General features: G+C 35.1%; 1 pseudogene; it reads left to right on the forward strand.

Moving 5' to 3' along the window:
* Positions 1-50,798: 50,798 nt before the first annotated feature.
* LOC144249321 (uncharacterized) lies at positions 50,799-113,934 on the forward strand (annotated as a pseudogene).
* Positions 113,935-144,179: the final 30,245 nt, after the last annotated feature.

Raw genomic sequence — 144,179 nt, forward strand, 5'->3', positions numbered from 1 at the left:
TTTCTTGGAAAATTGGAAATGGAATCACCATTTGACCCAGCTGTCCCTCTCCTCAGTCTACCCAAAGGACTTAAAAAGAGCATACTACAGGCACACAGCCACATCAATGTTTATAGCAGCACAATTCACAATAGCTAAACTGTGGAGCCAACCTAGATGCCCTTCAACAGAGGAAAGGATAAAAAAATGTGGCCTATATACACAATGGAATATTACTCAGTAATAAAAGAGAGTAAAATCATGGCATTTGAGGTAAATGGATGGAGTTGGAGAAGATAATGCTAAGTGAAATTAGCCAATCCCCAAAAAACAAATGCCAAATGTTTTCCTTGATATAAGGAGGCTGATTCATAGTGGAATAGGGAGCGGGACCATGGGAGGACTGAATGAACTCTGGATAGGGCAGAGGAGTTGGAGGGGAAGGGACTGGGCATGGGGTTAACAATGATGGTGGAATATGATGATCATTATTATCCAAAGTACATGTATAAAGACATGAATTGGTGTGAATATACCTTGTATACAACCAGAGATATGAAAAACTGTGCTCTATATGTGTAGTAAGAATTGTAATGCATTCTGCTATCATATGTAAATTTTAAAAAAGGTAGCTGAAAAACAAAAAATAAAAAATAAAGGAGGTATGTGAGAAGAACACTGCAAGATGGCTGTATTAAGTGACTGAAAACAGCTACACCAGAGTGATCTCTTGAAAAAACAGTGGGCTCTTGTTGTCAAGTTAAGTGGGAAAAGTAAAAAGAATAGATAAAAATAGAAGAAGATAGGAGACAGAGTGCTTTTGAAATCCCTTTAGGGATGTGATGTACACTGGGATTACTGTAGGGATTACTGTAGGGAGTGACCCTATAAATAAACAACTCTCCTGTGACTTAAAGGTGGTTTAGATTCTTCCACTTGTTAGTGAGGAGACATTGACTAAGTTAGTCTAAGTCTCCATTTTCCTCATCTGCAAAGTGGGGATGAAAGATCTATGTGAAACGGTTATTTGGAAGATTGGGAGAGAAAGCATATTTGAAGTGCTGGTAGCACATCAGATACTCAATAAATTGCAGTTATGTCTTTGGTAACAAATGACCTAATGGGGGCAGGCAATAAAGAATAGTGCAGCTGTAGGAACAATTATGTCTTTAAAAGGTGGGAAGTTTTAAAACTTTGCAAGGGGTAGCTGAATCAAGTTTAAAGTATATACTGTCTTGCAAATAAATCACTATGGGTGAAGAGAATAATGGGCATAACTCCTAAGTCACTTTGGTATTGTAGGGCTAATAGTCCAACACCCTGTAGAGGAAAGTGACGATTGATGATCCTGACTTGTCCTTCACTGAGATTTTGCAGCAACTGAAAGACAACTTCCCTCAGGTTGGACTACCATAGCCACCTCCCTACCTCACCTTGTGCCCACATATTCTACCTTCTCTTCGGTTGCCAAAGATAAATTATTCATATTCCTAGGTTAGGCCTGATCTCGCTGCTGTGCACTAAATCAATGACTTTCAGATTATAGTGCATAAGAATTACCTAAAAGCTTGTTAAGATTCATATTCTTGGGTTCCCTCCAGGAGACTATGACATAGCAAATAGCAAATAGGCAGCACAATTTGCATTTCTAACAAGCTCCAAAGTGATGCTAATGCTTCATTCCTGGTCCATATTTTGAGTAGACCACCTGGATCACATTTCTCTATTATTCAAATACAACTTTCTTGATTCCTTCCTCTTTTTTTCCAATAGGAGTAAATTTTCTCTCTTTAAGGGCTCATCCCCAGAGGCATACAAGCTCCTATTTTAAGTACACATAAAGTTTTCTTACTTTCTTTATTTAAAGTGCTGGTGTTGTGACCTAGGGTCTCACACCTGCTAAGTAAGTGTTCTAACCACTGTTCAAGTTTGTGTGTGAGGTATTCCCCCAAACTTCCTGTGTTAATGCAGGCATTTTCAGAAGTGAATAATTGGATTGTGAGGTCTGTAATCTAAGCAGTGCATCCAAGCTTGAATGACGCATTGTAAGAGTATGCAGGTGGGTCATGGTTGGAGGAAGTGGGTATTCACTGGGGGACATGCCCTGAAAGGGTTTGTCTTCCTTGCTGCCCCCTTTTCCCCACTTCTCTCTCTCTGTGCTTTCTGGATGCTCTTAATAGAGCAGTGTCACTTCACTATGTCTTTCTCCCATGATGTTTGGCCTCAAGGTGGGCCAGAACAATGGAGTCTACCATGGATTAAGCCTGTGAAACCATGAGCAAAAATAAACTTTTCCTCTTGTAAATTTTCTTGTCAGATATTTTGGTCACAGTGATGAAAACCTGACTAACACAGTCCCTTTAAAGAAAACTTTTGTGACCCTACTTTCTCTCCAGATATCTATTTCTTAGCCTCCCTTTATAACAAACCTTACGAAAAGAGTTGTCTATAATCACTATGTAATTTCTCTCCTCCCAATCAGTTTTTTTCCTCTCTCTTTTTCTTTCTTTCACAATGCTGCTTTTATAAGGATATCAACAACCCTACATTGCTTAATCTAGCAGTCAGTTCTCAGATCTCAACTTCCTTGACCTATAGCAATTTCATCAGCGTTTTACTTTCTCCTCCTTGAAATAATTTTTCACTTGGCTTCCAGAATATGACACTCACCCAGTTTTCCTCCAACTTTCTGACCTCTCTTTATGTCTCCTTTGCTGTTTCTTCCTCATCTATATGCTAATGACTCTCAAATTCATTTCTTCCTCACAGACCTCTCCTATCAATTCAGACTTGCATATCCAATTATCTACTTGACATCTCCACTTCGATGTTTAATAGGCATCTTAAATGGAACATGCTAAAAAATGAGCTCCTGATATGGCTTTCCCACCCCCAGCAAACAAAATAAAATAAAACCCAGACAAATAAACAAACAAACAAAAAACATCTCCATGAAAGCCACTCCCTGTGATCTTCTCAGTTTCAGTTAACTGACAACTTCATTGTTGTCTAGGCAGAAATTTCGATTTCAACCTTTATCCCCTCACCCCTCACAAAACCTCTTGTCAATTCTATTAGTAAGTCTTTCAGTTTCTACTTATCAAACTATATCTGGAATTCAGCTGTTTTACAACCTTGCCATGGCTACCATACTCATCCAAGCCACCGGCATCTCTCACTTAGATTAATACAAAAGCCAACTAGAACCTGTGCCACTTTATCCCATTTGTAACCTCCTAGCCCTAATGTTCCTGTTCAAATGTAAGTCAGATTATTCTGACTGCTTAAGACTCTTTAATACATTTCCATCTTACTCTTGGTAAAAGTATCTAGATTAAACTCTAAAGTTGTATATAATCTCTTTTAGTCATTTTTTTTCCCACTGTTGTGACTGAAGGACCCAACTAGAACAACTGTAGAGAAGGAAAAGTTTATTTGGAGGCTCATGGTTTCAGAAGTCATAGTCCATAGAAGGCTGGCTCCATTCCTTGGGGCTCAAGGTGAGGCAGGACATCATGGCAGAAGAGTGTGGCAGAGGGAAGCTGCTCACAGGATAATCAAAAGTATTAAAAAGGTTGATTCTCCAGGTAGTATATACCCCATTGTTATGCCCCCTAATGAACCACTTCCTCTGGCTACTCCCCACCTGCCTCCATTTACCACTCAGTTAATCCCATCAGGGATTAATTTTTTCTGGTTAGGTTAAGGCTATAACGCTATCATTTTTCCTCCAAACTTTGCATTCTCTCACACATGAGTTTTTGGGGGACTTCTAAACCATAACATTAATCTGACCTCCTCCTGTATCTGTGATCCACTACCACTCTCCCCTTTTTTCATACACTAACTGCTCCTTAAAGATGAAATTAATATTTTACCAGTGCATGGGGGGGGATAGAGGGGTGGCCTTTGCACTGGGCCTTTTCTGGTGAAATTTCAATCTCCCAAATATCATCTCACTTTCTTTTTTTTTTTATTTCATTCAGAAGTCGCTTTTCCATAGATCTTTGTGAACACACCAGCTAAGATTTCTGTTCTTTTCATCTGGTCATTTCATATTGTCTTTTGCTGTTTTGCTTTCTCGTTAAAACTAGCTAGCATAGTATATGTTTTATTTATTAACCCTGATTATTATCTTTTTTCTTTTCTTTTTTCCACTAGAAACTAAGCTCATGAGAGCAGGGATGTTGTTTGTTCTGTTCACTGGGTTATTCTTAATTCCTAAGACAGAACATAGCATATAATAGGTTCTCAATAATTTTTTTTTATTAAATACATGACTAAATGAATATATTTCCATTTCTTCCTGTCATGTTCTTACATTTAAAAATGTGACTGATTTTAGAGCAAATTAATAAGAGAGCCTATTCTTGCAAAAACAAGTCAGTATGATATATTCAATCATTGTATGTTGCACATATTTTTTGCGTGCATGTGTTGGATGTATTTGTGAGTTATGGATAGTGCAGAGTATTGAAACATTATGCTGCTACAAATTTAGAAAGCAAACAATTTTGGTGTAAACCAAGAAGTCCTGGCCCCAATTCTGGTTCTGTCTTTTCTTGGTAATCCTCAAGGAAACTTTAGTATGAAAGTGATCTATCTTCCTCTTGCCTTTGGTTAGTTGTGTTTGCCTGGAACACCACAGGAAAGACTGCAGACTATGGAAAGGATGGGGTTTATAAAAACCATTTCATTCTCTATATGTCTATCAAAATATCACGTTGTACACCTTAAATATGTATGATAAAATTTATATGAAAGAAAAAGCAGAATAAAAAAATGAATTAGAGAAGATAGAGCTCTGAATGTTGAATCATCCATCTCTTCTTCAATTTGCCCTTGGCAGTCAATTAGGGACCACTCATGCTTCTAGAATTCAGGGCTCTGCCCTTTTTGCCTTGAGCTTTCAGCATTGGCTGTAAAGTGTTCACTAATGAATGAATGAATTTAGAGTAAAAAACATTAGCAAAGTTCTTTAAAGGAGGGATTTCTGTCTTCTCATCTTTGCCTTCATCTGAGAAGCTGACTGAAGCCCTGGGGAGCCTCGACTGGCAGCTGTTGTTGCTACTTCAAAGGAGAAAAAAAAAAATGGATGTGTGAGGGAGGGAGGAATATATTCAGGGCAAACATGTTTTCTTCTTTTTTTCCCCCTGACTTTCTACTCAAAATTGAACAAGTGGGGAAAATATAAATCCTGGATTAAGCTAGAGAAATAAGAAAAAAGGAGGATGTAGGGTGTGTGGTGGAGAGAGAGAGAATCTGCTTAGTCACTGCCTGGTTCTGGGTTTCAGTTTTCAATTGGGAAATGAAGATATAAAACTGAATTTCCTGTATTTTCCCTTCCATCCCACAGAGCTGAAGCACTCAGTCTGTGCCTGCAGTCATATGCAGATCTCATGGCACTACCTGACTGCTGCCTCTGTGACCTCTCAGAGCCATGGTCATTCCCTGTGTAGACTGGGGTAATTAGAGAAGCTAACTCTTTTGGGTTTTGTGAGGATAAAATAAATTGCTACACTTAATGTACTTGATGCATGATCTGCTTTCAATGAATGTTTGCCTTAATTGTTCCAAGGAAAAACATGTTTACATGTTTTTTTCTTCATCTCCATGGAAGAAAGAATAAGGACAGAAGTTGTTAGGGATATAGAAAGGAAGGTCATCAAATATATGATAACATACCAATAGAAAGGTTTGTCTTCAAGAGTTTTAAAAGCACAGAGTGTGGTGTAGACATGGTGTGATCTCAGCTATTTAGGAGGTTGAAGTGGGAGACTAACTTAAGCACAGGCGCTTGAGACTAGCTAGCATAGGCTATATAGGGAGGCCCCATCTTAAAAAAATGATAAAATAAATAAAAAATAAAGTGCATAAAGATTCATCTTTTGCTCATGGGGACTGATTCTTAGCTGCACTCTAGAAAATATCTAAAAAAAGTTCCTCCCACAGGCCCTCATTCCAAGAATTGTTCTAAGAATTTCATACGAGTGCACCAATTAAATTCTCACCCAACCCTAGGAGGAGGATATTATTATAACAAGTTTACAGATGGGGAACTGAGCACTCAGAGGTTAAGTATATTAGCTGGGGTCACATGACTAATAAATGCCTAGCACTAGGCCCACTCTAGATGGTATGGTCTTTTTTTATTACAGGTCTTACACACACAATACAAAACCCGTACTGATTTCAAATTTTGTGTTCTTCAAATAATTGGAATTGTTTGGGTGAAGCATTATAGCCTAGTCATTTGCATGGTCTTTGGAGATGATGTATAAAGCTGAATGCAAATATTAAGAGGGCTGTGTTTGTGGCTCCATGGTAGAGCACTGGCCTATCATGTGTGAAGCACTGGGTTCCATTCTCAGAAACACACATATATAAATGAATAAAATAAAGGTTCATTAACACCTAAAAAATATTTTTTTAAAAAACTGAAAGGAACACATCTTCACTCACTGAGTCTGACGTGACTGTGACAGAGCAAAGCTCTCACCAGGGAAATACTAGCTCAGGTGGAGCTTTCGTCCCTGCTCCCTTTTCATTGGAATCTATTTTCAGGTTGCCCTAATTCACCTGACACACCAAGGCAGGCTGAGGTGTTAAATTATTGCCAAAAGCTTTTCTGGAAGAAATTGTTTAGGAAGAGAAATCTCAAAGAGGTTGGGAAATTGCCTGGTGATCAGAAAGCAGAGTGTTTCAGGGGTACCGTGAAAGAACAAAATTGGATCTTCAAATGTGCAATTTTCTGAAAAGTTGTTATAAGTTGTTTCATAAAGCTTATCTCCCTCATGGAATTTGAAATGTATAGTTAGCAGGAACCCCAAATCTGGTGGTAGTAAACAACTCCAAACATCAAAGTATGAAAGAAGATTACATTTGTAGCCTGCTCAACAAATCCACATATGTAGCCGACCTGCAGAGCTGCTTTTTATGTAGTAGCATTAGCTATCCTATTTTTCATTATTGTCCCCTCATCAGTATGTATAGTCAAGGTTGTTTTGTGATTTGAAAGCTCTAGGCAGAAAAACATCGTTGAATATAAACTATGGAAATCTGGATTTGGAATAAAGTAGGCACACTTTGTCATTGAAAATCTTGTGAGATTTATACAATTTTGCAAAAGAAGTTCTCAAAAACAGTTAAGACCACATGATTAAAACAACCACTACCTAGATAAAGCTGTACAAACTCACCGTTAAATTTCCTTTTTTTAAAAAAAAAATTTCAGTGCAATTACAAATATCAACCCTGCAAAAACAGTTTTAAAAGGATGTAACTGACTTGACTTAGATACCGCTCCTTTTGTGAGTAATTATCTAATAGGGCTTCACTGATGTACAGAATGGATAAGTAAGGAAAAGGTGTTGACAGCCAGGTGCAGTGGTGCTTATCTGCATTCCCAGTTATTTGCTACTCTGGAGGCTGAAGCAGAAGGATTGAAAGTTCCAGGCCAACCTAGGCAATTTGGCAAAACTCTGCCTCAAAACAAAAAATAAAATAAGATAAATAAATAAAGGGCTGAGGATATAGTTCATTGATAACAGCACCTGGGTTTAATCCCTATTACCTAAAAAAAGAAAAAGATAACAAAGAAAAATTACTGACAAAGTTTGCCTCTTATTATTGGGGTTAAATAGATTTTTTTTCCTGATTTTTAGTATATATTATCCCCACATTTCTAGCATATTTTGTGCATTATTTCCCCTTGCCTAAAAAACATAAAACAAAAGTATAACATTACTCTTTCATTTTTCTTTCAAGGTACTGATCTATTTAACATTTGTTGGGGCAAGAACCATAATATGCTGAAAATTACAAGATTGATACCTCCTTTTTTTTCTAGCTTCCTTTTAATCACTGAATGTCAGTTTTTACAAATGATCTTAGGACAGTTCAGGTAACTAAGGTTTTTTGGGGGGAACAGTACTTGTACATGAAGAACAATTACATGCTTCATTTTTGTAAATAACTATTGGCTGGATTAGCAAACATTGTAACAAACAGAAGTAAAGCCATAGATCACTGCATCTGTATTTACAAGAAGCCATAAACAAACGTTCATTTCTTCTTTATCAGGATGACTTAAATAGATATCTGAACATTAAGGCAGTGATGATTCTGAAACAATGAAAATCTAAGTTAAGGCTTTATGAAACCCATATTCATAGGCAACTGTGACCAAAGCAAACGTATGCTCAGAAACATTATTAATCCATTACTAATTCTCTTTCAGACATATGGGATAAGCATTATTACCAAAACCATCAATTTACTTTAATGAATAATTAGTTTCCTTCTTCTTAATTTCTGTTTTGAGTATTTAGCTTTCTGCAGCACAAGCATGTGCCATAGAAAGAACACAGCATTTTGGGGTAAACTTTGAGAATACACAGGCTGCACATGCCTGAGAATTGGGCAACAATTAAGAATTCAGCCCAGCATGGTGGCACATACCTGTAGCTCTAGAGTCTGAGAATCTAAAGTTCAAAGCCAACCTGAGCAACTTAGCAAGGCCCTAAGCAACTTATTTTGAGACTGTGTCTCAAAATAAAAAGGGCTGAAGATGTCATTCAGTGTTTAAGTGTCCATAGGTTTAATCCCCAGTACCAAGAAAAAAGAGAACAAACAAACAAACAAACAAACAAAAACCAGGATCTACTAACTAGAAAACCCCCAAAGCATACTTGATGGTGTTCTTGTCTCAAAGCAGAAAATATTCTTGATTACGGAAGCAGGTTTGATACTTTAGATGAACTTATTCTGTAATTGCTAGCCTCAAGACACAAATGATATAATTGCTAGACCTGTGTTTCTTTATTCAAGGAAAAAATGGGTGGTGGATGGAAAGAAAAGTAACTTTAAAATAACTGCAGATTGAATTCTTGCCTTATCAAACTTAGAAGTGTGAGGTTTTGAAATATGGGGTTGGAGGGATATTGTCCTCTTTCCCTATATTTTTAACATTGAGGACAAAAGTCAGATGCAGCCTGTAGATGCATGGTGGGAAACAGCTCCAGAGCCCCACTCTGGCTTGCTGTGGAGTACAAGAATTTTATATGTAAATGTTGATATTTGATAAGTTTATATGTAAATGTTGATATTTGATAAGTTTATTTGTAAATGTTGAAAAGATGTTTGATCTTCATCCCTAGTAGTAGACGACTCAAAACCTTGTCATCTCTAGCATTTTTTTTTGCATGCTAATGAGATCAGTGGTAGTTGGCAGCCCCTAAGTAGCTTTAGGATGGGGACTGGTTACAGACCAAGATATGATTAGAAGGGTGAGATATCTTCAGCCACACCCTGCCCTACCCACTACCTTTTGGGAGGGAAAGAGGATGAAGGTTAAGTTGATCATGGCCAGTGAGTTGATCAATCATGCCCTTGAAGTTTCAATAAAGGCCAAAAGGACTGGGTTTAGCTGAAGATGTGGATGCCTGGAAGATGGCCCTCCTTGCCAGGGTGTGGAAGCCAGTTCCTTCCCACATACTTCATCCTGTGCATTTCTTCATCTGAAAATTGGTATCTCTTTTTTTTTTTTGGTATAATTTTCCACTCTGGAAATATTTGAGAGAGCAAGCGATTATATATGTTAGAACCAAATAGTTTCAATCTTGTATGCAGAGAGAGAAGTAAAAGAAGGAATGCTTGGTGGGAAGAAGGCTTACTAAGATGTGGTGAAATGATCTGGAAGACTTCAATGGAAAAGATAATGTTTGAGCTGGTTTTACAGGTTCAGCTGGTAATTCCTAACTCAGGGAAACTGACAATGGAATCTATTATGGTCCCTAAAATAAGAAAAAAAACTTAGTCATAAGGGATTTTGGTCCTATGCTCCAAATTATAGACATTTATGTGCATATGTCATGGTTGAGAATGTAGCTCAGTGGGAGAGCCCTTGCCTGGTAGGTGTGCAGAGGTGGGGTCCAATCCCCAGCACAACACACACACCTCAGCCCACGCTTTGTCAATATACCATCTTTTACTCTAGGATTTTACATTTTGACCTCTCTTTCCATTAGTAAAATAAAATCAAGATTTTCATCTAGATCACAATGTAGGACTACTGAATGTAGAAAGTGAAATGGAAATGATCACTATGATGAAAATAGTCTTTTACTTGAGCAGGAAGGCAGACAAATAGAAATGTCAGAGACCTTGAAAGTCCTTGAATTATCAAGAAAATAGTTTTACAAATACATGGAAATGTCAACAAGAATTAGTTGGAATTCTGATATTTTACATATAATGAGCCACAAAATACAGTGCTAAATTTTTAATTCTTATAAATTAAATTCTAAATTTTTAATTCTTCTTGTCAAATCTCTACAAAAGGTAAGCAGACATATATCACGATGAGGGTGGAGAGGCCTGACAGTGTTGAGAGCAGACTGCTTTGCTAATTTCTCTCTTTCTCTCACACACATGCCCTACCTTCCCTCTTTCCCCCTATTCTCTCCTTCCTTCCTTAAGCCCCATCTTCTTTTATACTTATTTTCTTCCTCCCTTTCTCCCTCTCCTCTTTTTTTTTTTCCATTTTTCACATGCCTTATATTGGAGTAGGACTGAGTAGAGTTTGAGGTGAATTTGGTGTGCTCCCTATGTTTTTGTTTTGTTTGTGTGGGGCTGGAGATTGAACTCAAGGCCTCTGGCAAGCTAGTGAATTGTTCAGCCACTAAGCAACACCATTAGCCCGTGCTCCCTACTTTTAAGCATTTCCTAGAATGTATAGATACAATTTGCACATAGGTAAGTCTACATTTGCACTTCATATTTGGAGGTTTTGTTTTACTTCTCCACACATTCAGCACCATTAAAAAAAAACATACAAAAGATCAAGCATGCATGGTTAGACTATAATTGACCTTAAGTGCAATCTGTAGGATTTTCATACAGTTATTGAATTTAAAACTGGAGACTACTTATAAATGGTATTTGATAATGTTAGTTCACCATTCATGTGAACATCGTTAATGTTTTTTTCTTCCAAAAGTGATTAATAAATATGTCAATGATAAAAATGTTTCCTCTTATATGTATTCTCTGTCAACAGTATATCTATTAATATATATCAAAATATACATTTGTAGGCTGGGGACATAGCTCAGTGGCAGAGCCCTTGCCTAGCATGCATAAAGCCTTGGTTTAGATTCCCAGCATGAGAGAGAGAGAGGAGAGAGAGAGAGAGAGAGAGAGAGAGAGAGAGAGAGAGATCCAAGTCAATATTTTTCTACAAAATTATATTTAGAATTATTTGAGGAGCAAGGTTTGATTCATGGTGAATCATTTATGCATTCAACAGACATTTATTGATCATCCTCTCTATATGCTTGACAGTAAATGCTACAAATCAAAGACCAACAAAATTCACTTTCATTCAAAATCTCACATTCTTGTGGGAGCATGATAGGAACAATGGAATTATGTACCTGTGTCAGTAATTTCAATGTAATGTAATGCACAGAGCTCGTTAGGTCATGGGCACACTATGACATGTAAGTAATTGAATTCTGTTTGGGTGAGGTGAAAAAGGCTTCAGAGGACAGTCAGTTTGGAGACCCTCCATAAGATTTCCCAGGTAGATCTCAACAGCCTGTGAGAATGCTCTACTGAAGGATCTTATTTAGGAGATCTGAGTAGCTTGGAGTGGGGGGAGGGAAAGAGTACCTGATAAGGTAAAAAGAGGGAGGAGATTTGGAGAGGAAGCAGGTACTGTGGCGGTCTAAGGAGAAGATGGGTCATTTCTTTAACTATGTCTTTGAAAAATTGAAGGGGAATACTATGGCTTGAAAATAGATAGTATTCTATTTCACACATATGTACCCAAAGGTACATGTGTGAAAGGCTTAGACCTAAGGTAATAGTACTAGGAGAAAGTGGGGCATAATAAGAGGTTATTAGCTTATTGCAAGCATGCCCTGAAGGACACTGTGGGACCCTGGCCCAACCTGTCTTCTTTTCTCTTCCTGGATCATGACGATTTCAATGATTTGATTCACCATCTGCTCCCCACCATTGTCTTCTAATACACCCACCAGAGGCTTATAGCTGTGGGCCCACTGGATCTTAGACTGGAAACTCCAGAACTGAAAGCTAAATCAATCTTTTCTCTTTTTAAGTTACTTGCTTCAGATACTTTTTCTTAGTAACACAAAGCTGGCTAATACAGGGAACGGATACAAAATTAATCTGTTAGAGGAAGATTGTTTAGAAGTAAGTGCAATAAATTCTAAAGGATGAGTAAGAGGTGAGAATGACAGAAAGGAGAACCCTTAGGGAGCTATTTCAGTGCCAAGGTAAGAATTAAGAGAAACAAAGATGAAGGATACAGCATGGTCTAGCACTGCTCTGGTTTAGGTAAGTATCTCTCAAAGGCCCATGTTACAGACTTAGCCCACAGTTTGGACCATGGGAAGGTGGTGGAAACTTCACAGGGGAAGCCCAGTGGGAGGGCATCAAAGAATTGGGGCATGCCCTTGATTCAGATTGTGGCCCAATCTCTTCTGTTTTCTGTCTTTGCTTCCTGGCCATAAGGTAAATGGTTTTGCTCTGTCACACACGTCCACCATGATGTTCTGCCTCTTCACAGGCTCAAAATAATAGAGTCAATCAATGATTGCCTGAAACATCCAAAACTGACCAAAATAACCCTTTTCTCTTTATAAGTTCAGTACCCCAGTTATGTGCTATGGTGATGGAGAGCTGCCAACACAGACATGTTACATAGTGCTCTGTGGAAGCAAAAAGAGAGACGACAAGAGTGTTCTCTGGGAACTGTGTAGAACAGTGCTTCTTAAACATTCAGGAGCATATGAATCTTGGGGATCTGATAAAAAATGTAGAGTTTGTTTCAGAAGCAAGAAGCCTCCTCTGAGTGGTGCATTTCAGTGTGCTCCAAGGTGGTGCTGAAGGAGCTGCACAACAGATCATGCTTCAAGTAGAAGGTTTTGGAAGCCATCTCAGAGGGGTGGTTCCAAGGAAGCCATCTCAGAGGAGTGGTTCCAAGCAGAGCACTGATATGCAGGTACAACATCAAGAAGGCACTTCAAAAGTGATGGTGGAGGAGTCAGCTCTACAAGGGAAGTGATGGTAAGGATTGTCTAAGCAGGCACATGCTTCTTACCAAGAAAGAGGTTCAGGAGTTTTTACCATCGAATGATAACTGTTAACAGGATCAGACCTTTATAGTAACTTAGCATGAATAAAGAATAAAGGAAGTCTTAATTTGTATGTATGCACTTATGTGATTTAAAAAAAACCCTCATCATTTGGTTTTACAGAAAAATTCATAAAGAAGTTCATTTTTACAAAGCTCTTCAAGGACTTTCTTAATTTTGGGGGTCCTCTTTTATTCTTTTGATATTCAAATAACTGTCTTTTGGAGAATCTATCCCATAATTTTTCTCTTCAATTATTGAAGAGTATAGATTGCCATCTACTCTTTAGTAATTCCTTTGCATTTGGTCAGATAAGTTCTCTTACAATACTTTCATCAATTTCATTAAATCAAGTGTCTGTTACATGATATTGATTTACTTCCATTATATTTGCATTGACTAACATTTTGGATAGTTATAATATACAACAGTCAGTGGCTCAAGATAGATTCCACTGCTAGATGATAATCTCTTAATGGTATTTAGAGGTGATCCATTAAATAAGATAGCATATCATTAAACTGTGAATATTTCTGAGTTGTGACAGACTTTTCTGCCTTGTGTAGTTTCATGATGGCAGGACCCAGGTGACACATCCTTGAATAACTGTAACTCAGGGCAGGTGGAGGTTTAGACAGGATAGATAACCACTGATGTACTCTGATTTAGGGATAGAGATGGAAAAGAAAAAGAAGGATGTTGCTTTCCCATAATCCACTCATTTTAGGGAAGGGTTCCAGGACTATAAGTAGAAGGGCTAAATCACTGTGTTTTCAGCAGATATTTAAATTTAAAATGCTGTGGTTTGACTTGGCTGTTATTCCATTGGTCAGGAGAGGATGATCAGGAAAGATCTGGAGTTTCAGGTGCTGCCTACAGGTTACTAGTGTTGGCATCTAAGTGCAGGCTCTAGGTATTCAGAAATCCCCACGAAACACTGAGTCTGCAGAAGGGGTAGGAAAAAAGGCAAGCTTGAAAAGATGCCAGTTAGCAGTTGAATACGATAAAACTGTACCTATGTGACAGTGTATACAGAAGTCAGGAAGCCTGTATTCTTTTCGTAATTTCCCATTCAAAATTAGTAGCATGGCATGCCTTAGTTTCCTTTGAATCTCCAACATCATCAGCTTCTGTGTACAATGTTAAGGTCATGAACTTTAACATCATATGGACCTGGGTTGCAAGTTCAGTTTTGTTACTTCCTGTGAGATTCTGAGTAAGTTAAGTATTTTTCTGAACCTCATTTTACCTTTCTTTAAATTAATGATTGAACTATCTACTGATGGAGTTCATATGATAATGAACACTAAGGCCATACGCATAGTTCAATAACGTTAAATTTTTACCTTTCACATTAAGGAATATTGCACAGCAGAAGCACCATGGAGCCTCTAATCAAAGAAAGAAAGAAACAGAGCTAACAAAACAGGACTGGTGAAAGGATGCAGTTTAGGCACTGTTTAAGTAATGCAATCTTGATAGCACCAAAAATGAGCAATGCTCTATGTGAAGAGTTTAACATCAGTCCTGAGTTGAGAAGTGGACTCTGGATTCTGTTTCCTTGGAAACTACAAAGTTAAGATAAATGTTGAGTATTGTGTCTGAAAACTCTTATCTGAAGCTTTGCACCTGGGTTGAAAATTGAGGTTGCTTCTCAGTGTCAAAGTGACTGAAATCCTCCAGGCAAGAGTGGGTTATTCCATTTTTACTGATCTGATTTCAAAAGGCAAAGTTTCTAATAGTCTGTGATTTTAGAGAACAAAGTGTCTCAGCACTACATCTTTTGGTAAAGTAACTAAAGCACTATTAACAGGCCAACCCCATAGGCTTGTAAAAGAAAGTAGACAATGTATTATGAAGTACTAACACAGTGTCTGTCTTGTAAGCAAGAGTTATTCTTATTATTGTTATTGCTGCTTAGCTGTCCTTTTACAAATAAACCTCCCATAATAAAATTGGCTGCTGAGTTGAAGTGTTCAACTTTAGTCACTTAAAACTATAATTTCAAAAACCTAATCAGTTAGTAAAGGGATGGACTTCAAGAACCCTGCTTCAAACAGTGGTCTGGATGCAGAACAATGACCTATTCCTTTTGTACTAGAGATTTTCTGTCCCCATTTCACCAGACATGCTATTCGATTAAGAGGTTTGGAGTAAAGTGTGCATTTGCACTTTTCAAAAGCTCCTGATTTTGATGTGCAACCAAATTTCAGAAACACTCATGTAACTGAATGAGCATGCAGAAACAACCCAGTGTATATGCTGTTCCCAAATGATTAGGAGTAGCTTCGAGCATCAGACAATATGGCTTAAATGTTATCTAGCCGAGATTTCACTCAATATTGGAATGCCCTTTCCCACATCTTTGATACATTAATTTTCCAACTTTAATACTTTTAGTGTTATCAAAATCAATCCTATGCAACTAACTGCTTCCATGTTAAGTACTGCTACTCATTAGTAAGCCCTCATTACACTCATGCTCCATTCAGAGTACTAATTCTGCTTTCTGATGGACCAAATTAGAGGTCTAATTCTGTTACCTATTGGTTCTTCTTATATCAAGTTCCCTAAACTTGTCTGCTTCTGGGAAGAATATTTTCAGACTTCTGATCATTTATCTTGCAAGATGCTTTAAGAATGTTCATCCCCTGATCATTCTCATGTGGGCACACTTGTTGGGCGATATTGCTATGATCAAAAGGGAATGTGATAATCTGATGCACTCCAGGTTGATGTGATGAGCCTAAATCAGAGAAGTAAAGATGCTTATTTATAAAAATTGGCAATATATTTTTCCTCTTGTAAAACAAATAAAAATGATCACAATATAGATATATCATCCTTTCCACAAGGAATTATAATTATAATTGACACATGGAAACCCTTCGATTCTATCCCACAAATGTTATTTGTTAATGTGCAATCCAGTTGGAGAAAATATGGCAATTTTGCACTTATGATAATATGTATTTTAGTGATGGATCACATTTAAATTTTCTCATTACTACACACAATGATTTAAAGTACACAGCATTTTTATATCCCATTAAAGATTTGCTAGGCCAGGATTTCTGTAGACATCTAGAGAATTTCAGAATCATACAGTATTGATCTCCTGCAACTTTCTGCTTCAGAAGTGGGCTGAAACTCAGTAGGGAGGATGGTATATAGGCCACGAGTGTTTTTTCTTCTGTTTTGGGACTTTGAAATTTAGTTTCAGTTTTAGTCTTTGCTCCTTTCTCCTTATGCTCCTTATGATCTCAAGCATATTGAACTGGCTCATATGCAATTGGTTAATTAGGGGAAAAATGCCAGTATGATGTAAATATATATTAGTGTATACATAATTTTTTCAAATTTAGCATTTTGTACCAAAAAACACAGGCAAGGTGTATTATCAGCTGAAAGCAGCAAACTGCGGAGTTATAGGATTCTTGAAATGATGATAATTAAGCTAACATTATTTCCTCTCATGATTTGGACAGGTACTTTGTCTTTTTTGCTTGTACAAATAGACTTCCTGATTGCTTGCATCTTTGCACTGAACTCTGTAGCTCTGCTGTCTCAATCTACCCTTCCATTCCTTTTCATCAGGTGATCTTCAGCTTTTCCTGAAATATTTTCTTATTTGTTAGAAATTTAAGGTTTTTTTTTAAATTGTGGCATGAGAATACAGTTATTGTTTTTGTTAGTTCTCTAACGAAATCACATAGGAGTTGAGTTGTGATCTATTTTCTTATAGCCTTTCTTATAGGAAGACCACATGAGGTTTTCTTCAGGAATGATTATTTTGCATTTTTCTTGATCAGGTTTCTCCCAGCCAGCAGAAACAGTGCAGGGGAGAGGGTTTTGTGATGCTGAGGTCCTCTGAAACTCCCTCTGAAGCCTTCACCTTCTCCCTCTCAAACATTTGCAGTCAAACTCAATATCAGTGCTCATAGATCTCACTGAAAGAGAAATCATTGGCTGAATATATGAGACCTTTATCTCTTAGTCCAGGACCCATATTCAGAGGTTGGCCCATAAAAATATTTTTTTTCATGATTTCCCCATTTCTATCCCCAGCTCAATGACCTCTAACCTATTTCACTCAGCTTTATCCAAGATGATTTTGCTTATCTTGACTCTTTGGCTCCCATTTTTGACTTAGAGCCCCAAGGTTCTCAGTATGTATGTCCTTTTCTTATGTAGAATTCACTTGGGCTCTCCTCAAGTCTTTGCATCATGAGCTTTTTATGTATTTTCTCATTTATTCTGTCTTTCTTGCTCCAATTCTGAGGACTATAGCCCTCTTCCAGGCTGATTTGTCAGCAGTGTCTCTGGTTAAAATAACCTTGGCCAATCCTCAAGTCAAAGCTGATTTAGAAAGACTGTCATGGGAGAACATAATGGCACCTTTGATCCTGCAGGCTCACTTTCAAAGTCACTCCATTTTCCAATAAATCTATGCTTTTTCAATCTTTACATTTGTAAAAAACAATCTATGTATTAACAAAAGCCCAGAGTAGAATTAAATCTACAACCTCAGGCCTTCTAGGCTTTTGCTTCTTGAATAATGTTTTTTAAATATTAATATATATTCTGGTATGTTATCCAAGTTGATGGTATTATGTTGCAAGTGGGAGAATGCTAGTATAGAAGGTCAAGGCCCATTAATTCCTTCAGAGGAGTGACAGGTCATTCAGGAGTATTTTGTGCCAATGTACTATATGACAACTTTTTACTTTAAAATTATTAGTATTCATCCTAGCCATTTCCAACAGCCCTATAAAATCAGAGTCTGGACAAATCCTGGGAGATACTAGCTGTGGTGCCATGAGTCCAGGGCTGTTAATGCCCATGTTGACTCAGAATAGGCAAAGTTCAAGGACTTCTAGGTTGAAATTATATAACCTAAAATTATTACACAACATTTAACTGAACTAGTTTTGATTTTAAAAGAAAATAGAGAGGTTTTATTAACATCTTGAAGAACTCACACAACATTTCTATTTGGTGCAATGTTTATTTTATCTGGTCAGAATCTTTCTCAAAGAGAAAGTTAGTCCAGTGATTTGCTATTATATACAACAAAGATGTTTGCTTCTCCAAAAACACACAAAAAGAAAACAGCAATCATATTTCACCAGCTGAAGGAATCTGTCATATGTAAAGCACTAATGACCATTCATTTTGCATTTAAAATACAGCCAAATGAGACAAAATATCTCTAATTTTCAGAAAGTTGTTTCCTCAGCCAAAAGTATTTAAAGAAACATTAGTAAATAAGAATAAATATGGTATAATTATTTCTACTTTTTAAAAAATGTAATTGCTCTGCTGTATTAGAAGATCACTACTTTTTCTCCTTGTCATTAAATTCATTTTGGACAATAATCTATTTTTATGATGATATTAAATTGAATAAAACTGCTTTAAATATATTTATCATATTTTTAGTTTGCCCAAATAAAGTACTTAAAATATTATTGCCCAAATACTATAATTTATATGTTGAATCAATGTATAATAAAATTTAAAAGTACAAAATATCACATCTTTTTTAGTTTATAGTGATTAGTACCTTAATTTAAATGCTTGCCTTCATAAAATTATGAGTAGTTTGTTAAATGTCAGAGTACATTAGGAATGCAATCTGCAGTTTAAAGTCTGGTTAATGTTAATTGGAAAAACAGCTATAAAAGAACATGTAAAATTAAATAACATTTAATAATACTTAATGTAGACTTAGTAAATTATGCAAATAAGTATTCATCTATTCATATTAATGTTTTTTATATATGCATTCTACATGAAAAAATTTTCAAGCTAGGTAATAATTGAAATGCAATATGTAATGATCACTTATTATTTATTCAAATATTTGAAGTTGTTTTATAAATAATAAGCATGGCTCAGTAACGGGATGTAGTTTTACTAATTTCAAATTTTGAGTGTGTGTGTGATTTAAAATATTTATTTGTTTTTACTACATGTTGTGCCTGAGAGGAAAACAAGCATGAGATATTACATTTTAATGGAGTTAAAGGGTATTGCCATTCTTAAAAATTCAAGCATTCAGCTCATGGCAGGCATGGACAATGATGAGTTACTGGTCTGCACTTTCATGCAATCAATGGGATAGCATTACAACAGAACATTATAACATAACTCTAATTTACAAGCCTGTATGGGCAGCTGTATTGCCTACATCTTAAACAGACTTTTGTGATCAATTTATATTGTTATACTGTTAGGGATGAGTAAATAGAGGCCAAGATAAGTTAAAAACAAGATCACTCACACAGAAATAGTTGATTCTTTGATTTACCAAAGCTAGGGATTATCATTATTGGTAATTTTATTATTTGTAATCTTCTATGACTAAAGCATCTTGCTGTTAGAACCTCTTTACTAACCTGCAATTGACTGTCACTAAGAGATTACAAGAGTGTCATGTTCTTAATATCTTAACTGTTGTTACTATGGAGCATTCTTTGGCAGAACCTCTTTATGTCTATAAAACAAATCTAAACTTGAATGTAATTTTCCCTAATCCAGCTGTTTTCTCATATATGGTAGATGTGGTCACGAAAGCAGGTGAGGTCATAGTTATTTACCCCACAAGGTCAGTGTAACTCAAGGATGCAGAGTTTGTAATCTAGTCTCTGAGACTTGGGTGAAAATTCTGGCTGTGCTACCTAATAATAGGTAAACTATTAGAAGATAATTTCATCAATAAATATCTCAGTTACCTAAAGTTATCATGGAGGTTGTTATGGAATAATTGTCAAGCCAAAATTCTTATGGTAGTGTCTGAAATATACTAATATTAAAAAAATATTAGCTATCACCAACACTAACATTCCTAACACATTTTTTGATAAATATTCCTAATAAATAGCATGCAGTTAATGAACAATTGTGAAAATTTACTTGGTAATTGCAAAACAATTACTTTGCCTAACTCACACAGTGTGGATATGATCTCTGTACCTGGAAATTTAAAAGTTCTCTGAGACATGAGTAGCTCTGGGGATGTTGTAAATACCTTAAATGTCTTCTATAATTCACTAGCAGCATCATGCTCACCTTTGTCCTTCACAGTGAGCCCAAGTAGGGGCTTAGCTATCATTTACAACATTGAAGGCTAGTGTCATATTTTTTCCCATCAATAACATTGAGATTAGTGAATATGAAATTATCCACCCATGAATTAGCTACAGATCCACAGCTGCCTCATGGTCCTAGTATGAGATTCCCAGATTTTTATGAAGCATAAGTAATCTCTCTAGATTTTCAACTGCTTATTATATCGCCTCACACATCTCAATGTATGTCTTGCCCTAATTACTGTTTCTGATGTCTTTATGCCCTTACATATGTTTTCTTCTTATAGAATGCTAGTAGGATACTAGCCCAATAAAATTCAACTCAAAGTGTATTTCCTATCTGAAGATTTTCACAACTCCTAGCCTTAAGCAAAATCAGGAGAGAGAGGGGGTCTTCTCTTTCTTACAGCAGGTCCCTGTGGAGGTAGAAAAGGTCAGAATTACTGCAGGAGATTTTTTTAATTCACATGTGCTGGGGGCTTTCCTTCTTCCAAATGTTGTGAGACTGAATCCAAAAATGTACAATACAAAATTTTTCTCAGGTACCTTTATTAAAGAATCCACTATGTCCATTTCCTATGATCTGGTTCAGAAGCACACATTCTTGGTTTACTCTTAGTTACTCCTGGCTACTATATAGTCACCTTATTTTATACTTTTTTACTCCTAGATTTTTAATCATGCTGAATATCTTGAGAACAGGAACCTTTCCCCCACTTAAATCCCAAGAAAGTATAATACTAAACACCTGAAGGAACTCATTCAGTGTGTTTTCATATTAATGTAAGAATGAATATATTCTAGGATCATATTCTTTATTTTATTGTCATTAAACCACAAGCCTCAAATAGGATAACAAAACACACATTTTTTTAAAGCTCAAATGGAGAAAACAATCTAAGCATTAAAGTTCTAATACTTTGCTTCATAAACAAGCCTCCAGGTCATCATTTGTTTATTTATTTTTCGTATACAGAATTATAATAAGATTGGTTTCCTGGTATTCTCACAATAAATTAAGAAAACTGTGTGGTATTAGTTGACATCCTCTACAGAAAGATGCACTATCAGCAGTAAGAATTGATTGCCTGACAGGCTATCAATAGACACAAACCCTGAAATAGACACAAATTTTAAAACAGCTGAGAAGTTTGGTGTATTTAAATTCAATAGCAAACATCTCCCTAGACATGTCACCCAGGCACAACTGAAACAGCAGAGCACTGAGGTTGTGTAGGCACAACATAATGAGACAAATGCTGTCACAGAAGATGAATAATTACTGTGGGACCACAAAGGGAGCTCCTCACTTTGAGTTGAAGAGTTATGAAACCTATGAGAGATGCGACAGTTAAGCTGAGTCTTAAAGAACAGGCCGCAGGGATGAAAGCAGAAGCTTAACAAAGACCCCAGAGTGTTTGGAGGGTAGTGAGAAATTCAATGTCCTTCAGTGCAGGCACATGAAAATTAGAGATGAGTTGGGAGAAGCTGAAGAGTCGGCCATCCTAGGATATCTGAACTCACATGACTGGCAACATGTGGTATGCAATGATTTTACTGAGATAGTGGCATGACTGAATTTACTTCTTAGTTTTAGAAAAACACAGAGGATGAGTAGAGAGCCAATTTGGTAGATTACTAGTTATATGGATCATGAATAAAAGTATTTTTAAAGGTCTGAAAAAAAAAGACTTGAGACAAAAGATGTACTAAAAAGATATTTAGGACTGACTAGATTGGAAAAAAAAAAGGAACTAATGAAAACCCTCAAGGATGATGCCCATATAAAGATAGGAAAATCAAGATGCAACCCAGGGTTGGCAGAAAGCAATGCCTGCAGCTTTGAGCATGCAGAGAATGGATGGAATGCAGTGGGCCATACCAGTGGAACCGTGACGAAACAGAAATATGAGCTAGAGATTTGGAAAGTTGTTGGAGCAGGAGCTTCATATCTGATCACTATTACTCAGGAGAGGAGATGCTCTCCACCAAGAAACAGTTACAGAGAGGAAACAAAAATCACAACCACAGACAGAACACTAGGAAAGAGCATCACTTCAGAGATAACCAGAGAGACAGGATGACCAAGTGCAAAAAGAAATGCTAGGAAAAGTCAGAAGAGAAGTAGGGGAGAGATTCGTTCTGTGTGCAAGGAAAGAAAGTTAAGGTATCAGTGGTGTCACACGTCCTTGTAGCAAAACAATTACTGCATCAAAAAGTGTCAAATTGACTCATTAGTTTGGTTTCTTTGGAGGACTGGAAGAGCTGTTCATAAAAAGAATGCCAAGAAGAGGCTGATGTGAGCATTAGAATGTAAACAGTAATATCAAGTGCTATTTGGTGATGTTTATGGGAAAAGTCAGATGATGTTGAATTATATATGGGAGTTTTTCTTTGTATATATGGGAGTGTTGAGTGATTCTGAAAGGAGAAGTTTTTCAATAAAATTTATTATCCTGGACACCATTCAGCTTTTATAAGCATAAGTCTGCCATCTGAAGTTATGTCTTACACTTTTCCATAGAGGGAACTGTTTTTTTTTTAAAATTAATTAATTAATTTTAATTAGGTATTTATGACAGCAGAATGAATTTTAGTTCATGTACACAATTGCAACACAACTTTACATTTCTGTGGTTGTCCACAATGTAGCATGGCACTGTATGTGCAGTCATATATGCACTCTCCCTCCCATTCCTCCCCTTTGTCCAATCAGGGTTCCTCCATTTTCCTCCATGCCTTCCCCCTCCCCATTATGGATAGGGAAATTACCATCTTCATCTTTTAAAAATAGTAAAAGCTATTTATGTGTTTTCCCTAGAAAGACCTCAGTTGTTCTGGTTTAATCCCATTTCTTCAGAAGTTTGACTTTCCAACATAAATGATGATTAATGATAATTATTCTGTAATGAAACCTCAACATGGTATCAACAATCTAGGCAACATGGAATGCAAAAAAACTCTGGTATCTGATTAGTGTGATTTACTAATGAAGATGAACATATTGCTGTTTCCAAAGCCTTGTTCTATTGCTTTTGCTTTTGTTGCTTATTCTCTAACTTAAGAAACACAAGCCAAAACATAAATAAGTTCTGGAAAAAGTATTGATTTTTCAGAATATTTTTTAAAAATTAAACTAATTTTAATTGCCACAGAGTCATAGGCTCTGTAGCTGAATGAGCACATGGGTTATCTGGTAGGTAGTAGGATGCTCAAAGCCTATTATGAACAGTTATGCTTCAATGGATACTTAGATTTTAGAAAATAAAATTTATATTTTCATGAGCAAAGAGAATTGATAAAATTAGAGTAAGTCTATCAAAATGCCATTATAAAATATAGTTCTTTTAGTATGAATAAACCTGAAGTAGGGCGATTGGTCTCATAGAATGTGCTAATAAAATATGAGGACCCTGTGTCCTTTTACATCTCTGGAAAGCGTCCATCAGTTGCTCTTCTGCAACTGTGAATTCATTTACAGGGGCATAAGGATGAAAGAGTCTCAAGAAAATTCTCAAAGTAACTTAACTTTGTATTTCCACTGTTTGGTAGATTTCAATACATTTTTGTATGGGGAAATTGTCTTTGATATGTAAAGTTCAGGCTTGTAAAATAATAGGCTAATAAGAATATAAGATTTATATTAAAAGTAAAAGAAAAACATAAATATTATAATATAATCATGTAAGTCATTTGTAGCAATTTTATTCTGCACTACAGGAAGATATTTTAATGATGAATGCCAAATTGGAAACTTTCCAGGCTTTTTATCTATTTATGTATTCAAAAGGATTAAATCTTAGAGGCAATTACACACACACACACACACACACACACACACACAAACACACAAAACCCTCTGCCCACACATGCCCACAAAAGGGCATGTACACAGATGCAGTTCACAATACTTTCCATCCAGCATGTTATACTTTAAAACACAGACACGTGTCAGACTAGCCCAGAGGGAAACCAGAAGTTCTGCAGCACCACATGGGGTCCCTGATTGAAAAATAGTAATTTTAATGCCTTCACTTCATCTTAGAGCCTTCAAAGTTCTTCCGTTTGATCCTCAGAGAAACCCTGAAAAATCTATACTGTCTTAATCTAAAGAAAAGGCAAGTGGCTCAGGTGGTTTGCAACTGTTTTAAATTCAATTGAAATTCTTTCAATTCCTGATGTGTTTCTTCCCTATTGTGATATAACAGTTAAGTATAGGGTCTGTATAACCAGATAGATTGGGTTCAAATCGTGTTTCTGCTGTTTGGCTTAGTCACAATACCAGTGGACCTTTCTCAATTTTCTCTGATGTTGGATGAAGAAAATAATGGTACTAAGGTATGGTGTGGGCTACATTTTGTAATATCTGTGTAGCATTTAAATGTTGCCAGATTAATTAAACACTCATAAATTATCATTATTCCCAAACAATTTACATTGTGTTTATTAAAATGAATTTCCTCTAATTTTTTGCTCTAGCAGAGAAAGTATCTTGACTATTAAAATGTAATATGCCTTCTCCAATATTTAGTGATTTTTTTCTTTTCACTTACAGTGATTATTATTATTTTGTTTTTGCAGGCTGAAAACAGGCATAATCGCCTTACCTTTGTAGTCCTTTAATTCTATGAGTTTGAAAAAGAGATTTGGAACTTTTTCAATACAGTTTTCCATCAATGGTGGTTGACCATGTGTTTTTCAAGATTAGTTATATTTTGAATTATATTCACTATTAGATAAGTAAATAGATGCTCATCAGACTAACACAGAGGAATATCAGGAGAAATTACAATAAATTTCTGTTGAGTGGAATGTTGTGTCCACCACTATTTCACTAAATCATGTTAGCTGTAGAGTTAATGTTCTCCATGTTTGGGATGGAAATTCTGATATATCTCTTGGATTTTTATCTGAACTGCAGGCAGCTGTTGCAAATGGAAAAATTTCTTTCTTTCTTGTATCTGAACTATGTAATAAAATTCTAGTAATGCTGTACTAATAATGATGATTACCAAAGTGACAAATATTCATTGAGCATCTGTTAAATATCAGACACGATGTTAATAATTTTGATATATACCAAGTAAATTGATCATTGCAAAAATTAAACAAAGCAAGTGTTATTTTGATATTTTCAGATGAAGAATTTGAGGTTCACTAATCTTTTTTTAAAATATATTTTTAGTTGTAGATGGACACAATATCTCTATTTATTTTTATGTGGTGTTGAGGATTGAACCCAGTGCCTTACACTTGTAAGACAAATGCTCTACCACTGAGCCACAATCTCAGCCTGGCTTCACCTATATTAAAAACCTTACCCAGGGTCACATAGCATATATGGTAATACTTCCCCCACCCATACTAGAGATTAAACTCAGAGGTGGTCTACCACTGAGCCTTTATATATCCCCCAGCTCCTTTTAAACATACACACACACACACACACACACACACACGTATATGTGTGTATGTGTCTATTTTTTCCAAATTCAAATTTTGAGAAAGGGTTTTGCAAAATTGCCCAGACTGACCTTGAATTGCCTCATCCTCCACTATACTTGGCTATAACTAGTAATATTTTATTTCCAGTGCTGTAAATGTTGTCCTGTTTTGTGATATTGTATGAATTATTGAATAGGAGAACAGATTTTCTGCAAGTCTACCTTTAAGAAATAAGGACAAGGATCTACACTCACCTTCCCCAACTGCTTAAGTAGTTTCCAAATGGTCAGTTGGAATCTTTTTCATGCTGAGTTAAATAAAAGCAGAAATTATACTGACTGTTATTATAGAGCTATAAATGCAAACTTTTCTTATTTATTGATTAAACTTTCTGACTTACAATGACTGAATCTGCTCATGACTAAGATTTTTGTTAAGTAGAATTATTTCTGACCTCATAGTCCTGGGTTAAATCTATTTAAAAAAGTAAGTTTATGAAACAAAGTAATTAAATTCACTCTAAATGAAAAAAAATAGAATAACTGTATACAATGGAATTTTTAAAAGGATAATTTCATTTAGACTGGGAGAAAGGGTACTCAGATGATAATGAGTAATTTGAAAAAGCAATTAGAATACTTTTTTTCTATTTGAATAGGGAAACTATTGTGTATGATACTGGAAGGGTGGATTTATGTCATTGTATTTTTGTAAAAAGTACACAGATTGTTCAACACAAATAGTGGACTTTAAAGTAAACTATGAATTTGAGTCAATAATAATGTATTAATATTGGCTAGTTAATATTAACATGTATGTGAAGTGGCAGGAATATATGAGAACACTACTTTCTAAGGAATTTTCCTGCAAGCCTAAAACAACTCTAAAATATAGTCTACTAATCTTAAAAATCAAAATACAAATTTTAAGACAGAATGAAATATGAATTATGTATAAAAATTGTGGCATATAGTTCCCATACTAAATTTTGTAAAACTATATTTATTACAAGGTCATTTTTCCCCATGTTGAAGCCATTACAAGAACCCAGCAATATTTTTATAGAAATGAATTGGAAGATATCATCTATTCTCATACCTAACTTCCAATCATCTAGCCAGAATGACCTTGCCTATTTTGAAGCAACTATAGGGAGGGACCTCACCATCATTTAAGTAAGTGCTACAATCTAGATTTCAGTTAAATAACAAAATGATTTAATTTCTCTTGAAAAACAATTTGGGCAAAAATGAGAAAACTATTTACGTAAATGGCTGGTTTGCTCATGCTAAAAGAGAATTTATCAGAATTCTCTGGCAGATTCAGTTTTGCTCTCTTAATTTATTTACCATGCTTCAGATTAAAGGATTTCAGAAATAACACAAGAAGATTGTAACTATTTAAAAGATGGTACCTTAGATCAGCAATTCCTAAGTTTCTCTCGGTTTAAAATTCATTTTCCCTTATACTTAAAATGAAGATTGGGATGGCTCATAAATATTCATTTCATGAATATCTTTCCATGACTCTTTTCCTGCAGCAGGAGCCACCTGCTCTGAGGAGCCTTGGAGTGCAAAGTATATTAGAGGGAATTGGCAAATGCCAGAGGACAGTGGTGCCAAAGATTGGATGGCTTCTGGAGCTCCCTGCTCCACATAGCAATTCCCAGAGCACCTAGGCATGGAACACTGACAGAAGTGATAGTTTCTGGGCCACAACACAAAGGCATGCTCTCCAAGGTGACATAGGGAGCATTTATGTATTTCTGGATGAAGAATTGCTAAAATAATAAATGTTACATCCAGATGTTTAGGATGATCAGTTAAATACCTCAAGCTCTGTGCTTAGTTTGTAATTGTTGGTTTTAGGATGGAAGTGAATTTAAGCCTGGCCAAAGTAAGGACATGATTTTAATATTAAAACTCCAAGTGAAACCCTGTTATTCATTTAGTTTATAAGTGCTTTCATATTTAACTTACTCATTTTTTTTCCAAAACAATTATCCTTCCTTAATTCTGTGTGTTAAAATATTGCAGAAAGCTATGTTGTGTGTCTCAGGGTTTCAGTATGAGATTCAAGAAATCACTGAGTCACATAATTGAGTTCAGAGTGCCTTGAAAGTAGGTAGCAGTGTCCTTCAGAGCGATGGATGATGCAAGGTGAAAATTACCATAACTAGATTCTTGATCTAGCTCTGTGACTCTTAGATTAAAATTTTGGTTTTTCAACTAGAAAAGTAAAACATCGCCAATTTATACACTATCTGAAACATATACTCATTAGTGAATGGATCCTTCATCAAGCTGTTTTCAACAAGAAAGAAAGTTTCTTTGTGAATAAAATAGTAGCATGAAAACATCAGTCACTAAATATGCATATAGTTGCAATTTTTCAATACTGATCAATGCTATAAGTCATGATTAGTTTTAATTTGTTGTTAATTTGGAAGAGCCTAGAGGTGAGCCAAAAACCTTAAAAATTTCAAAGTTTCTGTTCATTTAAGATAAACCTCTAAGAATGACCTCATCAGTATTCTATGGGGAAAACCAGATTTCTTCTTCTATCTGATTCCTTCTCATTCCTGTAGGACTTCTTGACTCTGATTATTGTCCTTTGACTTCAATTTTATAAACTGGAGATGAGGAGATCAAAATAGAGAACAAGTATTTTGTTCTGATTACAGATGTTCAAATTCCATCAATAACAGTAAAACATAGTAGAAACCATTTTTTTTTAAAGTGCTCTGTTTTCAAAAACCATTACTACGCAAAATAAAGGGCATAGCAGGAGTTACCTTTGGATATTTGCATATTTTGAAAAAATGTAGAAAAATCATTTAGGACTATAAGAAGGAGAATAAATAAATAGGCAAAACCTATCCTGGACTTTTGGATTTCAATGCTACTTTTAATACTTGCCTATTTTTTAAATTAAATGCCAACAATAAATTTTTTTGTTTGTATATTCTCACTAAAACATGATCTTAGTTTAAATATTGTAAAGGAAATGTGTTGGTTAAATGGCATTTAAATAGTTGACTTTATTAAAATACATATTTTTTATATTTTAATTAAAACATTTTTATTAAAGTTTAGTTGTAAGTTTAATAACATTGTGATAAAGTATTATTAATATATTCTCAGAGTTTGCTGGATTCTTTCTTTTCTATTTGATAATTGTGAAACTGTGTTAGGGTACATATGACTGGGGTCATGGCTTAGTTAGACACAGGAAGGAAGAGGACTCTGTAAGCAGCCTATCATAGCACAGTGGCATTCAATTGTCCCAGAGAAGCTATACCTGGGCACCAAGGCTTTCATTTCAATGCATAACCATGAGGACTCTGGAAGTTCATGAGTCTTGGGAAAGACCAAAAGTGTGATTTTATATTTTAGAAAGAAGCACCCATCAGGGAAGTCTAGGTAATAATTTTAATTGAACAAGTGATGCAAAGTTTTTATTCCATGTGGGTATATTAATTGTCCTAGGCTTCACTTTGGGGTATTGAGTGGTAGGTGCTGATGGTGCGGCATACCTGAGGTAACTTCTCCAGGCTATTCTGTATGGAAATGGTAAGTGCTGGAGGAAGCAGATGTAAACTTTCCATGAAGAGCTCACAAGGCATTCAAATAAGTTGGGTCAGCCCATTGAACTATTGCACCAAAGGGAAATTGACTCCTAAAAACGGATAAATTTGTATTTATGTCTACTACAAAGATGAATGATGGTGCTATGTGCAGCACTGATGCTCTTACACTGTCTTGAGATTGGTGATTAGTGGTAATAGCAGGGGTGAAAAAAATAAAGTCAAGTTTCCAGCATCAAACTTGACTCTTGCCAGAAACCATTACTTGTAAACTAGTAGCATCTTTGGTAGCCATGCATCCTCTGGGTTCATCTTTTGAGTGGGGGCAGCACAGTTTTAGGAAACAGGCTCAAGATGGTAGTCAAAGACTCTTACTGTAGATCTTTAGAGAACAAAGGCAACTACTGTCCCTGAAAACTGATTCAGAATTGGCTTTGGTACAAATTTGGTTTTGCACATCAGGATCAGCTGTAGTTCAATTAGCAGAAAGCAGAACTTTAATCAATTAGTAATTTTTGTCCCTCAGAGAAATTGTATGAGCTGCAACATATACTAAGGGTGAACCACATTTGTTGAAATATAGACCACTAATGTTTGTGAAAAGGGAATAAGCTAAATTATCAGTTCAGTGTTGAGACTCTAATAATAAAGCTAAAAGAGAACTACAACTTCTTCAGAGAATGTCATGAAGTCCCTGTGGATTATGGTACCATTCTTTTGTCAAAGATTAATTAGATTCCACTTTTCTCAAAAACACAGAAAATATGGCTTACAATTTTTCAAATAATCACTGTACTTTCCTTACAGTGTTAGGTTTATAGCATTTTTGAGTGTACAACATAGTTTGAATAGTGATTTCCAAATTTATTCACAGTTCTTCCTATCCTTGATATCTCCATCTCACATAAAGGAAAAAATTCTCAAAATTAAGTCTCTTTCAGTTCAATATTTTAACTGCTTTCCTGTATTGTACCTTATTTGGCACCATGCTCTGTCATTTCAGCTTCTCTTTATGAAAGACATTGTCTGATTTTGTTAGATAGTTTACATTTCTTACTTGAATTTGCTGAGCTGTTTTGCTTTTAGATATAATATATTGGGTCTGGATCCCAAGTCCTTTTTATTTTTTTCCTTATGTTGAACATGACTGAAATATTACTAATACACATAATAAAAGTAGGTTTATAAAAAAGCCTAGATTTAGCTATGGATTGATTGAATGCCTTTTTAATAAATATAGTTCTGAGTAGCAAATATCCAAATATCTTCTATTCTATATTCAGAAAAAAATCATAGAACAGTGGAGACAAAGATTACTTGGTAAATGCAATTTTTGAGTTTCTTAAGTATTCAGTCAGCAGTCACTTCTCTATGAATTTGTAAAAAGAAAAAGAAAAAGCCCTAAAAATTTTCTAAATATTTAATGTTATATATAGCATTTTGATGAAAATGTGTACAAGTTATTAACTACTTACTCATTGATTACAAGTTTAGTCATAAACCGCAGGAAAATTCATGCCAGTTAATATAGTTTTACTAGGCTTATATACTGAGCAGAAAAAGTTAGTTATAGTAGCATATACAGTTATATTTTATGTATTTATATTTAGCACATTTATTAGATCTTAAAATATCATGGAGTGTAAGATGTAACATTAAGATTAACAATGCCAATGGGAGAATATTATATTGAACATAAATATTGATTGTATAATAATCTAATTTCCAGAAATGTTATGTCTAAAACTGTGTATATGTTAAAATCAGCAAAATATTAGTTCTAATAATATTTTATAATAATCAGCACTATATTATTTCTACCATTAATATTGGTGTAGATAGATAGATAGATAGATAGATAGATAGATAGATTAGAGATGCTCCGTCAGTTCTAAGAGTGCTATGTAAACCCCTCATCCTGTTCTTACAAACCCCAGTCAGCAGTCAGCACATCCTTTCCATCCTGCAAACGTGGCTGTCTATGAGACAGTCCTGATTTGGTACCATGAGAGTTCTAGGACCTGGAGAACGTCTTTATCTACTAGGACAACTCTGATATAATTCTGGCAAAGCATGAGGAGATGCAGTGAGAGTTGGCTATGAATATAACATCTGCTTCATTTGGGTGAGAAGGTAACAATCTAGACTCTCTGGACAATGCTGGATGACATTGACCAAATACGAGGAGTGAACACCCTATGAAGGCCTGACCAATCTCAATCAAGCAAGGACAGCTGCCAAGGATGGTAAAATGCTGGAGAATACCTGCCAATTCTTTGGAGTTCAGTCTCCTGGGAAGAAGTCTGATCGCTCTTCTGCAGAAACAGCAGAAAGGATCTATTAAGACAGAGATCATGCTGAAGATCAGCTCCCCTTTTGTGAGTGTCTAAATAGCATTATTGTCTGATCTTGCCCTTTGAGGATGAATAAATAGTTCACAGATCAGGAAGGTGAAACATGTACTGATTGCAGGCTAAGACAGAAGTCCAAAGGGAGTTGTAAATTTCTGGAGTGTCTCTCTCTAGAAACCATCATGAGCCTGAGATTACTCATTGGTATACCAATTGTGTGTGAGTCGGAAAAGAATTTGAAATCCACCAAACCTATGCATTTCCTTGGGGACCAAGTGACTGAGTGCACTGGTTCTAAGCTAGTATATGGTTCTAAGCTAGCTGCTTAGAACCATATAAAAAAAGAGTAGGGATCAGACAGCTACGAACACATAGTTTTCCTTGCCCACAACCATATTACTGTTATACATCTTTTTTCACATGTGACACTACTGATGTGTCAGAATCTCAAATTGTGGCTGCAGATGGAAGAATGAAGTATCCATTATTATTTTCTCTCCCATTTTGAAATGTTGTCTTATATGTTTAATTCCCTTAATAAATCTGCTCATAATGCTCCAGGACATGTTTCCTTAGTTCAAGACTCTTGGTAGTGTTTTCTTTACTTTGAGCCTGCTTGTGTAGACAGGAAGGACCTAAGACATGATTAATGAAGATAGGGTCTATTATTCCTAGTGGTCAATATTATTGTGTGGTGTCTCAGGAGGCCGTTGTATTCCAGTGGACTAGAGGATGAATGTAACCTGTACTGTAACTAAAGAACAATAATAACAACAACTCCAAACAAACGAACAATCAAATAAAAAAGAACAACCAACCTAACCAATGTTTCCACCTTGCCCCAGAAAAGCCTTGTTAGGTCAAACCTGAATGTTGTTTTGCTGTACTTCTGGCTTCATTAAAAAAAAAAAAATCTATGTATGTAATTCAAAAAAATGTAAATTCTTTTAGATTTCTGACAGATAAAATATGTAGCCTTTAAAAAATCAAGCTATTCTTTACTCCATTGTGGTGTGAATTTGATATATGGGCACAAGAGGGTACATATAAATTGGGAAGGTATTTTCTTTTTCCTTCTTTTTGCATACAAAAATGGGAAGGGCTCCCTTGCCACCTGATACTTGCAACATGTCAGAAAGGTGAGGGAGAAGAAAACGTTCAAGGAGTGAGAAAGAAAGAGAAAAGCAAAAAGACTTAAACTAACGGAAAATTAATACTTGAACTTGTTTGTTTTCTAGAACTGAAGCACAACTTTGGGCTCAAATAATGATGTGTAAATCTTGGAGACAGAAGAGGCTGACCAGTAGTTAAGTTGGGGGTGGAAAATTCTGTAAATACACCAAATAAAAAGCTGACGTTTCACATCTGGTTGAGTCCCAGAGCAGAAAAATATTGAAATTCACCAGGAGATGTTAGAAAGTAGGTTTAAGGGCATGAACAGTGAGTTGAGGGAACCAGTCACTGGCTATGGCAATCATACCTGCTGGGACATCAAACATGCAAGTGGAGAAGCATCGTGGATGACCCCAGGAGCCATGTGACTGCAACTATATGAAAGATCTAAAGTGAAATCACAGAGCTCAGGCCCATCAGCTCACAGAGCTAGAGAGAAAATAAATCATTGTGTGAAGCCACTTAATTTGGAGTGGTTTGTTACACAGAGAAAATTGGAGCACACTTCTTTTTTCAGATTAATATTAAGACCATATTTTTCTCTTTTTTATCATTTTCAGTTTATTCAGCAAGTGTTTATTAAATGCCATGTACTGTGAAAGGCTCTCAGTATAAATGAAGTACATAAAATACCACACTGTATCATTTTTATCCAGTGGATTACATACAATGTACCCTCAATTATATGATTTCATGTCTTAAGAAACCCTGAGAATAGAAATTAGTGAATAGTTTAGTATTTGTTATTTTCACAGGTAACTACTCTCACACAATGAATTAATTTAGAGTAATTTTTCAAATGATCTATGGAATTTGGGGGGTCATTTAAAAATAAAAATAATTCATTAGAATAATTATAGTTATGATTCAAATTTCATGTAACCTCTTCAAATATATTTTATAACCTTTTTGGGTGAGGCCTTAATAATTGAGACTGTGAAATCAAGAAATTTAAAGATTCAACCTTATAAAAAAAAAAACTTTATTGTGGAATAAAGCACAACAAACAGAATAAAACAATAAATTGTACATTAAAGGAGAAAATAAAATAATTATACATCTATAACAGAAAATGCTAAAAATTTTTAATATTCAAATACATCTTTGTTTTTTATAGTAAAATATCAAAATCCAGTAGAAAAATAGATAAGAAATATGAAAATATAATTCATGGAATAAGAAATGAAAATGGGAAGAAAATGCGATAATATATTTAAACTTAAGATTGAAAAACCACAAGTTTGAAAAAATCTCAGATAATTAACATGATACCTCAAGAGTGAGGTAGTTAAATTGTAGAAACAGGCAATGTCCTACATAGTTTGGTTGGCAGTGCCTATTAAAACTCAATCAATCCCACAGTTGAGTTGATTATAAAGGAAAAACTGTCAGCACATAAGGATGCATCTATCATGTTTACTGCTGCATTATTTGAAGTAACACAAATGCCAATTACAAAATAATAATTAAATAAATTGTCACTTCCATATCGTGTTGTGGTTTACAGCTATTAATATTTGTGGGATTTTTTCACAATATTGACTTGGAAAAATATTTATATTATATTAAATGGGAAAACCAAATTGTAAGGAAATTATGGTATGATTCATTTTTACTGGTATAAAAATAAGGAGAACTACAGAGAGATGAAAATATACCCATAATTTATATATTTTGTATACTGATCTAGCATAGAAAATTTACATAGCATAGAAATTAAATATAAATCTGTTAGTATTAATTAAGTGTAAGAGATTAGAGGGAGGACATTTTTTTTCTATAATAATCTGTAATATTTAAATATGTTATTTAAAAAGCTCCAGTAGCTTATCATTTCAGATTATTTGAACCTACAATTACACTTCTCAGAAGCCATCCTAAGAAAAAAATTGAAAAGCCAGGACAAACAATTGTAAAGTAAATATCATCATCTGTATATAATACAATAACTAAATAAAAAGCATCCTAAGAAGTAAATCACAGGGAACTGATTAAGTGAATCATATTGCAGTCTTATATATTAATAGATATTAATCCTTGATTTTGAAGAGCTTTCAATAAAAAATAATTAGGGATGCAATATTATGTATGAAAAGTATAATCATTGCACACAAGTAATAATCTTAACAATGCTTAAAATAAATGTGACCTTGTACAATTATACTGGCAAGCACACTCAGTCACATATAGAAAGGGAAACAATTTGGAAGGAAATATTGTGATGCACTCCTGTTAGTATTAAGAGTCACCTTAAATGCTTTTGTGCAAGTTCTTAAATTGTTATGATAAGTATCTACTGAGTTAATAAATATCCAAAAGAATATATCACAGACAACGTGAAAATATCAGAATGATTCAGGAACTTTGTGAATTGTTTAAATGGGAGTTAGTTGATTATTCTTACAAACAAGATAAAACTTTGTTTCTGATATCTTTATAAAACAGTTAATTATTACATATTTATCCAAAAAGACTTACTCTGCAGAAAATGAAACCAACCAACCAAGTAAACAGCAACAACAACAAAACTCTTATGAAATTTGACTTCATAAGTTATATAGAAAACATGAAAAATCCTGAATTCTAAAACTCAATAAAAAAAGAACTCAAGAAATAATTTGGGAAGATTCAATTTCTATACTAATGAAAAGACATCATGATTAAATAAATTCAAGACAATAGAACAGATGAACACTGTTAAAACAAATCAATATTCAATCAGTAAATACTTCCGCTTTCAGTTAATACCATGGATCTTTCAAGCCTTGTGTAATACAGCATAATTTCAGCCTAACCAAATATTTGAACAATCTGAGAACTTGATTTAATAAAACAGTCTTTTCCAATAAGCTATGAGTAATACTTTAGTTTTCAGAGTAATTTAACAAATTTATGTTCATAATTAGTCTGGTTGAACTAATGTCAGCACCCTGCAGATACTTCTTGGTGGGAGAGTATTACTCCTATCCAGCCCTCAAAGTTTAGAAGGATTTATCCAGAGATTTTAAATTTGTACTAGTTAATCCACCCCATGAATCATTAATTTAGCATGTAAAATGTACGGTGCTTTTCTGGTTGGGTAAGGCATAGCAATTTACATCCTTTGGAGAAATGTAAAGGGGAAATTTTAAAAAGGTCATTAGTTTTGGAAGAAATAATATAATTTTATCAAGTATTCCTTAAAAAAAGATAGACATTATATGAGTAACATGCCAGTTGTTACTAGATGAATATTAAAATAAAGGTAATAAAAATAAAAAGCTTGCAACAGAACAAAATAACAAAAATATTCATGAGTTGTTGACCACTTATATTTATCACAGTCATTTATTTTTTCTAATTTGTCAGTTTTTCATATAGGATTTCCATTTTAAGTGGATGTCTTTTTAAGTTAGGTTCATAAGCCCACACTCAATGATTTCATGATGTGATAAATAATAAAGACCAGTATTTATATGCATTAGCTCATCTACATTAATGCCGATTTCATTTTTGTAAAGCCAAGCGTGGTGCTTATATATTAAAGAAAATAGGTGGCAGTGGCTAAATTTCTGATGAGTATATGCAAAGCTACTTAAATTTAATATTCATTACTACTGTTTAGAATTCCAGGTTTGGCATGTACCTTATTTTCTACAAAAATCATGAAATGCAGTTACATTTTTCTATGTATTAGAACCAAATGAAATTTCTATTTTTTAAATCATATAAAGATTAAGGTAGCATGTGATCAATTTGAATGGTTTGACCTAGTACTTATTTCTCCCACATCTCAATTTTGCACTTTCATGCAGTACAAATGGTAGAATCAGACACATGATTTTTATTTTTTTAGTAAATAATTAATTTTAATCATGTAAAGCAAGATTTTTGTTCCATATTAGCTCAAATTATTCATATTTTCCATGGCTCTACTGAACAAAAATGATATTGTACACTCAATGAGACCCTATTAATTCTTAAAATAAACCATTCTGCAATTTATTTTTCTTACCCAAACTATACAGGTGTAGTGAGCCAGATAGGTAAGGGTCTGGCCCCAGTTCTGCACTAGGATGCCTAGAGCAGCTTGAAAATATGCTAAAACTTTTGTATTCTCTACAAATCCTACTAATGGGATGGTGAACATACAAATTGTAGCAGATAAAACTGATCACATTTATGGATCTATTCAGACTTAGAAGCATCAATTACTGACCAGAAGTCTGCAAACTGAAAGTTTCACATTTATAGAACAATCATGTTTTTCTGTGTTTTTTCCAACCTTTATAGAAAAGAATGATCCTTTTTACCCTAGAATTGGAAAATTTTTCTCTTCTCTCCTTTCTCTTCATTTCAATGACTATGACTATTGAGAGAAACTAATTTTCCTTACTCATACTTTAAAAATGGTAAAAATTTTATATTGCATGCAAAATATAATCTCTATTTTGACCAGCATTCAAACCTTCCTAATACCTATGAGTTGCTCTGAGCATTACCTAAGGTGATAATAGTTCTTTACCAAGGGCAGAATCTGCTTAGAAGAAAATATTTGTCTTCCCTACGTAACCTTTGATTATTTAATAATCAAAGGTAATTGTATTCAGAACTTGCTATCCCTTCATCAATATTTTTGGTTAACGTTAGCATTAGTTAGGATTAGAGTTTTTCCAAGTAGGTGGGTAATATGGTAGATTTTACATTAATTTTTATTCATTCATTCTGTTGATGAATCTCAATCCTAAATCTTTGATCCCTTGTGTAGGTGAAATCATTCTTAAAGATCTATATCAACCAATTTTGTGTTTCTAAGAAAGCTGTCAAACTGACCAAGTTGAACATGGCCAAGAATGCTCTCTTCATTTTGATATTGAATGATTTTAAATTTGGTTTTCAGGGCATGTTTATAGAGATATATCACAGTCAGCCAAAAATATAAACTAAGTAGAAGGAAGATGACTATTTTCAATTGTTATTTAGTGCTTACAAAATTTATTTTGAGATATTTACAATTAATGCTGAGATAAATAAATAAAATGCTTGGCATATAAATCATGTGGTTTATTAAATCTGTGTTGATATTTAGTACAGATAATTTAAACTCTCAGAATAATTTTTATGGTAGATTAACTTTAATTCACTTTATCCTATATAAACTAAGAGAACTGTAATTTCTCAGACTGTGTTATTTAATATTTCCAATTTTAAGGAGAAATAGAGTTTATAGAATAATGAATGTAAATTTTAGTATTTGTTTTTACAGCATATGCAAATTTTCCTCTTAATATTTATTTTAAATATGTTTCACAGTCCAGTAGCTGTACCCATAATAAAAACTATAACAGTATTTCAACAACTTGAGCTATTTGTTCATAACCATGTAATTTTAAACGTCTTTAACACAGATCAGGTATACTAAGATGACCATATCCTTCTTTTTTTAAAATTTTGATTTGTTATCTATGACAACAGAATGCATTACAATTGATATTACACATATAGAGCACAATTTTTCATATCTTTGGTTGTACACAAAGCAGAGTCACATCCTTAGTCACATATTTAGCGTAGTGATGACCATCACATTCTACCATCTTTCTATCCCTATGCCCCTCTGTTTCCCTCCCTTCCCTTTTCCCCTTTATCCTATCTAGAGTTCATTTAATCCTCCCATCCCTCCCTCCCACCCCCCACAGCATATTATGAATCAACATCCTTAAATCAGAGAAATCATTTGGCATTGTTTTTTTGGGATTGGCTAATTTCGCTTATCATTATATTCTCCAGCTTCATTTGTTTACCTGCAAATGCCTTGATTTTATTCTCTTTTAATGCTGAATAATATTCCATTGTGTATATATGCCACATTTTCTGTATCTATTCATCTACTGAAGGGCATCTAGTTTGGTTATGCTTGCTATACACACACTTGAAAACATGTTATGCAAAAGGAACTGAAAATATATACATGGTCTAGAAATACCTGATAGATTTCTTTGGTTGTTCTATAAGAATATAGAAGAAAGTACCACAGTATTGAGCCATTCACCTTTCCCAGAGAGAATAAATGTGAATACCAATAGGTGTAAACACCAGGCTTACCTTCGACTCAGCTCGGGTGGAGAGACTAAATATGATCAATGGGCTCAGGTTCTTAACCTCATTATTTTAAATCCTCTCATGAGTGTCATTATGTCCTTGCACATGCTGCATAACCTTTATTTCCAACCTCAATTAATGAGATTTACTTCTTGATCAGTTTTACCATGGCCCTGAACTAAATTCCTTTTTGTTTACTTGTTGGGAATTGATTGGCTTTTGACATAAAAGTTTTAAAAACCACATACTATTACCAACACAAGACAGGAAATATGATATGCTCATAACAAAATGTTCTTTCTAAATGAAACATGTGAAATGTTTCATTTCACATTTTCTAAGAATTTTTATCAATCTCATACACTCACAAGAGTTTTTAATGTATTTTGTCTTTCTGTTATAAGTGGACTTTCTCCTATAGAGTCCAATTTAGATCTTTGACCCATGTCAAGACACTTTTTGAAGGCTGCTGAGTATTTTGGCAAGTCCCTGGGGTCATGGTTTATTAATTATGTGGTTTCACTATTATTAGGTTGTTAAATTAATTTAATGAATCTTGAATAGTTTTTGACATTGAAATGGAATAGAATAACATACAATAGATCAGATTAAATTTCAAAATTCATTATAAATGTAAGAATTGTAAAATTTTCTGTGTGTGCATGTTATGGTATAGATGTGAGGTATCCTATAAAAACTCATGTGTCAAACATTGCAAGACCATTCAGAGGTGAAATGATTGGGTTATAAGAGCCTCAACCCAGTCAGTGAATTAATCCCCTGATAGGGATCAACTGAGTACTTGAAGGTGGGTAGGGTATGGTTGGAAGAGGTGGGTCATTAGGAGTTTGCATGTGGGATATATATATATATATATATATATATATATATAGAGAGAGAGAGAGAGAGAGAGAGAGAGAGAGAGAGAGAAGAGAGAGAGAAAGCGCTGAATTTAGTTCTCTCTGCCTTCTGATCATCATGTGAACTGCTTCCCTCCACATACTCCTCTACCATGATGTTCAGCTTCAACTTCAGCCCCAAGAAATGGAGTTGGCTGACTATGAACTGAGATCTCTAAAACCGTGAGCCTCCAATTAACTTTCCTCCTTAAAACTGTTCTTGTCAGGCCTTTTAGTTACAACAGTCAATAAGCTTACTAAAACAGTGCATGTTGTCCTAAAATATATTGACTTTATAAAAGTTTTTAAAAATACATACCATTACCAATACAAGACAGCAGCAATTAGGATGTACTCATAACAAAATGTTCCTTCTAAAACTTATTAAAGTTTCAATAATTTGTATTTTTATATGTTCACATGAACTTTGTTAAATGGTTAAACATCACTCAATGGTAGAATACTGAATTACAATGCTAAAAGTAAACTCTATTTCCCAATTTCAGTTGTGAATGCAAAATTATAATATCCTCATTAACTCTTTTAACTAGTTTCTAGAATAGTCCTCAAGTGAACATGAACATTAAAACCAGTTGAAAGTTCATGGAATTAAAGTGTGTATTTTTTATTGGTTCTTTTTATTGATACATAACATTAAAATTCCTTTTGATACAATTATAATTGTGTGGAATATAATTTACTCTAATTTAGTCCCCAGTACTTTCACTTTGCCTCCCTCCTCCCTCCCCCTGTTCCCTTCTCTCTATTTTACTGATATTTCTGCTATTTACTTAGTTATTTTTTAAAATTAGCACCTAGTGGATAAACATAAAGGTAAGATTCATTGTAGTATACTTATATATGTACATGGGCAAGTTAGGTCAGATTCATTCCACTGTTCTTCTCTTATTATGTTCCTCCTCTCTCCCCATCAAACCCATTCTACTCCACTGATCTTCCTTTTATTTTGATAGAATCCCCCTACCTTTTTTTTAAAGTGTATATTTTTAATAATCAGTTTGCAACTGTAGAATTCCACAGAGGTAGTCAGTAGATCAAGAAACATTGTGCTGAAAGTTTAAATTGTATAATATTGGACATAGTTACATATTCATCAACCTTTAGAAAAGAAAAGAAAATCTTCTCTATTAAAACATTAATCAGTAATTGATTTGTTCTGGAATATACAGCTAAAGATACAGATTAACGTAATTTAAGCAACCCATCTGATACAAGTAGGAAAATAGTTATTTCTAGAGTAAATACAGTTGTTAAGATTATGATTAGAAATATGGTTTGTAAGATCATAAGAAGAAAAAACTCTCCTGTTTCTAAAACAAGTTTCTGAGATTTCTTATAAATTATATTATCAATTAACGTATTTCAATTGAGCAATGATGGCTAGCTTGAGAAACTGAAATGGATCTGAGAACAATATTTCTTTTCTTTTTTTATTCTAGACATTTATTTGTTAGATTTTTATGTAAGAAAAATTTCCAAAGAAACAATTTGCCTTCTACTAATATTTATCTAGAATAGAACTATCTTTAGTTTATTAAATAAATAAATACACTCTCCCCTCAGTTTTAGAGAAGTTGGGGAGTTATCTCATATTTTTGGTTTTAGAGGATGATTTTTAAATATTTAATATTTTGAACATGCTTTATGGAAACAGTATCCCATGGAACATCCTGTTTCCTTCTGCAGAATTTTTAATACTGTGCTTTACTGCATCACAGCATTAGTGTAATTCTACTTGGAAAAGAGCAAGTTTATTTCACAAGTAGAATTTTTCTCAATAAGGTTATAATTTATAAATAAGGAACTTATGTCAAGAAAAAATATTTCTATTTTTTTGGGGGGGTGATACCAGGGATTGAACTCAGGGGCACTTGATCATTGAGCCACATCCCCACCCTAGTTTGTATTTTATTTAGAGACAGGGTCTCACTGAGTTGCTTAGCACCTCAACTTTTGCTGAGGCTGGTATTGAACTCGAAATCCTCCTGCCTTAGCCTCCCAAGCTCCTGAAATTACAGGCGTGTGCCACCGTTCCTGGCGCAAGATAAAATATTTCTTAATTATATAATGTTTCTTAACCATGCTAGGATATAGGAGAAGTTAAAAAGTAGTTGCTTGGCCTTTTCAAACTGCATCACAATTTCAAATGACCCCAAAAAGCAAGGATTTGATGAAAAAGGACATTTAAGTTGAGAAAATTGATGGCAATTCTATGTGCTTTGGCATTTCCACATGCCAGACAAGAGAAAGAAAAAAAAATTTTCTCTATCTTAAAGCTTTAAAGAACATAAAGAAACATGAATAAGATATTTAAAATTGAGTGATTTTAAATTCTTTCATGGCAAGTCAACATCTGTGTTCTTATCTAAGGTATAGATAGATTCATAGGTAATTTTGTTTTTCCCCAATGGAGTTAGTATGACCTGTGCCAGATACACCTCAGAGTGCAGATTGATTTGATAATGCAGTCTAGTTCTTAGGGTTTGAAAGGGAGATTTTTTTTTTCAAAATGTCTAATTGAGGCCTAATTATAATAGCTATATTTTTGCTCACCATTGGTCAAATCTTGTGCCAGTTGCTTTAAAATATTGTTGAAGTTAATCTTCAAAAAACCTTTGATGTTGGGTAATGCAATCTCCTTTTGATAGATGAGAAAACAGGAGATGTAATAAGTTTAAGCAACTCACCTAAGGTCATATTCCTAGTAAACTGCAGATCCAGGATTTGATATTTGACTGATTATGAACACATACAATAACAGCAGTTTTACTTGTGAAACTATTAAAAGTTTTTCAATTACAGAGAGTAATTCAATGTAATTCTAAATGGTGTTCAAACTTGACTTTTCTGTGTTTAGGTGATTATACTGAGTAATTTGAGGAATTTTACACCAGCAAGTACATATTTATAATAAAAAAGGAATAGTACCAGTAGAAAATCCTAAACCTGTATTTAATTCATCCATTCAACAAACACTTAAATAGGTATTATAAATATACAAAGGGAAAGGAAATTAGATTAGGTATCTATTGCTGTGACAAAGCAATTATACTCCTGATATACAGTAGGTTCCTTTCTAGACCACTGCAATAAAGTAAATATAACACAATAAAGTGACTTGTATTGCTTTTCTTGGTTTTTCAGGGTACCTAAAGCTCATGATTACATTATACTGTAGTGTATTAAGTATGTTATTGCATTTTTTTCTTTTTTTTTGGTACCAGAGATTGAACCCAGGGGCGATTAACTACTGAGTCACATCCCTGGCCCATTTAGTATTTATTTAGAGACAGGGTCTCACAGAGTTGCTTAGGGCATCGCTAAGTTGCTGAGGCTATCTTTGAACTCATAGTCCTCCTGCCTCAGCCTCCCGAGCTGCTGGGATTACAGGCATGTGTCACTGCGCCCTGCTGTTATTGTAGTCTTTATTTTAAGATAGTAATGAATACCTTAATTAAAAATACTTTATTGCTAAAAATGCTAATGATCATCTGAGTCTTCAGTGAGTTGTAATCTTTGTTGGAGAAGCATCTTGTCCTAAGGTTGACGGAGCACGGTGATGGTTGCTAAAGGGAGTGGTGGCTGTGGCACTTTCTTAAAATAACGAGACAATGAGATTTACAACACTGATTGATGTTCCCCAGAAAGATTTCTCTGTAGCATTCAGTGCTATCTGATAGCATTTTATCTACATTAGAACTTCTTTCAAAATTGGAATCAATCCTTTTAAGCCCTGTCTATGCTTTATCAACTAAATATATCTAATACTCTAAATCCCTTGTTGTTATTTGTGCATAACATCTTCAGCAGAAGCAGATTCTTGTTAATAAAACCCTTTTTGCTCATCCATAAGAAGTAACTCCTTATCCCTTAAAGTTTTATCATGTCACGTCTTCAAGCTCCTTTTTAATTTCTTGTTCTTTCCATTATGTCTGCGGTTAGTTCCTCCACTGAAGTCTTAAATTTCTCAAAGTCATGCATGAGGGTTGGAGTCAACTTCTTCCAAATTTCTGTTAATTTTGGAAGTTTGATGTCCTTTCATTAATTATGAATGTTCTGGATGTCATCCAGAATCCTTTCCAGAAGGTTTTTAATTAACTTTTCAGATATATCAGAAGAATCACTATCTTTGGTATCTATATACTTACAAATGTATTTCTTAAATATTTAGGCTTGATAGCAAAAATTACTTCTTGATTCCTGGGCTACAGAGTGGATGTTGTGTTTGAAAGCATGAAAACAGCATTAATTTCATTTTACATCTCCATCAGAACCCTTGGATGACCAGGTGCATTGTGAATGAGGACCAATATTTTGAAAGGAACCTTCTCTGAGTTATAGTTTCCAACAGTTGGCTTAAAATACTTGGTAAACCATGTTGTAAGCAGATGCTCTATCATCCAGGGTTTGTTTTCTCTTTTGTAATGCACTAGTAGAGTAAGTTTACTATAATTTTTAATGGCACTAGGACTTCTAGAAGGATAAATGAGCATTGATATTGACAGCTGCATTAGCCTCTAACAAGAGAGACACCTTGACCTTTGAGGCTTTGAAACCAGGCATTGATTTCTCCTCTCTAGCCATGAAAGTCCTATTTGGCATCTTCATACAATATAAGGCTGTTTTGTTTATATTAAAAGCCTTCTTATCCCTATAGCCACGCTCATTATTCTTCTAAGCCAGATCTTCTGCATACCTTGCTGCTGCTTCTACTATAATATTTGCTTCTTCACTTTCACTTTTATGTTATGTCACTGGTTTCTCTCTTTAAAACTCATAAACTAACTTCTGCTAGCTTCAAACATTTATTTTGCAGCTTCATTACCTCTCTTAACCTTCATAGAATTACAGAGAGCTAGAGATTTATTCTGGATTATGCTTTGGCTTAAGGAAATATAGTAGCTGGTTTGATTTTCTATCCATACTACAAAAAAATTTCTGTATATCAGTAACAAGTTTTTTTTTTTTTCTCCCTTTGTTATCTCTCATGATTCACTGAGCTGCATTTTTTATTTCCTTTAAGGACTTTTCCTTTGCATTCACAGCTATGCTCACTGCTTGGCACAGGAAGTCTAGACTTTAGTCTCTCAGCTTTCTTCCTTACTCAGCTTAATCACTTTTAACTTTTGATTTTTCAGAAGGGAACATTCAATTCTTCCTTTTGATGGAACTTTGAGGCCATTTCAGGGTTTTAAATTGTTCTAAATTTAGTGTTTTAGTGTTTTAGGAATAAGAGAGCCCAAGAAAAGGGAGATAGATGAACAGCTAGTCAATGGAGCAGTCAGAGCCGCATAACATTTTATAATTTCATGTTTTAAATGGGCATGGTTCCAAAACAATTGCAATAATAATATCAAATATAACTGATCGTATATTATCATGGCAGATACAGCAATCATTAAAGACTTTGAAATATATTAAGAATGACCAACATGTGTCACAAAGCCATGTACTAAGCATATGTTGTTGGAAAAACATGAGCACTGATTGACATGCTCTATAAAGGAGTGCCACAATAAAACCAGAGTATCCAGAGAATCTAAGAAGCATAATAAGGTGAAGCATAGTAAAATAAAATATGAATTTCCAAACTTAATTGCTTAAACAACAGACATTTATTATCCCACACTTTCTGTGACAGGAGCCTAGGCACAGCTCAGGAGGTAAAGGTCTCTCACAAGGCTACAATTAAGGCTGAGAGTGTGACCCTATCTGAAGGCAGAGTGGAGGAAAAGACCTTCTTCTAAGGTCATTCATGTGATTGTTTGCAGGACCAGGTCCTAGCAGGTTTTTGGATTGAAGACAATGTTTCTTTGCTATCTATTGGCCAGAGGTTGACCTCATATCCTTGCTGTACAGGCTCCCTAGCAAGCTTAAAACACTAAAGCTGGTTTTCCCTTGGAAAGCAAATGATAGAATAAGAGCAGGTGAAAAAGAATAAAGAGGGAAAAGAATGCTTCCAAGTCTCTTTGCAATGCTACCACATCTGCATCTGAGAGTTCATAAAAAGAAGACTTTGGATGAACTTCCATATTAAAGCAGGTTGAATCATTCAAAGGCAAGCATTCTTACCAGGAGGCAGAAATCTTTATGGGGACAATGGAGAAGCTGCCTATCACAGCAGTTAGTTCCTGATAAGTATTTTGGATACAATTAAGAATCTTACAAATTAGCATGTATTTTATCTCATGGATTTAATCTATAGGAATCGCCCCAAAGCAAATAGATGAAAGATTTTTTTTTCTGAACACACTTATTGAGGAATAAATCACAAGAAATATGAATTTGAAATTTCAATAAAAATGAATTAAATAAATTGTATTTTTAGTATGTAAATAAATAACTTATACTTGGAAATTGTATTTTATTTAACATTTAAGATTGAATATTTTATTTAGTAACTTTGTTTTGGTATTTAATATTGGCTCATTAGAGAAGAGTTTCTTATAACATGACCTTAGAATTTATAGTTAGATAGTAGAAGTTCACACTTGACAAGAAATAGAATATTACCTTAATCTGCTTAACTTTTTCCTGTTACTTTTATAGCTTCACATTATATTACCCATGAATTTACTTATATGTTTGATGTCTCCCTAACTAGAATGCCAGTTTCAGCATGGCAGGAAGTTTGTTTTGTTTATTTCTGTGTACCAATCATAGATATAGATTTCAGAAATATTGACTGAAGAAATGGATAAAATATGTGCACAAGTTTCTTTGGGAACATACCTAACCAGCCTGCAAGCGTTTGGCATATTTGACCAAGAATGTTTTTCCAGAGAATGCAAATGCTCAAGCAAAGGACAAGCTGGAGTTAAAGAAAGGCCAGGCCTCTGGATTGTCAGAGATATATGTCTATATGTATATTCGATCTTGCATAGCAGCTTGAGATCTGAGTACTAGGAAGAAGGTTCTCAGTGGGTTTCAATTTGATTTGGGGAGATAAAAGATGAGGAGTCAAGATGATTGAATACAAAGGCAGTCAAGTGCTCAACATGGACAAATCATGGGGGCAGAGATAGATAAAGGAAGAAGTGAAGCCAGGAAAGACTGATAACAATAAAGAAAATATTAGAGTTAGTGGCTTGGAAAACTCAATGATATCAAAGAATAGATAAGAGAGTCAGAATTTGGAGATTATGATTGAGATGAGGAGCACATTTGTGCTGACAAAAATATATTTTTTCATTGATGCAGATGGCTAAAGTGGGTTGGGGATGAAGGTTAATGGAATCTATTTTGAGAACATTCTAAAGTATTGACTGTATAGATTTAGTGAAATTTTAGAAAATATTTTCAGAGGTGGTTGTCAATACTTAAACAAATTACTCAACTTACTTCAAAAATTAGGTGAAATGCAATAGTTGATAATGGCAGTTCTGGCTTTTCTATTCCCTCTACTTCTATTTATCTTTGATTATATTCTTGCACAGAAGTTCATTTATAAAATTTGAACTCATATTATTTCTTAGATCCTGTTATGTGGCAAGAAAGAATAGAAACACAAACCTGAGGCTATTTCTTCATTTAATAAACTGATTAAGGCTAATACTGGGCAAGATAAGCACATAACATTATAAGAAGTTTACACTGTTTGCAAAACAGCCAGTTGCCACACCAGTTGAAAAGATCAAGAAGACTTGAGTAGAATTATATTTGATTTGGCTCTTGAAGTATACATAAAATTTTATCAATCATATAAGATGAAAGTGAAATTTTAGAAGGATGCAAAAACTTGTAAGAAACCAGTGCGAACAATCTATCGTGGAAGGTATTTTGGAAGGATTGAATCATCTACATATTTATAAGATGTAGTGATGTGGCTCAGGAAAAGTAAGATAGGTAAATCAGATAGTAAATCAGGCTGGCTAGCAATAAAGGCTGGGCTTAGTTACCGAACACTCTAAAGATGGTCAATGACATGATTAGCAAAATATAAAATGATAATTAAGCAGAATAGAAACAGCAACACTAACCAGTAGTCTATTGCAACAGTTCCAGAAAGGACTAATAAGAGCCCCAACTAGAATAATGGAAGTATGAGTAGCAGAGGTTGTAGATGGAGAAAAGTGGTGATTTGTAGATCTGATAAATATGTGGCTATGGGGCATTCGGAGAGAAGGATGTTAAAAGTTAGTCTCATTTGAATCTGTAAAATAGCGGTACTTTAACAGAAATAGGAAGGTCAGGGGAAAAGTCATAAGCATTTATGCTTTCTGGAATTGGAATGCTAAAGCTAAATCAACATAAGGAGGTACAATATTCAATTTAGATTTTAAGCTAGGAACTCAGGAGTGAGTTCATAATTATGGTTTCAGATTCAGGAATCATCTGCATAGAGACAACAGTCAAAACCTTCAGGATGAATAAAATTATCAATTAGTAGAGAGCAGAGAGCTAAAAATGGAGCACAACTGAGACAAGAGACATTGCTATTGGAAGATTGAAGAAGGAAGAGGAGCTGGTGCTAGAAACAGAAGTAAAGCTAAGAAGGAAAAAAGGGAAATGATAATGGAATTGTAGGACGGGGAGAGAGTGCAAGAAGGAGGTGGGATTGGTGATTGGGAGGTCTATGGTAGTTTGGAGAGAATCATTTCAATATAATATTAGAAATAGCTTCAATACAATATTCAATAGACCCTGTTCATAGAATAAACCCACACCAAGTCCTGACTATGAGGGTTAAATTTGAGGAGTAAGTAATTCTGAGAAAGTGGAGGCATCAAGATCTGATCTATTTCTATAAGTTTGGCAGCAAGGCAAGAGGACAGATGGTGTGGGAGCTTGAAATAGTAGCAGTAGAAGGAAGAAATGAAAAAATTGAGCATGTTTGTCATCCAAAAGGGAAGGAACTATGTAGTAGAGAGGGAAAGATTGAAAATAGATCTGTAACCAAGAGGAAATAGGAAATTTAGAATAGGAAAGGCTATCAGCACAGATTAAAAGAGAAATATTTGCAAGAAAGACGGTACCTGTTATTCAATACACAGAAAGAGAAATGGGAGTTCCAGAAATAATTGATGTTTTAGGAAACATCAGTTGGTTGGTTCTAGTTACAGTAATAGATTTAAAAAAAATAGCTACTATTTGTTTAAGTATTAGTATTTGCCAGGAACCATGCTTAACGGTTTACATGTATTAACTCATTCAATCATTTCAGCAGATTTGGAATATGTACCATAACATCCCCATTTTAAATGTAGAAAAATGAACCGTTAGGGAATGTAACTTGTTCAAGGCTCTCAGTGAGAAGCAGTCCTCTGAATCGAACCTGAGTCTGGCTCCAAGGCTTAGACTCTTGGCCACCATGGTGAATGAGTGGGATTAGAATATATGAAGGATGGAAATATGAACTCCCCACTGAATGGCAGTTAAAAGGATTTACCAGAAGCAGCGGCAATCCACCCAACAGCATGGCTTTGTGATATGTTGTGTTTCATATGTTTTTGTGATTTGCAGCAGAATTTTATAGAGAAGATAGTAAAGAATTTCAGGAGTCATTAGGCAAGTATTGCAGAAGAACAGTGAGAAGAAAATTCTAAGGTAAGAGTTGACATCTATTTGAAATGATTGATATTAGAGTCCAATCTGGAGTGGAAAAGAAGGGAAGTTTACAGAAAGCAACTAATGGAAGCATAGGAAATAAGCAACATTCTGAGCTTCACAAGAACAACAAAGGCAGAATATTGGGTATGAGAGAATGAAAAACGGTGTTAAGAGACAAGTTTTATTCTTTCTAAAAATACTTGTGTGCCAAATAGTTGGCACTGTGATAAGCCCTGCATACGCAAAGGTTAATTAGACATAGTTCTGCTTGAGAGAAAAGGTTTAATATGATTGAAATAGAATGGCAATGGGGGTCACTGTAGTCATGGAGCTAACGAACATGAGGCCAAAGATAGACAGGGATTTCAGTCAGTGCATAATGTTAACTCTTGAGTTGGAAAGGTAGATAAAATTGACTTTAGAATGATTATGTGCTACGTATTTTTGTTTTATTTTATGTCTTGCTTGTGATTAGTGGTGCCTAAAGACGGCTTGCTGATGACTTCTGTGAAAGTCTCTGATTTCTTGCCTGCCCTGTCCAAGGAAAATTTAGCTTTGAAAAGATTTTGCAAACATATAGTTTTATAGTTTCATTGTATGCTCTTCTTAACAGAATTTGAATCTGAAAAAAACCCTTTGAAACAAAACTTTGTAATTAAAAAAAAATGTCCACTATTATAATGCTTATAAATTATTATAAATTTTAGCTACTTTGAAATATGATTGGAAGTACGATTATAATAAAGAATAAAGATCTAATTATAATAAGGATACATGATTACTTTATTTGTTATGATACTGGACATCTCTCCACTTTGTTCCATTTTTTTTCCCCACATTTAGAGTTCTTTTGTTATTCAGAAGGCTTTGGATATAGAACAAAGATATTTCCTTATTTCAAAACAGCCAAATTTTCAAACATTCCCCTTTCAACCATTATTTTCTAGGAAGGGTAGACAATTGTGGAATTATTTTTCTGCTGACTCAGTCATCATTATAGTTTGCCAAGTTATAGTTCTTCCTATTGTATAGTCCACCATCACACACTTACTTGAGAAAACTATTTAGGATCATCAAAAAATAAATGGAAGAAGCCAAAAGGCAATGCTTTTGAGTGATTGAAGATGGGAAAAGATATGGCTGGGGTAAATTGGAATAGAACTTTAAAACTAACCATGTCAGGCAGGAGGAGGAAAAAAAGTCGACTTTATTTTAGAAACTAGTCAGAAGTTATTTGTAACATTTAGCAGGGAGGGGAAAGAGAGGGAAGTTCCATTTTTCATTTCTGAAGATGCAGCTGCTATCTGCAAGTCCTAGCCTGACACATGGCCCACAGTTCTACAGAAAGAACAGATGAAGATGAGTATGTCAATTCCTAACTTTTCAGTAACCTGGAATATATTATTTATTCTTTCATATGTGGAGGAAAGCTGAATCTCCTTCAACACTTGAAAAAAATGGCTGATAAATACATGAAAACTGCAATGCACCAAACTGTGAACCGAATTGCAAAAAGCTGGCGACCAGAACGACAATTCAATGATGACAAATGGTTGTTTCCTAAAGATATTTCCTTGTTGGAAGGTGAAAATTAATGGCAAAAAAAAAAAAAAAAATTAAGGCAAGCAACTTTCTCCCTGTCACAGAAAATATCTCGTAAAATTACAGAAAGCAGCTACCCAGAAAAAATAAATAAATAAAGCTGCTGACATCAGTTTTCCCCCACCTGTTTACCTGTACTTTCCACACTCAGAGCAACAGCACCAGCACCCAGCTATTGGGTTCAATCACTCCCTTTATCATGCAGTGGATGCAGATAAAACTTGTGGTCTTTGAATAGAATAGGAGGTGGAAAGTAGAAAGTCCTGCAGAGGTATTTGTCAAAAGTTCTTGCTCTAAGGTAAAATAAAAGGAACCTTTCTAAATATTTCCAAAATAGGTTTTGGTGCTGTGGTTGTGGCAACTAGGGATTTGATGGATGTGCATTGTCAGAACATCTATTTTGCATATTTCTGGGTTATCCCTAGTAAACCTTTAAACAGTTTTTCTTATTCCTGTGCATCTTCTTGAGCTTCCATTCCGTGCCCTTTCTGCATTGCGAAACTCTAATTCAACCATGGAAGAAAACATCTCCCCCAGTTTTGAAACAATGAGAGTGGATGTGAAGACAGGAAGCATTCATTGGATTGCAATTGACTTGACTAAACTTCCTGGAACATCAAAATCTCATTAAAAGCTGCCATTAAATAAAAATATCACTTAAGATACACTCAATGATGGATTCAGGCCAAATGTAATTTAATACTCTATATCAAGACTGGGTATGGAAAACTGTTAACTCATGCCTGTGTTCTATTGCCAAAAGAGTTATTTTACTTTAGATCTATTTACTTTTTGAAGGAAGCCTGCAATTTGCTCTGTAAGGGTTCCCCTGTAGATTTAAGAAAGTTATAGAGTAAACTTCTCAGCAGGGAGTGATCATTGAGCTAACAGTTGGTTTCCTGGGAATAAATAAAACCTGTGAAACTGAGATGACTATATTGCAAGGAGAAAGTGCTGTGGAAATTGTGATCCCTGGCTTTCAGAATTGTGACTGGCCACTAATGCGTGAAACCATAGCGATGGCCTGTATTCTCAAGGCAGAGTTACTGGCAGCAGAAAGATCTGTGAAAACCCTCAACAATTGGTCCAAACCAACCTTTAAGCTTTGATGCATAATTCAGAACCAGGAGTAATCTGCCTGTAACTTGAAGCAGTGGACCACAATTCTCAGCAGAGCAACCAGGGAATGATCTACACTCATCATATTAACTTTGTATGGGTTTCCTTTCCCTTTACTGTCTGGTTAAATCATCAGTAGCCAGTGAGGACCAAGAAAAACTCATTCTCCCACATCTCTTCTATTTTCTAAGTAGAGCAGAAAAAGGTCTGAATTTAGAACTCTTTCTTGAAGAGTCAGGGGAGAAATAATTAACTCTCCTCCATGAACTGGATCTAAATCAACTGGATTGGTAATTCAGCTCTGTAGAAACCAGTGTTGAGATTCTCTTGAGGACATGACTTTTATCATCACATGTCCTTTTAATTCTTTGCTGTTGAATGTACTTATAAAATACATGCAATTTTTATATCATTGCTAAATTATTGAATTGAAATAACATACATATACAAATGACATAGATCTCAGTTTAATTCAAATTTTTTTAACAAAAGTGGGAGATGTCTGAATTCAAATGGCGTCTCCATATTTCCAACTGTATATTACTTAGCATTTTTATATTTAATCTCATGCTTTTATATTACCATTATGCATGTAAGAAAACTGAAGTACAATGAACTTAAACACATTTCCATGGTTAGAAAGATAATAAATGAAAAACTGGGTCTATAATTAGAATCCTTTGATTAATGTTTTTAAAATCATAAGTGAGTCCTACCATATTTTAAATCCAGACAATGTAATCATGAACAAACTTGAGACCTTCCAGGACCCACAAAGCTAGAGCAAGAATGAATCTCTTAACCTAAGCAATGGCAACTCACAGATAGAAATTACACAATTTCTTGACAAAAGTGAAGTTTTTGACAGACGAAATGGAAATGTACCTGTCAGCTTGGTACATTTGACAGCTAGACACATTCACTTGACTTCTAATGATCTGCATTACCTTCCATGACCAGATTTGAATATGACCTACATATGTAGTCATGCTTCATATGTTAAGAGTCAATGATGAACAGGATATACTGAGATGGTCCCATAAGAGTATATTGGAGGTGATAAATTCCTATTGCCTAGTGGCATCATAGTTGTTGTAATGTTGATGTTAGTGGTGCTGGAGTTAACCTGTGCTACATCATATCGAAGTATAGCATGCATAATTATATGCAGTACATGATACTCTATTATGTTAGTTAATTATAGTTCTGGCTTATTTATCTATTATACTGTAATTTTATCATTATTTTAGAATGTTCTTCTACTTATTCAAAAGATGTTTACTATTAAACAGTATGCTATGTAATGTTGGCAGCAGCCTCATGCAACTCTTGACAACTTCATTTTCTCCTGTGCTTCCTTTGATCCTACATTGTTTCTTTCATCATTGTTCCAGGAGCTATAACCTATGATCCATATAAACATGCACGTACACATGTGTACACATATGTGTGTTTTATATCAACTATATAAACTAGGTGAGTACTCTACTGTACCATTTAGAATTGTGTAACTGCATTCCTACATCTTGGCATAAGGATAAAATTGTCAAACAATGTACTTCTCAGTTTGTATTTTGATCCTTAAGTGACATGTCAATATGTATGTTTTATGCATATCAATTTAGAATAAGATATATACAAACACATGCACACATATACAAAAGTGCATAGACATACATGTTTATGTTGTTTTCAAACCAAATTAGCAGAAGTTTTCCATTAGGATACTTATCCATTATTTTTCATATCTACTTTAATACTTTTCATATTTAAGATCTTAATTTTGAAAGAGGAATTGTTCAGTTTTCCGTGGTAAATTTTAAAAATGGATTAAAATTAAAGATAAGTTTAACTTTCTGATGTGTGAGCTTAGACTAGATTCCCATTTATAATAGCAATTGAAACTTCTAACATGTCTTTAAAAAAAAATGCCCTTGGGGCTGGGAATGTACCTCAGTGGTAGAGTACTTGCCTAGCATACACAAGATCCTGGGCTCAATGCCCAGTACTGCAAGAAGAAACAAACAAACAAAACCTTTGGTATAGGATTATGATAAAATCAGAAATTGATTGAGATATCTCCTAAATACAAAGTCATTTAATGACAGTGCCATCACCTGCCTAGGTGCTATCACCTGCACAGAATGGGATGCTGGCTTTAAAATCTCTCTATTTCTGCTTGACCACACTTAATTTCATCTGTGCAAAGCATAGAGGAAAATAACTCGGGTTTCTCTGACTTTGATATTTATTTGTGTGGTTTTAATTAGCAGAATTGCAGCAGGAACAAGGTCACTAATCAGGGATATCAAAAGTGGGGGTATCTCACAGTCAGTTCCAAATCACCCATTTCTAAACATTTATGCATTTTCAGAGTTTCTTTTTACATTATATATAATTGAAATTAACACAACATCAAAGTTCTTTTGGACACTGTCTGCTGTCAGGCTAACTTCTAACTAATAGAGGCAAAAGTGCCTGATCCATCTGGAATTTTGCATGGACACCTATTTTAAGTTGAGAAAATTCTTTTTGCAAAAGAAAGAAAGTACTTAGGATCTTTAGGAAGTTCTATTTCTCTTAAAAGAAACATTTGGAAACGAAACTAAAATATTTGTAATATTTTCCATGTCAAATTAAACTTTGTACTTATCTATCAGTTTCTACTCATATACTATTGTTTTCTTTATATGCAACCCATGAATATATTATGAGACATATTAGATGTATAATATTCAGTATTTATAAAATCAATCTACTTAGATTTTTTTCTTCATGAAATATGTTAATACAATTCAAAATCTAATACAGTTTAATTTTTACATGGTGTTTTACTCATTATAAATGGATTTTCCTCCTTAATTTTATTTAATCATAGTCCATGCCTGTGAGGAATAAATTTTGATCTTTGTTTATAGATGTGACAGATGAATTAGAGTGTAAGTGATATGATAAAACACACCAACAGAATTAAATCCTTTCTCAATATCTTTATTGTTCTTGATTATGCTCTATTAACACCAGATAAACAACTATAATTAAAAAAATATAAAGAGAAAGGGTTACTCAGAATAGTCTAGTCTAAATTAATGAGTAGCAGAGAGAGTAAATGATACGTAATAGGAACTCTTGAGTACCTTTGGACCTTTTGTTGGAAGGAGAGAAAGTGGATAGAAATCATCTAGGCCAGGTGGTTGTCAATGATATGACACTGCACATATACCTGTACTTTTAATAGTTATGGGGTATTTATGAATAGCACAATGAGCTATTAAAGAACCAGAGCCAGGAGTAAAAATGGGTTGTTTAGGTTGAGCAGTGGTCTCCAAAATGCCATGTCCATGAGAGGTTTAATAGACCATTTTGGTGTCCTATTTCCACTGTTTCCTTTCCCTCTTTGGCTCTTGTTATGGATTTGCTTCTTCAGTTTTGTTTTATGTGGCATCACACTCTGTCTTGGGCTTCTCTGCTGCCACTGTGAGACACCTGTGGACCCCGCTCTGTCATCTGATTGCTTTGGGAGGCTTACCAGAAGCAAGGCCACAGGTCTTAGAGGTATAAGGACAGTTCTACACAGTAATAATAATTTTTAAATCTTCTGGGTCCCTCAAGACTTTTTAATGTTTCATAGATAGGTAAGCAAACACACTGTTCTTAATTGGTTTTAGGAATAATGCTATTTTTATATACATGGTAATCTTTCAGTATTCATTGAGTTTTCCAGGAATATTCTCATATATAAATGGAGGAAAAGATTATATTTTATTTGTTTTGTAACTTTACCAAGACTAGTTCACTATTTTTAATATTGCCCAGTGACTAATCAAGTGTGTTTTTGGCAACAATATGTGAATTACCCATACACACATGATTAATATTCCTTTGTTAACTCTCTCATGTATAGTCATCCTGATGTACCTGATTACTTAATTATACCTTTTTAATACTGAAACACACTTAATTTCATTATAATTATCTTATAGATCTTAATTATATTACAATTAGATAGTTATATAGGATTTTTTGAAATGTTGATACTGGCAGGTTATGTTATTTGGTTTGTAGCTTGATGACTTTTTTTCAAATGATTGGAACATTAAGAAAATTTGTAATTAAAAGAGTGGACATTGATTTGAAAAACCTCCTGAGTTAGATGATGTAAAGATACATTTGACGTCTAGGTAAACTACAGTATCATCCAATAATATTCTTTGAACCATAGAAGCATAACCAGGCTCTGTCTGATCATTATGCATGATTTTCTTCTTCCTCCCTTCCGCCTTTCTTTAACAGGACTTTCTCATCTTATTCTCTCCTCTTTCTTTTCTCTTCTTCCTGTCTTGAAGATGCTTCATCTCCACTGTTAAATAATCCTGTTTACCATCAGTAGATGTTTATTGAGTATCTATCTGTAAAAGGTACATTCTGAAAAACTAAAAAGATATAAGTTCAACATTTTGTTCTCAAAACTTTAGCAGAAACATGAACTGTACAACATAACGAACAGACTTAACATCATAGTTAATTGTGTCAATTTCCTGACTTTCTCCTTTGGTTAGTCTTTTTTGCATGTCTTTTAAATTTTTTTTCTTGTCTGTGTTTTCTTAGATTGTGTAGTCCTGAGGGATTGGGATCATATTTAAATAATTCTCCTTCTACAGATCTTAAAATAGCACAATGCAGAATTAGTACTTGAAAATTCTTTTTGATGAGTGAGTGAAGTTATGTATGCCTAAATCTCTGATAGAAATCACCACTATTTCCAAATGACATAAAGGCTATATTTAAAGCTTCTGAAATGGAGCAATTAGTAAGATTCAGTAATGCCTTTGGGGAATTCAGAATTCTAGTGAACATTTTTTTTATTACAATCCAGAAAAGATGGTCACTCCACAAAGTATTGACATTGTAGTGTTAAAACTATTTGAAAGGACAACAGGACAATGTCATAGCAACTCATGGTGATATTTTATGAATCTCATTATTTTTTCATGCCTAGCTGCCCTGTGAGTGCAGGCATTATAAATCAAGTCAATGATTTACTGGGGACTCAGTGGGTATCCTTTGAACAAAGTGAAGTAAATATCTGATAGGACAAAGGCATCATCTCCTGCAAATTAAAATAAATGTGGTTATATTTGAAAAATGATAACAGAAGATAGGAGGAAAGAAGAGTAGAATATTAGAATGAAATTTTTATTTTAAAGATAGAACATAATAATATATTTAAAAATAATAATAACCATATCCAGAAGAGCAGCACTCAAGTCTTGATTATGCTTTGAGTTTCACTATAAAGTTAGGGTCTGTGGTAAAATATAGAAATGTTTGGAGCTTTATGGAGCCTTATTTGCTGTTGGCAGGAAAAAATGGTATTTACATTAAAGACTCTGATGATGTGGCTATTTAATAATGATACCAAGGGGAAAAAAGGAAGTGAAATTAACATGTTTTGGATTTCCAGTTTCATATTACCCAATTTCAACCATGCAACAGTCTTCTGAGGTTGTCAGCAGGTTAGCAAATACCTTGGAGCACTAATGATTAAAAACAAAAAAAGAATAAGGTATATACACATGGTTACTGTTTTAAGGAATCCACATACACACAGAGGTAACTGCCCAACATTTATTTTTTTTCTTTTAAGCAGTTTTACTACATTGCCTAAGCTGGCTTTGAAGTCAAGATTCCCCAGTAGCTAGGATTACAGGTACGAGCCACTACACCCTATCTCTTGCTGAACCCTTGAGAGAAGGAAATCCAGGCTAAGTCAGATTTAAAAGCTAGCATGAAACCATCAGTCTGTGAGTTACAGAGGAAAGACTTTTGAGTCTAAACATTTATTTGAGTCTTCACATTCACCTAAACTTGTAAGATTTCAAATTACTTCATTGAACTCTGACACCTTTAATTTCTAACCTTAACTAGATTTCAAAGGTGTTTTGTTTAAAAATGTGACCTGTGTTGCTATTTTTCATCCTGAGTAATAAGTTATTAATACTGCAAATGCCATTAGCAGTGATGTTTGGCAATGAGTCATGTAGACCCTCTGCCAGGAGAAGGGGTTTACCAGACACCTCCCAGCTCTGGCTGACATTCTCCTGGCCCACATGTTTATAGTAATTGCTCTGGCAATGAGCTATGCAGTCATAATCTGAAAGCATCTTTTCTTGGCTGTATCACATGACTTTTAGGGTTTCTCTGCTTCAGGAATTCCCTGCTGCTATCTTTTGTAATGTCTCTGGGAACCCACAAGGACATATCCACTCATGTACATGTAAACCAGGGAGTTAAAATCTGCGGCTTAACTCACAAATCTTAATCAAGGAGAAACTTGAGACAGAACATGACTTCTTAGAGGATTGTCAGGACTGAGCTCCATTTGTCATTCACTGAACCTTTATAGCAGCCCTATGAGATAAATTTTAAAGATGAAAAAACTGAAATTTAAGGATATAAAGCAAAATGCTCAAAGTTGCAGTTTTTAAATGGACAGCCAGCAGCTTGAACTACACTTTTATGCAATGGAAGAAATGCAGCAGGGCTGAATGTGTTGGCTAAAGAGGCATGCAGGGCAGGGGTTGAGAAGACTATAGGGATGCCAACAGAGAGATGGGTATACCCGAGGTACCTCAAATCCAGTGTCTTTCAAGTTGATATGATTTGCCTCTACCAGATGATGCCTCTATCCACAATCTCTCATCATCCACCTTACATGCTAACATATTTTTCTGCATTAGATATTTATTAGACCTTCAGGATCTGTTCAAATATAAATACCTTTTGGAAAATCATTATAAATTAAACTGTAAAAAGTGCTATGTTTCAGCTGTCTGAAAGCAATAGTTTTCAAAGTATAAAATCAAGTACCACGATACTAAAAACACAGGGAAGAAATGGAACTAAAAGAGATAAAGGAGCTACAAATTCAAAATTTCACTTTCATTTATTTTCTTAAGGTTTGTTCTAATAGTCACTCTAAGGAGTATGAAATTTCAAAGCAAAGAAGACTAATTAGTAGGAAAACCTTCTTGTTTGAACAGTCTTGCAAGTGTTTAAGGAGCAAAGCAATTTCTAAAGCAGTGCTCCAAGTTTAGCTTTCTAACTTTAGTTAGGATATAAAGAAATAATTATATATCTGGCTTAGTCATAATTGCACCATCTTCTCTCTCATGAAAGGCTACAGATTATGTAACTGCAGCTATTGATTTTCCACATCAGACATTTTAATTGAAAGGTTAAGAGGAAGCTGGATCAGCAAAGTTTGAGGTTACTAATTCTGCATTAAATAATTTGACACTTAAAGTCCCTTAACAGATAAGACACCAAGAATTTTATAAGAAAGTTTTCACTTCTAAGAAGAAGAATATTACTACTACCAGTCAAGAGAAGATATTTAAAATCTGTACTGAAATGACATTAACTTTATATAACCTTAGCTTATGAGTAGGACTGTTTTGTCATTATTTATCATTATTTGATTTTGAAGATTGCTTGTGTTACAGACAGCACAAGACCCCACTGCCACTTTATAGTTGACATTATTTTAATTGGCATTGACATTTGGGATATGCAGTTGAAAGTAATGTCAAGATAATCATCAGTAGATTTTGGCATCCAGAGGTTAAAAGTTCAGTCCTTAATCCTAAAAGTCCTCCTGAACAAAAGATCAATACCCACTATTCAACTGTCAAAACCACTGATATACCCAAGACCATTAGGTAGCAAAGAAAGTAATACCTCTCATCACCATTAGGATTGGAAATAATCTAAAAATGTTGTCACCAGCATAAATGATTTAAATGCTTCAAGGGGAAAAAAAAGAATTAGATAAAAAAATGTGAAATAAAAGGGACTAGAAAAGATACAATATGGCTTGTTCACAGAACCCATTTTGAAACTCCAAATATAATCCCTGCATATTGAGTTAACTAATTTTCCACTGGAAGCACAAAACTGAACATCAATCATGTAAAACTAAATATTTACAGTGATGCTGATAAAAAAAAATCTATTTTGGGCAATATTTTCCAAGTAGGCTGCATGTTCCTTATATTATTTCTTTTTCAGAAAGAATTGGAACGCATGTAATTAGTTAAATAAACTTTGAGCTGCCAGTGTCACAGGACAGGGCACCAACGTCTGCTGGTTCTTGGTCATCCTCCCACTTTGCCTGGCAGACACATTGTCATGTAGCCATCATCTAAATCAGGCTCCCATCTCTTTGCTCCCAAGCACAGTGCCCCTACTTGATTTCTGAGAATTTACCAGATGTTTTGGATATTTTTTTTTTTTAAGTTTAAATACCCAGTAGATTGGGTACAGTACTAAGGATAAGGCTGGTGTTCTGTACAACCTGGTAACTAACTCACTGCTATCCCAGAGTTATTTGTTGGGTGGCAGAGCCTGGACTGGGTCTGAGTCACAAATTCAGAACTTAACCTGACAGACTCTCCACTCCTGACCATTCAGTTTTTAGAACACTATTCTATAGAATTGGATTAGCTCACTGCTTTGGGGTGAGGTTGCAGTGCCCTTTGCCACCCTGGGTATCATTTCCAATAACACTATGATGCTAGAAATTGCTCAGGAAAGAACATGATAAAATGGGAATCAAGTGGCAGGCATTTAAACGCTACAGGCACAGATAAAGGGTGAAGAGACTGCATGGGGCTTCTCTAGCCTTTCATCTATTGTAGTGGTCAAAATAATAAAAGAATTTTTGATAGTCTGAAGCAAAGTCGTTGAAATTTATATATACATATACTTCCGATGTACAGTTAGGAAAGCATATTTGACAGAAAGAAGTTGGGAAATCTTTGTAGAACGGTAATTTAAATGTTTGACAATTTGGCTAATGTTTATATCATTCATCACTTGGTGTTTGAAGAGGATACTTTTTTAAAATTTTGATTTCACTACTCATTTGGTTGATTAGAGTATGTATATTGCAGGTAAAGTCAGAAAACGCTAATCATTCCAGAACTCCCCCAAACTAGGCACATTCCAACATTATGTGAACTAGGTTCACACTATACAGTGCACTGAGTACATTGGGTGTTCACCATGCTTGTTGCCCAGGACTTCACAGTATATGTTAAGATACAAAGTTGTATAATAAGATCAGTTTGATTTTTTTTTTTTTTTTTTTTTTTGGTACTGGGGATTTAACTCAGGCATGTTTACCACTGAGCTACATCCCTAATCCTTTTTGTTTTATTTCGAGACAGGATCTCACTAGGTTGCATAGGATCTCACTAAGCTGCTGAGGCTGACTTTGAACTCGAAATCCTCCTTCCTCAGCCTCCTGAGTTGTGAAATTATAGGCATGTATCACCTTACCTGGCTGGTGAATTTGATTTTTAAGTGACAAGTTATATAGGCAAGTATCAATGTTTTGTGGTAATTAGGGCATCATGCTATCAGACAATACTAGAATTTTTTGGTGTTTTTCATTTAACCAGCTTGAATTATTATTTATGAAACAATGTTTGGTTTAGCTTTTTGAAAATTGACTGTAAATCATTTTTATGCAGTTATTCTCTTAGGATTTTATCTGTTTAAAGAAAGCATTTTTCAAACAAAGACACAAAGAGGGTTCTGTTATTTAGAAGTAAATAAGGAAGCATGCTATTGAAATAATAAAGCACTTTATCCTAAAATTTATGCTTATTTTAAAAAACTGTTTTCTAAAGGCTTAAGGTTAATGATTTGCTAGAGCTAAAAGGACAATAAATAGTTCTTCTCTTTGACTAGAACTAGTTAAAATTCCCTTCTATAAAATAAGTTGGCAAGTGTCCTAAACAGGGAGCAACTGATGAATGTTAAAATAAAATAATAATCATCTTTGCAAGGTGGAATGGTTTCCCATCCTATACCTGGAAACCACACAAAGTTGAGGATATTCCAGCTCTGGCATCTTTTCAGATGTCTATTTCTATATACTTGCCAATTCACTGGGAACTTTCTATCCTGAAAATAGATCATTGTAATGTCCTCAGTAAAAAGGCCCATTGTTGAATTAATGCCAGATTTATCTGTGCTTTTAAAATTATTATGAGTGTTAGCACAGCTATTAATAACAGCTCTTTGTAGTTTTCAAAGAGCCTCATTTAATTCTTTCAGCAACTGGGAGATGTTTAAAGATGTGTGATTGTTCTCATTGTACATGTAGAAACTGAATCCTAAAGATGGAATTGACCCAGCCAGTTACATGACTGGACACTGGGATCCACATGTCAGAAATCTTGTCAACTGAAAAATACAATGAAATATTTATTAAACAGTTACTTAATATTGATAAACATTTGTCACTTTCAGTCTAAAAACAGTTATTGTTTTCTATGTGTTTAATTTGTGTCAGGTAGTTTGACTACACTGTATTTGAAAGTCCAAACCAAATTTCAAAAATAGAGAGGTGAAATGATGAATTTTAAACTCAGGTCTGACTTCTGAGTTCAAGGTAATCCTCACACTCTCTGAAGCAGATACAGTGTCTCCCCTTTCTTATAATTCTGAAGATAATATATCACAAGTAAAGACTGATTGGAGAACTGACACTCTGGATGGCCAATTTTCCAATTGTCATGATTATAGACAATACTTTTGAAATATCTGGTTAAATTTCCTATCACACTAAAAGGAGTATTTTGGAGTTCTTTGTTGAAAATGGTTTCCTTTCAATACCACAGTACTATTATTTTTATTCTTACTTGGCATACTCTTTATATAGATAGTAAAGAAAGAAGATTGATTGGAATTTATGCTGAGTGAATGTTATCTTTAAAAATAAGTCATTAGCTGGTGAGGTGGCACACAAAACTGTAAACCCAGCCGCTCTGAAGGCTGAGGCAGAATGTTCAAAGCCAAGTTCAAAGCTAGCCTCCACAACTTAGCAAGACCCTGTCTCAAAATAAAAAATTAAAAAAGGGTTGGAGATTGGCCTAGTGGTTAAGAACCCTGAGTTTAATCCCTGGTACCACAAAAATTTAATGTAATTAATGTCAGAGAGCTTTTTAAGTTATTTGAGAGATCTGGGTAATTGGTTTATTATTATGCATCTACTATAAGCCAGATGTTATGCTACATACTGAGTATACCTTTGGCAAAGAGAAAAGCACATTAGCAAATGAAATATGTATGTTAGATTTCACAATACTTGGAGCACCACAACATTATGAAAAAGATCAAATTAGATCTTTAATACATGTTAAGTTTATATGAGTAAAAATGTTTCACTGAGCTAAGAAGAATTAGATCATATGTGTAAAGGAACCAAAACCAGGAAACCAATTCAGTAGATGAATATTCTTTAATACATATAAAACAGTCATTTGGATAATTTTATGATGTATTATTTATTTATGTTAATCATTTATTTGAGATTACAATATTGTTATGTGTGTCAAGAGTAGAAGTTAATGCATTTTAGAGCTAAATCAAAGGTTAAGATAGCATTGAATTTTAATACTACTTCCAAATTGAAAGATCATATGTTAAGGTGACAAGATTGCACCAAAGAGCTGAAGTGGAATACATCATGGTTTATGAAAGTAGCTGCAGATTTTGTGGCATGTGATAGGGAAATTATTTTCAACAAACACTATTTTTTTAATTAATTGTTTTTATTCTTCTTTATTTGACACTACACTAAACATTTTAGAAATAAAAACAGCAGTAAACACCATAGTTTACAAATAAAAATTCATTATTATTGCAAAAGAAATGATAAATTACTTTATTACTTTCCTCATGATTAAAAATATATCAGACTTGTGTTAATCAAATAATGTATTTCTTCTTGTGTTCAGGCATCACAAGTAGCATTTTCTTCAGCAGTAGGATCATATAATTAATAATTACTCAAAGTATCTTTCATTTATGTTGATAAATTAATTTAGTCTGAAAAGAATTGATGATAAATACCACATTACACCCTTCTTTCCTTTAGAAATTACTTCTGTACATTCAGTTCTATAATTACCGCTCTAGTTTTAATATACTATTTAAATATTAATCAGTTTGTCCAAAGAAAGTCAATAATCATTTATTGAGCAACTACAATAGGTATTTTGGGATTTCTAAAATATAGAGATGATCAAAAGCAGAGACTGTCTTCAAGGAGTGTACAATTTACTGAGGAATCTAGAAAAATATAGCACCAGTTGTCTACATTCCATATAAAATAGAAACTGTATCAAGTTTTCTTACTTTGGATTGAACAGTTTACTCTTGATGCATGTTTAGAAGAAAGTACTTTAATAGTAGCATTGCCTGATGTAAAACAACAGTAGTAATAAGAGAGTTTCAAAAATAATGAATCACCTTTGTTTATTTGGTAAATGAATGGCTCAGTATATCCTGAGACTGAAGAGCATCTGAGAGCCAAACTTAGCTGAAAAGCTTTTTTAAAAAAATTTTAGGCTTATTTCTAAGGAAGAGTACTTTTATTTTTTCCATATAACAACTTTCACTTTTTATAAAAATAGAGAAAAGGGACTGAAAATGACTGGATTCTATAACCCTATGTTATAAAGGACTACAGGGGAATTGTGAAAAAAGAAGCAAAAATGGCCTGAAATGGTTTGATATAAAATGGGATTTTTTTCTAAAGTGATAATGATATATATCTCACACTGACACTCCTGTCTCTTTTCTTATTTTTTAATTTTTTAAAAATTTTCTTGGTACTGAGACTTGAATCCCTGGGTCACTTTACTGCTGACCTATAACCCCCAACCCTCTTGTATTTATTTTGAGACAGGATCTCTATATAAGTTACTTAGGGCCTCAATAATTTCCTGAAGTGGACCCTGAACTTGCAATCCTCCTGCATCAGCTTCCTGAGTTTCTGAGATTATAGGTATGTAACACTGTGCCTCCTGGCCTTGTCACTCATAAAGAACCTGTTATTGTGGTAGGCATACCAAGATTATCCAAGATAATTAACCCATTTTAAAAATCCTTTATTTAATCACATCTGCAAATTCTTCCTCTTTTTCCATGTAAGGAAACACATTCACAGGTGATGGGGATTAGGTTGTGGACTTTGTGTGTGTGTGTGTGTGTGTGTGTGTGTGTGTGTGTGTGTGTGTGAATGAGCACATTATTCTGCCTACCATACTTGGCTAAGTATGGTGAAGGGATTCGTACTTGTGATGTTAGATGTATACATTGACACCCTTCAAAATTCATCAGTTTGTCTTAATCTATTCACATTACAATCATTTAAATAATAAGTAGGCAGATTATAAGGCCCAAATTTAACATAGTGAAATAAGTAAGGAGAATTTCCCATCCTATCTCAGGTTTCAAAAGAAGGAAGCAAATATTTTGTCCATGTATGGAGTAAGTCTTAGTTAATAGATTTACATATGCTGTTTCCCATTGACTGTCATGCCAACCACCTAAATGGTGAACCTTTGCCCTCATCTCCTTGATCTCAGCAATATCTGATGCCAGTGATCATTCTCTTCTCCTTAAAATGTGTTCTTAATGTGACATTCAAAAACTTGGACTTTCTTGATTTTCCTACCATCACACCAACCATTTGCTTCTCCTCCTTAACCCCCTGACCTGTGATGGTGGATTATACAAGATCAGTTTTTGGATTTTTTTCTTTCTTCTCTACTCATATCACAGTGAGATTATCCATTCTCAGATTGTAATATTATCTACATGTCACCTGCCCCTTCTGTAGTTTAGATCTGGCCTGTCCTCAGAAGCTTCTTGTTCTGAAGGCTTGGTATCCAGCTGGGAGCACTATCAGGAGGTAGTAGAAATGAATTGGAGGAAGTAAGCCCTGATTGGCTGAGGGGAGGACGCTTTAGAAGGGCGTATCTTAGGCCCTTCTGTTCTCTCTCTTTGTTTCCCTGCTACCATTATGTGAGCAGCCTCCACTGCCTTGTGCTTCTACCACCATGATATTCTGCCTCACTTCAGGCCCAAAGTAATAGAGCCAGCTGAGCTTGAACTGAACCTTCTGAAACTAGCAGCCCAAATAAATCTTTACTCCTTTAAGTTGATTTTGTCAGGTACTTTGTCACAGTGAAAGAAAGCTAACCCAGCTCCTAACATTTATTTCCAATCCAGCACTCTTCCTGAGCTCCCAATCTGTGTACCTAAAATCCCTATTTAATATCTATAGTTGGATCTCCACAGGCATCATGCACTCAGCACCTCTGAAACTACATTTTTTATCCCCTGACCTCCCACCACCCCCCAAAATGGCACCAGAAATCTTCCCTATATCACCAGTGTTATGGTTTAGATATGAGATATCTCCCAAAAAGTTCATGTGTGAGAGGATTCAAGAAAGTTCAGAGGTGATTGGGTTCTGAGGGCCTTATCCTAGTCAGTGCATGAATCTACTTGAATGAATTAACTAGGTAATAACTGTAGGCAGGTAAGGTGTAGCTGGAGGAGTTGGGTCATGGGGTGGTGGTGGCAGGCGACTTTGGGGTATATATTTAGTCCTTGGTGAGGAAAGCAGCTCTCTCTGTTTCTTGATTGGTCTTTCCCTGAGCTACCTTCCTCCTCCACGGGAGCAATGGAGTTGGCTATCTATGGACTGAGACTTCTGAAACCCTGAGCACCAAATAAACTCTTCTTCCTCTAAAATTATTCTTGTCAGGTCTTTTAGTCACAGGGACAGAAAGAGCTGACTCAAGCACTCAGTAAATGGCAACTCTGTTCTTTCATATGCGCAGGTCAAAGTCAGTATAAGCCACTTGACTCCTTCCTTTCTCTTACTCTCCAGGTTCAACCAGTGAGCAAATCCTGCTGACTCTGCTTTAATCACAGTTCCAGAGTAGAGACACTGCTCAGTGCATCCATCACCACCACCTCTCCTTCACTTGGATTATTTCCATAGCTCCCTAAATGATCTCCCTACTTCTATTGCCTCTCTGTCACGTATTTTCCAACCCACCAGGCATACAAATCAAGTAAAAATTTGAGTTAAATAATTTATTTAATCTGTGCACAACCTTTCAAATGTACTTGACTCATTCAGAGTAAAGTCCAAAGTGGATAGTGGCCTATAAACTCCTATGTTTTCTAGCTCTCCATTACCTACCTGAGTTTATCATACAGCTTTTCACGTTACTTTTCCTTCTGGAATATTCTTTTTTTTTTAGATGTTTCTATGGCTTGTTCCCTAACATTTTTTAATCTCTTTCTCAAATGCCAATCTCGATATTAGATCTACCCTTATAATAGTTACCTTTTCCTTCATTAATCTAGAATGTCCTATTCTAGGCTTTATTGTCTTTTTCAGAGCAACTAATACAATATAGCATTCTACATCTACTGCACTTATTTATTTATTATTGACTGTACCCTTCTTCTCTCTAGAAGGTAAACCCTATGATGGAAGTGGGTATTTGTCTGTGTGTGGCTCCATTTCAGGAACAGACTCTGGCAAAGCAAAGGTATTTGTTAAATGGGAGAACATATCTACTCCTAAATTTAATGTGAAGTGCAGGGGGTTTATTTTTCTTGCTTGCATTTAATATCAGATATCAAAGGAATTTGCAAGCCGGATAATGGTAAGTTGCTGGTGACTTGACAGTTTGGTTTCACTTGAGAGGTACAAGAGGTGTGAGATTAAGTGTGTTTCTGCTCCTGTCTGTGGTGCCTGAGTAAACAACAGAGCCCTCAACAGTCCTTTCCTCACTGTCAGTTGGGCTACTGCTAACAGCAACTAAGTGGGTCCTATTTTTTTGTGTAGTCTTTTCTTTTTTCTTTTTTTCTTCTTGTGTGCATTTAATTTTTAAACATCCCAAACATAGCAATTTATTTGTGAATTATTTTCAAAAGTTTGTATTTTCTTTATGTCTCTATTATTTCCACTATCAAACACATAGCATCCTTTTTGTTGTTTGTACCATTTTTTTTCTCCTGTGCCCATTGAGAATTCTCCATACGTGCAAATAAAAAAGCTTGAGTGCTTTTCTTATTCTCACCTTGACTCTTAGAATTCTGAAGATGCTTCATGTCGAGTGGAAACTATAAGATAATAATTGATAGTAAAATATGCTAAGATGTCTGAAAAATCTCCTAAGTTAGATATCTGATAATTAAATTATATCATGAATTATTGACAGCAATCTATCATTAGTAAGTTAAATTATGTATATAGCAATGTTCCTTTTGTTTTATCAGGCCCCTCCTGAGGGAGGTGGTCACCCTGATTCTTTGGCCAAGAACAAGCTTCTTACAGCAGAAAAAGGTAAAGAAAATCCAGGACCTGGATAGAGAGGAGACAGATTTGGAAGAGCAGAGCCTCTTATAATTTTCACCTCTTCTGAAAGTAAGCTTTACTGGGATGGAGAGACAGGAACCACAGTCAAGAAGTATAGTTAAAACTGGCATCTTTGAGAAGAGGCTTGCCTTATGCCCCACAGGAGAAGTTATGCCAAAATCCCTGGAGAAGCCTGGGGAGCAGAGGGCACCTGGGCTCCTTTACCTCTGGGACCTGTGAGTCAAAAACGCTTCCTGTTCTATCATCAAGCCAAGTCAGGTGAATCCTTCATAAGGAGTGTTGTCAGATAGCACAAACTGTTGAGCATGATAAATGTTTTAAAGACATTATTGGATTTCAACTCTATGAGAACTCTGTATGAACTGATGAGGAGACAGATTCAGAGACTTAAAGAAACCTTCCTAAAATTGTACTGCAAGAAGGGACATGGTCTCCACATTCAGACCACTTGGGGGGAAATCCAGACTGCATTTCCCATCAGTACTGCACCTTGGGAAAGATACTTAGTGCCTTTCTGCCTTGTTTTTTCATCTCTGATGCCAGCAATCATATCTGTTTGAGAAGGATTCTTTTTTAAAGAATTAAATGAGTTTACATATGTAAAGTATTTGAGTCTTAGGTGTATTTAATAAATGTTGACTCAAATGTGATTTTGCAGCAGAGTTAGGATTCATGCTGAGGCTTATTTGACTCCAGTCTGTGAACACTGTGCATACAGTTCCCCGTTGATCTTCTTAATGTAAGGATTGAAGAAGAATGCAACAGGGTTGACTTTCAAGGGTAGCGCTAAGCAGGGCTGGTGAGGCAGAACTGACAGGGCAGCCTTTCCTTCCGTAAGGATTTTTCTCTCTTTGCCTTTACCTTCTTTATTCTTCATCCTTCTACGGAAGAAAACATTTAGAAATAACTTCAATGGATTCTTTTTTTTTTTTTTTTTTTTTTTTAAACAAAACTTTGAGAAGTTTAATCAAGGGAAAAAAAGGAGAAATAACATTCGTGAGGAATAAGGATCCATAGATGGAATTTCAAAACATTTCAAGTGATGGTTTTAATTCATGGTCAAGGACACAGACTCTGGAGCCCACATGCTTAGGTTCACATCCTAGCTCTGGTTTTTATTTGCATCCGTAACAAGTTGTCTAACCTCTCTTTGCCCATTACCTTTATTTTTTTTTTTTTTTTTTATTGGTCGTTCATAACATTACATAGTTCTTAATACATCATATTACACGGTTTGATTCAAGTGGATTATGAACTCCCGCTTTTACCCCGTATACAAATTGCTGTATCACATCAGTTACCCTTCCATTGATTGACATATTGCCTTTCTAGTGTCTGATGTATTCTGCTGTCTGTCCTATTGTCTACTATCCCCCCTCCCCTCCCCTCCCCTCCCCTCCCCTTTTCTCTCTCTACCCCTTCTACTGTAAATCATGTCTTCCATTTGTATTCTCTTGACTTACCCCTCCTTACCTCTTATATGACATTTTGTATAACCCTGAGGATCGCCTTCCATTTCCATGCAATTTCCCTTCTCACTCCCTTTCCCTCCCACCTCTCATCCCTGTTTACTGTAAATATTCTTCTCAAGCTCTTCGTCCCTACCCTGTCCTTGTTTACACCCCTTATATCAAAGGAGTCATTTGGTATTTGTTTTTTAAAGATTGACTAGCTTCACTTAGCATAATCTGCTCTAATGCCATCCATTTCCCTCCAAATTCTATAATTTTGTCATTTTTTAATGCAGAGTAATACTCCATAGTGTATAAATGCCACATTTTTTTTATCCATTCATCTATTGAAGGGCATCTAGGCTGGTTCCACAGTCTTGCTATCGTGAATTGAGCTGCTATGAACATCGATGTAGCAGTGTCCCTGTAGCATGCTCTTGTTAGGGCTTTAGGGAATAGACCGAGAAGGGGAATAGCTGGGTCAAATGGTGGTTCCATTCCCAGCTTTCCGAGAAATCTCCATACTGCTTTCCAAATTGGCTGCACCAATTTGCAGTCCCACCAGCATTGAACAAGAGTGCCCTTTTCCCCGCATCCTCTCCAGCACTTATTGTTGTTTGACTTCCTAATGGCTGCCAGTCTTACTGGAGTGAGATGGTATCTTAGGGTAGTTTTGATTTGCATTTCTCTGACTGCTAGCGATGGTGAGCATTTTTTCATGTACTTGTTGATTGATTGTATGTCCTCCTCTGAGAAGTGTCTGTTCAGGTCCTTGGCCCATTTATTGATTGGGTTATTTGTTATCTTATTGTCTAATTTTTTGAGTTCTTTGTATATTCTGGTTATTAGGGCTCTATCTGAAGTGTGTGGAGTAAAGATTTGTTCCCAGGATGTAGGCTCCCTATTTATCTCTCTTATTGTTTCTTTTGCTGAGAAAAAACTTTTTAGTTTGAGTAAGTCCCATTTGTTGATTCTATTTGTTAACTCTAGCGCTATGGGTGTCCTATTGAGGAATTTGGAGCCCGATCCCACAGCGTGTAGATCATAACCAACTTTTTCTTCTATCAGATGCCGTGTCTCTGATTTAATATCAAGCTCCTTGATCCATTTTGAGTTAACTTTTGTGCACGGCGAGAGATAGGGATTCAGATTCATTTTGGTGCAAATGGATTTCCAGTTTTCCCAGCACCATTTGTTGAAGATGCTATCCTTCCTCCATTGCATGCTTTTAGCCCCTTTATCAAAAATAAGATAGTTGTAGTTTTGTGGATTGGTTACTGTGTCCTCTATTCTGTACCATTGGTCCACCCGCCTGTTTTGGTACCAGTACCATGCTGTTTTTGTTACTATTGCTCTGTAGTATAGCTTGAAGTCTGGTATCGCTATACCGCCTGATTCACACTTCCTGCTTAGTATTGTTTTTGCTATTCTGGGTCTTTTATTATTCCATATGAATTTCATGATTCTTTTATCTATTTCTACAAGATATGCTGTTGGGATTTTGATTGGCATTGCATTGAACTTATAGAGAACTTTTGGTAATATCGCCATTTTGATGATGTTAGTTCTGCCTATCCATGAGCAGGGTATGTTTTTCCATCTTCTAAGGTCTTCTTCTATGTCTTTCTTTAGGGTTCTGTAATTTTCATTGTATAAATCTTTCACCTCTTTTGTTAGGTTGATTCCCAAGTATTTTATTTTTTGGGGGGATATTGTGAATGGAGTAGTTGTCCTCATTTCCGTTTCAGAGGATTTGTTGCTCATATACAGGAACGCCTTTGATTTATGCGTGTTGATCTTATATCCTGCCACTTTGCTGAATTCATTTATTAGCTCTAATAGCTTCTTTGTAGACCCTTTTGGGTCTGCTAGGTATAGAATCATATCATCTGCAAATAGTGATAATTTAAGTTCTTCTTTTCCTATTTTTATGCCTTTAATTTCTTTTGACTGTCTAATTGCTCTGGCCAGTGTTTCGAGGACTATGTTGAACAGAAGTGGTGAGAGAGGGCATCCCTGTCTTGTACCAGATCTTAGAGGGAATGCCTTCAATTTTTCTCCATTCAGAATGATGCTGGCCTGTGGCTTATCATATATTGCTTTTACAATGTTGAGGTATGATCCTGTTATCCCTAATTTTTCTAGCGTTTTGAACATAAAGGGATGCTGTACTTTGTCAAATGCTTTTTCTGCATCTATTGAGATGATCATATGGTTCTTATTTTTAAGTCTATTGATGTGGTGAATAACATTTATTGATTTCCGTATATTAAACCAGCCTTGCATCCCAGGGATGAATCCTACTTGATCATGATGTATAATTTTTTTGATATGTATTTGAATCCGATTCGCCAGAATTTTATTGAGGATTTTTGCGTCAAGGTTCATTAGAGATATTGGTCTGTAGTTTTCCTTCTTTGATGTGTCTTTGTCTGGTTTCGGAATCAGGGTGATGTTGGCCTCGTAGAATGAATTTGGAAGTTCTCCCTCTTTTTCTATTTCCTGAAATAGCTTGAAAAGTATTGGTGTTAGTTCCTCTTTAAAGGTTTTGTAAAACTCTGCTGTATACCCATCCGGTCCTGGGCTTTTCTTAGTTGGTAGTCTTTTGATGGTTTCTTCTATTTCCTCTATTGTTATTGGTCTGTTTAGGTTGTCTATATCCTCCTGGCTCAATCTGGGCAGATCATAGGACTCAAGGAATTTATCTATGCCTTCACTATCTTCTATTTTATTGGAGTATAAGGATTCAAAGTAATTTCTGATTATCTTCTGTATTTCTGAAGTGTCTGTTGTGATATTGTCTTTTTCATCCCGTATGCTAGTAATTTGGGTTCTCTCTCTTCTTCTCTTCGTTAGCATGGCTAAGGGTCTGTCAATTTTATTTATTTTTTCAAAGAACCAGCTTTTAGTTTTGTCAATTTTTTCAATTGTTTCTTTTGTTTCAATTTCATTAATTTCAGCTCTGATTTTAATTATTTCTTGCCTTCTACTTCTTTTGCTGTTGTTTTGCTCTTCTTTTTCTAGGATTTTGAGATGAAGTATGAGATCATTTATTTGTTGGTTTTTTCTTTTTTTGAGGAATGAACTCCAAGCAATGAATTTTCCTCTTAGAACTGCTTTCAATGTGTCCCATAGATTCCGATATGTTGTGTCTGTGTTTTCATTTAACTCTAGGAATTTTTTAATTTCCTCCTTGATGTCTTCTAAAACCCATTGATCACTCAGCAACCTATTGTTCATTCTCCAGGTGATGCTTGCTTTTTCCTTTCTTCTTTTATCATTGATTTTCAGTTTCATTCCATTATGATCAGATAAGATGCATGGTATTATCTCTACCCCTTTGTATTGTCTAAGAGTTGCCCTGTGACATAGTATATGGTCTATTTTTGAGAAGGTTCCATGTGCTGCTGAGAAAAAAGTGTAGCTACTTGATGTTGGGTGGTATAGTCTGTATATGTCAATTAAGTCTAGGTTGTTAATTGTGTTATTGAGTTCTATAGTTTCCTTATTTAACTTTTGTTTGGAAGATCTGTCCAGTGGTGAGAGAGGTGTGTTGAAGTCTCCCATGATTATTGTATGTTGGTCTATTAGACTCTTGAACTTGAGAAGAGTTTGCTTGATGAATACAGCTGCACCATTATTTGGGGCATATATATTTATGATTGTTATGTCTTGTTGGTGTATGGTTCCCTTGAGCAGTATGAAGTGTCCTTCTATATCCCTTTTGATTAGCTTTGGCTTGAAATCTATTTTATTAGATATGAGTATGGACACTCCTGCTTGTTTCCGCGGTCCATATGAGTGATATGATTTTTCCCAACCTTTCACCTTCAGTCTATGTATATCTTTTCCTATCAAATGCGTCTCCTGTAGACAGCATATTGTTGGGTCTTGTTTTTTGATCCATTCTACTAGCCTATGTCTCTTAATTGGTGAGTTTAAGCCATTAACATTTAGGGTTATTATTGAGATATGGTTTGTTCTTCTATCCATATTTGTTTATTGATGTTACTAAACCTGATTTGTTATCCTCTTTGACTACTTTCCCCCCTTTACTGTCCTACCTCCCATTGTTGGTTTTCAATGTTGTTTTCCATTTCCTCTTCCTGTAATGTTTTGCCAAGGATTTTTTGAAGAGATGGTTTTCTAGCTGCGAATTCTTTTAACTTTTGTTTATTGTGGAAGGTTTTAATTTCATCTTCTAACCTGAAGCTTAATTTCGCCGGATACACGATTCTTGGTTGGAGCCCATTGTCTTTCAGTGTTTGAAATATGTTATTCCAGGATCTTCTAGCTTTCAGAGTCTGTGTTGAGAGATCAGCTGTTATCCTGATTGGTTTACCCCTAAATGTAATCTGCTTTCTTTCTCTTGCAGCTTTTAAAATTCTCTCCTTATTCTGTATGTTGGACATCTTCATTATAATGTGTCTAGGTGTGGATCTCTTATGATTTTGCACATTCGGCGTCCTGTAGGCTTCTAGGATTTGGGATTCTGTCTCAATCTTCAATTCTGGGAAGTTTTCTCGTATTATTTCACTGAATAGACTGTTTATTCCTTTGGAATGGAGCTCTGTGCCTTCCTGTATCCCAATGACTCTTAAATTTGGTCTTTTGATATTGTCCCATAATTCTTGGATGTTCTGCTCATGGTTTCTTAGCAGACTTGCTGAGCTGTCTATGTTCTTTTCCAGTTGAAATACTTTGTCTTCATTGTCTGATGTTCTCTCTTCTAAGTGATCTACTCTGCTGGTAGTATTCTCAATTGAGTTTTTAAGTTGGTTTATTGTTTCCTGCATTTCTAGAATTTCAATTTGTTTGTTTTTTATTACCTCTATCTCCCTGTGAAATTGATCTTTTACTTCCTGGATTTGTTTGTCAATGTGATCTTTCATTGTCTGATTTTGCTGTCTCATGTCTTCCTTGAGACTCCAGATCATCTGAAGCATATATATCCTGAACTCTTTATCTGATATTCCATCTGTTGCAGCTATTACCTCTTCTAAAGTTGAGTTGACCTGCATTGCTTGTGGACCTTTCTTTCCTTGTCTTTTCATACTGCTCGCGTTTCTTTCTGCTTGGTGCAACTGTTGTGTTTTGAAATTTACCCCCTATTTATTTATGTTGCTCTTGTATACTTGAAAAGTCTCCCTTGCAGGTGCGGGCGGCGGCTGTGCCCCTACTCCAATTGGGGTGACGTGTCTACCACGCTGGCGGCTCTCTGGTCCTGTTCCGGGAGTGGAAGGCGGCTCTGCTCTGTCCCTATTCCAATTGGGGTGTCGTGACTACAATGCTGGCAGATCGCTGGGCCTGTTCCGGGCGTGGGCGGTGGGCTTGGCTGGCGGGATTCCACCTAATGGCAGTCCCTAACCTCCCTGCTTGCTAATTAATGGCTTCTCTGAGGCGCCACGCCTTCTGTAGCTGCGGGGCAGGCCGCGCGAATCAGTTGGCCTGGATCTCCGGGGTCCTGCTGCTGGCTGTTTTGATGTTGCAAGCTGTTGGAGAGTGGTGGTGTATTCTTCAGCTTTCCCGGATGGTGTCCACTGACTGCCTGGATGGAGTGTCCTCTGTTTTGATGTTGCACTCTGAAGGAGAGTGGCGGTGTATCCTTCAGCTTTCGCGGATGCTGGCCGCTGACTGCCTCGGTGGAGTGTCCGCTGTGGGGGATGGGACTGTACCGCTTCCTTCCCCTTCTGAGAACCCGTGCTCGGCCCAAGGGTCCGTGTGGGCTTGGCTGGTGGGATTCCACCTAATGGCCTTCCCTAACCTCCCTGCTTGCCAATTAATGGCTTCACTGAGGCGCCACGCCTTCTGTAGCCACAGGGCAGGCCACGCGAATCAGTTGGCCTGGCTCTCCGGGCCCTGCTGCAGGCTGCTGGGATCCCTGGCACTCTATCACTTTGATTTTTTCTGCTTGCCCCTCCCCCAGCGCTGGCTAGCCAGGTTTCCTTTTGGCTGCTACTGGGAGGAGGGGTTGGAGGTCAGGTGTCTCTGGTTTCCCCCTGGCCTGTATGGAGGCTCAGCTTGATACTCCCTCTCCCGGCAAGCCTAGGAGAGATTTTATGCGAATTCCCGCTGTCTGGGGGGTGAGCTGAATGACACCGACCTGTTTTGATGTCGCACTCTGAAGGAGAGTGGCGGTGTATCCTTCAGCTTTCCCGGATGCTGGCCGCTGACTGCCTCGGCGGGGTGTCCGCTGTGGGGGATGGGACTGTACCGCTTCCTTCCCCTTCTGAGAACCCGTGCTCGGCCCAAGGGTCCGTGTGGGCTTGGCTGGTGGGATTCCACCTAATGGCCTTCCCTAACCTCCCTGCTTGCCAATTAATGGCTTCACTGAGGCGCCACGCCTTCTGTAGCCACAGGGCAGGCCACGCGAATCAGTTGGCCTGGCTCTCCGGGCCCTGCTGCAGGCTGCTGGGATCCCTGGCACTCTATCACTTTGATTTTTTCTGCTTGCCCCTCCCCCAGCGCTGGCTAGCCAGGTTTCCTTTTGGCTGCTACTGGGAGGAGGGGTTGGAGGTCAGGTGTCTCTGGTTTCCCCCTAGACTGTATGGAGGTTCAGCTTGATACTCCCTCTCCCGGCAAGCCTAGGAGAGATTTTATGCGAATTCCCGCTGTCTGGGGGGTGAGCTGAATGACACCGACCTGTTTTGATGTCGCACTCTGAAGCAGAGTGGCGGTATATCCTTCAGCTTTCCCGGATGCTGGCCGCTGACTGCCTCGGCGGGGTGTCCGCTGTGGGGGATGGGACTGTACCGCTTCCTTCCCCTTCTGAGAACCCGTGCTCGGCCCAAGGGTCCGTGTGGGCTTGGCTGGTGGGATTCCACCTAATGGCCTTCCCTAACCTCCCTGCTTGCCAATTAATGGCTTCACTGAGGCGCCACGCCTTCTGTAGCCGCAGGGCAGGCCACGCGAATCAGTTGGCCTGGCTCTCCGGGCCCTGCTGCAGGCTGCTGGGATCCCTGGCACTCTCGGATTCTTATATTTATCCTCTATGGAGGAAGATTTATAAAAATTCCTATAATGAAATGAAAACCCCCACCCTGCCTAGCAGTGTGCTTGTTTCCTGGAATAGTCGCTCCTCAGCGATGTCAACTGTTCTATGGATATATAAACAAGCTTTTAAAACCAATACTTGTAAATGAGAAGAGGAACTTGTAAAATTAAATAGTAAAATACAATTAAATAATAATAGCTAACTTATTTTATCTTATGATGAGGGAAGCACTGTCCTAAGTAGTTGATATTCAATATAATTATTTTAGTCCTCACAGAAATCCTATGAAGTCTGTGAACACTACAGTTATAATTTCTTAGAGACAATAAAACTGCAGCTCAGAAGGTAACCAGCCCAAATTAGTGAAGTTGTGAACCCTGAATATCTATCATCCAGGCAATCTGACTACAGGGCCCTTTGGCCTAAGCAGGAACCTCAGAGGATTCTATACACGCATTTTCTGGTACCAGGTGGTCTTAAGTATCAGGCAATGCCCTTTATTTCTTAGGCATATTTCTGTAGACTGGCTGACTTTAACCTGATTGCCCCAATGAATGCTAATTTTAAAATTTACACAAGGAAATGCTCCTTCCTGTATGAATATTCCTTTGGAAATTTGGTAGAATGTATAAATATTTTACAATTCTCCTGTGGCCATGTCCTTTAAAATTTGTATATTTATAATCTCAACTCAATTACTTATCTGTACTTTGCATTTTTGCATCAAATTCTGCGGGGGAATTTGAAAACACACCCATATTTTCTGAATTCTGAAAAGCCAGGAAATAGTGGTGTCTCAAATATATTCTTAGCCTCATCTTGTCAGTGAAGTAATTAAAGCTTGGATAAAATCTATTTAAAGTTTCATGTAATTAGCAAAGCTTAGGGGGAAAGTCCTATGTATATCTAACAAATGAAATAATGAAGTGTGTGTGTGTCTGTGTGTGTGTGTCTGTGTGTGTTTGTGTGTGTATTACTAAGGACAAAAAGTGAAAAGAAATGTTGATTAAATTATCAGAAAGGTAAACTTTTTATTTTCTGGATCCTCCCTACTTAGAATCCTCTTGACAGTTTCTTTGATTTCCTAATTCGATTTCTATAGATAAGAATAGCACTTATGCAGCTACAGTTACAGTAGTTTCCCTTTAATGTAATTTGGGATTGTGTTACTTTGTGGTTTTATTCTGAAATATTTTATTTATTAGACTTTTCATGCATATTTTTAAAAAATCCTCAATTTGTTCTTTCTTTTCTTTATCTCAAAATAAAACTGCAATAACAGAAATTTTGAAAAATAATAGTTGTGTTTAATTTATTGAGAATCAAATCTTCCCATATAATCTCTAGAATGTTAACAATACCTGTTAGGCCTGAATATAGCCCCAGGTGCAGTAAAGACTTGTTCAGAACTGAAAATTACTTCTATTTGTAAAAAAAAAAAAATGCTGTCAGAAAAAAATGCAATCATAAGCCTTGGGTCCACAAATTTGGCTAAAATTTTTATTATGAATATTTGGTTTAGAAAATCAACCAAATTTGTTGAACAAAAACATAAAAGGATATGACCCTATTAATTTTGCACTGTTTACAAAAATTTTTATACAGAAGTTTTGCAAAATGTTTGATAGAGAGTGCCTTTGTAGCCTTTTCAGTAGATTTAGACAAAAGTAAAAAGTCTGCTCTCAATACCAGAGAAGAATTTCTATAGCTTTCATTTCTATTATTTATTCTGTGGAATCAAGTAGATTACTTTTTTTTAACATTCAATCAGTACTAACAAGGAAATGTTGAAGCAAGAATGATATGAAGCTTAATTTGAATCTAAGCTGTGTTATTCATGTTCAATATATCATTAGTGAAGTTTGTATACTGGAAAATTAAATGCATTTTATCAGATTTCATTTGCATGACGCAATATTGCATATCTGTACAAAATATACTTACTTTCATTATTAATTCTTATGTGTCTTCTTTTACATTCTATGTAACACTGTCCTTCACAGTAAATCCAGGAAAATATATTATCTTGCACCTTCCAAGCCACACCCAATGGGCTACTTCTCAAGCATCTAAATCATCTTCCTATGATGGTATATTTTAAACTCTTTATTTGTTTCAGCATTAAAGCCCTGTAAATGTAGTATCTTCAATCAGATCAAAGCTCCTCAAGATAGGAGTCAGTTATTCTAAATTTAATAAATCTAATATAGTACCTGGTATAGGTCAAATAATGAGGCAAGGAATAGGAAATTCAAAGTTGAATAATAAACTCAAGCAATTGGAAGTCAATTTCTGTACCTCAACATGAGAGGCACTGTAGCATGGATGTATACAGAGTGCTGTTGATCACAGGAGAAGGAATAAACATCTTGGGATAGAATGAAGTTAGGAGAAACGAAATGGATATGACACATGCAATTTGTGCTTCAATGGATGAGTAGATGCATTTCTGATAAAGAAGGGAGAGGAAACAGGGGATAAGACTAGGTTATGGGATAACATAAAACCTGGACTTGCTTGGAAAGGAATGTAAAATGGTAGTATATGGCTATAGCATGCAAGAGAGGAGATGGTGGCAGATAATATTAGATAGATGGAATGTAGTCATGATGTGAAGGGCCTCAGTATTTATTTTCATTTTTACTTAAATATTAATATTTACCTGGTAAGATATGAACATATATTGATCTATATTAAGTTGGAACTACATATCACCAGCTTTGGAAGTCTTACCATATCTTCCACCTCAAAATCAGGTTCATTCTCATATATTCCCATATTACATAAGGTTCAGTACACTGATTTCCTGACAGATTTTTTAAAGTACTCTTTTCTCAGTTATCCTTTCAGTTTCTAGGTTAGTATATGCTTGATGAATATATTAATAAAATTTTAAGATAATATTTCTGCATTAGAATTTAGAGAAGTAAGGGGGAAAAGTGGCCAAAGAATGTGACTGAGACTGGATTTAATCCTGGGATTTTTTAAAGTGTGCTGTCCTGACTCTGCTGTGTTCTTGCTCGTAATGAATAGCTTAACATTTAGAGCCTTAGGTTATCTGAATTAGATTGGACTATTAATATAGGCTTAAACCAAGTAAGCCACATTCAACCATATTGAACCATGTGGTCATCAATCTTCTTCCTATGGCAACAGAGGTGGTACTAAATTAAGGATGATATCTAATACTGTATCAAGTGGAGTAGTTTAATCAAAGACAAAATTTTCATACCTTGAATCCCTTAGCTTTGACAGTATGATTGAATATCCCAAGCAGATTTTCTGCATTTAGGCTGCCTCAGTATTCATGTAAGGCTTTGATACGCCCATGGGACGACGGGGCAGCCTGGTCTAGCAGGAAAAGCCGTGTGCTGAGATACAATCTTTCAGCAAAAGTCACAGCTTGTGATTAACCTGCCTCTTGACTTTGGGCAAGTCATTATAGTTTAGAGCTAATGTCTCTGATGTCAAGTTGGTTATCAGATATAAATGGATTAAAGAGTACAAAGCACCTAGGAAAAAAACTGGCCCATTGGAGGGGACACCTCTCTGGTTACTTCTCTGAGTTTCTTCAATTACTAATGTGTAAGAATTAGTGGTGATTGTTTCTGATGTCTTCATGAGTGTATAATTCTAAAAGGATAGACTATGAAAACCATTTGTCTACATTCCATATAAAATAGAAACTGTACCAATTTTCTTACATTGGATTGAATTGTTTACTCTTGATGCATTTTTAAAAGAAAGTGCTTTAATAGTAGCATTGCCTGATGTAAAACAACAGTAGTAATAAGAGAGTTGAGAAAATAATGAATCACTTTTGTTTATTTGGTAAATGAATGGCTCAGTATATCCTGAGACTAAAGAGCATCTGACAGCCAAACTTAGCTGAGAAGCTTTTTAAAAAAATTTTTAGGCTTATTTCTAAGGAAGAATACTTTTATTTTTTCCATATAACCACTTTCACTTTTTATAAAAATAGAGAAAAGGGACTGAAAATGACTGTCTTCTATAACCCTATGCTATAAAGGACTACAGGGGAATTGTGGAAAAAGAAGCAAAAATGGCCTGAAATGGTTTGATATAAAATGGGATTTTTTTTTTCTAAAATGATTCTGTCTTGTCTTTCAAAGTTTTTTGAATGAAACAGAAAAGAACCAACTTCCTATTAATCTAGAATGATTTTTTATGCTTCTTTGAAAAATAGTCCATTCAAACATTTTTTTTTGGCAATATGGGGGAAGACTTTTCATGTCACTCAAATTTTTCTTTAAGAAGCCTGTCTGATGAAGTCAGTCCCTCTTTTAAGATTTGGAGAATAATGAGTGTCCAGTAAAAGAATAATCAGGTTAAAGCTAGCAGCAGCTCTGTGGAAATTTTTCTTTCATGAGTTTATAAGAGCTATTTGGCTTTTCTAAAGCCTAAGATCTTTTCCTAACCCCATTTTCTTTATTTTATCCTTTTAAAATTTATTTTATCAACCAACACATAAAACTATACATATTTATTAGTTATGATGTGACATTTACATACATGTATACGTTGTATATGTTTAAATGAGAATAATCATATTTATCTTCTCAAATATTTATCATTTGTGGTGTGTGGTGAATATATTTGAAATTCTTCTAGAATTCTTGACATATAGAGTATATTATCATTATGTGTAATCACCCTGCTGTGCAATAGCACACCAGAACTTATTTATCTAATCTAACTATAACTTAATATCCCTAGATGAACTTTCAATTCAAATTTAATTCAAAACCTAAAAACTTTTTGTTGTTGTTGTTGTCTCTTGGTGCTGTGGTTTGAACCCAGGGGCCCTTAATCACTGAGCTATATCCCCAGCCCTTTTTTATTTCTTATTGAGATAGGGTCTTGTTAATTTTCTCAAGACCTTGATAAGTTGCTGAGGCTATCTTTGAATCTGTGATCTTCTTGCCTCAGCCTCCTGAGCTGCTGGGATTACAGGTGTATGCTACCATGCCCAGTGCCTGAAAACATCTTTAAAAGGAAATAAACTGAATAAGTACTATAATCCATTAAGCTAACTATTAATAAATTTATTACAAAACATTTGCAAAAGTAATTGTATACAATTATATAATACTATATAATTATGTGTATATATGTGTGTATATATATAACTCTATCTATATCTATATGTAGAAAATGCTATGTGTATAATGGAAAAACACATCAGATAATTGATTTTGGTAGTTTCCAAGAGAACAAGATGATAGAAGAAGTCTTCCTCTATGCTGTACCTTTTGAATTTTATAATGAATTTTACATGTCCTTAGTAATTAGAAAAATATGTTAATAAAAATTAGTAGTAAGCCAACATTAAAAGAGAATAAGATATGAGTTATAAAACCTCATAAAGGGAGCCTCTGTCTCATTCTTGTGTTTCACAGTGCCTGCTTCACAGAAGACATTTAATAAATATTTCTTTGAATGAATGAATGAAAACTAAAGAAAATGCCACACCAAATTAGAGGCTGACTTTGAGATCACATGAAATCTTTAGTTCATATGGGATCATTTGTATTTTTTAACCAGGATAATATATCTTTGGCCATTGTCATGAGAAATAAACGCTTTCAAAATACTTACAGGTGCATGCCTTCTGAAATGTAATCATTAGGTGGGGAAAAACAAACAAAAGTCAGATTCATTATGTTTGCTATAATGGCTTCTTTTGTGTGATTTTTAGAGGTTTATTGTGCATGACTTAGCCCAGATTGAACTTGGTAAATCTGTGGAGAGGAACATATCCTGACTGTTACTATCTCCTGGTGTCTTCTCTCCTCTTAGAGAATGTTTTATTGGCAAATCTTACCGGTAACACTTGCCCAAGATCTATGTTTTCTTTTACTTAAATTCATTAACATTTTGTCCCTTTACAATACAGACAACCGAGAAAATATATTGAGTTGTAGTATTTTATAGTTTTCCCTTCTGGTATAGGGACTCTAAGGGTATGATAAGAGATTAATTAGTACTTGGCTTGGATCAATCTACAACAACTATAAAGATAGTAGCTACTATTCTGTTTTAAAAAGAATATTGTGTGCTTGGCATTATATACAAATTCTAATTTAATTCTTCTAAAAACACAATAAGGTAAGTATTTTTTACACTTTTGTCCCCCATGGTGCTTAGAATTGAACTCAAGGTAGCCAAGTACTCTTTCACTAAGCTAGAACTACACAGTATTTAGATGATGAAACTCAGGCTACGAAACATTAAATTTGCTAAAAGAAGGTCGGGAAATGACCGACCTAAGATTGAAATTCTGGTTGGCATGGATCTAGTGATGTTTGCTGTTGTTGCTGTACTGCTTTGCAAATTTGCTACGTCCTATTGTTCTCATGGCTTCACTTGCCAGCTTCAGCTTCTATATAAAGAGTGTGCACACCCTGGGAAATTCTGATGGAAATTGGAGGACAACCCTGAAATGCCAGGACTTGGATTGTACTCAAACTGTCACATGCTTTCTAGCTATGATATATGGGCTTGAACTCATTAGTGATGGATTCCTAGCAGCAGCAACTGCACAGGTAAAACTTCTTAACTAAGCAGATATTCAATCATTCTGGCACCGTAAAATGTCATAAGTGCTCCCAGTGTAACCATCTTTTCATTTATTTGCAACATTTGGATGGATAAAATCAGGACCCTCTAGAATGATGCCAAGTCCTAACAAAACCGCAGGCTAAAGACAGAGGCATTTTGGGAAACCCATGTGTGTGTGTGTGTGTGTGTGTGTGTGTGTGTGTGTGTGCTGTGTATTACAGTATTACACTAAACTTTCTTGGATCCTGGTTATTTAGTGTCAAAAAAGCTAGCCAAATTATGGTCTTATTCATTTGAAAGCAGAAGGGTAAATGGGCTCAGCTCTTGGTAGAAGAATACCTTTATTTCTTTTCTCTCCACTTTGGCTATCCCTCATTTATCTCTACCCCTCAGGCTCCAAGAACTTGGCACTTTGCCACCCAGTCAGCTCTTGAGACAGTGTAATAAAAGTTAATGGACCTCCGATTCAGGTAATTCACATGAATTAAAAATAACTTAGGAAGCCATTTAGGGTTCCATCAAATCAAATTTAAAATACGATGTGCAGAGGTCATAATAGTTCAGATCAAACATTCTACCACACGGAATAAATAAAATTTATTTTAAATATCCAAAAATTGAAAGTCATCAAGAATAGAACATTTTCCCAAGATTTTTTGCAAGGCAAGTAATCCCAGTAATATTCTCTTCCTTGGCTGGTTCTAAATCTTGTAAGATTTTATTTGAAGACTGTTTTAAAAATGTATATAAATACAGAAAAGATCTTCACCATGTGATACATATGTGAAAAATTATTTCATTATTTCTAACACTTTGATGAAAATTATGACACAGTATAAAATAGACTATGAAGAAGAAAAGCTAGTATTTGCTCAGGAGCCAAATACAATTTTTTGTTGGATATAAGAAAATGAAGGAACTTTGAATTTGCTGTAGAAGAGACCACCTTGCTACTGAAAGCCACTTAATTTTTTTTCTTGTCACAGAGAGAGATGCAGTTAAACTACCCCGGAGGCACTGTGGGCATCTCTTTAGAAAACTAAATTTCTCAATTCTACAAATATTTATTAAATCAGGCATTATGAATTCAAATACCACGGTCAGTAATGTGGGAGCCTGTCCTCAAGGAATCTACAATTTACTTAATGGATAAGGTAAGTACTGGTGTCTCACAGTGCAAGAAAGAATTATAACTGTGGCCACAGGCACAGCACAAAATGCTCTGTGAGTGTTCTGAAGGGAAACTACATCATTCTGAAGTCTGCATGGCAGAGTAAGAAGATGTACAACTGAGGTTTAAATCCTAGTCTTTCCATCCTCTAGTTTGGGGTCCTAGACAAGTTATTTAACCTTTGGGAATTTTCACTTTCTTTTCTATAAAAAGTAATAGTAGAATATATTTTATAGGTGTTTTGCACATGATTTTCTCATTTATCAGTTCATTATTTCATACACAAGTGTCTCCTGTTTGCCTGGTGGTCCATCTGTACAGTGTGTAATGTAGACGAGAAGCAGAACGTAGGGTAGATGCTACATAAACAAGGATGTGCAGATTGCAGCTGGGCTTTAAAAGAAGAGTGTGGTCAATACAATTCATCAGAGATTCAGAACCTCTTCAAAGGAGGCTGCCAGCTCAAGCCTTACTTTACAGATGAAAAAATGAAAGCTAAGAACCTTTGAGTAATTGTCCCAGTGGGGTACAATTAGTAAGTGGCTGAGCCAGGAGCCAAGGTTCCTGCATTTTTATATGAGACAATCAATTCTGTTTTAGCTTTGAAAGGAATTATCAAAATAATAGGACCTAAAGGAATCATTTATTATATCAATGGGAATGAGCACATTGTAATAGCTCAGAAGGTTTTAAACATGCTGATATTTTGTTTTGCAATTACTTTTTGTAATTGATGATGATATATATTAATTCCAATAACTACCATGCAAAACAGGATTTTAAATAGAATGTCGAAACATGTAGAGGTCATGCAATTTCATATTGTTTTCAAAAAGTTTCTGTTTCCAAACTATCTCAATGTTGATAAAAAAAATTCTGTATTTCAATGAGAAGCTCTCATGACCTTCACCAAACTCACATTTTTAATCCTACATAAAGACATTATGCTCTTATAAAAATGCAGAAGGCTAAAAATATTATTTATTTTTTTCTCCATTGCTCAGGACATTCATACAAATCAGTCCTCCCAGTGGGGAGAAATCTACCCTCCTATACGTTCTCTTTCCCCTTTCTCATTGTCCTTACAGTTCAGAAACTGCTAATGACACTTTGCCCTGTCATTTGGGGGCATCTGCTGGTGGATGGCAGAGCCGCTGAGGAACTGCTAGGATTGATCTTACATTAAGCATTCCTCAGAGGGTGCCCCTGTCCTGTCTCCCTCCCTTTGCCTCTGTTGTCCACATGGTAATGGTATCGCTACACTAGCAAGAAGAAATAGAATACACAGTAGAGTCAAAGTTAGACTACAGAGAAAGTGAGATAAAGGTGTCCATGCACATATTGAGCAGATTCCCAATTTTTAATGAGAAGTAGAAAAAGATTGGAGGCTGCTCATGCTCTTCAGAATCCACAGGTGTTTTAACTTGTGCCCCGAATATAACTTGTGCAGAAGCTCATCAGTAGCCTCTCCTGACAGTCCACTGGGATTGTCTCACGGAAGCAGACACAGGAATCTTTCTGTAGCTTTAGAAGCATCCAGATAAACAGAATAAAAATACCTGTGGCAATTTATTCCTTCCACAAAACAACAAGGCAGCCCATCACCTAGGAACAAGCTCATCCTCTTGTTCTCACATGGTCAACTAAGAGTGACCCTAAGAGTGACCCATAATAAGAGAATAGTTTTTGGTTTTTTTTTTTTAGGTCATGAACATATTAAAGCACTTTGGGGAACCTTAAAGCACAACCTGACTGGCTCTAGATTATTTTTCTTATGATGAATACGAAAAAAGAGAGAGTGATATTTTTCTCATGTAAATCTTAAAAAAAAGAAATCCCTACAATTTTTCACTTTATCCTGTGGAAATTTGATATTTCCTTTGTTGACAAGTTACTGTTGTTTTCAAACTTTGCTGTTGATGAAAACCACCTGAAATTGTGTTTAAATTGGAGATTGCTGGGCCCAGCTTCAGAATTCTGATTAAGTAAGACTGCTGTGAGACTCAGGAGAATGAATTTTAAAAAAGGATCTGGAGACAGGGGAACCAGTTTGACTGCAAGCATTACCATTGCAGCTAACATGTAGTGACTTAGAAAATAAACACCATGTTCCAATCAGATTGTGAGAACTTTACATGTGTATCTACTTTATGATTATCTGATGTTGGTAATCTTGCAATTCTATTAGATGGGGGAGGAAACAAACACATAGAGGTTTATAATTCTTCTCATGTCACATAACAATGTCATGGAAAATTGGAATCCAAAGTTTGGTAATCAGACTCCAGAGCTAGAGTTTTTATTTACTGTTTGATATTGATTTAAATGACAAAATGAATGTGACTATTGCAAGCCCTATAAAAATATAATAAATTATGTATAGTTTGCAAATACAGTGAGTATATGTGCCTCTATTTGTTGATTAGACCTAATAGCAAATATTTAAATACACTGTTTCAGTTACTTTGGTTGTGTAATAGATTTTTCCTGGAATTTAGTGACTTCTATAGCCACACCATGTATTACTTTTAATAGTTGCCAGAAGGCAGGAATTGAGACAATTTACAGGGAGGAGAGATTTTCCATCTCCTCCAAAGATGTTGTGTATCTCAGCTAGAAGACTCAAAAAGTAGGTGATGTCATTGTCCATGGCTTCTATATTCATGTGGAGGTTGATTTGGATTTTTTACTGGGAGCCTAGCTGAAGCTATTTGTTGGAACAACCTTAGGTGTTCTTTTCATGTGCTTTATGCTTTCTTATAGTACAGTGATATATTCATTCCAAAGGCAGGTGTCTCTGAAGCAAAAGAGAAACAGATAGATGCTCTATTGCTTTTTATAACTTAGTCTTAGAGACAGAAAATATTCTTTATACTACATTCTGTTAGTGAAGGCAGTTAAAATTTCCACCCAAATTCCAAGAAGGAAGCATAGACCACACCTCTTGGTGGAGGGATACTAATGTTCCTTTATAAGAGAAATACATAGGATAGGATAGAGATTGGGCTTGACTATTTCTGGAAACTATACTGTGTAACAAACATATTCAATAGAGGTAGGTTAATTCTTTAAAGAAAATTAAAATTGGTTTGTTTTATTGGGGTAGAAAATAAGGCAAAATGAGAACATCCCATACCACCCTAAGGCAGTCATGGTATTCATAAATTTCAACAATTTTGCATGCTAATGTATAAAATTACATAGAGATATCTTCTTGTTCTCATGACCTATTTCTCTAAAATGAGACTCCTTGAAACAAAGCCAGAACTCTTTTTATGAAATTGCCTCCTTCTCACCTCATGTTTTGGCTGCAACCATATATCCAGAAGCAAAAAGTAAGGAGTTCCTTTTTTTTTTAAATCAGGGATTGCTAATCTGATATTAACACTCAAATCTAATCATTTTACCTCAAAGCATTACTTCAATAACGTAAGATTTTTTAGGAGACACCTCGTAATGAAATCATAAAAATTTTAAGACATTTACTTCTAAAAAACATTATAAATGAACTTTCTTGTATAGAAAGCGACAGGTGGTTAGACAGGGCACTTGGCCACTGAACCACATCCCCAGCCCTATTTTGTATTTCTTTTAGAGACAGAGTCTCACTGAGTTCCTTGGTGATCCTTGCTTTTGCTGAGGCTGGCCTTGAACTTATAATCTTCCTGCCTCAGCCACTGGAGCCACAGGGATAACAAGCTTGTGCCACTGAGCCTGGCTTACAAAAGCAGGAGTTCTAACCACCTGTCTGCTTTCTACACTAGAAAGTAATTTATAATGTTTTTTAGAAGTAAGTGTTCTAAAATTTTTATGGTTTCATTATGATGTGTCTCCTGAAAGGTCTTAGGTTATTGAAGAAATGTTTGGAGGTGAAATGATTAGATTATGAGAGCTGTAACCTAATTGATCCATCCTAGTTTGAACGGGTTCATTGGATGGTGACTGGAGGCAGTTGGGGCATGACTTGAGGAGGTGGGTCACTGGGGACATGTCCTAGAAGAATACATCTTACCTGTGGTTCCTTCCCTTTCCCAGTTTCATGACTTCAATGGGTGGAGGAGCTTCCCTTCATAAACTCCTCCTACCATAATGTTGTTCCTCAATTCAAGTCCAAAACAATGGCCTCAGGCAACCATAGAAAGAACCTTTGAAACCATGAGCCCAGATAAGCTTTACCTCTGATAAGTTGTTATTCTCAGGTATTTTAGTCACAGCAATGAAAATCTGGTGGGAACTCAGAAAATGCAATTCCTAGAGGAATGCAGACATTAAAGACTATGCTCCTGAGGTTTCAGAAGGGAATGGGGGTCTCTATTAGAAATTGAAATAGAGGCCATTGATATTATATTCTTGCAAAGAACTCGTCTACATTTTGCCCAGGTCTTGAGACTTTGTGTGAAACTGAATTTGAAGGTAATGAACTAATTAGTCTGGTGGAAGAAATTTCAAGACAGCACAGCATTCAAGCAGTGACATGAATTTTGATGGTGATTTTTATGCAAGTTTATTGTAGGAATCAGGAGCAAACACTTGAAGGATTTTAAAAATACAAAGTTTGGCTACAAAAGGAGATATTAAGTACTTTGCACAGACACAAAGAAAAAGATGGCTTGAGGGCATTTCAGGAATTTGCAAGACCATACCCATTACAGGTTCAAGGGCATTAAAGAAACAATTCCTTTGAGATTTTGGGGGCACTCTGATTTCATAGGGAGACCTAAGAAGTTGCTTTTACATGATCAGCTGCCCAGGCCTTCAGAAGCCACTTACAATGATGCTCTGAGGGATCCCAGCTATTGGGTGAGCTGATGGCAGACCTTGGCATCATCCATGTGGTATTGTAGGAATGCGGGATGTTAGAGAAGGGATCATGGAAGTTTCCATCAAATTTTCAAAAGAAGGCTTTGGAGGCTGGTCCCTGTGTGCTACACCTAAGAGGGTGATATGTGCTACACCTAGAAGAGCCAAAGCTAGAATGTAGACAGAAGGAATTAAGAGATGCCAGTAACATAAACTTTCTGCTGAGAAAAGCTAAGAGCTTCATAGAGAGCCAGGCACTTCAACTAGCAAAAACAAAGAAGAGGAAATACCTTTGCCCTTTAGCCAGGTGTCCTGGATGCTGTACACAAAGTTATGTGACCTCTTTGTACAATTAGGGTGTACAATTGCCTTGTTTGGGTCCCATCCCTTATTTCTATACCCCTATTCCTCCATTTTGGAAGGGAAGTATTTACTATGCAACTTGATTTTGATCCTTAAGGGAGATCATAGCCAAGAGTTTGCCTTGAATCTCAGATGAGACATTAGACTTGGAGTTTTGGGCAATGTTGGAACTGTTAAGACAACGGAGATTCTTGGAGTTCATTTTGCAGTGCAAGATGGACAGGAGGTTTTGGGGCCAGGTATGTAATGAAATGTTATGATATGGATGTGAGGTGTCCTCCAAAAGCTATTATGTTAAGGAAGGCAATGCTCAGAGGTGAAATAATTGGATTTAAATAGGTGTAAAATAATCTGCTCATCCTAGTGTGAATGGACTGACTGAGTGGTAGCTGCAGGAAGGTGGGTTGTGATTAGAGGGAGTTGGTTCAGTGGGGCATGCCCTGGGAGGATTCATCTTCCCAGTGCCCATCCCCTTTCTCTCTCCGCTTTGTAACTGCCATGAGCAGAGAAGTTTAGCTATACCACACCTGTTTTAGGCAGATTTTTCATTACAGTAGCAAAAGACCTAACAAGAACTATTTAGAGAAAGAAGAGTTTATTTGGTGCTCATAGTTTCAGTGGTCTCAGTCCTCAGATGGCCAATTTTATTGCTCTATGCTTGAGGTGAGGCAGAATGTCATGAAGGAAGGGTGTGGCCAAGGCAAGCTGCTCAGGACCTGACAGTGAGGAAACAGAGAGTTCTGCTCATGAGGGACAAAACATAAACTCCAAACGCACACCTCTAGCGACCTACTTCCTATACCCTACTTGCCTACAGTAACCACCCAGTTAATCCATATAAGTGGATTAATGCACTGATGAGGTGAACCCTCTTATGACCCAATCACTTCGCTTCTATACTTTCTTGTGTTGTCTCACACATGAGATTTTAGTGGGCACCACATATCTAAACCCATAACACCCTTCTGTCATGATGATCTGCCTTGGTTTTGGCCCAGAATAATGAGGTTGGCTGACCATGAACTAAACTTTTGAAACCATGAGCCGAAATAACTATTTTCTTCTGGAAGTTGATCTTATCAGATATTTTGCTTAAATGATGAAAACTGACAGAGAAATATTTTAGACTGTTTCCCTATAACTTAAAAACATAACTATAACATTTTTTTGTGGTTATAAATGTGTGGAGAAAACTACCACCAATCAATTTGAGACTTTCTGGAAATGTTTTAGATGAAGCTAAATACATGTAGAGAAGACTGTACGGTTTGCAAATATATGATTCTGATATATTTTTCCAACTGAACATGCTTATTACCAGCACTGTGGCCAAAAAGAACATTGCCAGCACCCACAAAGTCTCCCTCAAGACATCTTCACTTTATTTTCATATCCCCCACAACACAAGGATAACCAAAATACTAACTTCTAACTGAAGACCAATTTTGTCTGATTTTGACAGACAAATAAATCATGTAGTATGCACTCTCTTAAGTTCTCTCTCTTCAGTAGAAAGTGTAGATGGTAAGTTTTTTTTTTTTTTTTTTTTGAACCAAGGACTGAACTCAGTGACATTCAACCACCGAGACACATCCCAAGCCATATTTTGTATTTTAGAGACAAGTTCTCACCAAGTTTCTCAGTGCCTCACTGTTGCTAAGGCTGGCTTTGAACTCGAGATTCTCCGGCCTCAGTCTCCTGAACTGCTGGGATTAGAGGCATGTGCCATCACACCCAGCAAGTAAGTTTGATGAGCCTTTGCTAGATCTGTTTTCTTCACTGTGATATCATACTGCTTCACACTGTGCATGAAGATATAATGGCATGCAAAAAATATTTGCAGAACAAATGAAACAAGAATTAAGCAGAAAAAAAATTTGTGCTTTCAATTAGGTCACCTTGGGACAAACTGCTTTGGAGGTTTCTTAAGAAAATTACTCAAGATTTTTGAAATGTAAGTGTTCTTTTTCCTTAAGTAAAATGGAAATAATAATCAACACACACTGTGATGAGTACTCAGTGTGTTAAGATGCTAAGAATGCTGAAAATGACTAACAAAGTTTTTTTTCCACCCTTCACTTTGCTCTTAAATTAGGTTTCTTATTATTTCTTTTTCCACAAATAAAAACTACAGATTACCAGAAGATGTTTTCCTCATAAAATTTCTCTTTTACATGCAAAATACATTGATCAGTTGCAGACTACTGCTTTATAACCCATATAGCACAAAACATGTAAAAATTTGCTTGTAAAACCAACTCCAGGACAGATGATTTCAGCTCTTAAATCTACTTACATCTTGAGGGCTACAATGAAGTATGGTATAAGAGAAATTCCCAAACATTTCAATTCAGTGTGGAAATAATATAGAAATAAAATAATCCAGTGCTTTAAGGTGCATTGTTTTCTAAGTCTTTTTTATATAGAACCTATATTTAAAAATTCTGAATATACTTACATTTTAATTTTTTTCCATAAAAGAAATAGGAATCATGTTTTACTAAGCTGTTTGGATCAAGTATGGCCTACAAAATCTTCTATGTTTTCATTTGTTTCTGGATCTTACTCCATGGCATAACCACATTATTTTTCTTCAAAGTAATCTCTATTTATCTACCCAAATAATTCAAATGCGATTACATTCTTGAATATATGCTCAGAGACTCATCTTCTCTCCTTCAAGTTAAGAACATGGGGGGCAGGGGTGTGCTTCAGATCCAAAGGAAGAACATGAAAAACGATAAATCCCCCTCCCCATCCTCAGAAGAGGATTTAGAGGAGAATAAGAATCTAGATGATAATAGCTAATTGTCTAATGTTGTATTTTTTTGTTTTGTCTGATACGAAGTACATACTCGGTTACCTTTACCCCTGCCTGGAATCCACACAGTTCTGTTCTGTGTTGCCTAGGGTAACTGAAGGTAGTAGGAATCTGTTCTCTGTGTGGCACAGAGTGGGGAATGCAGTAATGGAGATACAACATAAAGGGCTACAGATTTGAGCTACAATGGGAAATTAAATACTAAACATGCTAGGTAATTTGCAGAATGTCAGAGAAGTTATTGGGATTGGTGATCCTCAGGGAGTCCTCTTGAGCCATGTTAATTAAAACCAAGTCTCTTCCCATATCATATGCCTGGAAGACTGGGGAAAAGGGGACTTAGACAACTATCCAGTAGACATTTTTGTAAATTTTCATACGGTAGTGGGATTACATGTTAAATGTCCTTAACTTTGATTTTTTGTTCGTATCTCATTGGTACAATAAAAAACATAGACCTGATCCTACCTTCCAGACTCTCTCTCCTGACCTGTTCCCCTCATCTGCCTCCTATTTTCTCAAACCCTTCTCCCATGCCACTTGGATTTGGGTGACAACACCCAAATTTCTATCAGATTTCTAGGTTGGGAATTATTTCTCTTTGTTTAGTTTTATTCTAAACAATCATGTCTCAGTCTGTAAAGTGGCAGAATTAAAGGAAAAAAAATCATGTTTCTTTTATTTCAGTAAAGCTTATTTTAACAGTAATTGTCATATGACATCTATTCAAATGTGAAAAAATGGATGGATGGATGGATGGATAAAGAATGAATGGGTAGAAATTTCCTATTTTTCCATTATGTACAATTTTAATGGAGTATTTTATCATTTTTATTCAGCTTAGTCCCATAATGGAAGATTTGTGTTTTTTAATTTTATATTAGATAATGATTGGTAATATTTATTGAGAATCCATAAAATGCACACTCTTTAAATGTTTTCATAAATACCACAAAACAATGTCACAGATGCTATTATTAATAAAATGGACACATAGGAAAAGGAAGAACAGAGAGGTTAGGTTCTTTTTCAGCTAGCAAGCAGTAGAGGATTCAAATTTATCAAATCTGATTCTGGAAACCATATTTATAATCTCACATACCTATTTCACACATGGATTCACATACCTTTTTCTCACTTGTATTTTTATGTTAGAAATAGTTGTGATCATTTTTAAAATTGTTGATTTTTCAGAAGAAAAAGTCATTTCCACTTGCCCCAATGTTTTAAATTACTTTACCATATTTTCTTGTGTTTGTTGAAATTAGTTGTTCTTATATGATAATTGATAATTAGTGATTTTTTTTTTCTGATTTTCTTTTTCCATGTCATCTAAGTAATTAGCACAGAGTAGACATGGAGAGACCCTCCTGAACTAAGATCCCTGAAATGTCATATGTGAACAAGAGCTTTCTATGTTCTTTTCATCCCTAGCACCTAGAAATCATAAGTAGATTTCCAATAAATACATTTTAACTCAATTCACGCTATTTCTTGTGTTACTCATCTGTTACTGGGTCTCAAAATATTTTATTTGAACTAGAAAATTCTATGTTATTATTTATGACTCTTCTTATATTTGATGAAACCACTTTGCACATTTTATCTTAATAGCCTCTCTAGAAGAGACATTTACCATTCTTGCCAAAACTAAGTCATGATTGATTATATTATTCCGAAGGTAAGAAATAGATGATTTCCCCAAGATTAATAAAGGCATTCTTCTGTTTTACCAGTTTTTTCTGTGACTGTATTTATATATTTAAGTGTCTCCTCTCATTAGATTTGTTTGACTTATATTTCATTTATAAGACACTATTGTTTCTTTGTTCTTCCTTTCTGGCCACTCCTCTTCCATCACAAACTTCTGTACTTAGCCATCCCACTCAGAATATTCCCCAGAGTCCCCCTTAAAGGGTCTACAAGAACTATATACTTTTCCCCCCGACACATTATACATACTGACTGGATTACTTACTGTTTGGACCCTGAATCTGGCCATTCCAAGAAAAATAGCTTCTTTCCTGTTCATAAAATACAGAAACACTCCCATCTTGGGGCTTTTGCTCTTTCTCTTTCTCTGTGCTTAAAAGGCTGCATTACTCAGATTTTCATTACTGTTACAAATATTTGAGGAAAACATCTTAGTGGAGGAAAATTTATTTTAGCTCTCACGTTCAGAGATTTCAGTCCATGAATAGTTGACTCCATTGCTTGGCGCCCAAGGTAAGGCAGATCATCATGATGGAAGGGCATGGCAGAGTAGAGCATCTCAGCTTATGGCAGCTGGGAAGCACAGAGAAATAGGAAAGAGGGAGCAAAGCACAAGAAATACCCTTCCAAAGCATGCCTCAGTGACCTACTTCCTTCAACTAGTCCCATACCTACAGTTTCCATCACCTCCCCATAGTCCATTGAAATTATTAATCCATTGACAAAATAGAGCTCTCATGGTTCATTCATTTCCTAAATGCTCCACCTCTGAACATAACTACATTTGGTACAAAAGTCTCTTAGGGACACTTCATATCCAAACCATAATAAATGCTCTATTGAGATAAACCAGGCTCAGTTTTATATCTCCATCACATTTTAAATATTTTCTTATCAGACATTCTTCTGATCTCCCTGTACCCAAGCAATATCTAGTCGTGCTTAATTGCATTATCTTTCTGCTAGCATTTACTAATGTTTTACATATTATAGATTTCACTTGTTTATTTATTTATTGGCTGCTTCTCTCCACTAGATTGTAAACTCCTCAAGGACAGGATTGCATGAGTTCTACTTACTGTTGTCCCCTGAGCATCTTAAACACTACTTGGCACTTGGCAATTGTTAACTAAATATTTATTGTATGAGTGAATAAAATAGAGGATTTTGTTTTGTTTTGTTTTCTTTGATGAGATGTAGCAAGAAATTGAATTTCTGTTTCATCAAAAAATTGTTAACAGGTTACTCCAACACTCTTTAGTAAATCAGATTTTATTTTTTCACTCTTTGGATAGCCTACTTTTATCAGACATGATTATTAAACAAGAAGGCCTCTTGTTAGGTTTTTTATTTCACTGAATTCTCTCTCTGTTCTCTGATACTCACGTAATTCTTACCATTAAGCAGTTCTGGCATAAACACCAACATAAACTAAAAACACCAACATAAACTAAAACAGTCCTTTGGTTCTGAGTCTCTACTCAAGTGAATCATTGGGCATCCACCATGTTTTCCTATTCCCCCTAAAGTGGATGAGTCCATAGGTGACCATTATCATGTCCTCCACTTTATCCATTTTTGCTTCTCTTCACTTTGTCTCCTGATGACCTGCCTAGTGACTCAGACTTTATCTGGCCACAAGGTGGTGACTCAACTATTCCTCTTCCCATCAAGATCATCAACACCAATGTTCCTTAAGAGTGGGTACATCATAGCCCAAGCTGATTTTGTCACAGAGGGTAGCTTTGTCCCACTTGTGCTAAAGGTCACAGGAGTTGCTGCCGAGTTTTCTCATTCATTCCATTTTGTATTTCTCCTTAGCACATATTACAGGGAATCTCTTAAAAGGCCCATTCTCTTGGTTTCTTACAATTGCCTCTTTCATGATATTTATAACATATTCCCCTGAGGCTGAAGGAATTGGAGTGTCTCTATCAAGTATTCACTCAAATTATCCTCCCATGCTGAGAATCAACATGTTTGCAGGGAAATTCCAGATGGTTTGTCTCTATTTTTTATCCAGGAGTAATTTTCCACCCATCCGGAGTCTTTGTCCAGAGACTGGAGAGGGGGTAGTTCTTCCTATTCTTGTTGTTCCATAGTCCTAATTTCAGTTTCTTTTATAAATTACAGTATCAAGATTAGCTTCATTTTTAAATAATTCTACAGTGCTAAAGGGAAAAAAACACACCTTCTTTACAAAATAAGTAATTTCTCAACTAACACAAATACCAACTAGTACTATGTACAGGTAAAGAGAAAGACTGCAGCTTATGTACTAAATCTCATAATTTTTTAATACCAAGAAACTAACTACATTTGTTTTTTGTCTGTTTAGAGATTTTTTTTAGAAACTAAAAGTTATGACTAAATGATATTTTGCGAAGAAGCAAATGGCTAAATATCTATATTAGGAGGACATTTGGAAAGCGAATTTTACATTCATGTGTTTATCCCACAAATGTGTCATTGCTCATAAGCAGTCAGACATGTTAAGATTAGGAGCTGAACAAGGGGCTGTGTCCTCAAGGACTCACAATAGTAGAGCCATAACAAAACCTTAAATCACACATTTTGAAAGGCATATTGGCAAACGTGAGTGTCTCTTCTTAAATATGATGGCACTGGTGAAGCTTTGTGGAACAATTGAGGAAGTAGATAATACTCAGTAGGTATAGGTTATCAGTCTCCAAGTATTTGAAAGACTATCATGTGAAGAAAAAAAAAAGAGTAGACTCAGTGTTCTTTTTCACAATCAGGACCATTGAGAAGAAGATACATCAAGTACACTATTAAGAAAAGATGAATTTCCTCAAGAAGAAGAAGGTTCCCACTGGAGCAAGTTTTCAAGCAAGGCTGAGATGGAAGTCTTGGTATTGCTGTTTATGTATGATAGCAAAAGGGTGCACTTCCATTACTTTTAGGGTATTTTAGATGATAAAATTTTATCACAATCATATGTTGTCATAGCCTCTGTACAGTGCTTATCTTCACTGTTGTATCATTTTCATCTAACATGTAGTCATAAAAGAAATTAATTTATAATCTATAAGACTATGACAAAATTAATAAGAATCAAACAATCAAATCTGTAAAAATATATAATCTGTTTCACATTTTAATTTCATTTTGATTTTAGACTTGATGACATCTACTCATGGGTGTGGACATTTATATGGACCAAAAGACTATAGTAAAGACAGTGAGTATATTTGTGATAGGTGAATGCATACATTTCTCTAATATTTCTGAATAAGAAGTTATAGGAGAACATTATATTTTTGGCACTGCACTCAGCTTCTTTTCCTATCTCTCTGTTTTTGACCATTGAAAAAATATGGGTCTAATTTTTAAAAATATTTCTCTCTCTCTCTCTCTTTCTCTTTCTCCTTCTCTCTCTCTTTCTCTTCCTCTCTCTCCTTCTCTTTCTCTTTCTCTCTGTCTCTCACCATTTCCCCAATTAGCTATTTATCCATCATCTATCGAGTTTCATGCAATAGCAGTCCCAGTTAAGTTGGAGGCAAGTGTAGATATGCTTGGTGGGCAGTCAGGTGGCACAAGGATTAAGATCCTTGACCTTCCCTGAACTCCAATAACTACCAGGGATAGGTAAATGCAAAGAGCTGCTGTCTCATTACGTTCCTTGAGGTTCAAGGAGTTTTTCCATGTGAACATTTTCCATGTGAATATTTTCCATGTGAACATTGTAATAGAAGGAAGTGATATGTTTCCCATTCCACTTCATGGAAAACTGTGCAGTATGAAATCACTAACAGATTGAGAACTCTGGTCTCTAAGAGTTTGACAGGGTTCTATTTCCATCAAAGAAATTAAAATCAGTCACACCAATGGCAGAATTGTTGGCAGAATGGTGGCTGTGGACATGTAGGCAGACCCCTAACCACAGCATCACACAAGGAAAGTGAAAAGCAGCAGTGAGATAGAGGGGAAGAGTGGCCCAGCATGTGACCAGTACAGAGTAATGAAGCAGTTGGTTTTCCAGGTGCAATTGCTGAATTTAAGATTCTCATTGGGAATTCCTGGCAATATTCCAGAAAGGAGAGAATTTTTTCCATATTTTTTATTGGTGCATTATAATTATACATAATGTTGGTTATGTATAATTATATATATATATATACACACACATAATGTTGGTGCATATTTATACATAAACACAATATAACCATATCATTTGGCAATATCACTCCCAAGTATTTCCCCTTTCTCACCCATCCTCTGGCCCCTCTCTTATATTCTACTCATCTCTCAGAAGGGAAAGAATTTTAAAAGTAGAGCTGATAGTTGGTAGTCATAGTCTTTGGGGATAACAAGTCATGAATGTAAACTCATTCATGTGAACTCATTTGTGCCCATGAATAAAGTTGTTGAGGCCACTATGACTTTAAGTTATTCTATTATTTCATTTATATTTGTAATGGCCTAATGGTGAGATAATAAATCAGAAAACTCAGAAGCAATGAAAAATTAAAATTATAGGAGTATTCCAAAAACTTTTAAGAAATGTTTATTTCTGAAGTTATAGTCTACTAAAAAATAAAGAAATATTAAAGTTAAAACAGAAGCAACATTTGCTGAAAGGGAACACACCATTAGCTTTGACAGTGGGGCACTGATACCTCACTTACTATTGTATTTCCGGGGAGTTCTTAGAGTTGAAGAACAATGGTGTTCTCCTTTACCCTTAAATGATACCAATACTACATGAAACACTTTGAAATCTACAAAGTATACCCATATTTGCTGTGTCATCTGTTATTCACAATAGTCCTTTCAGAAAATATTTTATCCTGATTTTATAGATGCAGAAACAAGGTGCAGAGAGATGCAAACATACTCTATATCACAGGGACTTTGAACCCAAGTATTAAGATCCAATGACAGCTTCCTAGCTACACATATATAAGACCAAAGTTTCATCTAAATCATTTGAGAGTGATAGATTATTTGAGTCTAGAGAAAGTGTTAATCCCTCTGTCTCTCTCTCTCTCTCTCTCTCTCTCTCTCTATATATATATATATATATATATATATATATATATATATATATTTAGAATATTCTTTCAGTACCACTCCTGAGGCATAATAAGTGATATCCTTTGTGTCTTCTGACCCCAGAGCAGAAAACATGGGCAGAGAATTAGTGATACATTGAGGTGCTATCACAATTAGGTTTATTTAATGGAGAGTTTATATGAAAAAAGCTAAACAAAAACCTCAAGATATTTAATTCTATAATTGCAGTCTTGTATCTTGACTTCTAAAGTGACATTACTGTCTTCTCCAAATGTAATTTACATATTTACATCAGAAAAATAGGTTTTCTATATTTTTTGTTGTTGTTGTTTTTATATTTCCCAAAGCTGCATCTACATTTCTATTCCTGTAACAGTAATCCACATCATCGCTATATGAAACAGTTTTTTACAGTTCCATTATTTTATGGGCCTGCTATGATATTTTCAATTACTACTAGACAATTGCCTGTCATAATTGGTAGCCATAGGGTGAACTGTTCTTTGATGCATGTGGTACAATATAAGGACTTTTAAATTATTTTCCTTCCACAGTTAATGAATAAATTACTGGAGAGTGATCTTTGAATAATAGCATTGCATTACAAAAAAAACGAACCTCTGTTCTTGCTTTGTTCTTATAAAAACAGAGGGGGAAATAATCAAGAATGAACTTTTAGCCTTTCAGCAATTAGATCAAAATTTCCTTTTTGGTTAATCACAATGACTGCTGCAAGCAACCACTCACAACTCTCACTGTTTTTATAGTACCTTAAAGTGAAATGATCTATGAATGACTGAACTTAGAATTGCACCAAACTGGAAAAATCCTCAGCTTTCTCGCCCCCATGGCCTCTCAAAAAGCACTGGGCCATGAGGATGATTTTTTAAATGTGTCAACTTGGCTAGGTTACTGCCCCAAGTTACACGATCAAACATGAATCTAGGTTGTGTTGTGAATGTATTTTGAAGATACGTTTAAAGTTCATAATCAATTGACTTCAAGTAAAGGAGACCATCCAAGCAAATCTGAATGAATGTGATTCCATTTGTTGAAGGACCTTAAAAACAGAAATGATGCCTGGGCTGTGAGTTTCAGCCTGTCCTGCAAAATTTCAGACTTGACTAACTATCCTCACAATTTTGTAAGACAATTCTTTGCAATAAATCCTCATGTTCCTCCTGTTGGTTCTGCTTCTCCATTTGAACACTTACTGACATAAGCATGTATGCAAATATCAATTGAAGCAGAGCTATATCTTCAGGTATCTTTAAATTCCTTAAAGAGTCTACAAACCCAACACGAGGTGTGACCCTGAGTTGGAGAGCAAAATGGTGATTCTAAAACATTAAATCAGTCTGAATCAGAAAGTTGCTATTCTAAATATGGTATTACCTATTATTCTAAATTAACTCACAAATTTACTATTTACCGCTCTTATCTGGAATATCTTCTTAAGTAAAAAATGCATGGATGTGTTTGCCTATCTATTTCTAGTTCATCTATCATATGTCTATATTTAAAACCTTTCAATATTCATTTGTGCAAGAATATAAAAAGAATTACTGCTATTATTGTGTATTGATCATTTTAAAAATACCATGTCTGGTTAAATTAATAAAAATATATAAATATGTAAATATAAATATAACCATATATATGTAAAATAAATAAAATTCATTTATCTATTATTACTATTCTAAATTTCTGATTAAAATAAAATGTTTGCTTCTTTCAGTATTGCCTACTATTTGTGGCAAAATAACCACAGCTCAATATTTCATTGAAAGTTATGATTCCACTACTCTTATTTATAAGGTAACAGGTAGATTATTGATGTGGATTTAAATAGTCAATGGCTACTTCTATTTTATATTTTATTATTACATGTGAATTCTATATAATTGTTATTAATATACAGGAAAACAATCTCTCAAAATCATACATTTGGATCAACCTATCATGGATTGAAACATGTACATAAAAATCCATGCATAAAATATCATTATCCTAAAAGAATTTGGTATAAATTTATTTTGATTCTACATGTGAATCTACTCAGTTTTCTCTCATCCTGAGACACCTCAACCTACCATTAACTCCACCTGGAGCATGTGCTGTTGATCCCCAATTAAAATACATGCTACTCAATTGTTACTGTTTTGGTCATCATGCAAAGATATTTATATGCATTATCAATGCATTATTACCATATGATAAATATGATTATTTTAATTTTGCAATTAAACTTGTAGATTCAGAGCAATGAAATGGCTTGACTAAGATCATATAGCTGACAGATTGACAGCTGACAGCTGGCACTGGAAACTTTGGATCCAATGTTCATATGAAAAGTTACAAGACACATAAGTATGCAAGTTCAGTTGTATTATAGGATCTAATAAAGTTTGAATGATATCACAATAATAATGTGCTGATTAAAATTTAAAACAAAAAAGGTACACATTTTATTACTTCATTTACATAAAATTATAGAAAATACAGCTATGATTTCAGGGAACTGATCAATGGTTTCTGCAGAAGAGGGTTAGGGAAGAATGGGATGAAAGGATTATTAAGGGGCTCTAGGAAATTTTGGAGCATGAGAGATACATTTCTTATGTTAGTGTGGTAATAATACACAAATCAAAACTGATACAATGTATAAAGCCATACATTTAAATATGTTATCATTTATCAATTATCTAATGATGAAGTTACTTATAAAACAAAAACAATAAATATTGCAGCAACAAAAAGTAGAAATAAAAAAGGAAGAGTCTAAAGGAAAATTAAAAATGATTATAATGAATTAGTGTTCTTCCTGTGGATCCAGGGACACAGCAAGAGCCTAAATATTATTAAAAATGGAATAATGTGCTTAACATGTTGTCTCCGGGAGTGACAACACTGATACTATCCTTCTTTCAGAAAATGCCTGAGGCTATTACCATCCAATCTCAATGTGGTGCCTTGGCCAGCACCTTTCTTAAACTTTGCAGACTACTTAGAAATATTTTACAATTAAGCAGCAGGAATTCAATCTGACTGAATAATTATCAAGTGTTTATCAGGTGAAAAGCAAGGAATTAATTTGTTCTGCAAATAAAAAGATAATCACAGCACAAATAATAATCACATGTGTGGCATGATTTATTTGATTCTTGCAAATCCTTCAAAAAAGAAGCACTGCTTTCATTTCCATTATACAGTTAAGAAGATTGTGAGGCAGCAAAGTTAGGTAACTTGTCCATGGTTCCTAAGCCAATAAGCTGGCTTGAAGACATTCTACCTCCATATTTATTTTTCTTAATAACTAAAGATTTTGTTTCATGGTACATACAAGTTAATTCTTTTTGTATTGTTATTTTGAGCATCCAGTTGTCTTCAATATAAAATAAATGAGATGTGAAGATGTGATTCCCCCTTGGAATAAATGTATGTGTTGTAGAGAGCAGACTTGGCAAATGTAGTAACTATAAAGGAGATAGGCAGATTTACGAATATTTTGAAAACCCCAAAGGGCTATAATGTGAACAATACAGTTTGCAAAGTTGTTAAGCAAGTCAGTAATGTTAGGACTGCATTTGATTTCGTATCTTTAAAAAAATAAAGCAAAGAAATGAATAGGTAATTTAAAATTTTCTTTTGGAATTACTTGATAGGGTCATTCAACTTATAGGTAACTATGATTTGAAAGGCAAAGCTACAAAGTTTATAAGTGACACTCCTTTACTCAATTATATATGCTTATTATTCAGCTACTTAGGTATTCATTCAACAAATATTATATTAAATATTTACTATTAAGTTGTGTCAGGCACTGTCATTAAAAACTGAGATGGCAGAGATAAAAGATAAAGATTCATTCTCTGTGAGTTCTGCTGAACCTGTAAACTTGATTTGGTAGGCAAAGGGGAACATTAGCAGAGAAATAAGTCAAAATATGCTGCTGTGTTATATTGTAGTATGATGTACACAAAATAAAGGTATACTTAGAATGTTTGCATAAACAATGTGGAAGTATATTGTTCACTGAAATAAAAATTGAAATTAATCTGATTTATTGAACTTAATAAAAAGAAAAATAAAAAAATAACCTTTCAAAGATGAAATTAAGTGCTTTTCTTAATGTAAAATAACAGATTTAAGTGAGAGAATCATGGGCCATTGTCTATTTAGCAATAAGACAATTGTGTGGTGTCATTTATCCTTGACATAATTTACTAATTTCCTGGTACACCATCCCAAAATATTTCAATCTCAGTTTCAAGCATATTCTCAAAGTTGGAAAATGATAATTTCTATGAATTACTTTAAGAATGTTTACGTCATTCATTTTATTATCTTAGGAATTTTTGCTTACTAAAGATAAAATTTTATTATTTTATTTAAATTTTACCAAGGGAAAACTAACTTGAATGTCAAAATAATTCAATTTCCTTTTTCCAATATATGTAATATCTTTACTATCACTATAACATTCACTGTAGTCATAATCGCTAAGAATATACAAACAAAGTTTAAATTGTGTTTTCTAATTTGTAGATTTTTTGGGAAAAAGGCAAATAAAAAAGTAAATAGCAACTTAGAATTAAAATTGTTTTTAAAAGTAAAAGTAAAGATGAAATAAAATATAGAATTAATTTTTAAAATGAATGGTCTAGGTATAAAAACGCTTACAGTTTTGTGGTAATTGCTCCAAATGAGAGGATGTAGTGCCTTGGTTCAATTCTCAGTGTTGTCACTTCATAAGTGTATGATTTGGAGTGAGTTATTTAACTCTCTATGCTTCTTTCCATAGCATGCAGATAATAATAGTTGCTAATCAGTATTGTCTAGAGGATTAACTAGGTTTCTTTTTGTAGGTCTTAGAACAGTACTCAGTACAAGTAAGGGCTCTATGATATCAATTAGTATGATTTAGGAGAAGAGAAGACAGTAGAGCCAAAGTCTCCATGTGTACACTGGGATGTTGTAGAGACAGGAGTTATCACAATAAGTCTAAAAATTCATATGAAAACTAAACAATAGATAAAGCCTAAAAAGTATGACCAAAGTTATTCAAATATGGAGTATACAATTTTTTTGACATTAAAACATTTCAATGAAATACCAGGACAGCAAAAAAGTAAGAATGGAATGAACTAGCACTGACTTCTTTTTTTGTTGTTGTTAAATTACTTAAGATATAATAAAGAAGATTCCCCAATTTTTGCTTTTGGCCATATTCTGAATTATAGGCTCTATAACTCCAAATAAAGTTCTTCTAGGTACTTAATTAGGACTTAGTATCTAAATAACAAAATAACTTCCCAAATAAATAGAGGAAGGAAGCCCTACAATTACAGTATTAAAGACCCAGCTAATCATTCTTGTTCTAAAGCAGCAACTACTTCAAGCATCAATTAAGCTTAGTAAGTGTATGGAGAACTCCAGTCCTCATGAGTTGCTTTCTGTGCTTTCCAAAAATATCTCTTGGGAGGTAACATAAAGTGCAAATCCTCACAATAGTAATTCTATTAAATTAGTTGCTTTATAAAACATTACAGATTTAATTGTTAACATAACAATTTACCAAACTGTAGTTATCTGGTACAGTTTGCTGAACAACTAGCATGGATCTCATTGGTAGTTCTCTCTGCAGTCTCTGAAACTGATAATAAATCACTTACAACCTTTTGGCATTGTTTCCTTACATATAAAATTATGTTTGCTGCTTAAATAGTGGTAACAAACACAAAGATTTTTTAAAACTGAGTCCTTCCCATTCTCTCTTCAACCTTTTCTTTCTAAAGCAATTATCAGGGAAGGCCTAATGGAGTAGGCCAGACTTGTGTTAAGACATTTGGGAGTTACTTGGTTTTGTTTTAGCTACCCAACTTAGAGCTTGAGTCAAATTTGCTTCAGTAGATTTATTTTTGTCAACTATTTCTTAGTTTTGTGCTAACTGTTGATTCTTCACATTATTTGTGGTTCTATTTAATTTTCACTGTTCCAATTCACTTTAGAATTTTCTACTTCTTTGTTTAAATAAAGTTCATTGAAATGCATCTATGTGCACACATCTCCCCTCTTGGTTGCATCAAGTTGGCTACAAAGAAAACTGTCACAAGAGTTGTTTCTTTTTTCCCCGCTTCTGTATAAATACTGATTTCGTATCCCTAGTTAGCTTAGTTAACAGAAAATCTGTCTTTCATCTCAGCAGTCATGTGAGAAGAAAAAATACACACACACACACACACACACATATATATTCACACACACACACACACACACACACACATATATATTAACACACACACACACACACACACATATATATTCACACACACACACACACACACACACACACATACACATACACATACATAAAACACAACAGATAAGAAAAAAAAAAAAAGCCTAGTGTTTTAATACCAATCATGCAGGAAAGAAGAAGGGGGAAAAAAGTGAATTCTAATCATTCTTTTTTTAAATTAATTTATTTATTTTAATTAGGTATATAAGACAGCAGAATGCAGTTTGATTCATTGTACACAATTGCGGCACAACTTTACATTTCTATGGTTATACACGATGTAGCGTCACACCATATGTGCAGTCTTACATGTATCTAGGGTAATGATGTCCATCTCATTCCACCATCTTTCCTGTCCCCATATTCCATATTTAAAAAAAAACTTCTATGTTTTATAGTTGAATTATTTCTCATACTTTGTATTTCATTTTACAATAGGCAATAACACTTTCAAAATTATATCGGAATCATGAGATTCATGGTAAACTTCCAGAATTCCGTCCTAAAATACTTCCATTGTGTGGTTTCCAAGCCACTACTCTCTTGTTCCTTTGCTACTCCACTGCCCATGCTTCCTCAGCCTCTTTCTTGTTCTTCCTCATCTTGACATTTAAATATTGCATGCTCATTCCTTAGGCCAAGGAAGGCAGACAGACAGACATTTCTCAGTTGCTTATACTCATTCCCCAGAGGAGTCTACTTAATTCTCATATAGGGTATTCAAAAGATTTTTGCACACACATTTTTTTGTATTACCTTTGCCCATGATTTTAAATACATAGTGCATAACAGGTTCAGAAGGACTGCAGAACTCAGGGAGATATCAGGAGAAGGGGAGAAAGAACAGAAGACTTAAATTAAGAATTGACATTACCAAGTACTGGGTTTTTTTTTGGTGGGGGGGTTACTGGGATTGAACTCAGGGGCACTCGACCACTGAGCCATATCCTCAGCCCTATTTTGTATTTAATTTAGAGAAAGGGTCTTACTGAGTTGCTTAGCATCTCACTTTTGCTGAGGCTGGCATTGATTCTCCTGCCACAGTCTCCTGAGCTGGTATTACAGGTGTGTGCCACTGCAGCTGGCCCAAGTCCTTTTAAATAAAAGTTTATGCTGTTGTAATTGAATGGAGTATTAGTTTCATGAAACAGGAATAATTTTTTTTCCTAAACAAAACATATTTGTATGCTGAAGTATTCCCAAATTGTCTCATCCTGTGATACGTCAGAAAATGAGATTGGTGGTGCTTTTGAAATCAGAATGCCTCCCACAGTTGGACTGCTATCTACCTACAAAAAACTACATTAATGTATATTTCTATTTTGACCCCTTCATTCCCATCATATTCTATTCCCTATGAAGTAGAAAGGGTAATCTTTTTAGAACAAGAGTTCTGATCAAGTCACTCTTCTGTTGGATGCAACAGATGCACTCTTCTGAGGGTTGAAAATTTTACTGATTTCATGTAAAATATATTTCTAGTATTTATGGATTTTGTTCTAGAGAATGTCCTAATATAATCACTGATCATTCTCTCATCTTCTTCAAGCATGCTAGCATCTTTAAGTATTTCCTGAACATGCCAGCAAGCTTCATCACCAACCACTTTCACTTTTGTGCACCTTGGGACACACATTTTCTTATTTCCTTCACATTTCTGCTCATGAGTCATTTTAAGAGAGGGCAGAGTATAAATAGAAGACCAACTGAATCCTTCCTCCTTTATCCCTGCACATGGATGGATTACCCCACTTACCAACATATGCTAGGCATAAATTTATTTGAATTTTTAAAAATTGACTACCATCCTCTATAAGAACAAGAGCATGTTTTGCTTCATTCACTGTTGTAACCCTTAGAAAAGTGCAAAAGTTCTGGGGTTGGGGCTATAGCTCAGTTGGTAGAGTGCTTGGCTTGCATGCACAAGGCCCTGGGTTCAATCCCTTAACACCACAAAAAAAAGTAACTCAATAAGTATTCATTGATTTAACAAAATAAATAAATCCAGATCTTCCAATTAGTTCAAACTTGGGCAAATTATGTAAACCCTCAATGTCCCAGTTTCTTTACTTGACCAGACAAGAAAGAAAATCTAACTTGCAGGATCTACTTAAGGTTAAGTGATATGACATGCTATGCGGACATTTTAGCATACAATTAAGTCTTTAGAAATGATTTCTATTGCTATGACAGTTTAAGTAGAAACTATTTTGATTAGAATAATTTTTAGCACCTTAATTTTTAATTAAAATTTGCTTGTAAAATAATTTTACCTCATAAATAACAATAAATTCAAGTATATGTTTTGGAAGATCAAATAAGTTAACAAATTTTGAATTTGTAATTGTGGATATTCCATAAGGATTTATAACTTTTCTTTCACTTATGTTTTTTTATGCAACAGGATGTAAGGAAAAACAAGGTAATTAACCTACCTTTTGGCAAAATATTTTAAAGGAAACACAATGGTCTCTGTTATATCTCAATATTCCAGGTGTATGCAGCTTAGACTTCATAATAACCTGGACTTACTTAATGTATCATTCATGATTAGTTTTTTTAATTTATTTTTTGACTAATCATCAGAATGATCATACATTGCCAAGTGTTCTTGTAATAAAAGAAAATTATCTACTGCCTGGAAATGCTTCAGAATTCTGAAGTTTCTTAGCTGCTTCTTCCTCTCTTCTCCCTCTCAACACTTAGTTATTCTGTAGCCATTTATCTTCAAGAAGCCAAAAAAGGAAAGGTCAGCCAGATTCAAGATTTCAGAGGTGTCATTTCTTCAGCAAACATGCTCTATTCTTGATAGATTTTGAAATACTCTGCATCCATAAATGTTTCATTCAGAATTATAAGTTATAAGCTCTTCCAATCCTGAAAATAATGACATGTTTTGGGATTGAATCAACAAAAATGATTCAAACTCAACTTCTCTGTGTCCCAAACAGTGAAGGATTGCCTTTGTGGGAAGGGTACTTAAATTTTGTGGGGACAATGGTTTTCCATTTTTCCTCTCCTTAGAAGGCACATTATAAATTGAGAAGTACTACTTGGGATTATTTCTTTTAAATAAAACTAAAATTGGCAAATATTTGGATTTCTTCAGAGGACCAAAAATGACTCAAATGAACCAAATTTAGCTTGTTGATTTTTTTTCTTATTTTCTTTCCAGTAGTCTTCATTATGAGTCATTATTTGAATAATTTCCTGGTTTGCTATTTACCAACATAAACAATCTAAGAAACACCTCCCCTACTTTCAGGAATTGGCTCAAGAAAGATTGCCTCTCCAAAGAAGACAATGATGAAATGATTTCTTCCTCATTTATGGACTCACTTGTATGTGTATCCGTTTATTTTTTTTTTTTTGACTAATTTATAAAGTCCTTCCTTGTTTTAGTTCCATAATGTTCACAACAGTTAGTTCTATATTAGGTTTTGACTTTTTTTTAAAAAAAATTGCTTTTAGTGAATAGATGATAAACATATTGACAAAAATGTTCAGGTGACTTATTTTAAAGTTATTTTAAAATTTCCTAATGATTAGATGGTGATTATAATGACTATTATGTTCAATATTATTTAATAAATTGTTTTTGAGCACATCTATTGAAACAAGAAGAAAAGGAGTGTAAGAAAATCATAGGATTGTAACAACATGAAATTAAAGCCTCTTTTCTCAAAACTCTTTGTCTGAAAATACTGAAAACACTAAGCCAAATAAGATATATTGACCTAGGGACAATCCCTCTATTACAAGTTAGCATTCATACCATTGTTCATGCATGCATTTATTTATTCATACTTTAGGTTAGACTTTTTGGAGCTCTAATTATGAGAACTTCCTATCTTTAGAAAAGTATTACAACTAAAAATCCTAAGGACACTGGCTACTCTCATAATATCGTTTATGGTCTAGAGTTTCAGAATTCAATGTGATAACCACTACTCAGTGGTGGCTATTCAGCTCTTGAAATGCATTATGTCTTAATTGAGAGGTGTTGTAAGTGTAGGATGCACACTTGGAAACGCCAGGTTTCCAAGACTTTGTATTTTAAAAGAATGTGAAAACTTCTCAATAATTTGTTATTAATGCCATTTGGAAATGATAGTAAATTGGACATATTGGATTATATAAAATATAGTCAAAGAAGACTAATTAGATTTTACTTTTAGGTGGCTAGTAGAAAACAGCAAATCACTTATGTGGCTCACTTTAATGTTACATTTCTACTGAATATAGTAATCTAGGACAGAAATTGGCAAACTGCTTTTTTTTTTCATTTTTGGGGATTGAACTAGTGGCATTCTACCACTGGACTACATCCCCAGCACTTTTTAAAATCTTATTTTGAGATATGTTCTAAGTTACCCAATGTAGCCTTGAAATTACTATCTTCCTGCCTCATCCTCCAGAGTAGCTGGGATCACAGGCATGTGCCATCATGCCTGGACAGTCCACTGATTGTTTTTGTAAATAAAATATTTATTGGAAGACAGCCACTCGTCTGTTTACATGTTCATGCCTGGGTATTAGCTATAATAGCAGAAGTGAAGAGTTGTAATAATGCATACCCTAGAAGGCTTAAAATCTTCATTCTCTGAGTTTTTACAGAAAAAGTTTGAAGACCCTTGCTCTAGACAGATGTTCTCATGATATCTCTGCTTCTCTTTGTATGCCTGTCTTGCCACTTCTTGCTATGAAATAAACAAAACACTTTACACTGTGAATTGTAGAAAAAAAACTGACTTGTTGACTTATCTAGTTACTATTGATCCTATGTGGTCAGACCATTTTTTTTCTGGCCATCCCACTTCATTCTCTATATTAAATATTCAATTCAGTCCAATATGTGACTAACACTGGGGAAAAAATCTAATATATATATATATATATATATATATATATATATATATATATATATATATATATTTTTTTTTTTTTTTTTAACTGCATAGACTTATATGAGCAAATGGAGCAGGTTGCTGGGCCCAGCAGGTACTGTGACTCATGTGTCCAACATATTTAGCCTTATTCTACTTTCTTGGTAGAAAAGATAAGAAATAAAGGAAGACAGGAAGAGGAAAGGTTGATCAATGTGTACTAAGGTAGACAGTATGGTCTGCAATTGCACAACAGAGTGACTATGGGTCGCAATGGTGCACTACACATTTCAAAAATCTAGAAGAAACGATTTTGAATATTTCCACTAGATTAAAGCATAAATGTTTGAGGAGAAAATGCCTAGACTGATTTAAACATTAAGTTTTTATTCATGTACTTATATATTACAGGATACCCCATTAATATGTAATGTTTTTATGCATCACTTAAAATAAATTTATTTATTTATTTATTTATTTATTTATTTATTTTTATTTTTTTAAAGAGAGAGTGAGAGAGGGGAGAGAGAGAGAGAGAATTTTTAATATTTATTTTTTAGTTCTCGGCGGACACAACATCTTTGTTGGTATGTGGTGCTGAGGATCGAACCCGGGCCGCACGCACGCCGGGCGAGCGCGCTACCGCTGAGCCACATCTCCAGCCCAAAATAAATTTAATTTAAATTAAAAAAATATAAAAGAGTCACAAACACAGATACAAATAACAGGAAAGAACAGACAGATTCTGGATTAAAAGGCAGAGTCTTTAAGGGAAAGATTTGAGGGGAGGTTGACAGATAAGAAAGTACGGGAAATGATTTGGTTTTCTGGCTTTTTCCAACTTTGATCTTCATGAATTATAATGTTAGTATTTTATTTTTAATGAACTTTATTCCTAGAATACACTCATATTTGAGTATATGTATTAAAATATATACTGTAACAAATTTTAAATGACCTTTAGACTATCGATTTAAAATTATTTTACTGATCTGGCTATTTCTTTGATAATTAATAACTGACCAAATTGCTCATGCATTTGAATAGAATTATTGCCAAAAGGTAAATTGCTTTTATATCTTATGCTACAGAGTTAAATAAATTAACTTGATGACTTTCATTGTAAGATTTACTTCAAATTTAGATGTAGGAATGTATAAATTCTTCTACCTGTAATATTTATTTTAGAAATAACAAGAGTGAAGGTTCAAGATTTTATAGTACAGATGGATATATATGAATATATTATTGTGGAATCAAAGCGAATTTCATTCCATTTCTGGAGATAGGACATATTGTTTTCTATTTTAATGAGTATATAACCTAAAAAATGTTTTAATTTAATTTAAACATCTCTTGGTAATTTTATAGTTTCCCTAAGAAGAGCTCTTATCTCATCTTGGGTGTCAATAATGACTTTACTTAAAAGCAGCAACTCTAGACATGTAAAGCAAGATGTGACCCCTAAATGTAAAGATGAACTAAATGAAAAGTTAAATGACCCTGCATCAAAATTTTAATTAGTAGATTCTTTTTCTTGACGGGTAGGGTGGTGCAGGACTATAATTCCAGAAGCTCAGGAGGCTGAGACTGGAGGGGATCATAAGGTCAAAGCCAGCCTCAGCAACTACTCGAGGCCCTAAGTAATTTAGACCCTGTCTCAAAACAAAAAACAAAACAGGATGGGGATGTGGCTCAGTGGTTAAGTACCCCTGGGTTCAATCCCTGGTACCAGAAAAAAAAAAAAAGATTCCCTTTTCTCAATAAGAAAGCTCATACTTTTATTTTAATGCAAAGGAGGAGGAATGGTGATCTAGGTAGTCCAGATTTAAAGTACTTGATAAGCTGGAAGCACATCTCCCCACCTCTCTGGTGCCCTCCACACAGGGCAGGTGGGGACCCATGCAACGGAGCCTCACCAGCTCCACATTGAGGGCGAGGCCCCACAATAGTCTCACCAGTGGATGCTGCTGGGAGTTTTAGACAGAGTCTGTTGGTGAGTGAGGCCAGAGGGAAGCCATGGCCCTGGAGCCTTGTGTACAGGGCAGCGAGTAGGAGGGGATGGGGGTTGGGAAACACATCAGGCGGGGCCTGGGCACCAGGATGCGGGCACTTGGTTTCAGGCACTTGGCTTCTCCAGGGCGTCAGAAACCTTTAAAATATAATTACTTGTAAAAACCTTTAAAACCTTTAGTAAAGGTAAAACCGTTAGTGGAAGCTTCTCTCAAACTTCATCAGAACTCGCATACTGGTGACAGGTCTTATGAATGCAGTGATTGTAGCAAAGCTTTCCAACAGATCTCATCTGTCCTTCTTCGTCAGAGTTCACAATGGAAAGAAACAACATGAATGTGATAAATCTGGGGAAAGTTTCAATAAAAAAAATATAACCCTTTTATACATTGGAAAATTCATAATGAAAAGGAAATGTTTAACAGGGGGAGGGCCTTGAGTTCGTGCCCACCTCTCTGTATACATCACAGCATTCATATTGCTCAGAGTGTCTACTGGTGCAGAAAATGTGGGAAAGCCTTCAGTTGGATGCCATTCCTCTTCACTCATAAAAATTATTCAAAGTAGAAAGAAAATATATAAATGCAGTAAATGTGGGAGAGACTTCAAAAACAAGCCTTTGTTATATATAAAAAAAATTCATATTAAAGAGAGAACCCATGAAAGCCTTATGTCAGAGTCTGCCACAGAGAAATCACCATTCAGAGAATGCTTTTACATGCAGATAATGTGGGAAATCCTTTAGTAGGATTTCACTCTTTCTGCTTCATTGGAGAATTTACACTTCAGGGAAACCCTACAAATGTGATAATGTGAAAAGGACTTTAGGTGACTTTGAACCATTATTCTGCATCTTAGGGTTCATAAAGGAGAGCAGTTATATAGATGCAATAAACGTGAGAAGGTCTATAATCAGCATTCATTCCTTATTCAACATCAGAAAGTTCATAAAAGGAGAAAGAAACTCTTTGAGTGTAAGAAATATAGAAAGATGTTTTCTGGAACTGTAAACCTTAAAATACATCAGAACACTCATTCTGAAAAGAACCCTTTCAAGTGCAATAAATGTAGCAAAGTTTTTAGCCGCCAGTCGTGGCTTATTGAACATCAGAGAATTCATACTGATGATAGACCCTATGAATGTGATCAGTGTGGGAAGGCCTTCAGCCAGAGTACACATCTTGCCCAGCATGAAAGAATTCTTACTGGAGAGAAGCCATCTACATACAAAACAGGTGGGAAGGCCTTTAGTTAGTGCACATCCCTTATCCTACATGAAAGAAGTCTTGTCAAAGAGAAACCCTGTGAGTGTAATGAGTGTGGGAAGGCAGTGGCTCACACTTTATTAGACATCAGAAAAGTCATTCTTCAGAGAAACCCAATGTATGTAGCGAGTATGGGAAGGCATATAGTAGGAGCTTGTCCCTGATTCACCAGCAGAACACATGCAGAAGAAAAGGTCTAATGTTGTTTTAAATCTGTAAAAGCTAAGAGTAAGGTTATCGAAGAAGCAATCAGAAGCATGGAGAAAATGTACTGATGTTCATTAGGATGAGGTTGTGTCCTGATAAACTCATCATAAGTTGAAAATATCATAAATAACACACCTAACCTATAGAACATCATAGCTTAGCAACAGAGCACATGTAAAGAATTGGTCACTCACCCTTGTGATTGCATGGCTGACTGGGAGCTGTGGCCCACTGCTGCCCAGCTCCATGAGACTATCATGCTGCCTATGGCTAGCCTAGGAAAAGATCACGATTTGAAGTACAGTTTCTACAAACAGATTTATTCCACCATTGTAAAGCCAGTTAAACCTTTGTGAATCAATAACTGTCTGTATTGGTCTAGCGCATAAATTTTATATTTTATAGGGACCATTTGATAATGTGTTCCTGTTTGAAAGCCAAAGAGCAAAAGCCAACTGGTGTTTCTTGACCTCTGGATTTGAAATCAACTGAGGCAAGTTCATGATATTACATCAGTCTGAAAGAAGGCTATTTTTCATTTGATGTTTTCCTTCTAGAGTAGTTTTGAAGATACTTCACTGGCCACATATAACAAAATGGAGTTGTGAAGTCTGTTTTTAAAGATGAGGCTTTGAGTCTGATTAGAGTTCACATGAATAAAGAGTTTGGATCTGTTCCTTTGAACCAGAACTATTATATATAAGGGACTTCCTGGCAAAATAGGATGGCACTTTCACCTGATGCCGAGTCTTTAGATGGATAAAGGTAGCACTCATAATGGTGTGCACCAGAAGTCTTCACCATACTGTCTTCATGGATATGAGAATATGGTGTGAAAATTTAACATAGCTATGACAGAAGCAGGAAGTTCTGACAAAATAAGGAACTTTAGAGCAGGGAGAATAATATTTTTATTGGAAAATAAGTTGTCTATATTTATATGAATAAACACTGGTATTTTCATGTAATACTTGTATGCAATAAGTGACTGGTGAAATGTGTTACAGTTTGAATGTCTTGTGTCATCCCCCAAATCACATGCTGAAGCTCTAACCCTTGATTTAGAAATGGGGCATCTGGGATACATTTAGCATGAGATTGGGGTGAGGTCAACATGATGGGTCGTTGCTCTCATAAGAAGAGAGACCAGAGAACTTACTCTGCACTACGTAAGAATACAGGAATGCATGTCTGAAAACCAAGAAAAGAAACCTCACTGGAACTTGACCAGGACCATATCAGGATCTCAGACTTCTCAGGACTGAGAGAAGTTAATTTCTATTGTTTAAGTCACCCAGTCTATGGCATTTTGTTATGTCAGCCCAAGTAGACTGAGACATTGGGGAACCTCTAGGTGTGTATACTGAGCTCTTTTCATTTCAGCCGTTTGCCATATATAATAGCTAAAATCCCCTATTTGCAGAGTGTGTAAAATATGTAAGAAATCAAATCAGAGTTCTGTTTTATAGATAAAAAAAAATTAAAAAACCCAGTTTATTAGCTACTGTGTTAATAACATGACCTGTTCACTTGTCCCCAGGGGGCTATGTATGACTGTTTTCAAAATTGTTCCTTTCTGGAAGTCACCCTCCTCCCAGAGCATGGCTCTGGGACAGAATACATTATACTACAGGGATGTGTAACTCTTTTGAATATCATGCTCAATTTCAATGCTGGAGATGGGTAAGGCTGACCAACTTATCACCTGTTTAATTATGAAACTGTTTCATAGACAAATTATTATATAAATTCTACATATGGTCCATTTTGCATGCTAAAATTCTGAGGTTTAAAATGAAAATGTCAAATTGCTTCTCTCCTGTAGTATCTATATCTCCATTGGGAACCCAAAGAGGTAAATAGTGGTTGGATTAAGGCAGGATTCAGTCATCCCTAGGTTTGCCAAGTATCATTATGATGCCGCCTCAGCTGTTCTAGAATTGAGAGACAAGAGATTAACCTATTTAGAAAATATAATCTCTTTTATGCAAAACCTACTACAATGGGTTATTTATTGTGCAAACTATGATACTATCTCTTAATTCCTTGTACCTGTAAGTCTAATGAATTATCACACCAATTATACATCTATTCTTTATTGAACTCAACTCTGTTGCATTATGGAAACAATTTCAAGTTTCAAATAAATTTACGATTGTCATATTTGATAACCATTTTTCAGCACTATTTGATTTTCATGCATTGTTTTGACTACTATGGTCCATCCTCAACTCCAACAATTTTTTCACTCTTAGTTTCTCAGAGAATACTCTCATCTGAGTGTTTTTTTTTCTCACTTTTTGACCCTTAATGTTCAGTTTCTTTTCCCAAACGCTTCTCTCTACCTGCTGAAAGTTCACAAATTTGATAATACCATTTATCTATGCTTTCTGCTTCCTTCAATGTGCTGATACCTCTCAAATCAATATTTTCAGTCTTAAGCTCAATGCATACTTACCTACTTACCTCTAATTGCTTCTTTAACATAATTCAGGTTACTCAAATGCTGAGCTACCAATTTGAATTTTCACGGTTTCCTATTGTCAGCACATCAAAAGTCTATTCCTATCCTTCTATTCTTTAACAAAGTTAATGGCATTACCATCCACTGTCAAACTAGGCAAGCAGTCTCCCACTGAGCAATATCCCCAGCCCTGCCATCATCAGACTAAAAACTCACAGAGCTACTAATCCTTTATATTTTTCAGTTCACACCTTGCCAGTCATCAGTTTCTGTCAATTATGGTTCATGAGTCTTTCTCCCATCTGCACATCTCAATTCAACATAATCACTCTTTTTAAAAATACCTTTTCAGAATTGTCTAAGAATTTCCTTTCTTCTCTGTTACTAGTCTTGTTCCATTCTAGTCTAAATATCACGGTGCTACCATAGTAATCTTACTAAAAACAAAATCTGCTTAAAATCCTCCTTTAGCTCTTTGATTACAAGATGAAATTAAAACTCTCTAATATACCATATAAAGCCCTTCACAATCTGGTCCTGATTTACTGAGTTAGTTCAATCTCATCCTCATCACTCACTCTGATCCTTAGAACCATTTGCCTTTAGTTCCAACTATTCTACACTTTCCTCTCAATCCTCGAAACCAGCTGTTTTAAAACACCATGCCTTTTTCTATTTTATTTACTTGATTATGATACTCTACTCCCAGTTGCTTTTCTTAGGAAACATCTATTTGCCTTCAAATATTCTAACATTATTATTCCCTTTCTTGCTTTTGCCAAACCTTTACCTTTTTTTTAATAAATCCATTGAACATAAAATATAAATTTGACTTTGAAATTTTTGACTCAGCAGGCAGTACCTTATTTATTCCACCTAGACTAAATAATATTAGTGAAAAACTCTGATAGTTTAAATGACCTTCAAATGTCTATTTTGTTCATATAGTGAAAAGAATATGTGACCGCAATTGTACATTTCTCCAGATACCATTTAAAAGAAATGGAGGGAAGAGAGAAGACATTTTCTTTTTTCGTTTTGTTTTGTTATGTTGCATGTCTTCGACTATCTTAACTCCTTGTTCACACATAATCTTTTCAGGGAATGAAATAGCTATACTTTATTCCTCTCTGGTCTCCCCTGGAGAGTGAGCTCCTTAAGACACAGACTATCCATCCTGGGACCTCTGACTAATAAAGGAAATGCTCAGATCAGATCACAAATAAGATAACTTGATGACTATCAATAAAAACTTTTTAGAGAAAAACTCGGGAATGCTGAAGTATGATCTTTCTTTTAGTATCATAAAACCTCTCCTGCCATGATGCTCAAGGGCATCTCTGCCCCACTATAAACAATTGTCCATACCACATTTGGTGTTCATTGTTTATTGATAGGCTATATAAAGCCAGTCACATCACTATTAGTCTAAATATATTTTTGGGGAGGGATATTAATAAAGAAATGGTCTTAGAGACCAGTCTCATATCTTTATAGGTTACTCCTGATGAGTGGAGCTTCTGGGATAGTTTAACCTCCCATTCTATTTCAGTTTTCTTTATCACCTAAAACTCTGAAAGTCTATTCATGTTTTACTTGGCTTTAGTTATCACCTTAATTCACTATGCTTGAAAACACTTGTGGTGCTGGTGTTTTAGATTAGGGTGGAGTGGGGGAAATGGAAAGAAACTGAAAAGCCTCAACATATTTAGAAAGCAAAATTGAAGGATAGAAATAAAATGGGAAGGGAGATAGATGGTAAAGGTGAATGTTGAAAGACTGACTTTGAGATTTCTGGTTTGCACAACTGTATGAATGATAAGATTCATGAGTACAGAACACATTAGCCCAAATACATGTTAGCGCCTGGAAACCCATTGATTTACATTTGTGCATATTAAATTTGAGGTGTTTTGGAAACATTTATAAAGGGATGTCAAATAGTTCTTGTAAATATTGGCTTATAGCTCAGAGTAGGATCAGTAAGTATAACTAATTAGCTAGCCAGCTAACTAAATAGTTAAATAGCATTTTTACATTTGGATTATTTTTTTTTGATAAATATTGCAAATTTTTGAAACTTAACCAGTATTGGGGGTACAAAGATGGCAAAACAGTTGCTCTTTCCAAGAGCTTACACTATTGAGACACATAGGTGCATAAACATGGAAAAGACACAGGTATTTCTTATCCAAACCATAAGTGCCCTACTAGAGATAGAAACCAAATGTCCAAAAATCATTTAGAAGGAAGCACATAATTCTTTTGAGTGGGTGAGTCTAGAATCTAAGGAAGGTAAAATAAAGCAAATTATGAAATTTTCACCAGCTCTTGAAAACATATTGAAATATGTGGTTCCTAATTGAACAGAATGAGTAAATTCTCAGAGGCAGTATACTTCAGAAAGCACTTCAGACTAGCAAATAGTCCTCTGTAAGAAAGATACTGTCAGATAAGTGAAACTTTTCTTGCATCTCTAACTTCTGGGAAGAGGAATTTTTGAGAGCACTCCCCCATCAATTCTTCTCTTTCTGATAATCTTACGTTTTGGAATTCAACAAATTCTTTCATGATAACAAAATTATGTAAGCTTCTAGACTCAATTATGTCCTTTCATGTCTGTGCACTGTCTTTGTAAATAGTCAGTGGTGTTAGGCAGCCTGATTATATCTGATCAAATGCACAATCTGTGTTTGGGGAGCCTTGTTGTCATAATGCATGTTTCCAGTGGGGATCCATGTGCTCCAGATAATATAAAATGTGCATGTATGCATTCAAAAGAGTGGTTTCAGAATTAATTGTTGCCTGATAAGAACAAGATCATTTTCAAGTGTTGTCTCTGACTTGGGGATGGTCCTGAGTTTCCACTCAAAATGTAGTGAGCCATGCCTTTTTATTTGGTGATTTGATGGCTGAAAAATAAAAGATGTTTGAGGAAGAGTTAAACTGAAAGTTCATATCATGCACTCCATCAGAGTGCCAGAGAAAAAGAAAAGAACAAAAGGCATGCAAATTATGAGACAGCAAAGGCACTTCATAAAAGCTTTTCAGCAATCTGAATACAATCGAAAAGTATCCTTACCTTCATAACACATCACACAGAGGAATTCAGATAATACTGCACAATGTTTTGTTTAGACATAATCTAAAAATCTAATTGTTAGTAATTGGCTAACAATTAGCCAATTTCAGCCAAACATGGCTGAAATCATAACATGTGTGATCTGCTATTGCACTGAGGAATGGTTACAGAAATAAAATAACAGCTAATAAGTTACACATGCTTTCTCTTTCTTCCTTGAAAGTTAAGAAAATTATAGACTGTGCAACATAAATTAGGTCTCTCTGGGAAGAAGCTGAATAATTAGGAAGTGAAAGGATAACATTGTGGGTTCTTAAAAGGTTAGAGACTATTAAAATTGACAAATCACCAGTTCCAAGCATCATATATCAAGGAATGGTAGGAAGTGAGAATGGAAATTAGAGAAACTTTAGATGTTACTTTCTTCCTAAGTGTGTTTAATTCAGGAAATACCCCAGAAGATGGGGAGGATGGTAACATAATGCTTGCATTTAAGTGACAACCAGAGCAAAATGTGAGTGCACAGCAGGAAGGGATACAGCAACATCAGGACTGTGCAGTGATTTATGTAGCTAAATGAATGAATCATGGAAATGCCATTACATTTAGGAGATGACATGGGCAGGTGAGTGGTTCAGATGACCTATTCTGCCTCTAATTTCTGAGCTTATCATTGTCAACCCCTGAAACACTGTAACTTTAAAAATTATGGCTGGAAAAGTAAACTATATGCTTGGCTTACTACTAAAAGTTCATTCTACATATTAATTGTGTCTGCTGAATTTTTGGTTGTTTGTTTAGCTTGGACATTATTATTAAATTTCTCATTCAAAATCATTACAATTTTTGAGTGGTTATAGAAATTTTGTGGGATTTTTTTGTACTGCATCATGAATTTTTCAATTCTCATTTCTCTGGTTCTTTTCTATACACAGATGTAGGTATGATTGAAGCTAGTGATACTGTGCTTTTTGCAGAAAACAGACTTAGAAATCTCTACTAGTTTTCTCAAATTCATACAATTTATTAATATTAAAATCCACATTATTCTACCAACTCAGAATTCTTTTTAAATTTTTTTTAGTTGTAGATGGATACAATATCTTTAATTATTTATTTATTTATTTTTATGTGGTGCTGAAGATCAAACCCAGTGCCTCATGCATGCTAGGCAAGCACTCAACCACTGAGCCACAACCCCAACCCCTTGGAATTCTTTCTGTAATGCTACATTGCAGAGTTAGACACCAGCAGAGAATAAAGGTTTGCTACATCTTTAAGGTTTTTTGAGGAATTATAAGCTTGTATTCATCATTGTTTAAAAATATGGCTGTGTTTGCTACTTCCAAGTAGGTGACAAGGGACAGATACATAGAAAACACAAGAAGAATTGCTTAACTAAAATGAAATGAAACCAAGGAAGTGGATTCTTAAAGAAAGAGATTTTCCTTCTTGGATAGAATAGTCATAGTTTTTTAAATGAGTTTTAAAAAAATAACATTTATTTTTGATTGAGGAATAAAAGCTTATAGAGATATATATGGTATACTATATTATTTTTTCATGTATATATACATTGTGAAGAGATTAAATCTAGGTAACTGACATATCTGTCACCTCACATACTTACCTTTTTTTTTGTAGTGAGAACATTTAAAATCTATTGAATTATCAATTCTTTAAAATCTATTGAATTAGCAATTCTCAAATATATAAGACACTATTAATTATAGTCACTGTGCTGAAAGTTAATCTCCAGAACTTATTACTCCTAACTGAAATTTTGTAGCTTCTAACCAGTGTTTTTCCATGCTCCCCAAACCCTGGACCCAGTCCTAGTATTAGAATACAATTGTAGATAAAATAGTTATAAAGCATTCTTCTGAGAAGACAGCCCCAAGCGATGTTCTGGATTCCCTAAGAATGGCACATGAAGTAGAAATGCAGGCCTATCAGTTATGCTGCTTTCCTCTTCAGAATACTTTCTCTTTATGGGAAATATAAGCTAAACCAGATAGATAATAGATTCCACCCCAAACACAAATTTCTAGAATACTAATACTGTCTGCCTCTCATTTTTATGTACTTTGCAAAACACTATTGAATTTGGAGACATAAACATAGAAATGCCTGGCCCAACTGATGTGTACACTTCATTAAGAACTTCTATATGACAAGTACTTAGTGAAGCTTATGACATATTCACAGCAACCCTATGCAATAGGTACATAAATAGCATCATTTCTTAATGCAGAAAGTTAATCATAGAGAGGCTAATGATTTATCCAGAGTTGGGGTATGTCCTAGATTTGTTTCTACCAGATTACAATACAGAGTATATACATATTTTAAAAGAGTACAAGATAGAAAGAAGGCTTAGTCTTCAATAAGAGTATCAGATGCTAAGTCGACACCTCACAAGTGACATTCCATTCTGTTAATTCCTTGAACTTCAGCGTTTGTTAGTGACTGGACTTGATTGAACTATAGGTTTCTGATATATGTCAAGCACATGCACAAGAGATTGACATACATAATAAAATGCAAATTTGTAATTTCCCAAAGGAATAGAACCAATAGATTGGATATTTGCATTGAACTGACTCATAATTATTAGAAAAGCGGGTCAGTTCAAGAAGATGTCATTATATAATTTACTGAACAGTGTCTGTCTCCTTAAGTTTCTCTACATAGGGTACAAGTGTTTCTGTTGCAACATGATACTTGGATTCTTGAAAAACCCTGTATTCTGCAAAAATGTGTACTAAAATTACAATAAACATTGTTTATGGGAGGAATACGGATGGTAAAAACACCCAAAACTGATATATTTGTGAACCTAGAGTGCTAACAAAAACAATGATTGGTGCTTGGAAATATAACTTTAATAACTTTGGAGAGATAGCTCACGATAGCCATGAAATGTGTAAAAGTGGAAAGTAATTGGGTGGAAATGCTGACTTTTGGGCCCTGGGACAATGTAGAAAGGAGAAGAATTCAGTCCTTATGGCTGTTTGTTTTGAGGGACTGGGCAGTAAGTGTCAAGTACCAAGAGTCCAAAGAAAGGCTGCATGCACAATTTATAGGAAGGCTGATCTGGGTCAAAGGTTTACAATTTTACTCTCACTATTTGTAATGGTTTGGATATGAGGTGTCTCCAAAATGCTCATGTACTAGGCAATGTTCAGAGGTGAAATGATTGGATAGTGAGAGCTGTAACCTCATCAGTAGATTAATCCATTTGATATATTAATAATTTGAATGAACTACTAGGTAGTAATTGTAGGCAGGTCAGACACGTGGCTAGAGGAAGTGAGTCATTAGGCATGTGCTTTTGGAGATTATATCCTATCCCTGGCTTCCACTGCCCCTGCTTCCCAGTTTCATGGCCTGAACAGCTTTCCTCTGCAACATCCTTCTTCCATGTTGTTCTGACTCACCTTAGGCCAGAGTAACAGTCAGCTCACCATAATCTGGACTTCCAAAATCATGAGCCCCAAATAAGTTTTTCCTCCTCTAAGTTGTTCTTTTCAGGTCTTTTTTGTCAGAGCAATGAAAAACAAATACATTACTCCATCCATTTACCTACAAGAACTCATTGAAAAACCAACAAAATATTTTTGTTTTATTAACAATTGTCAATGATAGAAGCTACTTGGTATTACAGAAGATGTGGTTAAATAAAATAGTCTGCCTGGGCTGGCCAAACAGTGCACCCTTTCCCCAGGTGAGCATTGCCCTATTGCATCCATGATTTTCCTTTGATATTTATATATGTCTGACCAATCCTCCCCATTGTTAAGCCACGTGATATTTTCAGTCAAGATCTTTCATTATCACCTTAGGTGAATATGAAAGATTAGAGTTTACTACAATTGTAGGTCCCTGCTTGTCCAGCTTCAGAAATCTCAGCATAATAGCCATAGTCCTGTCCAACCAGTGTTTGCTTGAATTCTTATCTTATAGAAATGGGGAATATATTGACTCTTAGGATGGCCTATCTCTTATCTACTTATAAATATAGCATTTATAAAGATATATATCATCACTTATAATTATGTATATCCTATATATAAATGCTACGTATATAGTATTTATAATGATATATATAAAACATAATGATATTTCTAATATTTTGAGTATTTGGAGAAGACACGATATGTTAACTTGAGTCAGAAGTTTAAGAATACATTGAATAGAAAGAAAATTCTGATTCAAATTATTAGGACAGTAGGTTAAGGTTTATTTGCATAATACACATAGAACATTCAGTGACTCCAGGAGACTTCCTCTTGCATATGACAGCTTACCATAAGAAAGCTCATCAATAGAACTGGCTAAGAGAGATGGTGAGGAAAATAAAATTTTCTCTGAATTTCCTCTGAATTGTAGTTGCATAAGATTAATGACTCCTCAAGCACTTAATAATATATTCTTGTATGTGGAAGCAAAAAGAGAACCTAATTTATAATTACATATAATTTTACATCTGATTTTTAAGTTGAGAAATTTAAATACAGGAAACCAGATGAGCTGTCTTTTGTAGGTTACAGTAACATACTTAAAGTGGATACTCCATTTAGCCATTTACTACGTTTGCATACTATGCTTGATTCCTAGGACCTAATATTGTACCATGTGCCAGAACTCCTTTGTTAGTGAAAAGAGTGGAGCTATAAGCAATCCTTTCTCTTAAAATTAGACAACATATCTTCTGAAAAAGAAATGATTTTTAAAGGTTTAAGTTCAGCAAGTAAAATGAAGTTAGAAATAGAGGAAAACACCCATAGAAGTCCTTTTCTTAGTGATACTGGCCTCCTAGCTATATTGGGTACCCTAAGTGGACTCACCCTTGATTGAAGCTTAATATCTATTGTAAAACATTTGGAGGATCTTCCTAAGGTCGCTGGGGTACTCCCTTTTTTTTTTTTTTTTTTTTTTTTTTTTTTTTTTTTTACAGTTGACTACTATATTAGATAACTGTGTGCAGAGTGGAGCTCCTTTCTCACCCCTGGGCTTCTGGTGGTAAGCCATCAGGATCATTCTATTGAAGTCTCTTTGTGCTTCTGGTCTCTGCTACCGGCAGGACTCAAAAACCTATAATGCATTTCTTCCCTATTGACACATAATGTATGGAAAATTCTCCTATATCTTTTCCTTATGAACTCTAGAACAGATAAATTCCATATTGATTCTCCTTGACCTGCTTTCAAAGCAAGTAGTTAGCTTGTTTCTTGCCCTCTAGAACTTTGTCAGGTGAAGTCAACCACAATCCATGGTTGACTTCAACTAGGTTTGCAACCAGTTTTCTGGGTCTAACTGCAGAGAATCCACCTCTCAGTTTTATATGTGGTCCTCTTGAAGCCCTCTCTAGTAGGGATGGTATTAGAAGGGAGGATCACAGGCATCTGGAGAGGAGGCAGAGGCACAAAGACTGGCTTACCTCTCTCAGAAGAAATCTCTACACCAGCTTTGCCTTTTCATTCTTTTTTATGTTCAATATTCTCTCTCAGACCACTTTCATGTGCTTGAGTTAAGGGAGAGGTTCAGAGCTGTAAACAAGTTTCTTTGTATTCCACTGAAAATTCTTTTGTCTTTCTTGTATCCTTGACTTTGATAAGAGGGTCAGAAAATGAGAGGGATTTTAATTTGTCCTTTCTGTAAATTCCTCGTATACAGTTGGAAGTCTACCCTGTCATCTCTCTCACTGTTTTCTCGGTTGAAATAGAGGAAAGGAAGGGTTTCACTTGAGTATTCTTTTATACTGTCAGCCTAACAATTATTAAATATGTTGTAAATATTAATTTACAAATGAATTTATTACAACAAGGATATCCATGTTCTGGAGGTCATTAACTCTTCTAATTCATATTTATGTTTCCAGTATCTAGTATAGATCCTGGGATGCATGTATTTTCAGTAAATAATAATAAAAACCAACACTTTTGAAGAATTGTAAGTGGGAAACATGTTAATTAAAAATAGAATGTATTTTCATGAATTTATAAATGAAGGACTTAAAGTAGAAACGTCATTAACTAAAATTTCAATGTGTTTTGAAACAGTCATCAATAAAATCCTCATATTTATGTTGATGCAAAATTTTGAATGGCTCTTCACCAATATGAAGCAATAGTGATGTTCTGGCCTTACTTTTTAGAAAAAAGAAAATTGAAATCGTTGCTTAAACAATGGCAGCTGTTGGTATTTTCACTTCATAATCATAAAGAAAGGGACCTGAAAATTTTGCTCTTCATTCCTTGCAAGTGTTTTCTTTCTTTAAGCATTGATTTAGCTCTTATGAGTGGAAAGGAAGAGCAGCTTAGGATAGGAACATCAGCCTGCCGGTGATGGTGATAGGCGAAATGCATTTTTATTTTAAGGAAGCTGGCAGAAACCAAACGAAAAAAAAAAGTAGAAACTGAAAAGGATGAAAGGCAAAACTGTGAGGGGACTGGCAATCTGCAGTGTCCCTTCTCATTTATGTGAGGGGTGTGCCCTGTAGTCAAGTATAAAGAGGCATTTCTGAGACAGCGCATTAGACAGTACAGGATGCTCCAATCTGTGTTCTGATTCAAAGTGGGAAGATAATTCAAAGCCTCTTTAAATTGGGATGAAGTTTAAAGGTTGAGAAAACCGCACCGACAGCCACTCTTAGGAGAGAGCAGCAGCTGTTGAAAGATCATTAAAGGACCCAAGGAAAATAGAGTTGGAGTTCCCTCAGTCCTCGGGAAACAGTGCTTTTGTTATTTGTAGCCAAAAGTATCTACAGTTTCCCTGAATGAATGCAGAAGAGTATGTACACACCCAGGGTATTGGGAGATGCCTCTTTCTATGGGGCAGAAAAGATTCAAAAGTGGGTAAATATTTTAAAAAAACAGACTGGTGAAAAAAGGCAAAGACTTCAAAGGAAGGAAGAAAATGACATATCTGGAGAATTAGCTATCCAATCATGCACATTTATTATAGCCAGACTTGGCAACGCTACTGCTGGTAAAAGTATGTCAGAGGTTTCAATATAAAACTCCTATTAGAAGCAGTTATTGTGTAAAATTAGCTATCCAGATCTTTGAGCATCCCACACCATCTGGCAGACACATACAAGCCCAGATGTCCTGTGTCTTTACACAGCGTTGAGAGTCATTGGATTTCAAACCAAGAACCATCAATGTCTCATTCTGGGGGAAAGCTAAGATATTGTTCATAGGTTCAATTTAATTTATCATCAGTTCAAATAACACAACATCGAAGGCAGGAGGAAAGTGAAGTTCATGTATTTATTCCCTTGACTTTTTCCCTGAACCTTTACTGAAAGTCCCCGGTGTGCTGCGGGTGAGCCTCTCCCATAGGTAGCTTCCTCAGAGCAGGGAGCCATCAACTCTTGTTCTCCCTGTAGCCATGGGGTAATAACTGCTCTCTCTGCTTCTAGTCCCATGTGACTGTACTGCTTCCTCCTTGTTGATTTTCCTTAACCTTCTCCTACTTTGATAAATGAATTCTTCATTAAAATTCCATGTCTGAATTTGTCATTTGTACCCTTTCAGTACTGTTACTGATAGATATACACTTTCCAGAAGGTAAAGGCTTAGCTTGTTGGGGAAATATCTTTCATGTGATGTGCTGATTAGTGTGGTGGAAATGTACAAGATGGCAGAAAACCAATTAGAGCGAGGGAACAGAGTAGGCCTGACATTCTGTTTTGTACTTAAAGCATCTGGAGGTCTTTATTAAGATGTTGGCTTGGCGTTCTCCTGTTTCCCGTTAATGTACTGACAGGGGAGCTTAGTTGTGGAAGGTGAGTTTATGAAATTTGAGGAGTCTACAGATACTCCTAATACCTTTCTTTTTTTATTAACTTTGTTTGAGTTTAATATAGTTCATACACCTGACACTTCACATGTAAAAATAAGTAAAATGAAAGTTTTCCAAAGTGAAATGTTTTGAATTTGTACTGTGGAAACATGGGCAAATATAGGGTGACTTTTTATTTCTCTGGCTCTCTGGCTGTGTTTTCTTTGCCGTGTGTGCTCATTAACCTCCACCAGCTGCTGTTCACATTCGGAGCTCCTCCAGCCTGTACAACTTCTTTCATCTTTTTGTCCTCCATACCACTTCTTTTGGGATCTAATGCACACCCCAGACTTCAACAATCACCTTATTCAAATTCCTTCTTATTTCGAATATTTTATGTCTCTGAGTTGTTGACCTGTCTATTCCTAAATGTCTTCTTTATTTAAAATTCTAACAGTTTCTCATTTCATTTTTACAAATACCCTGAGATAGATGGGTGTGGTGGTGTATGCCTATAATTCCAGTGACTCAGTAAGCTGAAGCAGGAAGATTGCAAGTTCAAAGCCAGTCTCAGCAACATAGGGAAGCCCTAAACAACTTAGCAAGGCCCTGTCTCAAAACAGAAAATAAAAAGGACTGGGGATGTGGCTCAGTGATCAAAGGCCCCTGGGTTCAATCCCTGGTCCCAACAACAAACAAACAAAAAAGCAAAAACCCTGAAACTATTGCTGCTAAAGCATTATTTGCTTTCTATTTTCCTTTGCTGGAATATGATTTAAGCAGCTGTAGCAAAAAAAAGAAAAGAATCAATTTTTAAAACAATCATTTATTCCAGAATGTTGATTATTTCTCCCTTATAGAGCAGCCAAAAATCAGTTGTCCAGTTCCGGTGACAGAGGGCTCTGCTGACAACTTCAGCTTCACTTTCTCTTGGGATCTGAAATGCCTGCTCAAGATTGTGTCTTACATTCTAATCAGTGGTGAAAGGAAAATGGGAAGACAAGAGTGCACACCAGGTACTTTAGGGACATGCCTGGGAATGGGATAACTTATCAGTAGGAAGAGTGGTCTGGGAATCTGTTGTAACAGGTACACTGATGGAGGTCCTAGGCTCCTCCCTACATTAGACTGCTTATTTATCCTGATAGATCCTGAGTAATAGGAATGATACATTTCTCTTTTTCCTTTAGAAGAGCTTGGGTGGGTGCTTGTAGCATCCATTCTTCAGCTCCCAGGTTCTGTTCTTATTCTCTCACCTTTGACCACAGATTCTTTCCTCTAAAGTTTGGTTGCCTCTAAAGTTGATTTTGAAATGAGCATATTGGGAGAGCCCTTAACTTCTCCACTAGGTAGTTGGTTTATTTGTTCATTTTTGTTGGTGGTAGTACTGGGGATGTAACCCTGGGCCTCACTAATGCTAAGCATATCTAGTTCTGAGCTACACCCCAACTCCTTATTTTGTTCATTTATTAGTAGTTCCAAGAGACCTGTATTTCAATCAAATGACAACATTTTTTTAAAAAAGAAAACATATGAGTCATCATCCTACTTGTCATGATGAGCTTGTGTACAGGAAAGGATGGAACATGGCTTTGTGCAATTTTCCATATAATAGAAACTTATCCCTATGAGTTCACAGTTTATACATGTGGCATAGGTTTGAATGGGTATATAATATTCTATTTGCAATTACTTTAGTCTCACAGAGAAAAACTCCATATCATAAAGAACTATGTTTTAAGATATGTCCAAGTCAGTTTTCATATACATAATGTTACCCAGCGAATTATATTAATCCATAGCATAGATAATGTGTGCACTAACTTCAATTCTGGTTCTCAGGAGTAGGTGTCATTAAGTAGAAGAAAACATAAGATAAAAGAGGATTTCCTCTCTTATATTTTTTTAAGGGGGGAAGTTTTAGAATTCCTTCCACAGCTCCATATATATCCCACAGGAATTCTATAAACTCCTGCTATTTTGAGACAACTTACATGGAAAAGGCAAAAGTAAGACTAACTCTTTACCCCACTATGAAGTTCTTATAGGCTTCACAAATTAGCTACTTTTGGGGGGGGGGTGCTGGGGATTGAACCCAGGGCCTTGGGCTTGAGAGACAAGCACTCTTCCAACTGAGCTATACCCCCAGCACCTAATTAGCTACTCTTGCTACATCAAATGGGCTCAATTTCTCAGTGACTTCAGCCTACCATGAAGAATGTCAAATGATTGAGGAAACTCCACCAATATGTGATGAAAAAGCAATAGCATCTTAACATTATCAGAGATGATTGTAGTTTTTGAAGGATAATGATTTATCAAGCCTTTCTTGATTAGTAGAATTTTAATAAAGGTAACAAGACCATTAAGTGAAATCAGGAAGCACACAGACCAGAAGCTCAGCATGGGAACCCTCCTGCTTGCCAAGGCTCTTCTGAGCCCTCCCTGCAGTTTTGTTGCTTCTTCTGTGTCAACTTCAAAGCTTATAAATTCTCTGAACCTTTCAATTGTTCTCTTGGCAATCGCATTATCAGGCAAGAGGGACCCGCCTTTGCACAGCCAGATTATTTGCTTAGCTGGACTGTAAACTAGCTAAAACATGATTTATGTTTCTTTTTATTCTCATAAAGGTCCAATGCTTAATGACTTATACAAGGAGGTACTCAATAAAGGTTTATAGAATGATTACGCACAGGTACATAGGCTCCCCCTACTTCATTTGAATGATCCATTTCCTTTTTTTAAAATTTTAATTTGTTATATATAATAGCAGAATGTATTACAATTCAGAATATATTACACATATATTCATACAATTATTCATATCTCTGGTTGTACACAAAGTAGAGTCACACCATTCTTGTCTTCATACATGTACTTAGGGTCATGATGTCTACCTCATTCCACCGTCTTGCCTATTCCCCTGACCCTTCCTTTCCTCTCCATTCCCTTCGCCCTATCTAGCGTTCATCTAATCCTCTCATGCCCCCCATCCACATTATGAATCAGCATCCTTAAATCGGAGAAAACATTCAGCATTTGTTTTTTGGGGGATTGGCTAATTTCACTTGGTATTATATTCTCCAACTTCATCCATTTACCTGCAAATGCCATGATGTTATTCTCTTTTAGTGCTGAATAATATTCCATTGTGTATAGATATTACATTTTCTTTATCCATTCATCTACTGAAGAATAGATTGCTTCCACGGTTTAGCTATTTTGAATTGTGCTGCTATAAACATTGATGTAGCTGTGTCCTTGTAGTATGCTATTTTTAAGTCCTTTGGGTATAGACTGAAGAGTGGGGTAGCTGGGTCAAATGGTGGTTCCATACCCAGCGTTCCAAGAATTCTCCACACTTGAAAGCTCTCTTGTCTCTAGTGCATTTTTTTGGCATCTTGTCTGCTTCCAATATTCCAATATTGGCTGCACCAATTTGCAGTCCCACCAGCAATGTATGAGTGTACCTTTTTCCCCACATCCTTGCCAACACTTATTGTTGTTTGTATTATTTGATAGCTGCTATTATTACTGGAGTGAGATGAAATCTTAGTTTTGTTTTGCCTTTCTTTAATTGCTTGAGATGTTGAACATTTTTCATATATTTGTTTATTGATTTTATATCTTCTTCTGAGAAGTGTCTATTCAGTTCCTTGGCCCATTTATTGATTGGGTTATTTTATTTTATTTTTTGGTGTTAAGATTTTTGAGTTCTTTATATACCCTAGTGATTATGCTCTATCTGATGTGTGTGTAGTAAAAATTTATCCCCAAACTGTAGGCTCTCTATTCACCTCACTGATTATTTCTTTATCTATTTCCTTTCTGTAATTTAATAATAATAATAATAATAATAATTTAATAATTTAATTTAGACTTCAATAATATTCAGCCAATTCTGACATACTAGTTGGGATTTGTTACTAATAGGTTTAGCATCTGTGATACCATCCTTGAACACAAATATTTTCTGGATATGCCTTTTTACTGATGTTTTTCCTTTTTTGGACTGCTTTCTCTTTGTTCCATTACTATGAAATGTCTCTACAAATATTGGCAAAATGGAAGTCAATATCAGAATGATGGTGAAAGTGAGTCAAGGCTGAGAAGGTACTGGAGCTGGAGTGAAAGAAGAGGTATTTCTGAATGGAGATTTTAAATATAAATGAAGGTTTTTTAGTTCTATATATACCCTAGAGATTAGTGCTCTATCTGATGTGTGAGGGGTAAAGATTTACTCCCAAGATGTAGGCGCTCTATTCACCAAACAGATTGTTCCTTTTGCTGAGAAGAAGCTTTGTAGTTTGAATCCATCTCATTTATTGATTCATGATTTTAATTCTTATGCCAAAGAAGTCTTATTAAGGAATTTGAGGCCTAATCCCACATGATGGAGATTAAGGCCTACTTTTTCTTCTGTTAGACGCAGGGTCTCTGGTTTAATTCCTAGGTCCTTGATCCATTTTGAGTTGAGTTTTGTGCATGGTGGGAGATAGGGGTTTAATTTCATTTTGTTGCATATGGATTTACAGTTTTCCCAGCACTATTTTATGAAGAAGCTATCGTTCCTCCAATGGATGTTTTTGGCATCTTGTCTAATATAAGATAAATGTGGTTATGTGGGTTATTTTCTGTGTCCTCTATTCTGTACCATTGGTCTACCAGTCTTTTTTGGTGGCAATACCAGGCTGTTTTTGTTACTATTGCTCTGTAGTATAGTTTTAGGTCTGGTATAGTGATGCCACCTGTTTCACTTGTTCTGCTAAGGATTACTTTAGCTATTCTGGGTCTCTTATTGTTCCAGATGATTTTCATGACTGCTTTTTCTATTTCTATGAGAAATGTCATTAGGATTTTAATCAGAATTGCATTAAATCTATAGAGTGCTTTTGGTAGTATGGTCATTTTGATAATATTAATTCTGCCAATCCAAGAGAAAGGTAGATCTTTCTATCTTCTAAGGTCTTCCTTGATATCTTTCTTTAGAGTTTTGTGATTTTCATTATATAGATTTTTCACCTCTTTTGTTGATTCCCAAGTATTTTATTCTTTTTTTTTTGAGGATATTGTAAATGGAGTAGTTTTCCTCATTTCCAAGAATTCAAAAAGCTAAGTACCAAAAAACCAAATAACCCAATCAATAAATGAGCCAAGGAACTAAACAGACACTTCTCAGAAGATGATATAAAATCAATCAACAAATATATGAAAAAGTGTTCATCATCTCTAACAATTAGAGAAATGCAAATCAAAACCATTCTACGATTTCATCTTGCTCCAGTCAGAATGGCAGCTATTATGAAGACAAACAACAATAAATATTGGTGAGGATGTGGGGAAAAGGTATACTCATACACTGCTGTTGGGGCTGCAAATTGGTGCAGCCAATATGGAAAGCAGTATGAAGATTCATTGGAAAACTGAGAATGGAACCACCATTTGATCCAGCTATCCCTCTCCTCGGTGTATACCCAAAGGACTTAAAAACAGCATACTACCAGGACACTGCTACATCAATGTTTATAGCAGCACAATTCACAATAGCTAAACTGTAGAACCAACTTAAATGCCCTTCAAAAAATGAATGGATAAAAAATGTGGCATATATACATAATGGAATATTACTCAGAAATAAATGAGAATAATATCATGGCATTTGCAGGTAAATGGATGGAGTTAGAGAAGATAATGCTAATTGAAGTTATCCAATCCCCCAAAAAACAAATATTGAATGTTTTCTCTTATATAAGGAGGCTGATTAATAGTGGGGTAGGGAGGGGAGCATGAGAGAAATAGATGAACTCTAGATAGGGAAGAGGGACAGAAAGGAAGGGAGGTGGCATGGGGTTAGAAATGATGGTGGAATGTCATGGACATTATTACCCTAAGTACATGTATGAAGACATGAACTAGTGTGCATACATTTTGTATATAACGAGAGATATGAAAAAATGTGTTCTAAATGTGTAATAAGAATTGTAATGCATTCTGCTGTCATATATAAATAAAAATAAATAAATAAAAATGAAAACTTCTTATCCCCACCAGCAAGTCAGTGGGGCATTTGGCAATAATAATTGTCACATGAGGTCCTTTTATGTCCCCTCATGCACTTTGGAGGCTGCATTGCCATTTTGTAATAATATATATTATTTAATTTTAAGATTTTTATTACTATTTATTGAAGATATCACTATGAAAAAATATATGAGATGGGGCTAGGGAGAAGTGGTTTTAGACAGAGTGGTTTGTCTAAACACTACTCTTTGCTAAAGAATTGCTTTGCTTTTTTTCTCTCTCCTGTCCATCATACCCTCCTTTGTTTTCACATTTCCCTCTTCTTTTCTCCCTGTCTTCCTTTCTTCTTGAGCAAATATTTAATAAAGACTTTCTTCCTGTTAGGCATTATTTTTTGCTCTGTGGACACAAATAATGAAGACAGAGCTCTAATACTCATCTTTAAGATTCTCACATTCTAGCAGGGAAAAAAATGCAAGTATAATTAGAAATATCATAATAAAACTAGCTTGTGCAATGATTTTTCCTAATACAAAGGAAGAAAGAATACCCTTCCCCCAAGTTTTCTGCTGGAATAAACTTCACACAAGAGGAACAGTTTGAGCTGAAGCATCGGTGGGAATTGGGAAGGCCAAATAATAGGGAGAAGGATATTCTCATTATTAGGAGTAATGTGCATGTGATATAAGGTACAAGACAAAGAATTCGTGTTTTATATTCTAAAACATTGTTGGCTTTAAAGCGTGGGGAGGCTGAGTGATGAGAGATGAACAATGTACAGACAGTTTATGAAGGTTTTATAAGCCATATAAAGGAGTTTAGATTTTGTTCTGAGATAATGAAAATGTTCTGAAGACTTCTGATTCTGAAATAATTGCATCTTTAGTCATTGTTGGAAAGAGTATGCTTATAGCAGTGGTGACACTGTACAGATGCTACTTGGCTTAGGATGGAATTACATCCCTAAAAACCCACTGTTAAGTTGAAAATACCCTTATATACCTGAACCTAGCAAACATCATAGCTTAGCAACACATCACACCATAGAGATTGCTTGGCCTGTTATTGCATATGTGACTGGGAGCTGTGGCTTGTTGTCACTCACTGCTGTCACTAGGGAGTATCATCTTGCTAGTCCCAGAAAAGAACCACAATTCAAAGTTTAAAGCATGGCTTTAATTGAATGCATATTACTTTCATACTATTGTGAACTCAAAAGACCCTAAGAGGAACTGTTTGGAATTGAAGACTATCTGTACTTTGAAAATATAGTACAGGAGACAAGCAGGCATTATATTCTGGCCTGGTGCGAAATGAGTTTCCATGCCAGAGCAGTAGCAAGCAACAACAATAAGAAAAAATTGCAGAGGAAGTGCAGATTTAAGTCAGATTAATGTTGCAGATGTAGGATTTGGTAATTGCTTGGATGTGGTTTTAGGGAAAAGAAGGGATTTGGAATAATTCTTACTTTAACATTTCATACCTTTTTCATTGTAACTATTTTCTATCCAATGTGAAACTGCAATTTACACGGAAAATATTTGTAAGATTTCAGAATGCTAGAACTCCATTTTCAAGTCTTTTGGTAAAATTATTTTCTTTCTGCAAATTGGAGAATAGCCCCACTGGTCAAAAGATTTTGGAAGGTCAGAATCCATTTTTAATGGCTTACAGTGATACACAAATTCCAAAATAATGTTCAGAAAACATGTTCAATTGAAACGAATAAGTGACTTAATTGGAGCATAAAGTCTTGTTTTCAATATGAAAGTTATGATTGAAATCCCAGCCAGACCATTCTATAGCATATCCTAACCATAGTTCAAGAACTATAGCTGACTGAAAAAAATCTCAATTTGGTCAGGTTATTTTGTTTTACATATTATCATCATGTTGATAGAAGTTCTAAGTTGTTAGAAGTTTGAGGCATATTCCAAGGAGAAATAAAAGGATATCTTCCCATCAAGTACTTTATGTGCCAATAGAGTCATACTTTAATTTTGCCTTAATTATCTTAAGATGTATGTATATGTTTTATATATACATAATATACATAAATCATACATATTTACATGTAATATAGAACTATTATATACATAAATATATGTATAAGCTTGACTTTGAGATAATCTTTTAAACATCAATTTTTGAGTTAATAGTTTATTATTATTTTTAATTAGATTTTTCTATTTTTGCTAATCTATAACTGTGGCATAACCAGTATTTTTTTTAACCGGTATTTTTAAGAGTTTGCTGTTCAGGTTATTTCAAGTTTCTGACATTTAACTTTACTGCTTGCAACTTTCTTTGAGAAAATAATGATGCTGTGGCACCTACTGCTTCCCCGGCAGATCGAGTGTCCATCCCAATCGAGAATAGCCTTGTGATATTTCCAGAAGGATATTAAAATTCTCACTTTATGTTAGAAATTGTACCTTTGTGAATACTTAATGTCTTTATGATAATGCTGTAGGCTCTGCTATTTTTTCATACCTTTCAGTGGCAAAAAAATGAAAAATTGGAGCATTGATCTCAACATTAAAAATGCATCTCTTTTTCTACTTGATCAATAGTATTTTCCAGTGGATTATATTGTCTGGCTCAAATGCCTGCTTTCTTTCACTGACTAATTTGAGATTAGGCTTTAGGATATTAGCCTGAAAAGCAAACTGGAAGTGATTGAGTGTGTCCAACCTCTTCAATTTTCTGATGAAGACCTGAAAGTTCAAAGAGCTCAGTGAGGATAATTGTCCTAAACAATATTGTGGACTTCCAGCTAGAATTCCAGTGTTTTTATTCCCAGTTGGGTCCTTAATAGAAAATGTTTGCAACTATAAGAAACAAGGATTTTAAAAACTTATTATTTTAAGGCATACATTCATTCAATTTTATTAACACATTTTGTAAAACCATTTCTATCCTCAAAGTTTAGATTCTTCTCACTTGAAGAGAAACCTGCATGATATATTAAAATTGAGGTATGTACCACAAAAAGTGAGTTTACAGATCCATTGGTCTCAATTCCTCCAATAATCACTTATTGAGTAGGAGCTACTTTGTGTCTCCTTTGGGGAAGTTGCCAAAATACAGAGGATTGAATTTCTGGTCTTGAGTTCATGAGGGAATCAGACATGTGTGCAAACAGCTCTAAAAGATTAGGCTATTTAACTGTTTTAGCAGAAATAAAAACAAAGTGCTATGGGACTTACTAGTTAAGATTCTCCAGAGAAACAGAGCCAATAGGAGGCAGACAGATGATAGATAAATAGAAGAAACAGAGATATATAAATATTGATGCATGAGAGAAGATTTACTGTGGGAATTGGCTCACATAATTTTGGAGACCAGTAAGTCCCACAATGTGCAGTCTGCAAGTTGGAGAACAAGAAAAGCCAGTGATACAATTCAGTCTGAGACTGAAGTCCTTAGCAACTAAGGGGTATTGTTTTAAGTCCTAGAGTATGGAAAAATTGAATTGCACAGGAGCTCTAATGTCCAATAGGTAAGGGCTGAAGAAGACAGATAGTCCTATTTAAGAAGAGATGGTGAATTTTGCCCTTCTTGCATTCTGTTCTACCTAAGCCCTCAATGGATCTGATGATTCCCATCCACACTGGTGAGAGTAGATCTTTCTTATTCAGTCTATTGATACAAATAAAACTGTCTTCCCACAACACCCTTTCAGACATATCCAGAAAAAAATATTATACCAATGCTCTGAGTGTTCTTGAGTTCAATCAAGTTGACATGTTAAGTAATAGACAAAGGGGCCATGGAAGGAAAAGTTAATTCTGCTTGGGGAAGGAAGAAAGGGCTGAGTGAAACCATGAAAGATCATGAGGCTTTGAGAATTAAAGAGTAGAAATATTGGCCTTCTTGGCAAAATAAATAGCAGAAGGCAAAAAAAGTACTCCAAAGGCATAGAATAGATGTTTGAAAATGCTATATCTTTTAATAGAGCTTCAGTGCAAACAGGAAGCTTAGTAAGAGAGATGCAATCACAATGTGAAGAATTTTATATGGAATGCTACATATTTCTTCACATTTTCCTTCCTTTCTTTTCTTTTTTTCTTTCTTTCTTTTCTTTTTTTTTTCTTTTGGTACTGGGGATTGAACCCAAAAGTGCTTAACAACAGAGTCATATCCCCAGCGCTTTTATATTTTATTTAGAGACAGAGTCTTGCTAAGTTGCATAGGGCCTCACTAAATTGCTGAAGCTGGCCTTGAACTCTTGATCCTTCTGCCTCAGCCTCCTGAGCTTCTGGGATTACAGGTGTGTGCCATGGAGTCTGGCTAGAATGCTACAGATTTCTGAGGAAATCTTCTGATATTGAAGTTTTTGATAGGAAGAGCAGATGGAAAATAAACTTTATTTGTTCTACTCTTTCTCCAGGCATTTTGAAATCATATAGGCTGGACTATCCACTTGTACAAGATCACTAAAATCTAAGGGGTTTTGTCCACTTGCCTAATTCTTTTCTGTTCAGTTTCAAGACCTAGTTTATGTGGCAAATGTGTTTTTTTTTAACTTTCCCAGAGTCAGCTCTTATTTCTTCCATATCTTATAGAAACACTATAAGATATGGAAGTAATAACATAATAACTAACAAAACACTTATTGACTGGAACATGGTAGGCCTCAAAAATATTTGACAAAATTAACCATTATTATTCAGATAGTTCTACCTACCACTTAGTCTGTATTTTATGTTTCTTTGCCAATGACTAGCATTTTATTCATTTGTGGTTTATGGAATAAATGAAACATAAATGAATTATTTCAAAGTGGGTGATTGGGTTTTCTAGAGCTTTGAGTATTTCCACACAAAATGAATTTCTTTAAATCACCTTAGTCATGGCTAACTATTTTTGGAGCCATAAGTGGATGATCAATATCTAGCCTGGTATCATCTCTTGGCTTGATAATTATATAGTTACCAAGGTAGAGCCTCGAGGGTTCAGATTCCTCAACTGTACCCGCATTCTCTCACTTTTCTTTACTTTTGGCCATTGCAACCATGGTTCTCCTTTCATAATTTTGTGTCTCTGCAGAGATGTTATAAATTCCCTCTTATTCACATAATAGGAGCATATAGTGTCTCAGCCATTCATTATTCTGCTGCTATTAGGCCTCTTGATGCAAGGCCCTGCTTTAATCTGATCCTGATAGAAAGTAATGATCTAACTGAATCACACACATGCTTTTCATTTAAAAAATTAAGTTAAGGTTATTATTTGTACATTTACACCTTTACTTTTGTGGAAATACAAGTGACATCCTGTCAATATTAAAATATTAATAGTAAAAACACAAAAACCAAGATTTTTTCACTTATTGAAATATGTAATTTTATGCTGTTGGTTGAGGAATCTGCAGAATTTGTGAAATAGTATTTTCTGGTGGTTTCTGGACTCACAGCCAGTCCTCTTGTTAAAATATCAATATTTTCTTGAAGATAAAAATAATATTGTTCAAACCAGGAAAATATTATTTACAAATGTAAATGTCCACTGCCATAGAATTAATAATAAGTGGTGACTTATTATTAATCCTTACAACATGATAAATAATATGATTATTTCATCAGAAATTGATGTTTTTATACAGAACTAAGATATCAGGAAAAGACAGTAAAGTAAAAGGAGGGCAGCAGAATGTAGCTCGTCCCACAGAGGATACTTCAGGAAAGAATATTTAGGGGACATAGAGAGAAGGAGTCCTACATATACATACACACGGAGTTGAAAAAATAATTTGTAAAAATGAGAGAAAACATAAAAAGAAGCAAAGTTAGAAGGGAAGTATAGGAAGGGGAAAAAAAGCAAGTTTTTAAAGATTTTCTACAAGTTAATAGGAGCATATCTGTAGTTAAATAAACATTAAATTCTAGTGAGACATTTTCAGCTCTTTGAAAAATTAAAAAGGAGAGAAGAGAAAAATAAAATAACATTATTGCATAGACATCCCCAAAGTGCTAAGACACAACACAATCAATTTGTAATTAGTGCTTTGTGTTTCTCTTTTTCATTAGTCTTTTAACATAAATGTAGTTAATATATAATTAGATAATTTTAAATTACTCCATTTTTTGTTGAAGTGCCACTTAAGGAACTCTGACCTGGCATTATTTGCAGGAGCATCACATGTATCCAGGTGGACTGTGGTGACCATCTGGTCACTGGACAGATGCCCAGGACGAGACAAATATGCTGCATTTTAGTTGTACCCATGCCTTTTCCACCAACTGGAGAGGGCTTACATAATTGGTAACCTACAAAAAGACTATTACACACAGAAACACGCTAATACCAGTAATAGAGCTAGTGATTGGGCTATAATTAGTATTAGTGTTTGCAATTGTCTCTGTCTTGCTGTGTTCCAGACTCTGCCAAAAAAATGTTGTCTCATATACTTTTCATAGAAATCTGATGAGATAATTTTCATGTTTCCCATAATTTATATGTAAGTATACTAAGGCTTGTAGAAGTTAATAATTTATTGAGATTCTACACTTAAGTAGACATGAAATAAAATTTAACTTCATAGTATAAGGTTTGAACCATGTTATACTCTTTATACATACTGTATTCTCTATATTTAAAAACAAATGAAGACTTTACCATATCAGAGTCTTCAAGAAAGATAACTTTTCCATTCTTTCCTTCATATTAAGTTTCCAAAAATAATAGAGCCACTGATAAATTTACTAAAACTTTAGGAAGAATAACACAGGGTGGAAGGCAGGAGGGATCTTGTAGTATATATCCCTTTGGCTCATGGACATCTTATTTGACACATTGATACACTCAAATCCCTCCCTGGATAAGTTGCTCTTAACAATGTTTTCAATAAAAAAAATTGGTAATTGTAAAACTGATATATTACTTTCTGGACATCTGAATGGTAATTATACAAATTATGAGTTTTAACAATTGAACAAGAGATAGAGTAAACATTTCTCACCAAAAAAGAATAGTCTAAAAGAACTTGTAATTACATCATATTAATTTAGGCATTGCAATCAATCCTTTACTCATTCTGAACATAATCCCTTGTTACCAGCAAGGAAAATTCTTAGATAACCTAGAAACTGATTATATGATATTCTGGCTACTTTTAATTAATTACTGTGAGTTCTTTGAGATATTCTACTTGGCTTAGCAACTGGACCAAAGTCCACTGAAATGTAGATCTGTTGTATGTCTGTTTTCCTCAAACACTTGCTATGATTCTGGATAAATACCAAATGGGCTCTGAGTACAGAAAAAGCATAGAGAGTCGAAACAAACTAAAACTATAGCTTGTGGGAGAGCTGAATTGAACGTATGCTGAGCAGAGATTTGTCAAATTGAAATATATTTTGCAACTGGGAAGGACCTGAGAGTTCATCTGTGAGTCCAGCTCTCTCCTACCTTATGCAAATGAGAAACAATGTTCAAGAGATCAGAGAGCATTTGTGAGTAAAGAAAGAACATTTAAATCTGTCTCCTTTTACTCCTCATGGTCAACTCTCTTGGGAAATCATTGGCTATCTATTTTTTTCTCTTAATTATTTTTATGCTCTTGTTATTTCCACAGATATTTTTTTCTGATTAAAAGGGTCTTTGGGAGTTATTTTTCTCTTTTCATCCTTAAATATAAACACTTTGACACTACTTTTTCAAAAGCTAATCTAAAAACATTAGAAGGTTATTAGAAGGGGCTAGAAATGGAAAAGGTTTTTGAATAAAAAATATGCCTTTACTTTGTTCTTTTCACAATATATGTATTGATACACATAACCTTATATAAAATGAACTGAATAACTAATGCCAGTTACAGATTTGGCAGCACATATATCAAAAGCAATATCTTTTGAATCCTAACTTACTGAAACATAGTTACTATTTACTTAGGAATTACTAAATGCTAGTCAGTGGAACCAGAACTTCAAAATGTTATTTAACTTTCCTGGAGTTCCATGAGCAATGTACTATTTTCTCCCTTATATTTCTCAGAAATGTGTGATGCAGAGAGAAGTAACATGCTTCAAGTGAGAAAAGAAATTTACTTCAGTTTCAAAAAAGACGTTATATATTGCAATTTCTTGTCATTGGGATCATAACCATGACAGAGGTTAAAATGACATTTTATTTGCATAAAAGGAAGAAAGGAAGCAAGAAAGGAAGGATACAGCTTTCTCAGTGTAAAATAAAATGTTCACATAAAATTTAAATCGCATGAAAAAATAATTTTAAATCACTCATTTGTTTTAATGAATCAGATCACTTGAAAGTTGTCTCATTTAATTTATAGTAAGTTCTAAACATCTCTAGTAAGGCAACAACTCAAATAAAAATTTTTAGAAATAACTTAGGTTATTGTATGATAGGAAAATAATCAAGCTGCATTTAAAACTTTTTCTGTAATTTTTACTGTTCATGTACTTTTTCTAGAATTAACATGGTTTTGATTGAAGTCTTTGTGGAAATTGCCAGAGCAAATTCTCACTCTTGCACATTAAACATATATTTGTACACACAATCACACACGTTAATTTTTCCATTTCCAGATTCTCAGTTCAATAACACTGTCTTACCTTCTGTAGACCTATTACTCTATTCTACTGTCATTCCATAACAAGGGAAATGAAAAGATTGCTGCATGGATCTTTTTTTTTTCCCCTTGCTTTAGTCATAGAAAACTAAACTTAACATTTTTCTTCTTTTATGTTTGTTGGATAATTAGAAAGACATTGTATAATAGATTAAGAGCCATATGTGAGCCATCTCTCCTTTGGCATATGCTAGAACAGAAATAAATTGCTAAATATAATGAACCTCAAATTTATTTCCATTAATATAATCCATTGAAGTTGGATTATAGTTTTGGTCTCAGGATTTATGGGAGAAATGAAAGTGAGCCCAATTCTCTCATCTATTTGATGGGGTGGAGACAGTAAATTCTCCTTGTCATGGGATTATTGATATTTGGAGCACCCACCCACATCAATCTACAGCACTTTAAAATTTAAAATTGCTTTAAAATTTTTCAGAGGGAACTTTCAAGGTAGGATTGAATCAGTGAGGTTGTCAGCTATGTCTTTCTTTCCTACTTACATAATATACCCTTAAAGACTCAGTGGATGGGGCTTCCCTGAGTGTGATGTGGCCTTCTAGGATAAATGTGACCCAGAGGAAGAAGGAAAGAAGTGAGACATCTTTCCACCTTCTGTGAAAATCTCTGTTGGATGCCTTCCAACTAGTTTATGGCTTTGTACATTCTCCACATCAGGAGAGAATTGAGCTGGCTGTAGCTTTTCATAGGATCAGTGAAAAAATAACTAGTTCCCGGGGAAATCGAAGGCTTGTCTTTCAATATACATGAAAGTTTTGATATTGATTTAATGCAGACTGCAACATGTAAGAAATTCAGCAATCAATCATTAGTGACATTTTCTCATGTCTACTCAGCTCTCTGAATATTTCTTTTACCTTTTTACTTTTTGTGACAACCTGGTTCTTCCCTGAGTATACAGCTGCCCCAAAGGACACTGAAGCACTTTGGTACACTCCTCTGTTAGTGAGCCAGGCAGTGGAGAAGCTGTCCATCTTCTTGCTCCTAATTTCAAGGCTTGGCACATTATTCTTTTATTATCTTTAATGATAGCCCATTCTCACTCTCAGCTGCTGCACATGCTGCTGGTTTTACTGAGAAAAGGAGAAAAATATAACTTCCCATTGATCACACTTCCCTGCTCACACTCTATTCTGATCATTTGTCCCTATCACACAACAGGTCACTGTCTCTCATTCTTCTCTACAGGACTGACTTGATCAAAAGTGCCAACATCATTTCTTTAGTATATTTTGTCTCCTCTCCTGTCCTCATAGAGGAAGTCTCTGCATTCCTATTTAAAAACAGATCTCTCACATTCATTCCATTGGCATTATAACATGTCCTTATTTATCCCACTTAAGACGTCAACAAATGTGTCTCATACTTTATTTTTCTCTGGATATATAACACTTCTCACAGCAAAACTCTTCCCAAGTTTTGTTCTTAGCTATTGTCTCCAATTGCTTCTCTCTCATACTTTATTTAAAAAAACCTATTATTTTATAACATTAGACTATTTAAACCACATACTAATGTCACCACCAATTTCCATTTTTAAAGATACTGATAAATTTCCATTTTTCTTGACCCCTATGGAACATTTGAATGATTAATAGTTTTAATGACTCATTCTCCTCAAGACATTTTGTTAATATTATTGTCAGGACCATATCATCTTCTAGGTTTCCTCCTACCTTATGGATTTCTTGGTCTCTGTGACAGGTTTCTCTCTAGCTTTTTACCTCTAAATATTTGTAGCATAGTTTTTGGCTCCTTCTCTTGGTGGTCCTTCTAGTTCCACGGGTTTGACTATTGTCCGTATGTTGATTATTTTCAAACTGATATAATCAGTCCAGACTTATCCCTTGAACTATAAATAACAAGTTCCTCCACTATAATTCCACTTGGATGTCTAAAATATTTCAAACTTACATGTCCAAAACCAAACTCCTATCTCCTATGTTAATATTTCTGTTTTCAAGAAACATATTTCCTTCCTGTCCATTCAAGCTAGAAAGCTAAGGATGCTCCATAGTGACTCTCTTTCATTTCCAACTTCTGATTCATAGCCAAATTTTGTTAGCTAACATTAACATTAACCTGGTTATTTTATACCAGCTGGTCTCTCTAATTCTTCTCTTATCACCAAAATTAAACTTTATACACAGAAGCAAAGATGCTCCTTTTAAGACACAAATCATATTATAGCTCTGCTCAAAATCCCATAGTACCTTCCCATTTCACTCGGAAGCCTTAAATTTACCTACAGGATTGATTTGATTTGGCCTCTTC

The sequence above is a fragment of the Urocitellus parryii genome, chromosome 11 (assembly GCF_045843805.1).
Source record: "Urocitellus parryii isolate mUroPar1 chromosome 11, mUroPar1.hap1, whole genome shotgun sequence".
Taxonomy (NCBI): Eukaryota; Metazoa; Chordata; class Mammalia; order Rodentia; family Sciuridae; genus Urocitellus; species Urocitellus parryii.